Source organism: Lissotriton vulgaris, unplaced genomic scaffold (genome assembly GCF_964263255.1).
Source record: "Lissotriton vulgaris unplaced genomic scaffold, aLisVul1.2 SCAFFOLD_970, whole genome shotgun sequence".
In the NCBI taxonomy this organism is placed as follows: domain Eukaryota; kingdom Metazoa; phylum Chordata; class Amphibia; order Caudata; family Salamandridae; genus Lissotriton; species Lissotriton vulgaris.
The window spans coordinates 79,595-223,773 of NW_028245804.1; the positions used below are offsets into that span (position 1 = coordinate 79,595).

General features: G+C 47.0%; 1 protein-coding gene across 1 annotated transcript; it reads right to left on the bottom strand.

The window, feature by feature from the left end:
- Nucleotides 1–51,787: 51,787 nt before the first annotated feature.
- LOC147666289 (inhibin alpha chain-like) lies at nt 51,788–106,354 on the bottom strand. Its single transcript, XM_086949156.1, has 4 exons — nt 106,200–106,354; nt 90,846–90,920; nt 68,329–68,483; nt 51,788–53,401 (listed from the first exon to the last, which is right to left on the bottom strand). The coding sequence occupies exons 1-4, from the start codon at nt 106,321–106,323 to the stop codon at nt 53,288–53,290; spliced, it is 468 nt and encodes a 155-aa protein (XP_086805282.1). The 5' UTR covers nt 106,324–106,354; the 3' UTR covers nt 51,788–53,287.
- Nucleotides 106,355–144,179: the final 37,825 nt, after the last annotated feature.

A 144,179-nucleotide genomic window follows, 5' to 3' on the forward strand; every position in this document is an offset into this window, starting at 1 on the left:
TCCCTGGACACCGTGCACATTTGCTAGTGCATGAACTTCCCCAGCTTTCCTGAAGTTGTGCATTGGGCTACTTGTAGTCCAAGCCCCCAGCACCATTTACACTGAAGATTGTGGGCCTATAATCCACAAGTGTTCCATGGGCTCACTTCTAGCATTCCCACTCGAGGCTCCTTCGCGATCCCGGGTCCGTCAACTGGTAGGTCCCCATGAAGGTAACTCTTTGGTTTCTTGGGCTTTCCTGGTTGTTCCAGATGTGCCCTGTCTCCCCTCCAAAGGGTGAGTCCCTTAGACCTTGCTGGTCTGCACCAAAGCCAATCTTTGCTTTCTGCGTGGGTTGCTGTAGCCAAGGCTTGTTGGGTCCAATCTATATACCGACACCGCAGCACTCAACATCCTTTGTGGGACAGCTTGAATCCAGCACCTGGTCATCGACGACGCCTCCTGGTCTTCGTGGCTGAAGAGTCAAGCTTCACCTTCTTCACCTGAAAGCACCCGACATTGGTTGGCATCTTCTCCTCGCCTTCCTGGTCACTGGCTAGTGACCCAGACTCTCTCACCTCTGCTTTCAGGTCCTTCAGATCTACGATCCACCCTTCGATCTACCCGGACACTTTTTACCTGGACACCAGCAGCACTTTGCAGCAGCTCTCCATTGAAATTGACGACGAAACCCGACACGAAAAGACACCTATGCACCTGGCTTCCCTGGGTGAGGTAACTTGAGTACTCTGGTACTCTCCTGGGTGTTGACTCTAGAACCTCCTAGTTCTAAAGGGGTTTGTTCTTAGTCCTCTTCTAAGTGTCCTGAATCTGTAATTTTCCAACCGCGACTTTCCCCATAGAAGTTAATGGTGATTCACGGCTGTGTTTAGACACTGCACGCGTCCCCCGTGGGTCCCCTGTGTCACATCCTTAGGTGGTTCCTGGTGGCCCCAGCGGTTCTGAAGGCTCTAGGCCTTGTATCTATGTCAGTTGTGGTTCTTATACCACTGTCTTAGTATATGGTGTGTGACGCCCCTAGGGCTAATCATATATTGTGCTAATTTACCGTGTACTGAATGTACTTTTGCCTCTAGCCTCATAAAGAGACTAGAGGGATATGTTTAGAATAAATACATATATTTTATATATATACCTGGTGTGGTTCTCCTATCATTTGATCATTATATGAGATTATAGACAGGTAAAACAAGCTGCTTTACATTCTTTCAAGACTTAGCCTGAAGGCTGCTCTCCACAGCTACCACTAGGAAAGCTTTCTATAAGGTTGTCTTTAACCTACCATCAATAAGGGGTCGTTTGGACTGGTGCAAGGTGCCCACTAGAATAGTGGACAGCATATGCCAGGCCAACTTCTCACACTGCGGATAGCCTAGGCGTAATTGGTGGCCTAGAAAATGGCAAAGCGACTACGCAGGCTCACCTGGACTATTTCAACCGCTTCACACCCAAGGGAGTGGATAAACTTATCTCGTCTACCTAGTCAAGATCCCCATTGGACCCCTGCCCGGCTATGGTTCTCCATAGCCGGGTACCCAGTACCATAGCTGGCCACTTAGTACATCTTCTAAATATTATTTTAAATGCCTGATCTTTCCCAAGCATCGAGAAAAAATCACTAGTACGGCCACCTTGAAAAAATCTTTAACCTTCTAAGTCAAAAAATGATCAGCCAATTTCCTGTTTGCTGTTTCCTTTTAAAATTCTGGAAAAAGGACTCAACGAAGATTTACTTGACTGACTGGAGTCAAATGATAAAATGGACCCGGAACAATATGGATTTCGGCCTCTACACAGCCTGGAGTCAGCCCACATTGTAGCCACCAAGGAGATCTGCATTCAGTTGGATGGAGGAGGGAAGGCAATACTTATCTTGTTAGACCTCTCAGCCGTATTCGACACGGTAAACCATCAAGTGCTCATTCAAGGCCGATCCAAAATGGGAATCACAGGTGCAGCCTCCAAAATATTAAGATCATTTTTAGCAAACAGAGAACAAACTGTTATGATGGGGGAACACAAATCACATCCTTATGTCCGCTGTGCGAACTGCCCCAGGGATCTTCATTTTCCCCCTGTTCAATGGTTATGTTGCCCCTCTCGCTAAACTCATATGCTCCCACGGTTTCACAGCTGTCTGTTATGCAAATGACACACAAATAGGGGTGTCTATATCATCAAATCCTGGTGACATGGCAAAATAATTTAACAATTGTATGGTCCACATATTCAGTTGTGTTGGAGGTGCGAAGGTCGCAAGGGGGACAGAGGTAGAAACTTCTGGCCACCCCGAGACCCAACCCCTCCAAGAGCGGTGCCGAGCACTCGAGTCAGACCCTCCCAGGGGAGGGTTAAGCCTTTATGGTCGTGTATAATGAGACTCTTCCCCACTACAAATTGACACCACACTAGTTTATCCGTTGCAGAACACTTCTTTATAAATCACTTCTTATCAGGTCCATATCACATTACACAATCAGGCTAGGGACCAGGGATAGACTGAGATCGGGGGTAAAGATAAACAGGTGGGCTGATCTGGGGACTTTGAGGAAATGTCTAGGTACTCACAGTCTCCCAGGAGGGGATACTCTCTACTCCGTGCGGCTCTGGGGAGCCGTGGAGGTTAGTTCTCTGGGGTCAGTGGGGGCTGCAGGGCATCCGGCGCACGGCTCTCAATCCTTGAGCTGCGGGATGCTGCGGGGCTGCAAAGTGGGTGTATCAGGCGTACGACTCTCAATCCTCGAGTCGCGTGATACACAGGGGATCTGGTGCAGGAGGGTCCGCCTACAGCTCGTACCTTCATGCGCCGTGGTCTGCTCTAGCTCCGACTATCAACGAGTTCCGAGCCCAGCTCGCACTTTCGAGTACTGTTTGTTCAGGCCGCACCACAGGTAGGCTGGGCGGCGGGTCCTGCTGCGTCCCACAAGTATGGTACGTGCTGCTCCAGGTGCGATGCAAGGCTTTGCGGGTGGCTGGTCCTCAAGCGCCCCCAAGTCCGGGAAGTACTCTTTTCAGTGAGAGGCGCACACTTGGGCACAGTTGATCTTCGTGCGCTCCCCAGTATGGCGCGTACCTTCCAGGAGCAAGGCGTACACTTGGGCACAGTGGATCTTCTGGCGCTCACCGGTACGGCGCGTACTCTTCCAGGAGCGAGGCGTACGCTTGGGCACAGTGGATCTTCAGGTGCTCCCCAGTACGGCGCGTACCTTCCAGGAGCGAGGCGTAAGCTTGGGCACAGTGGATCTTCAGGCGCTCCTCAGTACGGCGCGTACCTTCCAGGAGCGAGGCGTACGCCTGGGCACAGTGGATCTTCAGGTGCTCCCCAGTACGGCGCATACCTTACAGGAGCGAGGCGAACGCTTGGGCACAGTGAATCTTCAGGCTCTCTCCAGTATGGCGCGTTCTCTTCCAGGTGCGACGCAGGGCTCGAGCCGCAACTAAGTTCACAGGGCTCGAGTCGGTGGGAACAAGGCGTCCTCACGGGATACTAGAGTCGCGACCACGTCAGCAGGACTCAGGCCGGGTGAACGGAGCATCCGCACCGGTTACGGGATCCGCGACCAGGTCAGCAAGGCTCAGCGAGATTCTTGGCCAGCTGGCGACGTTCTTCTTCCAGCAGGATGGGCCGCGACCACGTCAGCAGGGCCCTCTTCTTCCAGGATTCAACTAACTAATCTCCTGAGGTGGCCCTTGTTATATCTCTCCTCTCGCCTTTCAAGTTCCAGCACTCCCAGATGGCTCCTCGGGTCTGGAGCTGATTGTCGGTGCCCCTGGCCATCTGGCACTCCTCTCCTTTGAAGTCCGGAGGTGGTCTTCCCCGCCGCCCGGCAGGGAGTGGAGCCGTTTCGGGCAGGAGGTGCGAACGAAACTCCTCCGCCCACTTTCACTGGGAAGAGGATTGCGAACCAAAGCTGGGCAGGGAGGCGATGGGGGGTTCAGGTTTCTCTGGAGTTGGGAGCCTGTGGGGGGAGGTGCTTGCGGACCCTGGTTTCTATCGTTGGGCCTGGGCACCAGGCTTCCTGCTACTGGGGGGGAATTGGGGGTGCCCTGCTGATGTGGCCAATATTCTTCAGGGATAGGAGGACAGAGGACGGGGTTACACGGGTGGTGGCCTCGCACAGGTGACGGTTTGGGGTTCTGGAAGTAAGAAGGCCCACGCCAAGGAGGACGGGTCTAACACACATCCCCCAGCTGAAAGGCAGGGAGAACTACTCATCCCCTTGAGAGTTCTCCTCACTGAGGCGGAAAAACCTTTATAGACCATCTGCATTGGCGTGGTCAGTACCCGGGCGGTGCTCGACGGTGAAGTCCATCCCCTGGAGGGAAATGGACCACCGCAACAGCTTGGGATTCTCTCCCCTCACCTGCATGAGCCACCCGAGGGGCCGGTGGTCGGTTTAGACCCGGAAGTGAGTTCCGAACAGGTAGGGCCTCAGTTTCTTCAGGGCCCAAACCACCGCAAAGGCCTCCCGCTCGATGGTGCTCCATCTTTGCTCCCTGGGTAGTATTCTCCTACTGAGGAAGGTGACTGGTTGGTCTTGGCCCTCCCTATTTAGCTGGGATAGAACTGCCCCTATGCCATGTTCGGAGGCGTCGGTCTGGGCAACAAACTCCCGAGAGTTGTCAGGGGCCTGGAGTACTGAGGCGGTGCACATGGCTGTCTTCAAAGTGTCAAACGCTTTCTGACAGGCGGGGGTCCAGTGCACCTTCTTAGGCTGTTTTCTAGAGGTCAATTCTGTCAGAGGCCCCACTATGCTGCCATACCCCTTGATGAGTCTTCGGTAGTAGCCGGCGAGGCCGAGGAAGGCCCTCACTCCGGTCTGGGTTGTAGGGGGTTCCCAAACCAGTATGGTGTCGATTTTGGGTTGGAGGGGAGCCACCTGGCCACTCCCTACCTGGTGCCCAAGGTAGACCACTGACCCTTGCCCAATCTGGCCCTTACTGGCCTTGATGGTGAGTCCGGCCGGCGTAGGGCCAGTAACACCTCCCAGAGGTGTTACAAGTGTTCTCCCCAGTCAGTGCTGAACACTGCAATATCATCCAGGTATGCTGCACTAAATTCTTCCAGCCCTGCCAGTACCCGGTTGACCAGTCTCTGGAAAGTGGCTGGGGCGTTCTTCATCCCGAAGGGCATCACCCGGAATTGGTAGTGCTCATCGGGGGTGGAGAAGGCGGATCTCTCCTTCGCCCCTTCTGTGAGGGCAATTTGCCAGTATCCAGAGGTCAGGTCGAAAGTACTGAGGTAATGGCCCGCCCCTAGACGGTCAATGAGTTTGTCTGCCCGGGGAATGGGGTGGGCATCCGTTCGCGTGACGGCATTGAGTCCACGGTAATCCACGCAGAACCTTAGTTCGGGCGTGGTCCCTGGGGCGGCCGCTTTCGGGACTAGGACCACTGGGCTGGCCCACGAACTGTCAGAGGTCTCCACGACCCCCAGGGCCAGCATTTTGGAGACCTCCTCCTTAATGCAGGATCAGACTCGGTCTGGGACCCGGTAGGCTTAGTGCCGCACAGGGGTGCTGTCCCCAGTGTCCACATCGTGGACACACCAATCGGTGACACAGGGGACCAGGGAAAATAGATCCTAGAACTGTCCCAATAGCTGGCTACAGTCTTCGTGCTGTTCAGGGGTCAGGGAGGGGGAGAGAATCACTCCCTCCACGGAGCCATCCTTTTCCTTAGCACACAGGAGATCGGGTAGGGGCTCGGTCTCCGCCTCCCCCCGTCATCGGTGGCTAGGAGCATGCTCACCTCAGACCGCTAAAAGTGGGGTTTGTGGCGGTTCACGTGGAGGACCCTCAAAGGGTTCCTTGGGGACTGTACATTTACCAGGTAGGTGACCTGGCTCTTGCGCTCCACTACTTTGAAGGGATCGGTCCATTTGTCCTGGAGGGCGCAAGGTTCCACCGGGGCCATCACCCATACCTGCTGACCAGGCTGAAACTCTACCAGAGTGGCATTCTGGTCATACCAGCGTTTCATTTTTTCCTGGCTAGCCTCGAGGTTGGCCTCCGCGAGTTCCCTGAATTTCCGAGTCTGATTCCTTAGGGCCAGGATGTAGCGGAATATGTCCTGGGGAGGGTTTTGGGGGGCCGTCTCCAGTCCTCTTTGACTAGGCTTAGCGGTCCTCGGCTGAACCCCAGGGACTTCTGGGGGACTTCCTGGTACGCGAACAAGAGGCAGGGTAGGAGGATGTCCCACTTGCGCCTCAGGGGCTCCTCCAGGCCCATGATCATTCCCTTGAGGGTCCGGTTGAATCTCTCAACCAGACATTTGCCTTGGGGGTGGCACGGGGTGGTGAATTTGTACGTCACCCCACACTCCTGTCACAGGGACTTCATGTATTTTGAAATGAAGTTGGTCCCCCTGTTGCTCACCACCTCCCGGGGGAATCCCACCCGGGAGAATATTCCCATCAGGGCCCGCCCCACCACGGGGGCAATCACTGTTCGGAGGGGGATGGCCTCAGGATACCTGGTGGCATGGTCCACCAGGACGAGGATGAATCTATGGCTCATGGCGGTCCAGGGTCCAGAAGTCCCACAATATCGATTCCCACCCGCTCAAAGGGGGTACGGACCACCGGAAAGGGCTGAAGAGGGGCTTTGCGTCTTCCCCCACTCTTCCCACTGGCCTGGCAGGTTTGGCAGGACTGGCAGTGGGTTGCTAGGTTGTGGCGTATCCTGGGCCAATACAAATGGGTGACCAGCCGGTGGTAGGTTTCATCTTGCCCCAAGTGTCCGGCTAGGGCACATCGTGAGCCAGGCCCAGTAGGAAGTCTCTGAAACTTAGGGGTACCACCAGCACCCGGGCTGACCCTAGCTCAGCAGACTTAGGCTCGCTGTAGAGGAGACCATTCTCCCAGTAGATCCAGTGGGACCGGACTGGTCACCGGCCACCTGGGCGGTGGCCTGTTGGCGTACGCCCAGGAGAGTGGGGCAGGTGGTCTGTTCCTGGCAGAACTCTTCCCGGGAAGGTCCACCCTCTTGTCACCACTGGACCAACCCAGGGAGGTCCCCCAGCTCTGCGATCTGCTTGCCGATAGGGCCCCGGGCATCTCCTTCAGGGTTGGTTTCCCCTAGGGGGTCGGGACTGGAGGGGTCAGGTTGTTCGCACTCCCTTTCTCCTCCCTCCAAGGCGGGGCCCTGGACCCCCCTTTCTGGTCCCACTTCCTCTGGAGCACTTATTCGGGGGGCCATGGCCCGAGTGGTGGCGCACACCCACTCGGGTAAGCCCATCATCCTTAGATGAGTCTTGTGTTCCACCTGGGTCCAGGGGAAAGTCTCCAGGTCGTTGCCTTGTAAACAATCGACCGGCATGGAGGGTCGGACCGCTCCCGGTAGGGTGCCGGATACTCCCCCCATTCAAAGGGGATTCGGGCCATTTTGCAGAGGCTCTCAGAATTGTCGGCTGAAATGACGGGACAGAGGACGTGAGGGACAATCTGGTCCTTGGATGCTAAGTGACAGTAGACAGCCGTGACACTTGCACCGGTGTCGCGGAGGGCCTCTACCCGGTGTCCATTGACGGTCACCCAATGCGCGTACTTCGTAGTGTTGGGTGGTAGTGGGGTTCCGAGGACCATTTCTCCCTCCCCTAGGGAAACTAGGGACATCGCTACGGGTTCCCACTCCTCGGGAGCTTCGAACTCCTCCTCGAGGGCAACTGCGGTCAGGTGATGGGGAGGACTGCCAGAGATGGTGGGCTTTTTGAAGAGGGGACACTGGGGGTCACTGGCATAGTGGCCTGGTTGTTGGCATTTGTAACAAGCTGTGGCGTTCCTTAGCCCCGGTCTCCCTGGGGGGGCCCCAGGGCTTGGTATGGGGGAGGGTACTGAAGTGGACCCTGATGTGGAAGAGAATTGTGTTAAGAATTTACAAGAGAATTTTGCTTTGAATGTTAAGGATGATTCATTGAAAGGCAAACCTATATGTGAGTTATCCTTAGGTGGTGCTGCTGTAAATGTCGATGCCGACTCAGGATCACCATATACTATTGTAAACGAAGACGTTTGCAAAAGAAAGTTTGTGGGAAAAATTGGGCATCATTTGAATATTTCAGACGTGAACCCGGTAAGCTTTACTGGGGATAAGATAAACTTGCTGGGGTTCAGATGGCTCACTTTCCTTTTTAAAGGGAGGTCATCCAGAGGAAAGCACTATGTTGCTAAGGTTGGACCTTCTGTACTTGGCTGGTTAGATCAGAAAAATGTGCACATCATACTAGATCCTAATAGTGATGAGAAAGTACTTACAATGGACGAGACCAGTAAATTAGGCAACATTTTAAATAACAAATTTCCAAGTATCTTTAGAAAGGAATTAGGGGCAGTTAAGGGGTTCGAACACAGGATTGTACTAAAAAAAAAGTGCAGAACCGAAAGTGCATAAGGTAAGACCCATTCCCATGTTAATAAGAGATGAAGTCAACCGATAATTACAGGGTTCATTATCCAAGGAGTTCATTGAGGAGATAGACACTTCGGAATGGATTTCTCCGGTCGTGGTTACACGAAAAGCCAATGGAAAAAACTGTTATGTATTGATTTGCGGCATCTCAATAATAATATTGTTATTGAAAGATTTCCAAATCCAAAAATTCTTTATTTCGGTTGTCAAAACCATAAAAGATACGTTAAACTCATTACTAAAATAGGAATATTAATGTCATTCATAAAACACATTAGAATACATTCTGTACATATAGGCCATGACACATTACAAGGAAACTAGAAAGTTTAAAAAGTTTTAAGACTTAGAGTTCAACGTCAATTAGTTGGGAACGTTTAACCCACATAGCTTGCAAATACTTGGAAAGTGCATACACAGTGGGACTAGCTCTGTCCATCTTAAGAATTCTAAAAGCATAAGAGCATTTTCTGAAACCCAGATTTCTGCAAAGTGGTATCAGCCAGTACTTTCTGGATTTGGTGTAGGCTGGGCAGAAGAAGAGAACATGAAGTTCATCTTCTCTGTCACAGCTACACCCAGGACAGGACTTGTTAGTAGAGGTCGACCACTTGCTAGTAAACTCCCTAAGTGGTAGGGTCCCATATCTCCATTGTATAAAAAGTTTCCTCGCTAAAATTGGGAACCCAACATCCATAAAACCTTCGAAGAGGTAAGAATTTTTGAAAGTTAAAAACAAATTGGTCAGGCTGCCGTGATTGGTGGCGCAAATTGCAGAGTTCAATTTGTTTTCCCTGAAGATCCTGTTAAGATCCTTGCGTGACACATCCGAGCAACCCCTTTCCGGGTTGTGCCACATGTCAGACAAGCCTAGACACATTAGTTCACGCTTAACAAACCTCAGCCTAGGGATTTTACAAGCCTTATTGTAGCTTAGTATCTGCTCCAGCTCTTGTCTATAGTTGAGCAGATCTGTTGTGACCCATACTCGGCGCCAGAACCTAAGTGGCTTCAGTGCTTTCTCTTCTTGGATGGGGGGGCAGGCCCAGGTCTAACCTTAACGGTAACAACAGGGTGCTTTGTGGAAGTGACAGCAGCCCTCTTATAAATTTTGCTTCTATTTTAGTAGTGTCAGAGCCTGGGGAGTGACCCCATAGCTCACTACCATAAAGAGCTGCTGCCCTTGCTTGGCTCTTGTAAATCTCAAGAGCTGGACTCACCGGCTTTAATGTCGATGTATTAGAGACTTTTGAGATTCCGCCCACTAGCTGTGCTAATTTTAGTTCTGCGTTGACTTGCTGGGGTCGCCAGGATACATTTTCATGTAGAGTAACCCCCAAGTACTGGAATGTTGTGACCCTTTCGAGCCTCACACTACCCAAGATCGGATTAGGTCTAGTGGATGGAGGAGGATTGAATATCATGAATTTAGTTTTGTCAATGTTTATCTCGAGGCCACGACACCGGCAGAAGTCCCCAAAACCATCCAAGATTAGTTGAATCCCCATCGGGGACTTGGAAAGCAAGAGGGTGTCATCGGCGAACATAATCGCTGGCATCCTCCTGCTGGCCAGCCTGGGCGCATCATTATCAGGAATACCATCCAGATGAGAAATTACAGCATTAACATATAGGCAAAACAGGGTCGGTGCCAGGACACAGCCCTGTCTCACCCCTCTGGCGACCAGAAATATTAGTGACAGAGCCCCGTTTCTACTGCATCTGACTTGGTTAAAGTTTCCCATATGTAGCCTTATCAGGATATTCAGTATTTGTAGCGGGACGCCCAGATCTTGAAGAACCCCCCACAGTTTCACCCTCGGCACCAGGTCAAAGGCGGACCGGAGATCCACGAAGACCATGTAGAGGCTACCGCCCTCAATTGTAACAGTTTTCCAGCACAAAAGGATCAGATGGAAAATCTGGTCCACAGTGGACGTGTTCGTCCGGAAGCCTGCCTCTAAGGGGCTTAACACATCATGGTCTTCCATCCAAGCTAGCAGATGATCAAGGATGAGCCGCGCAAAAAAAAATTGCGGGACATCTATCAAACTAATAGGCCTATAGTTGGCTGGGAGCAGAGGAGAACCCTTCTTAAAAATTGGGACTATCTCTGCTCCCAGCCATGGACAGGGCACCTCCATCCCCCTCAGGACTGCATTAAAGAGAATGAGTAAATATGGTCCCCAGATTTCCCCTGCCAAGAATTAATGAGATGGTGTCTTCTCTAAGGGGCGCAACCTGGTTCTCCACCATAGACCTTTCTACAGCCTATCATCAGGTCATGCTTGAACCTGAATCAAGAAGGCTTATGTCTTTCATTACGCCTTTCAGGTGCTACCAGTTTAGGCGTTTGCCTTTTGCCCTTGCATCGGCCGCTGCTGTATTTTAGCGATTTATGCACAGACTTTTTGGAAAAATGAAGGGAATATGTTTTTTCAAGATGATATCTTGATTGCTGCTTGTGGAAAAAAGGAACATGAATCTATTTTGAAAGAAGTACTAGGACCACTATAGGGTGCTGGTTTAACAGTTGAACTCTCAAAATGTAAGTTTGCACAGAGAAGTGTTTCATACTTAGGGCACATCATAAGTGAGGAGGGTGTGAAGCCAAAGTCTTCACTTGTAAACACTATTATTGGATCACCCGCTCCCACCTCTAAGAAAGAAATTAGATCCTTTTTGGGAATGGCAGAATATTGTGCTAAGTTTATACAGAATGTTGCATGCAAAGTTTATAATACACGTTCTCTCCTTAAAAAGAATGTGAAATTTGAATGGTCCGAGAGAGAATTGATCAAAGGTGATTTAGAACGTGTGAATTTTCTGAGTAGCTTTGACCCAAACTTAGAATGCCTGTAACCTACGGATGCAAGTGACAAAGGCTTGGGCGCAGTCCTTTTGTAAAAAGGGAGAGATGGTAAGGAGAAAATAATGTTGTTTGCCTCCAGAGCTGTATCCCCTGTAGAGAGCAAGTACCCTATCATTAAAAGAGAAGCTTTGGCTTGCACCTGGGCTTTAGAAAATTTTCGTGCCTTTGTATGGGGGAAGCCTGTGGTCATCCGCACAGACCATCGACCGTTGGTACGCATTCTGACCACTGAAGGTAGTGTGGGGGCTTATGCCAGGTTAGCCAGGATATCTATGAGGATGAAAGAGTATATTTACAAGATCATTTACGTACCTGGTAAAGACAATGTGGTTGCCGATTGTTTGTCTAGGTTACCTATTCCTTTGGAAGAATGTGTGGATGATCCCTGGGGAAATTTCAGTATAGCTTTCGTTCATGATTCTGGTCCACCGGCCATCACTAAAACAGAATGGGTGGAGGAACAACATAAGGACAAGGATTTAGAAATGGTTTCAGTTTTCATTTGTAAAAGATGGCCTATGAAACACAACATTAGTGATGATTTGAAACCCTTCTGGGATGTACGTATGGAGACAGAGACTTGTTAATGAGGAGACCGGATTATTCCTGTTAAGATCTTACGAAATAAGGTGTTACAATTATGCCACGAAGGCCACTCTGGCATCATCAGAACTAAGTTGATTGTTAAAGGCATCTTTTGGTGGCCTGGGGTCGATAAAGATGTAGAAAGGTTTGTGAAAGGGTGTTCTATTTGCTGCTCTGCCGATAAGTCCTTAAAAACAATGAGATCGCCCGATGAGTGAGGGGTTCATTCTCAGTCTTCCTTGGGAGACTATTGCAGATGACATTTTTGGACCTGTGAGGGATTTGAAAGAGTATGGCTTAGTTGCAATTGACATTTTCACTAAGTGTCCTGTAATTGTGGTTGTGGAAAGAGTAGACACACAGGTTTCCCAGAATTTTTGGATAGAATTTTTGTGTTGGAAGCGTTGCCTGCTTGCGTGTTAACTGACAATGGCGTACAGTTTATGTCAAAGATACTCAAACCGCAACGGGGTTATCCCCTTTCATCATTATGAGGGGGGGGACACCTAGATGTAAGTTTAACCCAGCTTGGCTTTTGGATGGCAGAGTACAACAATAGTCCCCTACCAAGGTTAAAGGAAGCCTGGAACCTCTACATATGAAGAGTAAAGAATATTATGATAAATATCATGGACCAAAAGATGTCCCAGTTATGGTGGGTGACTGGGTTCGTATAAAAAAAACAGTTAAAGTCCCCAAAGGTGAAAGCAAATTTGAAACGCTGCAACAGGTGGTGGAGGTTCTATGCAGTTCCTTTAGACTTAAGAGATGGTAGGGTTTGGAATCTCAAGAATGTTGCTCTTTATTTTAATCAACAATGTGTGGAGGGCACTCAAGGGCCTAAATATTCATCCAATTTTGAGTGGGTGGAAGATTATTTTGATAATAGTACTCTCCAATCTCATTTCGGTTCTGATGGTTACCAAGCTTCGGCAGTCACTCAAGGTGGTCACACAATGGATTCTAGTCCTTCCACCACGAGTACCACCCCTAGTGTTTCTGCATCTTCTTTAACGGGGGAAGGGTCTTCAGGAGCTGGCAATTCTAATATTGTTGAACCAATTCATCAGTGTACAAACTCTGCAGCTGCTATGACTACCTACAGCAAGAGGAGGAGAGTCCTTCTAGGATGGCTGAAAAGAATATGTTATGTAACTTTATATAGTTTTGCAATGTTTCCTATTTCATGCCTTCCCTTCCCTTTCACCTTTGTTCTTTATCCGCATTCCCTTGTGAAACCTCATCCATTCCTCTTTTGATTTTGCCCCAACCTTTTTACTCGTTCCTAAAGAGGGGTATGTGTTGTGTAGCACCTCTTATTGTTATTCATGCACAGTGTTGTATTGTGTTTCTTTGAATGGCTCATGGGCAGTGCAAGGCATAGAACATACTGTTGGTGTTATTAGTATTCCATTCCAGGCCATTCAGTTGAAGTTGGTGCCTTGGACTGGAAGTCGTGCTGCCTGGCTCTTGCCTGTTTTTTCTACATTCTTGTTTTAATTGGAATAAAGCCTTTGAACCATTCCTGCCTCCTTCTATCACAACAGAGTGCTTGCTCTGTACTGTGTACTGTATAAGCACGTGCCCCTTCTGTGACACCATATCTGCTGCTCCCTGATGTCAATGTCATCAGCTGAGCATTCTGGAATGTTGACAGACGCGCAGCTGGTGACTGACTGGAGAAGAAGGCGGAAAGCTGTTGTTCCACTCAGATCCTTTCCCATGTGTTGGTAGCTTATAAAGACTTTCTTCAATGCTTGCAGACTCGTCTTTACATTCTGTATGTGGTGTTGAAATAGGAAAAGCTTAGCCAACTGTATGCCTTGGAAATGTTTTGTGTGCATGACGATGGCAGGAGTTGTCTTACGTGTACTGATGCTGTAGGGTCAGTGCTTAATATGAGCTGGTGGTTTCAGTTGCTCAGCACCAGCTCTCAAATGTCAGCACCGGGCCTTGGGACAGCCTGCCACAAGGTGGCACTGTCTAGGTAATTTAGAGATGACCACAACAATAGTTAATTATTAATGCTATAGTCAATAAAATGACTATTACCTCCCACCCAAACCATTCTTATAGCTTTTGGGGACTGAAATAGTCCAAACTGTCACACTTGTAAGAATGTGATGGTTAGTAGGTGTGTTGTTACTCTCACTGGCAGCGCTGGCAGGGGCAATGTGTGGTGGAAGCTGCAGTGGCCTCCTAACGGGAGCCCTGGCACTTATTTTTTCACAAATTAAGCACAATAGTAGGGTCATATGGTTTGATCTGAATTTGCTACTGAGATAGCAAACACTGAGGCATTTGGCTGATTTTTGTGCACAATGGTCTCAGAAATTGCTTCTCCACAGCTGCTGGCAAGTGAGCATGAAACAGGACACCACAATGCACTCTTTATTGGAGCACGACTTGAAGGGATATAATGATAGGAAGGACAGATAAGGTGGAAAGAAGATTGGTGACACTGGGTACAAGACAAAGCACCACTACTGCCTTCACAACAGATGAAAAGGGCCTCTTGGCTAGAGGCAAAAGGAAGAGTGCAAGTGAGAAAAAGTTCAGAACTCCACACAAGTGCTCCAATCTTATCTACGGATGTCAGAAATGAATCAGACCCATACCCGACCCTTCGCAGACCTGCCCTCAGTGCCACAGCAATGTGATTAGATTGTCCCTTCTTCACCCCACCCACAACCGAAGGGCCTGACCAGAGGGAACCACAGAAATGGTGCAGGTAAGCCAGGCAAGGAACCTGGCCAGGTGCACTGGAGAAACATGTATGTGTGTATTTGCACTAATACTAACCATTTATATCATATTGTACAAACTGATTTTTTTCACCGCTTGATGGTGTTTATAAATACTCAACTAAACCAATATTGTATGCCTTAAAAGAATGAAAGATTGAGGAAAACCCTACAGGATTTAGTTAATGCCTTGATTGTTACATGCGACTGGGTGGGTGCATAAATTGTCTACTTATTTTACTATCATTGTAACTTGTGACCCACATGATATGCAAGGATCTCTGTAACAAAAGCAATAACCAACTGAGCTATCTCACTTACAATACAAATCTGATATCCAATATTACATGTTCTCTGAGGCAGGCACATTCACCCTTCAAGCTATTTTATGAGGTCTGAAACTGTTCTCACAGATTGACCTGGCCAGTGTTTTCCTGCTAAATCATGAATAAACTTGATTCAAATATAAGTTTAAAGCAGAAACTACAATATGAAAACATGTCAAAAGTATTTTAGAGCTGATGTTTTGAAAATATTTTTGTGTCAATAAAGGCATACTGATATGTTAAAAAACTAATACTAAGAGTTATAACTACACTGATATTTAAGTACCATCACATGGCCCTTCCAGAACCCCAAAACATGCACAAATGTCCAGTATTTTTCTCTGAGAAATGTGGCATGAGTCCAGTGCTGCAGATCTTCCAAGAAGATGTGGACACACACTCCATGCTCACAGTCAAGTTCACCTGCTTAGAACCCATACCCAGGACACCAACAGGCAGGTAAAGCATAGCATGTGTGCCTAAAGCTTCTGAGACAGTGGAAGGGCAATTTCAATTTTACCCACGTCACATAATAGGTACAGCACACCATCACCGGTGTAAGTGTCCTTATATAACAGGTCCAGCCGAGCAGAAACAGTGCAATTTTCTCTCCTTTACAGAACAAGTACAACACAGCATCTTGTGTGCAAGCTTCGTTCTTTCATAAAAAAGGTATAGCCCACTCGCCGAAGTTTTAGCATCCTGTCCTCACAAAATAGGTACAGCACAGCAGCAGAAGTGCAAACCTCACCGACCCAGAACGGGCAGAGTACACCATCAACAGTGCAAGTAGCCCTCACAAAACAGGGCATCAGCTGTGCAGTGCAAGCTTCACTTACTCACCAGTGGCGTAACGAAACTTGAGTGGGCCCCCCTGCAAGGTACGTGGAGGGGCCCCCTACGGACAGAATCAGGAGCTCTCCTGCCAGGGTACTGTGCTGAGGGGGGGCCCTGAAGATTGCCCCCCACACCGCGGGGGGCTGCGGGGGCCTGTGTTCCTGCCACTGGGCTAGCCCAGTAGCGACCCAACATTTTTATTCGGAGCCTGCTACCGGAGCAGATAAATGCCAGAGGCGCCTAAAGTCCAGTGCTTTAAATGGAAAAAACTAAATGCAGGTTCTCACCAAATTGAGATGTGGACTAGGTGGTGGGGTCTGGGGACAGGGCTAAGGGCAGTGCTAAGGGAACCTCCCAGGAGCACACATTTAATTTGATTGAGATTTAATTGGTGTGCAGATGTGCATAACAGTACTAATGCATTTCTGGTATATTTTGCGTTTTCCTTTTACGTACAAAAGGGTACATTTAATATTAAAGTGGGCTTCTCATTGTACAAACCCTAAATCACATATGACTTGCACTAGCTATTTTCCTTAACATTTTTGGGAAATGTTATCAATGGTTAACCCTCTTGTCTCATTGCCACGTAGCAGACATCACCCAGCCTCTCTTTGATGGCACAGCTTTGCCTCAAAGCTCCTTACCTGCTGTAAAGTTTGATTCCCTCTTTCTGGAGGTGGGCAAGCTGCTGAAATGTCGAGCCAGGATGCCTGACTCTAACTCAGTCCAGGTCCCCTTGCACCCTCTAACCCAAAATGAACTGAACTTTGGTGGTGCGTCTGACTGCCAAACAAACTCTAATCTCATGTGCAAAGAATAAAGACAAAATAGAGACCTTTGTTGTAATACAGGAGAGAAAGAAAACTTTAGCCATGTAGAGGCTGAATTGCACAATGTGAAAGCAGAAATTCTGGGCTCAATCTCGGCTTCCCCACTTGACTAAATTGTGTGATCCTAGACTAATATTTTACCTCACCAAGCCTCCCCTTTCTTCATTAGCCCATATGATAGTTTTTTCAAGTGCACAATTTCAGGATGCGTGCTGTACATTCACATTCTGTGTTAGATTTACTACACTATAATGTTGCTTCATCATGAAACAATAGGCCATATATAATGTACACATGAAGAGTGACTTGTTTCCTAGTTCACTAATGGCATTGTCGTAACGGTGGGAGCACAAACTCTTCTCAATGCTGTGATATAAGCTAATGCACAAAGGTGAAATACTTCTACATGTTAGAGAATACACTTTTATTTCACTGGTAATGTTTTCAATGGTCGACTTATGCACTGGCTTTTAAGGCCAAGCCAGGCTTTCTGGTTCGGCTCTGACTGGGCTCTCCTTGTTAAATTGTTGGTTCACCCACCTCTACCCCTCCAAGAGCCCCTCCATTAATCCAAGAGAAAAAGGCCTCCAAAACTTAAAACACAATCGTGTTGAAACACTAGAGTTGTCAAGCATCTGTTAAAAGCAAACTTTTTCATGTGCACTTCATTGGCAGAGCAGCGGCGGCTCCTCCGCAGTGGCGGAGGGGTTCACCTCACTGCCTGGCTCAGAGCCAGCAAATGAAAAATAAAACAATATTATTTTTCATTTGCCGGCTCTGAGCCAGCTTGCATAGGGAGGAGTGCTATGTGCACTCCCTAAGTGCGCATATGTATTTGGTCAGCCGCCTAAGGTTGACCAAAACACATGTGTGAACTTTGGTTTCTCCAGCCTGACTGCATTGAACAGCCGCTCAGACCAATCCCTGTGCTGCTCTCACATGAGAGCAATGTGGGGATTGCACGGAGCCAGTGACCCTGCTCCAGTGCTTGCTGGGACCTGGAAGGATGAGGCCGAGCGCAACGCGGGACGCGGGACGCGGGCGGCAGCTCCAGGTGAGTGTCTTGTTTTTCATTTTTTATTAACCGCCGCCCATGCGTGCTCCTCCTCCCATGCTCCCCCGCACCCACTCCACCCACCCCACCAACTCTTTATTGTGGCCGCCGCCACTGGGACAGAGTGTGGTAATGCAGGGATTGACAGGTTTCCACGTATATATCTGCTGTGCTGGACACTGCTGACAACCCTCAATCACGCAAGAAGACCCACTTGGACATAGAAGAATTGATGCACGCAGAAAGGGCACTCAGTCTAGTCTAACCTACAACGCTCTGAAAGATAGAGGTCCTCTCTACTTACAAAAAAAACTTGTAAAATACTCTCCCTGCAGGAAACTCAGATCCAGCACACTAGGCCTCCTCCAGGTTCCCCGAATTCGCCTGACTCGCACGAGGGGTAGAGCCTTTTCGTATCTTGCGCCAAGATATTGGAATGAACCCCCCTTGCCCTGTGAAAAATCTCCAGTTACTGTATTTTTAGGAAACAGTTGAAAGCCTTTTTTTCTAACTGCTTCCTATGATTTGCTCAGGTCCTTTCAATTCCTCAGGTTACTACTTCTAGGCAGCGCCTTGATGCCCCAGGATGAGTTGAGCGCTTTAGAAAATAAATTAACATAACATAACATAAAAAAGAAACTAGCTTTACCAAACTGATTATACTTGATCGTTTAAAATTGGATTATGCCTTTCGCATCCCATGGCTGGCTTATATGGTTTCCACGTTCAAGTGTGTGTTTCATTTGACAGTGGGTGAATCAGAGAAAACGATGGTTGCTATGTGTATGTCCTTGGAGGAAAGGGAGAGATGTCAGGAGTATCTGATGTGTGTTAAAATCAGCCAACACCGGTATGGCCTAACTAGATTTAGCAGTGGTATGGTGCACCAAATTGGTTGCATTCCGAAGATGAATGCCTAAAACAATGACAATGGCCTAGATGTATCAAGCATTTTGCGATTCGTTAAGGCCGAATTTCGGCCTTAACAAATCGCAAACTGACATTTTGCATCTTTTGGGATGTATGTGAAATTAGCAAAATAAGGAATCGCAAAAAATTGCGATTCCTTATTTTGCTTAAGCATTTAAGGAATCGCAATTTTGCGATTCCTTAAATGCCATGTATGAAGTGTTTTTAATTTGCGAATTCAGGTTAAGGAATCGCAAATTAACACCAACTTGAGGTTCGTGTTAATTTGCGAAATCCTTTCAAAAACCAAAATTTGGCAATTTTGAGGGTGGCATGTGACACACATACATACCCATAGGGCATGTATGTGCGCCATATGCACACACATGTAAGTTTCAGGGGTGCAGCAGGGTGTCCATGAGACACCCCTTCACCCTTGCAATAATTCTCAAATTGCGATTAGCAAATTGCGAATTCGCAATTTGAGAATTATTTCGCAATCATTCCTATGGGCCTCCTGGCCCATAGGAATGAATGGGAAATTATTCCTTATTTGCGAATTCGCAACTTGCGAATTCGCAAACTAGGAATAATAAGGAATCGCAAAAAAATAGCGATTTTAAACATACATCCCATTTTGCGAGTTCTTAATAGCGATTCGGTAAAAATCGCTATTAAGAAATCGCAAATAGGAACGATGATACATCTAGGCCAATACTCCTTGTCCCTGTGTTGGAATGAGTAAGCAAAGCACACAGCACTTTATTTTATTTTATTTTGTAAGTTTTATAAGGAGCTGCAATGTCAATATTTGAAACCATTTTTTATAATGCAGAATACAAGAAACTATAATGATGCACTGACATTTCTGCTTGCACTAAACGATCAATGTGTGTGTTTTAGTGTTAAATCTATTCACCTAAGGAAATGTTTTGTGTTAGATTCTGTTGAGAGTCTATGATTGTCATGTGATGACATCTTAAAGGATTTTATCGTTCTATGTATCATGTTGCATAAATTGCTTTTTAATCATATGTACTTTTACGGCAGTTTTTACTCGCCAAATAAAGCTCTTGAAATTAAATTGGGCAAGGTAATAGCGCATTGTGCACTAACAGCCAACACACATTGATAACCACACTCTCGATGGTGTCTTCAAAAACCATGCATTGATCTCCTTCCGTAAAGCCCTGCCTATGGCCTGAACAGACCACAGTGCTGTATCTTTTGAGCTAAGTATCCCAGGAGAGTTTTCTAAAATAGACAATAACAACAACTCAACTTCAAATCGCTCTTGGCATAAGATAAACACTGGAATTGGACCAGGCCCTATGTTTAAACACACTCTCTCCAAGAACTGACCCTAATTCTGCAGCTCGCAACTTTGATAGCTGGAACTAGTCAGGGGTTACCAAGCTTGTGCCCGAAGAAACAGAAACGTAACCATAGGAAGCAACAGTCAGCTATCATCACGGCAAAATCATGCTTTTTCACTGAGAAAATCAATTTGGCAAAAAATTAAGCCAGAGAGGTCTTCAAAACAGTCACAGCCCTATCCAAATTAGACGAGTGCAAACAGCACACTCCCAACGCTGATTTTTGCAATAAATTTGCTGACTTCCTTTTCAGCAAAGTAAAAAGTGTCTTCGACAAATGTTCTAATCATCAAACTGTGTGTAGGAGAGTAGGATCTACCTACTATGGTTACCCCCACTTTTTGCTGGTGTTTCACTGTTCGATTTTAGTCTGTCTGGGGCCCTGCTAACCAGGACCCCAGCCTAGCTGCTTCCTATGTAAACTGATTGCATGTACTTAGGTACACTCCAGATTGGTTACTGGGTTACCCTTGTGAGTCCCTAGTATATGGTACCTTAGGTACTAGAGGTGTGGCTCACTGGTTAGAGGCGGCAGACCCGGAGGCTGAGAACGGCCCGGGACCAGGGTTCGATTCCAGACGCGGCAGGGTCGAGGACCAGGGTCAGCGGACTGATAATTCTCGCCTCGGTGCCCACTTTGGGCAGTGATCACACTCGGTAACTCTGGGCATTAAGCTTGCCTCATCTCTACAACGGCCCCCCACAGACGCTGGGGATGCCTGGCTTCACCTTGGAGATACCCAGCATGGGACCATCTCACAGGGAAAGCCAGGACGGGTTCCCCAGCGGTCATTCGCGCCAGGATACTCCGGTAGTAATTGAGCGCGCTACAAAACACCTTACATTTACATTTACATTTACATTTATAGGTACCCCAGAGGCCTACCAGGAGTTGAAACATGTATTATGCCACCTCTGGGAAGCCTTCCAAAATAGCATCACAGGTCTGGGTAAGGTGGTGCATACACCCCTTACTAAGATATATACTTTATATCACTGACACATATAAACCTATAAGTCAGTCCTGATCAATCCTGAAGGCAGAGTGCTTGGTTTAGTGTGAGACGGTGCCCAAGCATGAGCTGAGCCCCTCTGCAGCTTTCAGAATCTATTTTCTGAGGCTGTTCTGTGATGCACCCAGACCATATACTCTTAAGCGCATTATTACCTCGTGGTAAATGCTATCTTTGGAATGGCTGCATGGAAACATGTCATGTTTGGTGTCAAACACTTTGGAATCCTACCCCCCCTGCCAGTCCTGGTGGCGGGGGTAGAATTCCACCCTTCTAGAGGGAGAAGACATGAGCACACTTACTTAAACGGTAGTAGTTTAAAAGAGCCCTAGCATCACAAAATGGATGCCACAGCCACAGACACGGGTCTGACCTCCTGCTGCTGGACGAAACTCCGGCAGGGGAGGCCTGGACAATAGGTTGCCTGTCACAGGGAGGTGTAACCACCTCCCAGACAGGCTTTAGTGTATTGGGGCTGGGCGGGTGCATTCATAGACCCCTTAAAACCTGAGAATTTTAGACCAATTTCCCTCCTCCCTTGGGTGGCAAAGATAGCCGAAGCCCATGTTAATAACATCCTATCTCAATTCCTGAACTCTCACAACATTTTGGACCCATCCCAGAATGGTTTTCGACCAGGCCATAGTACGGAAACCGCCCTGCTTGCCACCACTGAACATCTGCGGGCGGCTTTGGATGCCGGTCAAAGTGCAGCGCTGATCTTGTTGGACCTCAGCGCTGCCTTTGATACGGTATCACACGCCATCCTTCTCTATCGTCTGTAGGCAGCAGGAGTGACTGGGAGAGCGCTGAAGTGGTTTAGGTCTTTCTTAACTGATAGATCTTTTCGGGTGTCGGCCCCTCCGTTTCTGTCACAATCCCATTCCATCGGAAAGGGTCCCACAGGGCTCAGCATTAAGCCCCTCTCTGTTTAATCTGTATGTACAGCCTTTGGCTGCTGTTGCTAAAAGATGGGATCTAACGATGGTGTCCTATGCGGACGATACCCAGCTGGTTATCACCTTAGCTGAGGGATCATCGGGTGCAGCCACCAGATTCAGAGAGGGGATGACAGCTGTAGCTCAATGGATGACAGAGAATCGTCTACAGCTCAACGCGAGTAGGACCGAAGTTTTGGTGGTCGGAAAGAATGCCACTCATTGGAACGAGGACTGGTGGCCAGCATCCCTTGGCCCTATGCCATCGCCTAAATCGGCGGTAAAAAATCTTGGGGTCTGGATGGATTCCACTCTTAGCTTCCAGACCCATACTAAGAGAGTTGCGGCCACCTGTGTTGGCCTACTAAGGGGCCTTAAACTGCTTCTGAAATTCTTTGATCCGGCTGTGCGGCAACTTATTGTGCAGTCCACAATTCTATCTCGCCTGGACTACGCTAGCTCCTTGCTTCTAGGAGCAAACAAAGCAGAGATTCGGTGCCTGCAACGAGTTCAGAACTCTGCTGCCAGAGCGCTAGTGGGTCTCCCTCGCCACTGCTCAGTTGCGGCTACGATTCAAGGACTTCACTGGCTTCGGGTCGACAGGCGAATTCAGTTTAAAACCCTTTGCCTGTCGTTCAAAATCCTGAAGTCCAATAGCCCTAAGCTACTCTGTGGTCTGCTGAGTCCATATGTGCCACATCGAACACTGTGCTCCTGCGGACAGCACTTGTGCCACGCTTTACTCGTGTTAGGGCTGGCGGATCCTCGTTTAGGTACTTAGCTGCTAAATTGTGGAATTCCTTGCCATTACACCTGCGGGTCATGGATGACCTGCTGGCCTTTCGGAAGGCTATTAAAACTTTTCTGTTCTCATCTGTATAGGACTTGACAGTCACACCCGTGCAGCTCTCTCTGGAAAATGTTTAGGATTCAGGTCTGACAGGGCCGGGACGCCCCTTTGCTGGGGCAGCTGTGCACTCTAGATATCATTTAACATAACATAGAATGGTTTTCAGACAGTTCAGGGGGCACACTTGGTGTCCCTGTGCATACCCCAGTTCAAACCGGTTGCAGGGGCACTCAGCCCCTGCTCTGGTGTGAAACTGGACAAAGGGAAAGGGGTGTAACCACCCCCAACATGGGTCCTCCCATAGGTGGGACCCTAGAGTAAGTCCAACCCCTAAACTTAGTATAAGTATAGGAACCCAGTCCTTAGGACTTTAGATTATACCTGAACGAAACTCTTGAACATATATCCTGCAACTTCGACATTCTATTTCGACTAGAAGATGGAATAATCTCCCTTGGGGTCAAGGAGTGACTCCCCTGTTTAAACAGGCACCAAAGAACCATCTTGCCAGTCTGCATTTCCAAGGCTTCCACCGGATCCTGATGGATTTGCGACACAGGACCCAGACTTCCAGACTTCTTTGAGGCTGACACAAGATTCCAGCAAAGCTGAGACCCGCAGCCCTCATGAGTGATGTGGAACCGGAATCCCTGGACACCGTGCACATTTGCTAGTGCATGAACTTCCCCAGCTTTCCTGAAGTTGTGCATTGGGCTACTTGTAGTCCAAGCCCCCAGCACCATTTACACTGAAGATTGTGGGCCTATAATCCACAAGTGTTCCATGGGCTCACTTCTAGCATTCCCACTCGAGGCTCCTTCGCGATCCCGGGTCCGTCAACTGGTAGGTCCCCATGAAGGTAACTCTTTGGTTTCTTGGGCTTTCCTGGTTGTTCCAGATGTGCCCTGTCTCCCCTCCAAAGGGTGAGTCCCTTAGACCTTGCTGGTCTGCACCAAAGCCAATCTTTGCTTTCTGCGTGGGTTGCTGTAGCCAAGGCTTGTTGGGTCCAATCTATATACCGACACCGCAGCACTCAACATCCTTTGTGGGACAGCTTGAATCCAGCACCTGGTCATCGACGACGCCTCCTGGTCTTCGTGGCTGAAGAGTCAAGCTTCACCTTCTTCACCTGAAAGCACCCGACATTGGTTGGCATCTTCTCCTCGCCTTCCTGGTCACTGGCTAGTGACCCAGACTCTCTCACCTCTGCTTTCAGGTCCTTCAGATCTACGATCCACCCTTCGATCTACCCGGACACTTTTTACCTGGACACCAGCAGCACTTTGCAGCAGCTCTCCATTGAAATTGACGACGAAACCCGACACGAAAAGACACCTATGCACCTGGCTTCCCTGGGTGAGGTAACTTGAGTACTCTGGTACTCTCCTGGGTGTTGACTCTAGAACCTCCTAGTTCTAAAGGGGTTTGTTCTTAGTCCTCTTCTAAGTGTCATGAATCTGTAATTTTCCAACCGCGACTTTCCCCATAGAAGTTAATGGTGATTCACGGCTGTGTTTAGACACTGCACGCGTCCCCCGTGGGTCCCCTGTGTCACATCCTTAGGTGGTTCCTGGTGGCCCCAGCGGTTCTGAAGGCTCTAGGCCTTGTATCTATGTCAGTTGTGGTTCTTATACCACTGTCTTAGTATATGGTGTGTGACGCCCCTAGGGCTAATCATATATTGTGCTAATTTACCGTGTACTGAATGTACTTTTGCCTCTAGCCTCATAAAGAGACTAGAGGGATATGTTTAGAATAAATACATATATTTTATATATATACCTGGTGTGGTTCTCCTATCATTTGATCATTATATGAGATTATAGACAGGTAAAACAAGCTGCTTTACATTCTTTCAAGACTTAGCCTGAAGGCTGCTCTCCACAGCTACCACTAGGAAAGCTTTCTATAAGGTTGTCTTTAACCTACCATCAATAAGGGGTCGTTTGGACTGGTGCAAGGTGCCCACTAGAATAGTGGACAGCATATGCCAGGCCAACTTCTCACACTGCGGATAGCCTAGGCGTAATTGGTGGCCTAGAAAATGGCAAAGCGACTACGCAGGCTCACCTGGACTATTTCAACCGCTTCACACCCAAGGGAGTGGATAAACTTATCTCGTCTACCTAGTCAAGATCCCCATTGGACCCCTGCCCGGCTATGGTTCTCCATAGCCGGGTACCCAGTACCATAGCTGGCCACTTAGTACATCTTCTAAATATTATTTTAAATGCCTGATCTTTCCCAAGCATCGAGAAAAAATCACTAGTACGGCCACCTTGAAAAAATCTTTAACCTTCTAAGTCAAAAAATGATCAGCCAATTTCCTGTTTGCTGTTTCCTTTTAAAATTCTGGAAAAAGGACTCAACGAAGATTTACTTGACTGACTGGAGTCAAATGATAAAATGGACCCGGAACAATATGGATTTCGGCCTCTACACAGCCTGGAGTCAGCCCACATTGTAGCCACCAAGGAGATCTGCATTCAGTTGGATGGAGGAGGGAAGGCAATACTTATCTTGTTAGACCTCTCAGCCGTATTCGACACGGTAAACCATCAAGTGCTCATTCAAGGCCGATCCAAAATGGGAATCACAGGTGCAGCCTCCAAAATATTAAGATCATTTTTAGCAAACAGAGAACAAACTGTTATGATGGGGGAACACAAATCACATCCTTATGTCCGCTGTGCGAACTGCCCCAGGGATCTTCATTTTCCCCCTGTTCAATGGTTATGTTGCCCCTCTCGCTAAACTCATATGCTCCCACGGTTTCACAGCTGTCTGTTATGCAAATGACACACAAATAGGGGTGTCTATATCATCAAATCCTGGTGACATGGCAAAATAATTTAACAATTGTATGGTCCACATATTCAGTTGTGTTGGAGGTGCGAAGGTCGCAAGGGGGACAGAGGTAGAAACTTCTGGCCACCCCGAGACCCAACCCCTCCAAGAGCGGTGCCGAGCACTCGAGTCAGACCCTCCCAGGGGAGGGTTAAGCCTTTATGGTCGTGTATAATGAGACTCTTCCCCACTACAAATTGACACCACACTAGTTTATCCGTTGCAGAACACTTCTTTATAAATCACTTCTTATCAGGTCCATATCACATTACACAATCAGGCTAGGGACCAGGGATAGACTGAGATCGGGGGTAAAGATAAACAGGTGGGCTGATCTGGGGACTTTGAGGAAATGTCTAGGTACTCACAGTCTCCCAGGAGGGGATACTCTCTACTCCGTGCGGCTCTGGGGAGCCGTGGAGGTTAGTTCTCTGGGGTCAGTGGGGGCTGCAGGGCATCCGGCGCACGGCTCTCAATCCTTGAGCTGCGGGATGCTGCGGGGCTGCAAAGTGGGTGTATCAGGCGTACGACTCTCAATCCTCGAGTCGCGTGATACACAGGGGATCTGGTGCAGGAGGGTCCGCCTACAGCTCGTACCTTCATGCGCCGTGGTCTGCTCTAGCTCCGACTATCAACGAGTTCCGAGCCCAGCTCGCACTTTCGAGTACTGTTTGTTCAGGCCGCACCACAGGTAGGCTGGGCGGCGGGTCCTGCTGCGTCCCACAAGTATGGTACGTGCTGCTCCAGGTGCGATGCAAGGCTTTGCGGGTGGCTGGTCCTCAAGCGCCCCCAAGTCCGGGAAGTACTCTTTTCAGTGAGAGGCGCACACTTGGGCACAGTTGATCTTCGTGCGCTCCCCAGTATGGCGCGTACCTTCCAGGAGCAAGGCGTACACTTGGGCACAGTGGATCTTCTGGCGCTCACCGGTACGGCGCGTACTCTTCCAGGAGCGAGGCGTACGCTTGGGCACAGTGGATCTTCAGGTGCTCCCCAGTACGGCGCGTACCTTCCAGGAGCGAGGCGTAAGCTTGGGCACAGTGGATCTTCAGGCGCTCCTCAGTACGGCGCGTACCTTCCAGGAGCGAGGCGTACGCCTGGGCACAGTGGATCTTCAGGTGCTCCCCAGTACGGCGCATACCTTACAGGAGCGAGGCGAACGCTTGGGCACAGTGAATCTTCAGGCTCTCTCCAGTATGGCGCGTTCTCTTCCAGGTGCGACGCAGGGCTCGAGCCGCAACTAAGTTCACAGGGCTCGAGTCGGTGGGAACAAGGCGTCCTCACGGGATACTAGAGTCGCGACCACGTCAGCAGGACTCAGGCCGGGTGAACGGAGCATCCGCACCGGTTACGGGATCCGCGACCAGGTCAGCAAGGCTCAGCGAGATTCTTGGCCAGCTGGCGACGTTCTTCTTCCAGCAGGATGGGCCGCGACCACGTCAGCAGGGCCCTCTTCTTCCAGGATTCAACTAACTAATCTCCTGAGGTGGCCCTTGTTATATCTCTCCTCTCGCCTTTCAAGTTCCAGCACTCCCAGATGGCTCCTCGGGTCTGGAGCTGATTGTCGGTGCCCCTGGCCATCTGGCACTCCTCTCCTTTGAAGTCCGGAGGTGGTCTTCCCCGCCGCCCGGCAGGGAGTGGAGCCGTTTCGGGCAGGAGGTGCGAACGAAACTCCTCCGCCCACTTTCACTGGGAAGAGGATTGCGAACCAAAGCTGGGCAGGGAGGCGATGGGGGGTTCAGGTTTCTCTGGAGTTGGGAGCCTGTGGGGGGAGGTGCTTGCGGACCCTGGTTTCTATCGTTGGGCCTGGGCACCAGGCTTCCTGCTACTGGGGGGGAATTGGGGGTGCCCTGCTGATGTGGCCAATATTCTTCAGGGATAGGAGGACAGAGGACGGGGTTACACGGGTGGTGGCCTCGCACAGGTGACGGTTTGGGGTTCTGGAAGTAAGAAGGCCCACGCCAAGGAGGACGGGTCTAACACACATCCCCCAGCTGAAAGGCAGGGAGAACTACTCATCCCCTTGAGAGTTCTCCTCACTGAGGCGGAAAAACCTTTATAGACCATCTGCATTGGCGTGGTCAGTACCCGGGCGGTGCTCGACGGTGAAGTCCATCCCCTGGAGGGAAATGGACCACCGCAACAGCTTGGGATTCTCTCCCCTCACCTGCATGAGCCACCCGAGGGGCCGGTGGTCGGTTTAGACCCGGAAGTGAGTTCCGAACAGGTAGGGCCTCAGTTTCTTCAGGGCCCAAACCACCGCAAAGGCCTCCCGCTCGATGGTGCTCCATCTTTGCTCCCTGGGTAGTATTCTCCTACTGAGGAAGGTGACTGGTTGGTCTTGGCCCTCCCTATTTAGCTGGGATAGAACTGCCCCTATGCCATGTTCGGAGGCGTCGGTCTGGGCAACAAACTCCCGAGAGTTGTCAGGGGCCTGGAGTACTGAGGCGGTGCACATGGCTGTCTTCAAAGTGTCAAACGCTTTCTGACAGGCGGGGGTCCAGTGCACCTTCTTAGGCTGTTTTCTAGAGGTCAATTCTGTCAGAGGCCCCACTATGCTGCCATACCCCTTGATGAGTCTTCGGTAGTAGCCGGCGAGGCCGAGGAAGGCCCTCACTCCGGTCTGGGTTGTAGGGGGTTCCCAAACCAGTATGGTGTCGATTTTGGGTTGGAGGGGAGCCACCTGGCCACTCCCTACCTGGTGCCCAAGGTAGACCACTGACCCTTGCCCAATCTGGCCCTTACTGGCCTTGATGGTGAGTCCGGCCGGCGTAGGGCCAGTAACACCTCCCAGAGGTGTTACAAGTGTTCTCCCCAGTCAGTGCTGAACACTGCAATATCATCCAGGTATGCTGCACTAAATTCTTCCAGCCCTGCCAGTACCCGGTTGACCAGTCTCTGGAAAGTGGCTGGGGCGTTCTTCATCCCGAAGGGCATCACCCGGAATTGGTAGTGCTCATCGGGGGTGGAGAAGGCGGATCTCTCCTTCGCCCCTTCTGTGAGGGCAATTTGCCAGTATCCAGAGGTCAGGTCGAAAGTACTGAGGTAATGGCCCGCCCCTAGACGGTCAATGAGTTTGTCTGCCCGGGGAATGGGGTGGGCATCCGTTCGCGTGACGGCATTGAGTCCACGGTAATCCACGCAGAACCTTAGTTCGGGCGTGGTCCCTGGGGCGGCCGCTTTCGGGACTAGGACCACTGGGCTGGCCCACGAACTGTCAGAGGTCTCCACGACCCCCAGGGCCAGCATTTTGGAGACCTCCTCCTTAATGCAGGATCAGACTCGGTCTGGGACCCGGTAGGCTTAGTGCCGCACAGGGGTGCTGTCCCCAGTGTCCACATCGTGGACACACCAATCGGTGACACAGGGGACCAGGGAAAATAGATCCTAGAACTGTCCCAATAGCTGGCTACAGTCTTCGTGCTGTTCAGGGGTCAGGGAGGGGGAGAGAATCACTCCCTCCACGGAGCCATCCTTTTCCTTAGCACACAGGAGATCGGGTAGGGGCTCGGTCTCCGCCTCCCCCCGTCATCGGTGGCTAGGAGCATGCTCACCTCAGACCGCTAAAAGTGGGGTTTGTGGCGGTTCACGTGGAGGACCCTCAAAGGGTTCCTTGGGGACTGTACATTTACCAGGTAGGTGACCTGGCTCTTGCGCTCCACTACTTTGAAGGGATCGGTCCATTTGTCCTGGAGGGCGCAAGGTTCCACCGGGGCCATCACCCATACCTGCTGACCAGGCTGAAACTCTACCAGAGTGGCATTCTGGTCATACCAGCGTTTCATTTTTTCCTGGCTAGCCTCGAGGTTGGCCTCCGCGAGTTCCCTGAATTTCCGAGTCTGATTCCTTAGGGCCAGGATGTAGCGGAATATGTCCTGGGGAGGGTTTTGGGGGGCCGTCTCCAGTCCTCTTTGACTAGGCTTAGCGGTCCTCGGCTGAACCCCAGGGACTTCTGGGGGACTTCCTGGTACGCGAACAAGAGGCAGGGTAGGAGGATGTCCCACTTGCGCCTCAGGGGCTCCTCCAGGCCCATGATCATTCCCTTGAGGGTCCGGTTGAATCTCTCAACCAGACATTTGCCTTGGGGGTGGCACGGGGTGGTGAATTTGTACGTCACCCCACACTCCTGTCACAGGGACTTCATGTATTTTGAAATGAAGTTGGTCCCCCTGTTGCTCACCACCTCCCGGGGGAATCCCACCCGGGAGAATATTCCCATCAGGGCCCGCCCCACCACGGGGGCAATCACTGTTCGGAGGGGGATGGCCTCAGGATACCTGGTGGCATGGTCCACCAGGACGAGGATGAATCTGTGGCTCATGGCGGTCCAGGGTCCAGAAGTCCCACAATATCGATTCCCACCCGCTCAAAGGGGGTACGGACCACCGGAAAGGGCTGAAGAGGGGCTTTGCGTCTTCCCCCACTCTTCCCACTGGCCTGGCAGGTTTGGCAGGACTGGCAGTGGGTTGCTAGGTTGTGGCGTATCCTGGGCCAATACAAATGGGTGACCAGCCGGTGGTAGGTTTCATCTTGCCCCAAGTGTCCGGCTAGGGCACATCGTGAGCCAGGCCCAGTAGGAAGTCTCTGAAACTTAGGGGTACCACCAGCACCCGGGCTGACCCTAGCTCAGCAGACTTAGGCTCGCTGTAGAGGAGACCATTCTCCCAGTAGATCCAGTGGGACCGGACTGGTCACCGGCCACCTGGGCGGTGGCCTGTTGGCGTACGCCCAGGAGAGTGGGGCAGGTGGTCTGTTCCTGGCAGAACTCTTCCCGGGAAGGTCCACCCTCTTGTCACCACTGGACCAACCCAGGGAGGTCCCCCAGCTCTGCGATCTGCTTGCCGATAGGGCCCCGGGCATCTCCTTCAGGGTTGGTTTCCCCTAGGGGGTCGGGACTGGAGGGGTCAGGTTGTTCGCACTCCCTTTCTCCTCCCTCCAAGGCGGGGCCCTGGACCCCCCTTTCTGGTCCCACTTCCTCTGGAGCACTTATTCGGGGGGCCATGGCCCGAGTGGTGGCGCACACCCACTCGGGTAAGCCCATCATCCTTAGATGAGTCTTGTGTTCCACCTGGGTCCAGGGGAAAGTCTCCAGGTCGTTGCCTTGTAAACAATCGACCGGCATGGAGGGTCGGACCGCTCCCGGTAGGGTGCCGGATACTCCCCCCATTCAAAGGGGATTCGGGCCATTTTGCAGAGGCTCTCAGAATTGTCGGCTGAAATGACGGGACAGAGGACGTGAGGGACAATCTGGTCCTTGGATGCTAAGTGACAGTAGACAGCCGTGACACTTGCACCGGTGTCGCGGAGGGCCTCTACCCGGTGTCCATTGACGGTCACCCAATGCGCGTACTTCGTAGTGTTGGGTGGTAGTGGGGTTCCGAGGACCATTTCTCCCTCCCCTAGGGAAACTAGGGACATCGCTACGGGTTCCCACTCCTCGGGAGCTTCGAACTCCTCCTCGAGGGCAACTGCGGTCAGGTGATGGGGAGGACTGCCAGAGATGGTGGGCTTTTTGAAGAGGGGACACTGGGGGTCACTGGCATAGTGGCCTGGTTGTTGGCATTTGTAACAAGCTGTGGCGTTCCTTAGCCCCGGTCTCCCTGGGGGGGCCCCAGGGCTTGGTATGGGGGAGGGTACTGAAGTGGACCCTGATGTGGAAGAGAATTGTGTTAAGAATTTACAAGAGAATTTTGCTTTGAATGTTAAGGATGATTCATTGAAAGGCAAACCTATATGTGAGTTATCCTTAGGTGGTGCTGCTGTAAATGTCGATGCCGACTCAGGATCACCATATACTATTGTAAACGAAGACGTTTGCAAAAGAAAGTTTGTGGGAAAAATTGGGCATCATTTGAATATTTCAGACGTGAACCCGGTAAGCTTTACTGGGGATAAGATAAACTTGCTGGGGTTCAGATGGCTCACTTTCCTTTTTAAAGGGAGGTCATCCAGAGGAAAGCACTATGTTGCTAAGGTTGGACCTTCTGTACTTGGCTGGTTAGATCAGAAAAATGTGCACATCATACTAGATCCTAATAGTGATGAGAAAGTACTTACAATGGACGAGACCAGTAAATTAGGCAACATTTTAAATAACAAATTTCCAAGTATCTTTAGAAAGGAATTAGGGGCAGTTAAGGGGTTCGAACACAGGATTGTACTAAAAAAAAAGTGCAGAACCGAAAGTGCATAAGGTAAGACCCATTCCCATGTTAATAAGAGATGAAGTCAACCGATAATTACAGGGTTCATTATCCAAGGAGTTCATTGAGGAGATAGACACTTCGGAATGGATTTCTCCGGTCGTGGTTACACGAAAAGCCAATGGAAAAAACTGTTATGTATTGATTTGCGGCATCTCAATAATAATATTGTTATTGAAAGATTTCCAAATCCAAAAATTCTTTATTTCGGTTGTCAAAACCATAAAAGATACGTTAAACTCATTACTAAAATAGGAATATTAATGTCATTCATAAAACACATTAGAATACATTCTGTACATATAGGCCATGACACATTACAAGGAATCTAGAAAGTTTAAAAAGTTTTAAGACTTAGAGTTCAACGTCAATTAGTTGGGAACGTTTAACCCACATAGCTTGCAAATACTTGGAAAGTGCATACACAGTGGGACTAGCTCTGTCCATCTTAAGAATTCTAAAAGCATAAGAGCATTTTCTGAAACCCAGATTTCTGCAAAGTGGTATCAGCCAGTACTTTCTGGATTTGGTGTAGGCTGGGCAGAAGAAGAGAACATGAAGTTCATCTTCTCTGTCACAGCTACACCCAGGACAGGACTTGTTAGTAGAGGTCGACCACTTGCTAGTAAACTCCCTAAGTGGTAGGGTCCCATATCTCCATTGTATAAAAAGTTTCCTCGCTAAAATTGGGAACCCAACATCCATAAAACCTTCGAAGAGGTAAGAATTTTTGAAAGTTAAAAACAAATTGGTCAGGCTGCCGTGATTGGTGGCGCAAATTGCAGAGTTCAATTTGTTTTCCCTGAAGATCCTGTTAAGATCCTTGCGTGACACATCCGAGCAACCCCTTTCCGGGTTGTGCCACATGTCAGACAAGCCTAGACACATTAGTTCACGCTTAACAAACCTCAGCCTAGGGATTTTACAAGCCTTATTGTAGCTTAGTATCTGCTCCAGCTCTTGTCTATAGTTGAGCAGATCTGTTGTGACCCATACTCGGCGCCAGAACCTAAGTGGCTTCAGTGCTTTCTCTTCTTGGATGGGGGGGCAGGCCCAGGTCTAACCTTAACGGTAACAACAGGGTGCTTTGTGGAAGTGACAGCAGCCCTCTTATAAATTTTGCTTCTATTTTAGTAGTGTCAGAGCCTGGGGAGTGACCCCATAGCTCACTACCATAAAGAGCTGCTGCCCTTGCTTGGCTCTTGTAAATCTCAAGAGCTGGACTCACCGGCTTTAATGTCGATGTATTAGAGACTTTTGAGATTCCGCCCACTAGCTGTGCTAATTTTAGTTCTGCGTTGACTTGCTGGGGTCGCCAGGATACATTTTCATGTAGAGTAACCCCCAAGTACTGGAATGTTGTGACCCTTTCGAGCCTCACACTACCCAAGATCGGATTAGGTCTAGTGGATGGAGGAGGATTGAATATCATGAATTTAGTTTTGTCAATGTTTATCTCGAGGCCACGACACCGGCAGAAGTCCCCAAAACCATCCAAGATTAGTTGAATCCCCATCGGGGACTTGGAAAGCAAGAGGGTGTCATCGGCGAACATAATCGCTGGCATCCTCCTGCTGGCCAGCCTGGGCGCATCATTATCAGGAATACCATCCAGATGAGAAATTACAGCATTAACATATAGGCAAAACAGGGTCGGTGCCAGGACACAGCCCTGTCTCACCCCTCTGGCGACCAGAAATATTAGTGACAGAGCCCCGTTTCTACTGCATCTGACTTGGTTAAAGTTTCCCATATGTAGCCTTATCAGGATATTCAGTATTTGTAGCGGGACGCCCAGATCTTGAAGAACCCCCCACAGTTTCACCCTCGGCACCAGGTCAAAGGCGGACCGGAGATCCACGAAGACCATGTAGAGGCTACCGCCCTCAATTGTAACAGTTTTCCAGCACAAAAGGATCAGATGGAAAATCTGGTCCACAGTGGACGTGTTCGTCCGGAAGCCTGCCTCTAAGGGGCTTAACACATCATGGTCTTCCATCCAAGCTAGCAGATGATCAAGGATGAGCCGCGCAAAAAAAAATTGCGGGACATCTATCAAACTAATAGGCCTATAGTTGGCTGGGAGCAGAGGAGAACCCTTCTTAAAAATTGGGACTATCTCTGCTCCCAGCCATGGACAGGGCACCTCCATCCCCCTCAGGACTGCATTAAAGAGAATGAGTAAATATGGTCCCCAGATTTCCCCTGCCAAGAATTAATGAGATGGTGTCTTCTCTAAGGGGCGCAACCTGGTTCTCCACCATAGACCTTTCTACAGCCTATCATCAGGTCATGCTTGAACCTGAATCAAGAAGGCTTATGTCTTTCATTACGCCTTTCAGGTGCTACCAGTTTAGGCGTTTGCCTTTTGCCCTTGCATCGGCCGCTGCTGTATTTTAGCGATTTATGCACAGACTTTTTGGAAAAATGAAGGGAATATGTTTTTTCAAGATGATATCTTGATTGCTGCTTGTGGAAAAAAGGAACATGAATCTATTTTGAAAGAAGTACTAGGACCACTATAGGGTGCTGGTTTAACAGTTGAACTCTCAAAATGTAAGTTTGCACAGAGAAGTGTTTCATACTTAGGGCACATCATAAGTGAGGAGGGTGTGAAGCCAAAGTCTTCACTTGTAAACACTATTATTGGATCACCCGCTCCCACCTCTAAGAAAGAAATTAGATCCTTTTTGGGAATGGCAGAATATTGTGCTAAGTTTATACAGAATGTTGCATGCAAAGTTTATAATACACGTTCTCTCCTTAAAAAGAATGTGAAATTTGAATGGTCCGAGAGAGAATTGATCAAAGGTGATTTAGAACGTGTGAATTTTCTGAGTAGCTTTGACCCAAACTTAGAATGCCTGTAACCTACGGATGCAAGTGACAAAGGCTTGGGCGCAGTCCTTTTGTAAAAAGGGAGAGATGGTAAGGAGAAAATAATGTTGTTTGCCTCCAGAGCTGTATCCCCTGTAGAGAGCAAGTACCCTATCATTAAAAGAGAAGCTTTGGCTTGCACCTGGGCTTTAGAAAATTTTCGTGCCTTTGTATGGGGGAAGCCTGTGGTCATCCGCACAGACCATCGACCGTTGGTACGCATTCTGACCACTGAAGGTAGTGTGGGGGCTTATGCCAGGTTAGCCAGGATATCTATGAGGATGAAAGAGTATATTTACAAGATCATTTACGTACCTGGTAAAGACAATGTGGTTGCCGATTGTTTGTCTAGGTTACCTATTCCTTTGGAAGAATGTGTGGATGATCCCTGGGGAAATTTCAGTATAGCTTTCGTTCATGATTCTGGTCCACCGGCCATCACTAAAACAGAATGGGTGGAGGAACAACATAAGGACAAGGATTTAGAAATGGTTTCAGTTTTCATTTGTAAAAGATGGCCTATGAAACACAACATTAGTGATGATTTGAAACCCTTCTGGGATGTACGTATGGAGACAGAGACTTGTTAATGAGGAGACCGGATTATTCCTGTTAAGATCTTACGAAATAAGGTGTTACAATTATGCCACGAAGGCCACTCTGGCATCATCAGAACTAAGTTGATTGTTAAAGGCATCTTTTGGTGGCCTGGGGTCGATAAAGATGTAGAAAGGTTTGTGAAAGGGTGTTCTATTTGCTGCTCTGCCGATAAGTCCTTAAAAACAATGAGATCGCCCGATGAGTGAGGGGTTCATTCTCAGTCTTCCTTGGGAGACTATTGCAGATGACATTTTTGGACCTGTGAGGGATTTGAAAGAGTATGGCTTAGTTGCAATTGACATTTTCACTAAGTGTCCTGTAATTGTGGTTGTGGAAAGAGTAGACACACAGGTTTCCCAGAATTTTTGGATAGAATTTTTGTGTTGGAAGCGTTGCCTGCTTGCGTGTTAACTGACAATGGCGTACAGTTTATGTCAAAGATACTCAAACCGCAACGGGGTTATCCCCTTTCATCATTATGAGGGGGGGGACACCTAGATGTAAGTTTAACCCAGCTTGGCTTTTGGATGGCAGAGTACAACAATAGTCCCCTACCAAGGTTAAAGGAAGCCTGGAACCTCTACATATGAAGAGTAAAGAATATTATGATAAATATCATGGACCAAAAGATGTCCCAGTTATGGTGGGTGACTGGGTTCGTATAAAAAAAACAGTTAAAGTCCCCAAAGGTGAAAGCAAATTTGAAACGCTGCAACAGGTGGTGGAGGTTCTATGCAGTTCCTTTAGACTTAAGAGATGGTAGGGTTTGGAATCTCAAGAATGTTGCTCTTTATTTTAATCAACAATGTGTGGAGGGCACTCAAGGGCCTAAATATTCATCCAATTTTGAGTGGGTGGAAGATTATTTTGATAATAGTACTCTCCAATCTCATTTCGGTTCTGATGGTTACCAAGCTTCGGCAGTCACTCAAGGTGGTCACACAATGGATTCTAGTCCTTCCACCACGAGTACCACCCCTAGTGTTTCTGCATCTTCTTTAACGGGGGAAGGGTCTTCAGGAGCTGGCAATTCTAATATTGTTGAACCAATTCATCAGTGTACAAACTCTGCAGCTGCTATGACTACCTACAGCAAGAGGAGGAGAGTCCTTCTAGGATGGCTGAAAAGAATATGTTATGTAACTTTATATAGTTTTGCAATGTTTCCTATTTCATGCCTTCCCTTCCCTTTCACCTTTGTTCTTTATCCGCATTCCCTTGTGAAACCTCATCCATTCCTCTTTTGATTTTGCCCCAACCTTTTTACTCGTTCCTAAAGAGGGGTATGTGTTGTGTAGCACCTCTTATTGTTATTCATGCACAGTGTTGTATTGTGTTTCTTTGAATGGCTCATGGGCAGTGCAAGGCATAGAACATACTGTTGGTGTTATTAGTATTCCATTCCAGGCCATTCAGTTGAAGTTGGTGCCTTGGACTGGAAGTCGTGCTGCCTGGCTCTTGCCTGTTTTTTCTACATTCTTGTTTTAATTGGAATAAAGCCTTTGAACCATTCCTGCCTCCTTCTATCACAACAGAGTGCTTGCTCTGTACTGTGTACTGTATAAGCACGTGCCCCTTCTGTGACACCATATCTGCTGCTCCCTGATGTCAATGTCATCAGCTGAGCATTCTGGAATGTTGACAGACGCGCAGCTGGTGACTGACTGGAGAAGAAGGCGGAAAGCTGTTGTTCCACTCAGATCCTTTCCCATGTGTTGGTAGCTTATAAAGACTTTCTTCAATGCTTGCAGACTCGTCTTTACATTCTGTATGTGGTGTTGAAATAGGAAAAGCTTAGCCAACTGTATGCCTTGGAAATGTTTTGTGTGCATGACGATGGCAGGAGTTGTCTTACGTGTACTGATGCTGTAGGGTCAGTGCTTAATATGAGCTGGTGGTTTCAGTTGCTCAGCACCAGCTCTCAAATGTCAGCACCGGGCCTTGGGACAGCCTGCCACAAGGTGGCACTGTCTAGGTAATTTAGAGATGACCACAACAATAGTTAATTATTAATGCTATAGTCAATAAAATGACTATTACCTCCCACCCAAACCATTCTTATAGCTTTTGGGGACTGAAATAGTCCAAACTGTCACACTTGTAAGAATGTGATGGTTAGTAGGTGTGTTGTTACTCTCACTGGCAGCGCTGGCAGGGGCAATGTGTGGTGGAAGCTGCAGTGGCCTCCTAACGGGAGCCCTGGCACTTATTTTTTCACAAATTAAGCACAATAGTAGGGTCATATGGTTTGATCTGAATTTGCTACTGAGATAGCAAACACTGAGGCATTTGGCTGATTTTTGTGCACAATGGTCTCAGAAATTGCTTCTCCACAGCTGCTGGCAAGTGAGCATGAAACAGGACACCACAATGCACTCTTTATTGGAGCACGACTTGAAGGGATATAATGATAGGAAGGACAGATAAGGTGGAAAGAAGATTGGTGACACTGGGTACAAGACAAAGCACCACTACTGCCTTCACAACAGATGAAAAGGGCCTCTTGGCTAGAGGCAAAAGGAAGAGTGCAAGTGAGAAAAAGTTCAGAACTCCACACAAGTGCTCCAATCTTATCTACGGATGTCAGAAATGAATCAGACCCATACCCGACCCTTCGCAGACCTGCCCTCAGTGCCACAGCAATGTGATTAGATTGTCCCTTCTTCACCCCACCCACAACCGAAGGGCCTGACCAGAGGGAACCACAGAAATGGTGCAGGTAAGCCAGGCAAGGAACCTGGCCAGGTGCACTGGAGAAACATGTATGTGTGTATTTGCACTAATACTAACCATTTATATCATATTGTACAAACTGATTTTTTTCACCGCTTGATGGTGTTTATAAATACTCAACTAAACCAATATTGTATGCCTTAAAAGAATGAAAGATTGAGGAAAACCCTACAGGATTTAGTTAATGCCTTGATTGTTACATGCGACTGGGTGGGTGCATAAATTGTCTACTTATTTTACTATCATTGTAACTTGTGACCCACATGATATGCAAGGATCTCTGTAACAAAAGCAATAACCAACTGAGCTATCTCACTTACAATACAAATCTGATATCCAATATTACATGTTCTCTGAGGCAGGCACATTCACCCTTCAAGCTATTTTATGAGGTCTGAAACTGTTCTCACAGATTGACCTGGCCAGTGTTTTCCTGCTAAATCATGAATAAACTTGATTCAAATATAAGTTTAAAGCAGAAACTACAATATGAAAACATGTCAAAAGTATTTTAGAGCTGATGTTTTGAAAATATTTTTGTGTCAATAAAGGCATACTGATATGTTAAAAAACTAATACTAAGAGTTATAACTACACTGATATTTAAGTACCATCACATGGCCCTTCCAGAACCCCAAAACATGCACAAATGTCCAGTATTTTTCTCTGAGAAATGTGGCATGAGTCCAGTGCTGCAGATCTTCCAAGAAGATGTGGACACACACTCCATGCTCACAGTCAAGTTCACCTGCTTAGAACCCATACCCAGGACACCAACAGGCAGGTAAAGCATAGCATGTGTGCCTAAAGCTTCTGAGACAGTGGAAGGGCAATTTCAATTTTACCCACGTCACATAATAGGTACAGCACACCATCACCGGTGTAAGTGTCCTTATATAACAGGTCCAGCCGAGCAGAAACAGTGCAATTTTCTCTCCTTTACAGAACAAGTACAACGCAGCATCTTGTGTGCAAGCTTCGTTCTTTCATAAAAAAGGTATAGCCCACTCGCCGAAGTTTTAGCATCCTGTCCTCACAAAATAGGTACAGCACAGCAGCAGAAGTGCAAACCTCACCGACCCAGAACGGGCAGAGTACACCATCAACAGTGCAAGTAGCCCTCACAAAACAGGGCATCAGCTGTGCAGTGCAAGCTTCACTTACTCACCAGTGGCGTAACGAAACTTGAGTGGGCCCCCCTGCAAGGTACGTGGAGGGGCCCCCTACGGACAGAATCAGGAGCTCTCCTGCCAGGGTACTGTGCTGAGGGGGGGCCCTGAAGATTGCCCCCCACACCGCGGGGGGCTGCGGGGGCCTGTGTTCCTGCCACTGGGCTAGCCCAGTAGCGACCCAACATTTTTATTCGGAGCCTGCTACCGGAGCAGATAAATGCCAGAGGCGCCTAAAGTCCAGTGCTTTAAATGGAAAAAACTAAATGCAGGTTCTCACCAAATTGAGATGTGGACTAGGTGGTGGGGTCTGGGGACAGGGCTAAGGGCAGTGCTAAGGGAACCTCCCAGGAGCACACATTTAATTTGATTGAGATTTAATTGGTGTGCAGATGTGCATAACAGTACTAATGCATTTCTGGTATATTTTGCGTTTTCCTTTTACGTACAAAAGGGTACATTTAATATTAAAGTGGGCTTCTCATTGTACAAACCCTAAATCACATATGACTTGCACTAGCTATTTTCCTTAACATTTTTGGGAAATGTTATCAATGGTTAACCCTCTTGTCTCATTGCCACGTAGCAGACATCACCCAGCCTCTCTTTGATGGCACAGCTTTGCCTCAAAGCTCCTTACCTGCTGTAAAGTTTGATTCCCTCTTTCTGGAGGTGGGCAAGCTGCTGAAATGTCGAGCCAGGATGCCTGACTCTAACTCAGTCCAGGTCCCCTTGCACCCTCTAACCCAAAATGAACTGAACTTTGGTGGTGCGTCTGACTGCCAAACAAACTCTAATCTCATGTGCAAAGAATAAAGACAAAATAGAGACCTTTGTTGTAATACAGGAGAGAAAGAAAACTTTAGCCATGTAGAGGCTGAATTGCACAATGTGAAAGCAGAAATTCTGGGCTCAATCTCGGCTTCCCCACTTGACTAAATTGTGTGATCCTAGACTAATATTTTACCTCACCAAGCCTCCCCTTTCTTCATTAGCCCATATGATAGTTTTTTCAAGTGCACAATTTCAGGATGCGTGCTGTACATTCGCATTTTGTGTTAGATTTACTACACTATAATGTTGCTTCATCATGAAACAATAGGCCATATATAATGTACACATGAAGAGTGACTTGTTTCCTAGTTCACTAATGGCATTGTCGTAACGGTGGGAGCACAAACTCTTCTCAATGCTGTGATATAAGCTAATGCACAAAGGTGAAATACTTCTACATGTTAGAGAATACACTTTTATTTCACTGGTAATGTTTTCAATGGTCGACTTATGCACTGGCTTTTAAGGCCAAGCCAGGCTTTCTGGTTCGGCTCTGACTGGGCTCTCCTTGTTAAATTGTTGGTTCACCCACCTCTACCCCTCCAAGAGCCCCTCCATTAATCCAAGAGAAAAAGGCCTCCAAAACTTAAAACACAATCGTGTTGAAACACTAGAGTTGCCAAGCATCTGTTAAAAGCAAACTTTTTCATGTGCACTTCATTGGCAGAGCAGCGGCGGCTCCTCCGCAGTGGCGGAGGGGTTCACCTCACTGCCTGGCTCAGAGCCAGCAAATGAAAAATAAAACAATATTATTTTTCATTTGCCGGCTCTGAGCCAGCTTGCATAGGGAGGAGTGCTATGTGCACTCCCTAAGTGCGCATATGTATTTGGTCAGCCGCCTCAGGTTGACCAAAACACACGTGTGCACCTTGGTTTCTCCAGCCTGACTGCATTGAACAGCCGCTCAGACCAATCCCTGTGCTGCTCTCACATGAGAGCAATGTGGGGATTGCACGGAGCCAGTGACCCTGCTCCAGTGCTTGCTGGGACCTGGAAGGATGAGGCCGAGCGCAACGCGGGACGCGGGACGCGGGCGGCAGCTCCAGGTGAGTGTCTTGTTTTTCATTTTTTATTAACCGCCGCCCATGCGTGCTCCCCCTCCCGTGCCCCCCGCACCCACTGTACCCACCTCACCACCTCTTTATTGTGTCAGCCGCCACTGGGGCAGAGTGTGGTAATGCAGGGATTGACAGGTTTCCACGTATATATCTGCTGTGCTGGACACTGCTGACAACCCTCAATCACGCAAGAAGACCCACTTGGACATAGAAGAATTGGTGCACTCAGACAGGGCACTCAGTCTAGTCTAACCTACGCCTTGCACCAAAATATTGGAATGAACTCCCCCTTGCCCTGTGAAAAATCTCCAGTTACTGTATTTTTAGGAAACAGTTGAAAGCCTTTTTATTCTAACTGCTCCCTTTGATTTGCTCTGGTCCTTTCAATTCCTCAGGTTACTACTTCTAGGCAGCGCCTTGATGCCCCAGGATGAGTTGAGCGCTTTAGAAAATAAATTAACATAACATAACATAAAAAAGAAACTAGCTCTACCAAACTGATTATACTTGATTGTTTAAAATTGGATTATGCCTTTCGCATCCCATGGCTGGCTTATATGGTTTCCACGTTCAAGTGTGTGTTTCATTTGACAGTGGGTGAATCAGAGAAAACGATGGTTGCTATGTGTATGTCCTTGGAGGAAAGGGAGAGATGTCAGGAGTATCTGATGTGTGTTAAAATCAGCCAACACCGGTATGGCCTAACTAGATTTAGCAGTGGTATGGTGCACCAAATTGGTTGCATTCCGAAGATGAATGCCTAAAACACTGACAATACTCCTTGTCCCTGTGTTGGAATGAGTAAGCAAAGCACACAGCACTTTATTTTATTTTATTTTGTAAGTTTTATAAGGAGCTGCAATGTCAATATTTGAAACCATTTTTTATAATGCAGAATACAAGAAACTATAATGATGCACTGACATTTCTGCTTGCACTAAACGATCAATGTGTGTGTTTTAGTGTTAAAAGCTATTCACCCGAGGAAATGGTTTGCGTTAGATTCTGTTGAGAGTCTATGATTGTCATGTGATGACATCTTAAAGGATTTTATCGTTCTATGTATCATGTTGCATAAATTGCTTTTTAATCATATGTACTTTTACGGCAGTTTTACTCGCCAAATAAAGCTCTTGAAATTAAATTGGGCAAGGTAATAGCGCATTGTGCACTAACAGCCAACACACATTGATAACCACACTCTCGATGGTGTCTTCAAAAACCATGCATTGATCTCCTTCCGTAAAGCCCTGCCTATGGCCTGAACAGACCACAGTGCTGTATCTTTTGAGCTAAGTATCCCAGGAGAGTTTTCTAAAATAGACAATAACAACAACTCAACTTCAAATCACTCTTGGCATAAGATAAACACTGGAATTGGACCAGGCCCTATGTTTAAACACACCCTCTCCAAGAACTGACCCTAATTCTGCAGCTCGCAACTTTGATAGCTGGAACTAGTCAGGGGTTACCAAGCTTGTGCCCGAAGAAACAGAAACGTAACCATAGGAACAACCGTCAGCTATCATCCCGGCAAAATCATGCTTTTTCACTGAGAAAATCAATTTGGCAAAAAATTAAGCCAGAGAGGTCTTCAAAACAGTCACAACCCTACCCAAATTAGACGAGAGCAAACAGCACACTCCCAACGCTGATTTTTGCAATAAATTTGCTGACTTCCTTTTCAGCAAAGTAAAAAGTGTCTTCGACAAATGTTCTAATCATCAAACTGTGTGTAGGAGAGTAGGATCTACCTACTATGGTTACCCCCACTTTTTGCTGGTGTTTCACTGTTCGACTTTAGTCTGTCTTCGGCCCTGCTAACCAGGACCCCAGCCTAGCTGCTTCCTATGTAAATTGATTGCATGTACTTAGGTACACTCCAGATTGGTTACTGGGTTACCCTTGTGAGTCCCTAGTATATGGTACCTTAGGTACTAAGGGCATAGGTACCCCAGAGGCCTACCAGGGGCTGAAGCATGTATTATGCCACCCCTGGGAAGCCTTCCAAAATAGCATCACAGGTCTGGGTAAGGTGGTGCATACACCCCTTACTAAGATATCTACTTTATATCACTGACACATATAAACCTATAAGTCAGTCCTGATCAATCCTGAAGGCAGAGTGCTTGGTTTTGTGTGAGACGGTGCCCAAGCATGAGCTGAGCCCCTCTGCAGCTTTCAGAATCTATTCTCTGAGGCTGTTCTGTGATGCACCCAGACCATATACTCTTAAGTGCATTATTACCTCGTGGTAAATGCTATCTTTGGAATGGCTGCATGGAAACATGTTGTGTTTGGTGTCAAACACTTTGGAATCCTACCCCCCCTGCCAGTCCTGGCGGCGGGGGTAGAATTCCACCCTTCTAGAGGGAGAAGACATGTGCACACTTACTTAAACTGTAGTAGTTTAAAAGAGCCCTGGCATCACAAAATGGATTTCACAGCCACAGCCACGGGTCTGACATCCTGCTGCTGGACGAAACTCCGGCAGGGGAAGCCTGGACAATAGGTTGCCTGTCACAGGGAGGTGTAACCACCTCCCAGACAGGCTTTAGTGTATTCGGGCTGGGTGGGTGCATTCATAGAATGCTTTTCAGACAGTTCTGGGGGCACACTTGGTGTCCCTGTGCATACCCCAGTTCAAACCGGTTGCAGGGGAACTCAGCCCCAGCTCTGACGTGAAACTGGACAAAGGGAAAGGGGTGTAACCACCCCCAACTTGGGTCCTCCCATAGGTGGGACCCTAAAGTAAGTCCAACCCCTAAACTTAGTATGAGTATAGGAACCCAGTCCTTAGGCTTTAGATTATACCTGAACAAAACTCTTCAACATATATCCTGGAACTTCGACATTCTATTTCGACTAGAAGATGGAATAATCTCCCTTGGGGTCAAGGAGTGAGTCCCCTGTTTAAACAGGCACCAAAGAAGCATCTTGCCAATCTGCATTTCCAAAGCTCCCACCAGATCCTGATGGATTTGCGACACAGGACCCTGACTTCCAGACTTCTCTGAGGCTGACACAAGATCCCAGCAAAGCTGAGACCCGCAGCCCTCACGAGTGATGTGGAACCGGAACCACTGGGGACCGTGCACATTTGCTAGTGCATTAACTTCCCCAGCTTTCCTGAAGTTGTGCATTGGGCTACTTGTAGTCCAAGCCCCCAGCACCATTTACACTGAAGACTGTGGGCCTATACTCCACAAGTGTTCCATGGGCTCACTTCTAGTAATCCCACTCGAGGCTCCTTTGCGATCCCTGGTCTGTCAACTGGTGGGTCCCCATGAAGGTAACTCTTCAGTTTCTTGGGCTTTCCTGGTTGTTCCAGGTGTGCCCTGTCTCCCCTCCAAAGGGTGAGTCCCTTAGACCTTGGTGGCATGCACCAAAGCAAATCTTTGCTTTCTGCGTGGGTTGCTGTTGCCAAGGCTTGTTGGGTCCAATCTAGATACCTACACCGCAGCACTCAACATCCTTTGTGGGACAGCTCGAATCCAGCACCTGGTTATCGACGACACCTCCTGGTCCTCGTGGCTGAAGAGTCAAGCTTCACCTTCTTCACCTGAAATCACCCTACATTGGTTGGCATCTTCTCCTTGCCTTCCTGGTCACTGGCTAGTGACCCAGACTCTCTCACCTCTGCTTTCAGGTTCTTCAGATCTACGATCCACCCTTCGATCCACCCGGACACTTTTTACCTGGACACCAGCAGCACTTTGCAGCAGCTCTCCATTGAAATCGATGACAAAACCTGACACGAAAAGACACCTATGCACCCGGCTTCTCTGGGTGAGGTAACTTGAGTACTCTGGTACTCTCCTGGGTGTTGACTCTAGAACCGCCTAGTTCTAAAGGGGTTTGTTCCTAGTCCTCTTCTAAGTGTCCTGAATCTGTAATTTTCCAACCGCGACTTTCCCCATAGAAGTTAATGGTGATTCACAGCTATGTTTAAACACTGCACGCGTCCCCCGTGGGTGCCCAGCATCACTACCTTGGGTGGTTCCTGGTGGCTCCAGTGGTTCTGAAGGCTCTAGGCCTTGTATCTATGTCAGTCGTGGTTCTTATACCACTGTCTTAGTATATGGTTTGTGACGCCCCAAGGGCTAATTATATATTGTGCTAATTTACTGTGTGCTAAATAGGTTTACTGAATGTACTTTTGCCTCTAGCCTCATAAAGAGACTAGAGGGGTGTGTTTAGAATAAATACATATATATCATATATATACCTGGTGTGGTTCTCCTATCATTTGATTATTTCATGAGATTATAGACAGGTAAAACAAGCTGCTTTACATTCTTTCCAGACTTAGCCTGAAGGCTGCTCTCCACAGCTACCACTAGGATAGCATTCTATAAGGTTGTCTTTAACCTACCACCTATAAGGGGGTCGTTCGGACTGGTGCAAGGTGCCCACTAGAATAGTGGACAGCATATGCCAGGCCAACTTCTCACACTGCGGATAGCCTAGACGTAATTGGTGGCCTAGAGAATGGCAAAGCGACTATGCAGGCTCACCTAGACTATTTCAACCGCCTCACGCCCAAGGGAGTGGATAAACTTATCTTGTCTAGCTAGTCAAGATCCCCATGGACCCCTGCCCGGCTACGGTTCTCCATAGCCGGGTACCCAGTACCATAGCTGGCCACTTAGTACCTCTTCTAAATATTATTTTAAATGCCGTATATTTCCCAAGCATCTGGAAAAAATCACTATTACGGCCACCTTGAAAAAATCTTTAACCCTCTAAGGTAAAAAATTATCGGCCAATTTCCTGTTTGCTGTTTCCTTTTAAAATTCTGGAAAAAGGACTCAACGAAGATTTACTTGACTGACTGGAGTCAAATGATAAAATGGACCCGGAACAATATGGATTTCGGCCTCTACACAGCATGGAGTCAGCCCACATTGCAGCCACCAAGGAGATCCGCATTCAGTTGAAAGGAGGAGGGAAGGCAATACTTATCTTGTTAGACCTCTCAGCAGCATTCGATACGGTAAACCATCAAGTGCTCATTCAGTGCCTATCCAAAATGGGAATCACATGTGCAGCCTCCAAGATATTAAGATAATTTTTAGCAAACAGAGAACAAACTGTTATGATGGGGGGACACAAATCACATCCTTATGCCCGCCGTGCGAACTGCCCCAGGGTTCTTCGTTATCCTCAGCCCTGTTCAATGGTTATGTTGCCACTCTCGCTAAACTCATACGCTCCAACGGTTTCACCGCTGTCTGTTATGCAAATGACACACAAATAGTGGTGTCTATATCATCAAATCCTGGTGACATGGCAAAAGAATTTAACAACTGTATGGTCCACATAATCAGTTGTGTTGGAGGTGCGTAGGTCGCGAGGGGGACAGAGGTAGAAACTTCTGGCCACCCCGAGACCCACCCCCCTCCAAGAGCGGTGCCGAGCACTCGAGTCAGACCCTCCCAGGGGAGGGTTAAGCCTTTATGGTTGTGTATAATGAGACTCTGCCACACTACAAATTGACACCACACTAGTTTATCCGTTGCAGAACACTTATTTATAAATCACTTCTTATCAGGTTCATATCATATTACACAATCAGGCTAGGGACGAGTGATAGACTGAGATCGGAGGTAAAGATAAACAGGGGGGCCGATCGGGGACTTCGAGGGAATGTCTAGGTACTCACAGTCTCCCAGGAGGGGATAGTCTCTAGTCCGTGCAGCTCTGGGGAGCCGTGAAGGTTAGTTCTCTGGGGTCAGTGGGGGCTGCAGCGCATCAGGCGCACGGCTCTCAATCCTCGAGCCGCGGGATGCTGCGGGGCTGCAACGTGGGTGTATCAGGCGTACGACTCTCAATCCTCGAGTCGCGTGATACACAGGGGGTCTGGTGCAGGAGGGTCCGCCTACAGCTCGTACCTTCGAGCGCCGTGGTCTGCTCTAGCTCCGACTATCAACGAGTTCCGGGCCCAGCTCGCACTTTCAAGTACTTTTTGTTCTGGCCACACCACAGGTAGGCTGGGCGCCCGGTACGGCTCGTACCTCTCGGGCGGCAGGTCCTGCCGTGTCTCACAAGTATGGTGCGTGCTGCTCCAGGTGCGATGGAAGGCTTTGCGGGTGGCTGGTCCTCGAGCGCCCCCAAGTCCGGGATGTACTCTCTCAGTGCGAGGCACACACCTGGGCACAGTTGATCTTCGTGCGCTCCCCAGTACGGCGCGTACCTTCCAGGAGCGAGGCGTACACTTGGGCACAGTTGATCTTCAGGCGCTCACCGGTACGGCGCGTACTCATCCAGGAGCGAGGCGTACGCTTGGGCACAGTGGATCTTCAGGCGCTCCCCAGTACGGCGCGTACCTTCCAGGAGTGAGGCGTACACTTGGGCACAGTGGATCTTCAGGGGCTCCCCAGTACGGCGCATACCTTCCAGGAGCGAAGCATACGCCTGGGCAGAGTGGATCTTCAGGCGCTCCCCACTACGGCGCGTACCTTCCAAGAGCGAGGCGTACGCTTGGGCACAGTGGATCTTCAGGGGCTCCCCAGTACGGCGCATACCTTCCAGGAGCGGAGCATACGCCTGGGCAGAGTGGATCTTCAGGCGCTCCCCACTACGGCGCGTACCTTCCAAGAGCGAGGCGTACGCTTGGGCACAGTGGATCTTCAGGCGCTCTCAGTATGGCGCATACCTTCCAGAAGCGAGGCATACGCCTGGGCAGAGTGGATCTTCAGGCGCTCCCCAGTACGGCGCGTACCTTCCAAGAGCGAGGCGTACGCTTGGGCACAGTGGATCTTCAGGCGCTCTCCAGTACGGCGCGTACTCTTCCAGGTGCGATGCAGGGCTCGAGCCACGACTAAGTCCGCAGGGCTCGAGTCGGTGGGAACAAGGCGTCCTCACGGGATACTAGAGTCGCGACCACGTCAGCAGGACTCAGGCGGGGTGAACGGAGCATCCGCACCGGTTACGGGAGCCGCGACCAAGTCAGCAGGGCTCAGCGAGATTCTTGGCCAGCTGGCGACGTTCTTCCAGCAAGATGCGCTGCGACCACGTCAGCAGGGCCCTCTTCTTCCAGGATTCAACTAACTAATCTCCTGAGGTGGCCCTTGTTATATCTCTCCTCTCCCCTTTCAAGCTCCAGCCCTCCCAGATGGCTCCTCGGGTCTGGAGCTGATTGTCGGTGCCCCCGGCCATCTGGCACTCCTCTCCTTTGAAGTCCGGAGGTGGGCTTCCCCGCTGCCCGGCAGGAAGCGGAGCCGCTCCGGGCAGCTGGGCAGGGGGCGATGGGGGGTTCAGGTTTCTCTGGAGTTGGGACCCTGTGGGGGGAGGCACTGGCGGACCCCGGTTTCTATCGTTGGGCCTGGGCAATAGGCTTCCTGCTACTGGGGGGAATTGGGGAAGCCCTGCTGATGTGCCACTATTCTTCTAGGATAGGGAGGACAGAGGACGGGGTTACACTGGGTGGTGGCCTCGCACAGGTGATGGTTTGGGGTTCTGGAAGTAAGAAGGCCCACGCCAAGGAGGACGGGTCTAACAAGTTGGATGCGCGACAACTGCTTGAAATTAAACACCGATAAAACAGATGTGCTACTTTTTGGAACAATCCCTGAACTCTGAAATACAGCTTGGTGGCCGGAAGGGACAGGATTCTGCCCATCCCCTGTAAGGAAGGTAAAAAGTCAAGGTGTCCTTCTTGACAATCAATTATCCTTTTCGAACCAGTTTAATTCTATTAGATCTTCCTATTACTACACCCTGAGGACTATAAGAAAAATCCTACAGTTTATCCCGATGGATCTAAGGAAAACAGTAATTGTGACCCTTATGCTATCAAGGATTGACTACTGTAATGCCCTTTATTTAGGTCAAATTAAGAGGCCATACGGAAAATTCAATCACTTCAAAATGCGGCAGCACGACTGTTACTTAAAATACACAAATTGAGGTCAGTGTCCAAAGGGTTCCGAGAGCTGCTCTGGTTGCCGGTCCAGGCAAGGGTACAATTTAAGTCCTTGTGCATTGTCCACAAGACCCTTTATGGGACAGGAATTGCGTACTTCAACAATCGAATCATACGGCACATTCCACAACGCAGTCTCCGATCATCGACTGCCTCTTTGTTGGTCATTCCCAGGGTGAAGACCGTAAAGTGGGGTGAAAGAAGCTTCTTCCATCTGGCCCCTAAACTGTGGAATATTCTGCCACTCAACCTGAGATGCCAAACCAACAGGCAACTGTTCAGGAAGGCGTTGAAAACGTGGTTGTTCAGGCCCAATTCCTAACCTCAGTCTACCCCCTCTGCTCAGGCTATGACAGCTCCAGCGCTAAGACACCTCGGCATAGATGCGCTTTACAAAACCTCCATTTCATTTCATTTTATTTCATAACATGAGAACGTATAACCACTATACCCAAAGAATTCACCTGTTGAACATTATTTTTAGGTTACGGAGCAAACTATGTTTTCATCTAATTTGTTTTAATGCTTTCATTTGATAATGTTTCTTGGAAAACCGGGGTATCAGAAGAACTATTTCATTGCATTATGTTGAAATACATATACCTATATTTTATTCTCACCCCGGGTTTGCGGGTCTCTACGCAGAGCAATGACAGCTTCTGAGTTTGTGTTTTTGCATAAGTGTATTAAAACAGCTAACTGCCTAAACAAAACTTCTGTCATTAGGTGACCCGCAACACAAATAGGTCTAAAGTAACCAAAATATCAGACTGAACAGTACCTTATTAATGCATATGGTAATTCCCCTGCAATTATAGGCATAGAATAGCAATGCAAACATGAACACATGCACAACATATCAGCACTTTTCTGAAAAGAAGATACATTTCATATTTATTGCCACACATGAAACTCTTTTGCAAACGGTATATTTGATCCAAAATATTAGGATTACATATTTGTGTGAAAAATGTGATTTGCACGAAAATATAATTATGTCCAAAGTGGACAGATGTCCTCTTAAATATCAGGAAGAAATATTTTTGCATAAAGAAGAAATTTGTCCCAAAATATTGTGGTGTATATTGGCAGATATGAAAAATATGATAACTTCAAAATAATATCTTTGTACAAATACCATGTAATTCTTCACGAATAACAGCATGTTATTCTAGATAATGGTTCCGTCTTAATGTACGTCCTTTAAAGAGGATCTACTTGTCCCAACACAAACATGTGATACATTTGCCAACTGGATACAGTTTTAACAGATACCAGGCACCAATTACCTGTAAAAAATAGCAGGGATTTTGACAAAATGTCATGTCATCAGGAAATAGTCTCGAATTTGCTCCCAGATATTCTAATAAAATAATTCTGAATGCGGAATGCAGACTTATCGGTGTATTTTTTCCCTTAAAATAGAATAAAGTTAAAATAACCTTTTGGCATAAATAGTTTTTTCACAGTGGCTGCATTTCACAAAATGGTATGAAATGTTTATTGAAATCAAAAAATAATTTGCTAAATTATGGGCATACAATGTTTCTGGATATTGGTAGAATTTTACATAAATAAAACGATGCCTGTTTTACAGAGCTTAAATTACTTTTCCCCGACCTCGAGCATAAACTGTTTAAAGAAATAAACATGTAACAAAATAATTTTATACACAGGGTGGAAGAGTTCTCTCAGTTTCTAAATGTATTTTTGGTAACTGGACATATTAACTAGCCAATTTTAGTTTGAAAGGTTTATCCCAATGCATTGGATTGATCCCAAAATATAAAGTTGTTACCATTCTGAATGTGTACGGAATTTAAGCCAAAATATCAGTCTGACTTATTAACGCAACCAACTTGAATTAGTCTGACTATATTAGACAATATACATATATGAAACGAAGAATATTGTGCCCAACTATTAGTATGAATCACAGCTGTACTAAGGAAAAATGTACCTTATTGTTATCCATACAATATTCACGTTTAACCCATATGCCCACTAAGGAAAGACTGTGCTGAGTGCATTAAGGGTGGCTCTCATTAGAAGATGTAATATAACCAGATCGGAAGACCCCTCACTATTGAACTCAATAGGGGCTGAGGTCATGAGCTGCTCTTTCTTTGCTGATAGTTTGCACGTGTTTTGTGGCTAAGTTTAGTCCAAGAGTCAAACCTGTTGTTTTACCTGCTGCACACTGCCATGCCTCCATGGCAGGCCCAGACAGGGCAAACGTAGGCTGAGAGGGCTGTGTCCTAAGCAGGATGGCCCTACCGATGTATCAAAAGTTGTGACCCTGTGGCATATCATTCGCGGCTTCGACTGTCAGTCGGCAGAGCTAGCAAATCCTTTACTGAGAGCCAACTGCTATTCCTTCACCTTCAAATGAAGTCTGGCAATCCTGAGCTTGATAGGCTGGGAGAAAAGTTGATTGAAGTGGAGTGGTGTGGCTCACTGGTTAGAGGCGGCAGACCCGGAAGCAGAGGACGGCCCGGGACCAGGGTTCAATTCCCGACGCGGCAGGGTCGTGAACCAGGGTCAGCGGACTCGATAATTCTCGCCTCGGTGCCTACTCTAGCCAGGGATCACACTCGGCAACTCTGGGTATTAGCTTGCCTCATCTCCACAACGGCCCCCCACAAACGCCGGGGATGCCTGGTTTCACCTTGGAGATACCCAGGAGGGAACATCTCACAGGGAAAGCCAGGACGGGTTCCCCAGCGGTCTATAGCGCCAGGACGCCTCTGGGTAGCAGTGCGCTTTACAAGACACACACATTTACATTTACATTTATCGAGGTTCGCCTGTCCCAACAAGCTCTACATGACCCTTATTGTTTTATATTTACTACTTCCTGTGAACATTCTTATGGCAGGTCATGAAGTCCGTGGTTGTAGAAGACTGATAGGTATGGATCAGATCCTGTTCGAGAGGGCTGGAGATTTATTTGCAATGAGGGAGTTCCATGGGGATAGTGAGTTGTTCTTCCTCGTTGTGACACTTCTCCTTTTATTGACGAGTGGGTTAGAACAGCAATAATGCTCACTGAACCTGCATCTTTGCAGCTAAGACATGCAAGTCTTGGTTATTCCAGACATTGCTATTTGTTTGGTTAGGAAGTGCAGAAAGAAATCAGTTTCTGCCTCATTCGCCATGGCCCTGAGAGCATTCCATAAGTTAAATGTAAGTGGCATGTCACTGACTGCTGAGAATTCAGAGTAACTATGCTATGTAGTGTCAAGAGTTGAAGTGCTGAGAGATGCAGGGCTCTATAAAATTAAAAACAGATCTGGACTCTTCAGTGTATTCAAACCGGCTCATGGCTTGAAGGATGTTATAATACTGAGTTAAGTGAAGTATATAATCCTCCACTGAAATAATAACAATTTATATGAAAAAGATCCAAAAGGAATCATCTCAAGCCATTTACAACCTGTAAATTGAAGTGTACATCCCACTAAAATCTAAAATGGAGAACAAGTGTCATTTCTCTCTCAGCACCATAATGGAGTGACCTATACATATAAAAATAAAAGATACAAATATGAACAAAACTTAGTTGAGCAGTAGTTTGGTTTTTGTATAAAAAATTACTATGGAGGATGAAATATGCGGCTGAACTAAATCAAAAGGTGTCTTTGCAAGTAGACCATATTGCGTTTGATACTTTGTAGAGATCAGGTAGATGAAAATGCCTATTTACATTAAAGGGCCAAAACTAGATTTTTGTTTTAGCGCTTTTACACTGATATAACCAACAGACAAAACGTCAGCAACAAAGAATATACTTGAATGATAAAGTTGTTGATATAAAACATGGACCTTTATATAAAACAAAAAAGCCAAGTTTGAAACGTGTGTTAATTTGTTGATTGTCCTAAAAAAAATTCCTTGCCTGACAAGTCTTTCTATGTGTAGAAGTTGAAGAAAATAGTCCAACAAGTGGAACAGAGCAACACTCCCTGGTCTACACTTGCTCCCAACTAATGTAGGGCTTCAGACACGATTATGGAAGATCTCTCCGCTGAAGGCCTTCAGTGTAACAGGTCCAAATGAACATAATTCATCCAATTTGCATAGGAAGATCAGGTCAAAAGTCCAGACCCGCTCCAACACTCCATATTTAAAGAGCACATATATTACACAGTCCTTGGAATAAGATCCAGGTAGGAAGTCCAAAATGTGTGATCCTGGGACGCGGAAAGTTAGACGGATGATGATCATCACCCTTTTCTCTCTCCCTTTCTTTCCTTTCCTGGAAGACAGATGTTTTTATGACGGGGTTGGTGGAAATTCATGGTCCGCAGCGACATTCTTGATTCATTTCAACTGAGCGAAGCATCAACCCTCTGCCTGGGTCGAGGTAGGCAAAGGGCGTCAATGAAGTTGTTACCTGACAGCAGTTCACCTGAAAGAAAAAGAAAGTAACAAGGGGAGAAATTAACAGAAGATAACATATCAAAGACAGATGTACTTTCTTATGATTTCACAAAATTGCACAGTCTAAAAAGGTTCATTTTTAACTCGTGGATCAGCATCTTAACCTAACAAATGTATCCTAAAAGAGACATTGTTTTCAAAGTCCTCATCTCAGCCTGAATCGTCTGAAAAACTTGCTTCACTTGTACAGTGCTTTCCCTAACAACGTGTGTCTTTGATATAGATAACATTCTTTTCAAGTTTGTTTTCCTAAAACACTCAGTAAGCTGTGACCTAACCAACACAACCGTTTTCTGAATTGTTTTAACACTGATGACAGCAAGGCCTAATTATTAACACCAAAAGTTATTTAGATGCACACACTGTGAAACGTCATAGCTTTAATCAACATAGGAAAGATATCTTTAAAAGGATACTGCACTTGGCATGTTAGAAATGACACGTCTTTAAGGAAAACATTGATCTGGATTTTCAAGCAATTTAGGCAAGACAAGAAATGGCAGAAGCAAATCTTTGCACATACAGAAATAGGAATTCAAAGATTAGCAAGGGATAGCAAGCATGGTATGCCCAGAAGCTGCTTCTGGATATCCAGTGCTGAGCTCTGGAGTCCCCATTGTGGGTGTTGATATCTTCCCCACTTGATGTTGAACAGGAGTACGCCCGCCACACGAATGATGGCGCATGGAGAGCTGAGAGGTCGCGCCCGGTGATCGTGGCGGCTGGAAAAATGCCCTGTGTCTGTATGTGGTGCACGGCTCAGAATAGCACAAAGGAGAATGAGGGTAGCTAGTGAGGTGGTACGAAGAAGGCTAACCCACAGTGAGCATTCGAAGCAGGGACCCTGACGGCGAAATCGATCAAACCCCAATGGCGTAGGAGATTGTGCGCATAACAGATCGAGGGTGAGCTACGGCCACATACGTGACCTAAGGCTGCAGGCTGAAGCGACCGAACCAAGAGGTGCGAGGAGAAAGCAGACAGCGAGTCTGACCCAAACTAAAGGGCCAATTAGGATTGCAGTGATTCCGCATCCTCCGGGCCGGCGGAAGACACCGCCGGCCCGGGGAATGCGGAATCACCGCTGAGGTGCCTCCAAAGACCCCCCCGCCACATTAGGATGGCTGGGGGTCATCGGCGGATGGAAAGACCCTCCGCGGCTTTTCCGCCGCGGTCGCCTTCTGACCACGGCGGAAAAGCTCTAATATGGTGGCGGTGTCTATCAGACACCGCCAGCCATATTAGGATTTGAATTGGGACATGCGTTTCTGCAGCGGCAATGCCGCCACGAAAAGGCATACGGTCTTCTCTTCCAGGGTGAAGGGGGGGGGTGGGGCGTGCACATGGGGGGTACCTATGGTAACCCCCTGCCTTTGCATGCACAAAGCGGCTGGCACCGCGCGGTACCTGCCGCTTTGTGCATGCAAAGGAAAAACATGCATATTTGACCTCGCGGCGGTTGCTGCTTCAAGCAGCACCCGCCGCAATGTTAAGTATACAGGATGTGACCGCCAGGGTGGCGGTCACATCCTAATTCCGAGGGAGGGGACGCCGCTGCCCCTGCGGACGGTCCCTCCACCTCGGGGGTGGCAGAAGGACGCAGGTCCGTCTGCCATCCTAATGGGCGCCTAACTGCGCATCAAGAATAGTGATCGCTCATTGTCATGAACGGAGTTGGCGCAGGGGGCACAGAGGAAAGGGAAGAGCCTGTGACCAACAGCGCCTGAGAGAGACACCAAAAAGCTATGGGGTTCATGGAGAATACATGCAGGCGGGACACTCAGCGTTGCAACACAGGAGAAGACGCAGTGAGTAGGAGCGATGCAACGCATACAGCAGCAGGCAATAATAAACCGAGTCACAACACAGCTTGAAGCAGATTGAGGTGAGGAGCGCCGCAAGTACTACGGTACTATGGACCAGTGCTTTAAATGGGTAAAAATAAGTGCAGGTACTCATTAAAATAGAGGTGTGGCAAGTGGGCAGGTCTAGGGGCGGGGCTAAGGGCAAAATATGATCATACATAATCACTTCTGTACCAGTTGCAGCACATATTAGAACACACGAGGAGTGTGTTTCTGTAAAAAAAACACAAAAAAACTAGATTAACTCCTTACACAAGATAAAAGTCATGATGGCACTTTCACCCGAATGGTCGCTCGCACCTGATTCACAGTGCAGGGTCTGTCTAGAGACCCTGTCCTGTTAACACAGCGTGACACAAGCCCTCTCAACCCCCTGCAGTTTGGCCCATTCAAATGGGCACTGCTGGAATCTTCTCCAGCAAATCTGCAAAAGGCTGCTTCAGTGGTGTTAAATACCAGCTCCTCGGAAGCAGAGTGGCCTCTGCCCTGGAGGAGAAACCTAACCTGAGCCTGCCGTGCTGTCAATCAGAGTACCGGTACTCTCCCTGGCTCCAGAGAAGTGCCGGTACTGACGGCAAAAAAAATTGGAAGTGTCAGTACTCAGTACTGGCGAGTACTGGCCCATTTAAAGCACTGCTATGGACTGAAGGAGTGAATTGAGAGACTACTGGCCAGACTACCTGTAAGACACCCTTTTGAGACACTACAGCGAGCATCGGCACCTGGGGCATTGGAGACAACAAGACCGGGGCTCCCCAGTGGTACCTGAACGAGTAAGAAAGCCCCCAAGTGGCCTACCTGACTTCAAAATGGCGGATGCTTGCACAAATACAGGCATCAATACCAACTGAGTGCCAGAGACTGCGTACAAGGTAAATAATGTGCAGGAGGGAAGGAGCAACCACAAGACTGGGGCCCAGAAGGGACAATAAGGGCAGATCAATCCTCTCTCAAGGGGTGAACTGACATTAAGCTACATATCAATGAACTGTCCTCCTTTAGACTCTTAGGTTAATTGAAATCAATACTCTCCGTGAGCCTTTTATGTGAAACGCGCCTGACCCAAAAGTTTGCAACAAAATGGCACCCGCAGAAGATCGTCGCCAGGGAACAAAAACAATCACCCTAAGGGAGGCCCCTGACCGTAGAGACCTAGCTTTTTGGCCAATGCACTGTGGAGCTACTAGATAGCTAAAGAGGAGATAGGCTGCGCACTACCCCTTCTGCCTTCAACTACCCAGCCGGACTTTGGGCAGACCTTACTTCGTCTCTCTGTCATATTCTCCCTCCTATCCCTCTACTCCACCCACTTTCTCCTTTACGAGCCATTTATCCCTCCTCTTTGCTCTTTCGTTGTTTTCCCGTTGAGACCTAGCTGTTTGGCTGATGCCCAGTGGAGCTACCTGATAGCTTTAGAGGAGATGGGCTATGGACTTCCCCCTCAGCCGTCACCTACCCAGCCGGATTTTTGGCAGACTCTCCTTCGTCTCTCCATCCTATCTCCCTCCTTCCCCTTTACTCCACCCCCTTACCCTTCTAAGCTCCATTTATTTTGTCTTCTATGCCCTTGAAATATTTTTCTAGTAACTGATGTAACTTGTAACTGTGGAACCTTCTGTAAAGCGCTCTGATACCTCCGGGTCTAGCCAGCGCTATATAAAACTCAAATAAATAAAAATAAATAAATGTCCTCCAGCCTCACACAAGTGTTACATTCTTACATGCACAGAAATGTGTAGTAGATTCTGAACTCATCTCGAATCAGAAGCAGTAATGTGGAACATGTGCAGAGCTACACCGCTTGGCTTTGCTTGATGATATCCTTAGAGGAGCCCGCAGCACTGATGACCTTCATGCTTTATTCCAATGCTCTCTTGTACTCTCACTAACCAGCAGCAGTTCTGCTATAATAAGGAGTAATTGCTGCTGAGAGTTTCCAACCCCCATCTCATGCAGTCACTTCGGAATTAAGATAAGCAACATGATGTTGACTCATGCTCAATTGAGTCTCACTTTAAATATCAGTATTACTAATAGACGAATTAGGATCATCGAATATGTACTCCCCACCCTGATACCGTATGTTCTGCTACAGGAGAGATATTCACCAAAGGAACAATTCTCACCAAGGCTGTGCGCAACTCGTGCTCCTCTACAGAATGACAAGCTCAGTGGTTTGTGAAAATTATGCAAACAGTTAACTGTGTGACTGATATTCTCACTTCCTCTTACTTATCATTGTTGGACTTAGCGAAACAACAAGGGTCTAGCACAATATATTACGGTAGTAGCAATAAGGATCTAATTCTATATAATACACTAATATTAATTAGGAGTATATGCCTCAGTTTACACAATAACTATTACCTCATTGAAACTTTCAAGACACGTAGGTGACCCTATACATCACTCCTTAGCAAAAGAGGCTTTAAGGAGCTACAGTCTGTTCTAGTGCTAAATTGTCAAAGGGTTCTACTCTGGAGACAATTACCAACACCCAGACGTTAAAACAGCTTACTTCCCTACCCGCACAAAAAAATGATTACTCAAAACATAAGTTCCAACTTACTGGACAGCAAGCAATCAATGAAAAAACAGATAAACGCAGTCTCATTCGCCTACTTCCACACCCCACACATGCTCCGCAAGACCTTCATCTGGCTCCCAGTCAACATCAGAAGTACCGTCACACAGGCCTTCGTCACTAGTAGGCTGGACTATGGGAACAAACTTCTACATAGGAATCACCTCACGGCTCCTGAAAAGACTACAGACAATACAAAACGTATCCTCCACCTCTCCAGACGGACCTACATCAAATTACACTTCCAGAAGCTGCACTGGCTCCCGATTCAGGAATGAGGCCAGTTCAAGATGTTCATCCACGCATACAAAGCCAGCATACATCAACAAACGCACTCCCTTCCACCAACCAACCAGACACCTACGATCTGCCTCCCTCTTCCTCGCAGACCGCCACCCGGATCTGCCGAAGTAACAGTGAATGACACTCCTTCTCACACATGGTGACCAAAGCTTGGAACTACCTGCTTCAATGTACTTCGTATGCTCAAAAAAAATCTTCCATTGGATCCCCACCGAGACAAGAAAGACTGTCACCCACGCACTGGTTACAAGTCGACTAGACTACGGAAACACCCTCTACGCCGGAATTACAGCCAAATTACAGAAAAAACTCCAACGCATCCAAAACGCATCGGCGAGACTCATTTTGGACATTCCTCGCCAAGATCACATTACCGGCCACCTGAGAGACCTCCACTGGCTTCCCGTCAACAAGAGAATAACATTCCATCTCCTCACCCACGCACACAAGGCCCTCTACAAACTAGGACCCGAATGCCTCAACACTCGACTATTCTTCTACACACCCACCCGCCAACTAAGATCCTCCAATCAAGGCCTCGCCGCAGTCCCACGTATCCAAAGATCCACCATGGGAGGTAGATCCTTCTCCTACCTGGCGGCCAAGACCTGGAACTCACTCCCCACTCACCTCCGCCTTACACAGAACCACGTCTCCTTCAGAAAAGAACTTAAAACCTGGCTATTCGATTAATAATGAACCCCCTCCCCTAGCGCCTTGAGACCCTCTGGGTGAGTAGTGCGCTATACAAATTCCTGAACTTGAACTTGAACTTGAACCTTCCCCTGCACCTCAGGATCACCCCATCGCTCCGGGAATTCAGGAGAGGACTCAAGACCTGACTGTTTGAATGAACACATAGCCATGAAGCAGTTAGCTACTCCAGCCTCTTTAGGCCCTTACGTGTGATGTGATGCACTTTATAAATCCCTGATTGATTGATTGATTGATTGATTGATTGATTGATTGATAACAATCAAGACCGTTTGACAGTTTTCCCTATCTATTTTTTTTTAATCGCCAAACGAGAGCTCTGTCGCATCCCAGTTCAATAAGTTCAGATCTCCTCTGGAAATACAAATCAGCAGCAGCACTAAACACCAGGTTGCAGGTGATGTCCTCCGCATCCAGGATAAAGAAGAGATTTGCCTTCGAATCTCTATCGAGTCTCTGTGGCATTTGACACAGTGGAGCATCCAGCTCTTCTAAGAATTGTAAAATATTGCTTTCTACAGAATACTTGTTCTCAAATGATTTATTTATTTCCTCCCAACTGTGATAACCTGGTGAAAATATAGAACTATATTGCCACACATTTACAACAGAACATGAATCTTTAAAGGGTTGATATTTATCCACATTACAATTGAGTCCTCAGGGAATGACCTGGAAATAACCATTCACCGCCATGGAGAGAGGTACTCTGCTTTATATAAAGGTCACGGACAAACAATATGTCTTTGACCTCGCTGACTGCCTAGATATTTCAGAGATAAATGTATCAACATTATCTGAAAATCTTCCTGTCAATGACAGAATTCACACTCCTCTCATCCTCGTCTTCTGACACTTCAAAGCAGAAATGAATGTTACGAACCTTTGGCTCTCTCAAACTTGGGTCATGACTTTCAAATCACCAGGCTACATTCTGGGTAGTATGATGCAACTCGATCTACAGGTCAAAAATACAGTTGTGGTTACCCGATTTCAACTTCACCTGAGGAATAATGCAAATTAGGTTTCAAAATCAGACTTCTACTAGAGGGTCATACCCTAGTTACCTTTTGCTTATATAATAGTAGCTCTCTTCTAAAAGGCCTGCGAAAAACAACTGAGTAAGATGCGACTGCACAGCACCAGGACACCATGACTATCACAAGCTTTTGTTAGGCTTGGGACATAAAATTTGATGGTTCAGAAAAGGGGGTGGTGATGAACAGAGTGTCTGAACTAAGCAGACCACTCTTACCCAGTCCAAAGATCAGGGCCTGATCCATCACCGTTATTTATCTCACTGCATCATCCCAGCTCAGAACCTGGCTATATGCAAATCAGTCTGTCCCTGGCCCAGTGCATCATGGGAACAGGGCAGACCAAACTACCAAGCCAATTCTTCACCAGAAAGGAGACAAGCTACCGGGGACCGGTTTCTGGCATTTCAGCCGTCTTCGGCCCGGCTTGCTTGAATCCTGATGATGCAGTGAGAAAGGGACTCATGTCTGAGTATACCCTGCCACACCTATAGTGGCCAAAAACAATTCAGAAAAGGGGGTGGTGATGAACAGAGTGTCTGAACTAAGCAGACCACTCTTACCCAGTCCAAAGATCAGGGCCTGATCCATCACCGTTATTTATCTCACTGCATCATCCCAGCTCAGAACCTGGCTATATGCAAATCAGTCTGTCCCTGGCCCAGTGCATCATGGGAACAGGGCAGACCAAACTACCAAGCCAATTCTTCACCAGAAAGGAGACAAGCTACCGGGGACCGGTTTCTGGCATTTCAGCCGTCTTCGGCCCGGCTTGCTTGAATCCTGATGATGCAGTGAGAAAGGGACTCATGTCTGAGTATACCCTGCCACACCTATAGTGGCCAAAAACAATTCAGAAAAGGGGGTGGTGATGAACAGAGTGTCTGAACTAAGCAGACCACTCTTACCCAGTCCAAAGATCAGGGCCTGATCCATCACCGTTATTTATCTCACTGCATCATCCCAGCTCAGAACCTGGCTATATGCAAATCAGTCTGTCCCTGGCCCAGTGCATCATGGGAACAGGGCAGACCAAACTACCAAGCCAATTCTTCACCAGAAAGGAGACAAGCTACCGGGGACCGGTTTCTGGCATTTCAGCCGTCTTCGGCCCGGCTTGCTTGAATCCTGATGATGCAGTGAGAAAGGGACTCATGTCTGAGTATACCCTGCCACACCTATAGTGGCCAAAAACAATTCAGAAAAGGGGGTGGTGATGAACAGAGTGTCTGAACTAAGCAGACCACTCTTACCCAGTCCAAAGATCAGGGCCTGATCCATCACCGTTATTTATCTCACTGCATCATCCCAGCTCAGAACCTGGCTATATGCAAATCAGTCTGTCCCTGGCCCAGTGCATCATGGGAACAGGGCAGACCAAACTACCAAGCCAATTCTTCACCAGAAAGGAGACAAGGTACCGGGGACCGGTTTCTGGCATTTCAGCCGTCTTCGGCCCGGCTTGCTTGAATCCTGATGATGCAGTGAGAAAGGGACTCATGTCTGAGTATACCCTGCCACACCTATAGTGGCCAAAAACAATTCAGAAAAGGGGGTGGTGATGAACAGAGTGTCTGAACTAAGCAGACCACTCTTACCCAGTCCAAAGATCAGGGCCTGATCCATCACCGTTATTTATCTCACTGCATCATCCCAGCTCAGAACCTGGCTATATGCAAATCAGTCTGTCCCTGGCCCAGTGCATCATGGGAACAGGGCAGACCAAACTACCAAGCCAATTCTTCACCAGAAAGGAGACAAGCTACCGGGGACCGGTTTCTGGCATTTCAGCCGTCTTCGGCCCGGCTTGCTTGAATCCTGATGATGCAGTGAGAAAGGGACTCATGTCTGAGTATACCCTGCCACACCTATAGTGGCCAAAAACAATTCAGAAAAGGGGGTGGTGATGAACAGAGTGTCTGAACTAAGCAGACCACTCTTACCCAGTCCAAAGATCAGGGCCTGATCCATCACCGTTATTTATCTCACTGCATCATCCCAGCTCAGAACCTGGCTATATGCAAATCAGTCTGTCCCTGGCCCAGTGCATCATGGGAACAGGGCAGACCAAACTACCAAGCCAATTCTTCACCAGAAAGGAGACAAGCTACCGGGGACCGGTTTCTGGCATTTCAGCCGTCTTCGGCCCGGCTTGCTTGAATCCTGATGATGCAGTGAGAAAGGGACTCATGTCTGAGTATACCCTGCCACATCTATAGTGGCCAAAAACAATTCAGAAAAGGGGGTGGTGATGAACAGAGTGTCTGAACTAAGCAGACCACTCTTACCCAGTCCAAAGATCAGGGCCTGATCCATCACCGTTATTTATCTCACTGCATCATCCCAGCTCAGAACCTGGCTATATGCAAATCAGTCTGTCCCTGGCCCAGTGCATCATGGGAACAGGGCAGACCAAACTACCAAGCCAATTCTTCACCAGAAAGGAGACAAGCTACCGGGGACCGGTTTCTGGCATTTCAGCCGTCTTCGGCCTGGCTTGCTTGAATCCTGATGATGCAGTGAGAAAGGGACTCATGTCTGAGTATACCCTGCCACACCTATAGTGGCCAAAAACAATTCAGAAAAGGGGGTGGTGATGAACAGAGTGTCTGAACTAAGCAGACCACTCTTACCCAGTCCAAAGATCAGGGCCTGATCCATCACCGTTATTTATCTCACTGCATCATCCCAGCTCAGAACCTGGCTATATGCAAATCAGTCTGTCCCTGGCCCAGTGCATCATGGGAACAGGGCAGACCAAACTACCAAGCCAATTCTTCACCAGAAAGGAGACAAGCTACCGGGGACCGGTTTCTGGCATTTCCGCCGTCTTCGGCCCGGCTTGCTTGAATCCTGATGATGCAGTGAGAAAGGGACTCATGTCTGAGTATACCCTGCCACACCTATAGTGGCCAAAAACAATTCAGAAAAGGGGGTGGTGATGAACAGAGTGTCTGAACTAAGCAGACCACTCTTACCCAGTCCAAAGATCAGGGCCTGATCCATCACCGTTATTTATCTCACTGCATCATCCCAGCTCAGAACCTGGCTATATGCAAATCAGTCTGTCCCTGGCCCAGTGCATCATGGGAACAGGGCAGACCAAACTACAAAGCCAATTCTTCACCAGAAAGGAGACAAGCTACCGGGGACCGGTTTCTGGCATTTCAGCCGTCTTCGGCCCGGCTTGCTTGAATCCTGATGATGCAGTGAGAAAGGGACTCATGTCTGAGTATACCCTGCCACACCTATAGTGGCCAAAAATGGTGCAGTGAGCTAAAAAACGGTGTTGGATCTAGCCCTGATCTCTTGACTGGGTGAGAGCTTTCTGCTTAATTCAGAGACTCTGTCCCTCACCACCCCTTGTTGTAAATATTTTTGTCCACCCTAAGCGTGGAAGGGTATTCTCAGATGTGAGACCCTTGCTCATTGCACCATCAGGATTCAAGCAAACCGGGCCGAAGACGGCTGTAATGCCAGAAAGCGGTCCCCAGGAGCTTGTTTCCTTCCCAGTGTAAGAATTGGCTTTTGTAGTTTGGTTTGCCCTGTTCCCATCATGCACTGGGACAGGAACAGACTAATTTGCATACAGCCAGGTTCTGAAACTGGGATGGTGCAGTGAGCTAAAAAACGGTGTTGGATCTAGCCCTGATCCCTTGACTGGGTGAGAGCTTTCTGCTTAATTCAGAGACTCTGTCCCTCACCACCCCTTGTTGTAAATATTTTTGTCCACCCTAAGCGTGGAAGGGTATTCTCAGATGTGAGACCCTTGCTCATTGCACCATCAGGATTCAAGCAAACCGGGCCGAAGACGGCTGTAATGCCAGAAACCGGTCCCTGGGAGCTTGTTTCCTTCCCAGTGTAAGAATTGGCTTTTGTAGTTTGGTTTGCCCTGTTCCCATCATGCACTGGGACAGGAACAGACTAATTTGCATACAGCCAGGTTCTGAAACTGGGATGGTGCAGTGAGCTAAAAAACGGTGTTGGATCTAGCCCTGATCTCTTGACTGGGTGAGAGCTTTCTGCTTAATTCAGAGACTCTGTCCCTCACCACCCCTTGTTGTAAATAAAATTTGATGGGGCACTCCTAACCATTTGGCACAGCAAACTTGATCAAAACTATTTATTTCCAAAATTATTTTTACCATCATCCTTGACAATTCCTTAACTTTCCCAATCCTATGTCTGCCTTCTCTTTAGATGGAATTTCATATTTCCATTGACCACCTTTCTTTGCCTCTTGTAGTTCCTTGAACTTTTACAACTCAATTTACATCACTCAGCATTACTGTCAAGTGGTTCCTACATTGTCATGTTTGACACCTTCAGCCATTCCGGAGTATTTAGCTAATAACCATTTGTACCTTGAAACTTGCAGTTTTGCTCAGTATATGTATAAGCTTGAGAATCCCACCATGCAATGTGTTGTTGGTGAAACAGCCAAGGAATTTGGTGGGGGTGTTGTGCAAAGAGCGGAGGACACTTGCATCTCCCTCACCTCTTCTGTGCACCACACTTTATTGTGTCTCTCAGCTATCCCAGGCTCTCTCCCATTATACGCATAGCTCTATAAATGAACTGCAATGTAGATCAGCTTTATAATGATGACATATATTGTAATTCATGAATGAAATAAGGTTTACAGTTTTGAATACATAAAACACACCTTACCTTGGATCTACCATCATCATTGTTCATGCACAGATGCCCTACATTCTTGCTGTCCACCTAACCTTGCTTTTTTTACTGGGGGGCGGGCTGGCCATTAATTGAATTGGGCATTTATCCCAGGGGCTAAAGCAGTGCAGTCTTAATGCATGGGCACACTGGTCAGTTGCCTGGAGACCCCACGAGCATAGGGGCCCATGCAGACCAGAATTTAACAAAATGTTCAGTTAAAAAAAAATATTCCTGAGAGTGGTTATGTATGCAGGGCCCAGTGCACTGTTTTGCCCTCGGGCCTATAATGCTGTTAAAACGGCCCTGGTTGAAGGCAGGTTTTTGCAGACCAGTTGCCACTGGTAGTATATAAGCTATTCTCTCTAGCTCATTGTGGTTTGTTCTAGAAGCGGGGGCATAGGGAGGCTAGCAAGGGTGGAAAGAAAGAGAGAGGACGGACAGAGATTAGAAAGAGAGAAGGAAGGAGAGAAGCAGAGGATGGACAGAAAGAGGGGTTGCAGGGAGAGAGAGGAATTGGCACCGTGGAATTTTCTCTCTATGCTCACTTGTTCGGCACTAAGCGGGCTGGTTTGAACAATTTTGTCAGGGCGGCTTTTGGTTCAAAGTCTGGTCCTGTTTGCCTCGAGCTCTGGGGTTACACAGAACAATGACAATGATGTCCTCCCCTGGCTGTTTTATTTGGAAGTAAAGTGATGTATTGAACTGTAACAACTTCAAAAGGTAGTGCCTGCAAAGTCATGTGACAGCCACCGTCTAAGCTCCTTTTTTCCTAGCCACACGGAAATAACGAGGTCATGGGCGGGACTTGTTATTGTCTTTTTAGAAAACTATTCTTCTTCTACCATCCAGCTGTATGAGCTAGAGTGGGAGCCTTGTAAAAGCTTTGGAGCTGGGTAGATTAGTTGCAGCTATCCTACCCTAGTGACTCATGACAGCAGTCCCAACTATGTTACCCTGATTTCGTACAAAAGTATTGTAAATGTAAATTTGTTTTATAAAGTGCACAATTACCTGAAGGTGTCTTAATGCTAGCTGTTAATTGGCAGAAGTCAGTAGAGAAAAATGGAGATCATTGAGCTTACCTAAGTGATTAAGCGAAGGGCCATGTGTTTAGCTGTTTCCTAAACTGCAGCATATTGGACTGGGATTTCAAAGTTAAAGGCAAGGAGTTCCAGTTTACCAGTGCCGACGGCGAAGGTTCTCCCACCCCATCTAGGTTTATTTATTCTGGGAACAGTTGCCAATCTGGCTGAACTGGATCTGAGGATCCAATTGGGAGAGTGCCATGGGAAGATTGTTTGAAAATATTCAGGCCCGGCCTGTGCAGGGCCTTGTGAACCAAACATAGTGCCTTAAACTTGAGCCTATTCCTCGTTGGAAGGCAGTGTAGCCCCTGCAACGCTTGAGCAAAAGGGGCAACTTTGGGGGCTTTCAAAATCAATCTGGCTACTGCATTTTGAAGGGATTGGAGTTTTTTCACAGGTTGCTTTTGAGTGCCAAGGTAAAGGGCATTGCAGTAATCTGTCCTGGAGATGACGAGTGCCAATGTCACAGTTTTTGTAGCTCCAAAGAAATGTACGGTAAGATCTTCTTTAACGTCTTGAGCAGGAAAAAGCATGACAAAGTAGTTTAGTTTATTTGCTCAGACAAACACATTTTGGTATAAAAAAGACGACCAGATTTCTGGCTTTTTGTACAGGAGCAGGAAGGGGGCCAAGATCGGATGGCCACCATGACATGTTCCAAAAGGAGGTGTGATTCCCAAAGAGGAAAACCTCAGTTTAATCTGAGTTCAGCTTCAGGCAGTTTTCCTGCAGCTACTTAGCTGTGTGAGAAATTCAGCAGAAGAAATGTAGTGCTTCCCTTTTAATGTCAGTTGATATAGACACCACAATTTGCGTATCATCAGCAATAGGAAAAACAGCGAAGCCGTAACTGCGAATGAGATTTATCAAAGGAGTGATATTTAAATTGACCATCCCTGACCTACAAATCCCTTTGAGGAAAGGCTCTGCAATATCTGGCTCGCTCTCAGTCTCTGGACAGTGCAAGTCTCCCAGCACAAAATAATCTACTCTTCAAATTTCTCAAGTTCAAGAAGTAGCAAAGTCTTAAACAATTCTTCTCTGGTGTTACCAAATTAACTCGAACTTTCTCCCCAGAACTGTGCCATGCCCCATAACTCTTGTATGGAAAAGTACTCCAGACTTTCTGTTCACACACACAAATATGAGACTTCAACTATCCGTGAATTTGAAGACCTTAGGATGGCTTAATTAGCTGCTAACTGGAGATAAGCAACTTTCTTCTGAGTGTACTTGGGCCACAGCCAGCTGAATGTCCAATCTTCCAGTGTCATTCCCATCCGCCTATATTTCCCAACACTACCATTGGATCCTCACTCTCAATGAGCAATTTCCATCCAACCTACAAATGCTGATGCCTTAGTTGCATGCATTGTTCCCATCAGTGTGTTCTGAATGAGTAATATATTTTTCATTGCCTCCATCTTACAGATACTCCAGTCCACCTGTGCAGCGGCCATTGCATGGTTGTAAGGTGGTTTGCACTTTTGCACACAATCGGAAGACATGCCAACCCAATCCCTTTTATATATGATGGGATTATACCCCAAAAGGGGTCAGGTAGGGGAAGACATGCTCTAGGCCCATCTGCAAGCACTACATTTGCCCTCTCTCCTCCACAGTACTGCACCTCAGCCCCATATTACCCGAGACAGGTGTTGAGGTCCTACTCAAAGTTAGTTCTATCCACTATCATATGTACAATAGTTAGTTATAGATGCATGTGCAGACACTTTCTCACTTGCATGGGCAGGGATCTCACTGTGCCTCGCACCGCATGCTTTGCAGAGGATGATTATATTCCGATCCAGCTCTGGAGTACTCAAGATCCACAGATGTCTTGTTATTTTACGTACCATATTTAACACTTAAGGTTCATGTACCATGCTCATACACACTGCAGCTTGTACTGATCTTCTTAAAATGTGTGAATAAAGTAAATAAAATAGCTTATGTACTCTCCAAGTCAGTGGTTGAAATTGATACATAGATGTGCAGGCACCCACTATCCCAGCACCTGTTTGCTACTGAGAAGTAGTTTAAGAAAACAAGAGCAAGGTATGTCCATGTGAACATGGGTATAAAGACTAAACGTGGAACAAGTGTTCACATGGAAGACATTTAAAGAACAGTATGATATAATAGGGTAATCCTGTATTGAATCAATCAAGCTGGATAGTGTTCAGTAAGACAGAAGTATTTTGTTGTGAATTATTCTGAGCAAAAAATCATTTAAAATTCAACCAGTGTTTCTCATATTCAATTGGTCCAAATTGAATTTTATTTCTAACAATCATATAGAAATGCATAACACAGTCAGGTGAGTGGTGAGAGAGTTACTCAACAGTATCCCAAGTGAGAAAAACCATTACCGAACAAAGTAAGAGAAGTGATAAAGTGTGTGACTATAAACGGCATATTGCTATACAGCAAAAGATAGCCAATGATGTTATATATAGTTAGCCACACCATGGGTAGAACCTGCTGTATGGTTAGATCTAAGGTCTGTCTTTAGATGGTGTTGATGGCGTTTTGACCCGGTATGGGTTATGAGCGTCTCATCAGGGCTGAGAATAACCTGGGGAGAGATGTTGTCACTTCTCTTCGTTTGTTAGCTTGCATGTTACCTGCTGTTCCTGATGCTGAAAGGTCGATAGGTCAACCCTGCAAATCTCTGGCTCAGTGGTGGAGGTGACGTTGATGCCTTCGCCACATGGGCAGCCCATGCAGTCTGTGAAGAAGAAGAGCTTGGGATGGATGACCCAGCTGTCCCAACCAAGATCTGCAAAACACATGACACAACATGGATTCAGTGAGGGAGATGATCACTCACATATTCACTGTAGAAGGCTGGCTTACTATATGGTGTTCACTTATTTAAGTGTAGCACCCTGTACTAATCCAGACACCCCTTATGGTGATTTCAGTGGTTTTAGACAACCTTAGAAAGTTCTCTAAGTGGTAGCTGTTGAGAGCACCCTATAGGCTTAGTCCAGAAGGAGTGTAAAGCATCTTGTTTTACCAGCACTTAATCTTATGGTATAGGTTAAGTGAAAAAGAACCACACAGTGTAGTTATAAAAATACGTATTAATTATTAACACTCACTAACACATTGCAATACCTCCTGCAAGGAGATATAATCACAATACAACCAATACTCTGTCAATAGAATACGTAAACAGCCCAAATAACAGTGGTCTCCAGGGGGTGACCAAACCACATACTAAAATAGTGGAATGCAAAACACGTCTTAAGTTGAGACTGGACCCAGAAGACATAAAAGAGTCGAGGACCCAAGGAACAATCCAAGCTGAGTCTCTAGGAACCCCAGGGAAGTTGTGTGCAGAGTGGTCAATGCAATTTTAAAGATGAAGGACCCTTCCCAGCGGACCCTGAAGAAACCCATGGAAGATGGAAGGCTGGAGAGTCACCCCACCCATGGATACCCCAGAAACCAGGATACCAACACCAGAGAAGCTGTGTGCATAGGTGCAAAATGACGTCGGAAACTGCTGTAGACCACAATGGAGGACTTCCAAAAAAGATGCCCCTGGTGAAGAAGGTGGAAGTGTCCAGTGCAACCCAAAGGTAGATTTAAGTTGAGAGGTACCTTCAAGCAGAGGGGACAGAGTCTATGCCACTCAGGTGTGACCAAGAGGCACGGAAGACAAATGCCCACAAATGTCGGGGATGCAGGAGAGGAAATGCGTTACTTACCTGTAACATGCCTGAATCATTCCCCGTCGTCGAGACGGGAGTCCCCGGTATATAGAAAAGTAATGTCCTATAGACATACATAGAGAAAAGTAGGCCTAAGGGCCTTGCCTTAGTAGCCTATCCATGTCCTTTTGTAAAAAGGACCAAATTCCAGAAGGTAGCCAATCAGCTACCACCTCCCTCTAGAACCTTCCTGTCAGGAGCCTCAGTCTCTCAGATTTTCGTACGCACCAAGCTAGGTAGGCATAATACATGTTAGAGAGAGAGAGGTGAGACCTTCCAGGGGAGGCAGGAGGGTTGCATGTGAATTTATGATAGACACCAATACTGGATAACTGCAGTTACAGGTAAGTAACGCATTTCTTATCCAGTATTATGGGTGTCTTTCATAGATTCACATGCCTGAATCAGAGTAGTAAGCAATACATTATGCACATTTCTGATGGAACAGTATAAGCAGTCTGAGATAATACATATCATGCGACTAAGAACCATTAACAAGTAACAAGTAGTAAGTAAATAAATGTGCATACCAGTGAAGGATGGTGGGAAGGAGGAAGGCTCACCTCACTGGAATAGGTAGCGAAGCACAGCCTGGCCCACAGCTGCATCTTGCATCAGTTCCGTATCCAGGCAGTAGTGCCTGGTAAAGGTGTGTGGCGACTTCCAGGTCGCTGCCCTGCAAATGACCAGTATTGGCACGCCGGCAAATAGCGCAGCTGATGTGGACACAGCTTTTGTAGAATGAGCTCGGACTTTGGATTGTAATGGCCTTCCTGCTTTGTCGTGGCAAAAGGCAATTGCAGAGGATATCCATCGTGAGATGCTTTGTTTGGAAATTGGCATTCCCTTTCGTGGTCTGCTAAAAGCGATGAAAAGCTGGTTCGTTTTTCTGAAATGTTTTGTTTTGTCAAGGTAAAACTTAAGACAAGGAATGCAGGGATCTTTCAGCCGCGGTACTGAGATTTGGGAAGAAAGATCGGAGGACTAATGGTTCATTTAAATGGAAGTCCGACGGGACTTTAGGAATGAATTGAGGATTTATTCTTAAAATCACTCTATCTTCCTTGAACTGCATGAAGGGATCTTGTATTGAAAGAGCTTGCAGTTCGCTGACCCTTCTGGCTGAGGTAAGAGCCAATAGAAGAGCTGTCTTCCAGGATATATGTTTGAGATCCTCTCTATGGATTGGTTCGAAAGGGTGTTTCATCAATTGGTTGAGATGCCATGTTGGCGGCACTCTTCTTGGTCTAGGGAAGGATCTGTAGAGCCCTTTAAGGAATTGCTTTATTAACCGGTGAGACTAGAGAGAAGGTCCTTTTGATGTTCTGTAAACCGGGAAATTGCTGCCAGATGAACTCTGATAGAGGCATGCGCAAGTCCCGATTGTGCCAGTTGTAACAGATATGGTAATAGCTGCTCTGGGGCAATCCGGAAAGGATGGAGACCATTGTCTTTACACCACATGCAAAATCGTTTCCATTTCAAGGAATAGGTTTTCTTTGTGCTGTCCGCTCTTGCTTTCGCGAGTACCTCCTTGCACTCCTGCGGAATGACTAGTTGATGGAATTCTCGGTACTCAGGAGCCATGCCGATAAACTGAGAGACTTCAGATTCGGATGCAGTACCTGGCCTTTGGTCATTGTGAGTATTGTTGGATGCTGACCCAACCGGATTGGCAGTTGGACTGAGAGGTGATGGAGGTCCGTGAACCAGTGTTGCCACGGCCAGAACGGGGCGATCAGAATCAGTGTACAGCGTTCCACTTTCATTTTCCGAAAGACTCTTGGAATGAGGGTAAATGGCGGAAATGCGTACGCAAACATGTTGCTCCATGTGATGGAAAATGCATTTCCGAGTGACCGCGACTGGGGATGCCAACTTGCGAAGTTGCGGCGTTTGGAGTTCTCCCTGGTTGCAAAGAGGTCGATCTGTGGGCTCCTCCATTTCAAGAAAATGCGATTCAGCACTGTCTGTTCGAGTTCCCATTCGTGGGATAGGGATCTCTGTCTGCTTAGAGCGTCTGCTATCAGGTTGTCTTTGCCTGGGACGTACTCTGCTGTCAGTGTGATATTGTGGAGCACTAACCAGTTCCAAATCTTCTGCGATTCGCGAGATAGAGTAAGCAAACGCGTCCCTCCCTACTTGTTCAAGTAGTGCATTGTCGTGGTGTTGTCTGTTCTGACAAGCACTGGAGAGTTTGAGATGCGTGGGAGGAAGGCTTGCAGAGATAGGGAAACTGCCCTCAGTTCTAAGAGGTTGATATGGAGCTTGCTTTCCTGTTGCGTCCACTTGCCACTGATTTGTAATTCTTGAGGACCGCTCCCCATCCTTCTAGAGAGGCATCTGTAGTTATTACGTGTGGAGTTGCAGGTAGCAGGAATGGTAGTCCTTGCGAAAGGTTCTTGGGCATCATCCACCAGAGCAAGGCCTTGGAAATTTGTTGAGTAATCACAATAAGAACCCCGAAAGAGCCTGTGCTCTGAGTCCATTGTCTGGTCAAGGCCTCTTGCAGTGGGCGCATTCTGAGCCGGCAATGTGGAATGAGCAGGATACACGAGGACATCATCCCTAGGAGGGACTTGAATGTACGGACCCGTATGGTTTTCTTTGAAGCTACTGCGGTGGCTAGGGTAATAACCTTGTGCTTTCTCTCTTGGGATGGAAATGCTTTTGAACATTCCGTATTCAGAGTAGCCCCAAGAAATGTTAGAATTTTGGAGGGCTGTAAGGAAGACTTCTTGTGGTTGAGCGTCAAGCCCAGTTGCTGAAAAAGTTCTAGACAGGTGTTGGAAGACTCTATTGCACCTGTTGTAGATGGTGATTTCACCAGCCAGTCGTCCAGGTATGGGAAGACTTGGTGACCATGTTGTCTTAGGAATGCTGCCACAGGAGAAAGACATTTGGTGAAGATTCGAGGGGCTGATTTTAGGCCAAATGGGAGGACACAAAATTGGTAGTGTTGACCCGCTACTGCGAATCTGAGGAATTTTCTGTGGCGTTTGTGTATTGGGATGTGATAATATGCGTCTTGTAGGTCTAAAGACGTCATAAAGTCTCCTTCCTCCAGCGAACCCAAGATCTCTTGGATAGTCACCATCCGAAACGATTGACTCTTCAAGAATGTATTGAGTGCCCTGAGATCTAGGATGGGCCTCCATTTTTTCCTTTTCTGTTGTATTAGAAAGAAGCGGGAATAAAATCCCTTCCCTTTGAGAGCTGATGGTACTCTCTCTATTGCTCCTTTCTTCAACATTGAGGAGATCTCTTGAAGGAGTAGTCGTAGGTGCCTGTGTTGGAGCTTGCGAGGAGGAGTTGTCGGGGGAATTGAATTGAATTCCAATGAATGTCCGTATTGGGGTCAATTGGAGTACCCACCGATCTGTGGTTATTGATCTCCAATTGTGGAGGAAGTGTGTCAGTTTTCCTCCAATTTTGAAAGAACGAAATGGTGGCTGGACTGGCTGTTGGGAACGGTCATTGGCGTCCGCCAGATGGTTTGCTTTGGTTTCTTCCTCTGAAGTTGGCCTTTCCGTATGAGGTCTGACATCCTTGTTGTTGTTGCCGCTGTTAGTATTGCGTTCGGCTTTGATTATATGAGTAAGAGGATCTGTTCTGGTAAGATCCTCTGTAAGAGGGCTGACCTCTACCCCTGCTCCCTTGAAAGGGCTGGTTTTTAAACTGTAACGTGCCCAGGGCCCGTGTACTGTCCGTATCTTTTTTGATTGCCTGTAAGGCCTCGTCTATTTTCTCCCCAAAGAGATGTTGGCCGTCGTAGGGCATGTCAAGTACTTTTGTTTGGACTTCTTGACGAAAGGATGTTGCCTTGAGCCACCCTTGTCTTCGCAAGACCGCAGCACCCGCTGGCTGTCTGAAGCCGGTCATTGCGACATCTACGGCACAGTCAATAAGCTCTGATGCCGACGTTTGTCCTTCTTTAAGGAGTGATTGAACTTCCTCGTGTAAGTTATCAGGCAGTTCTGTTAGATATGGGGCAATGTCTTCCCACAATTGCCTATTGTAGCGTCCTAGTAGCGCAATGACGTTAGCTACTTTGACGGTCATGGCTGAAGTGGTTGAAAAGCGTTTACCAATACCGTCTAGTTTTCTGCCTTCCTTGTCTGGTGGTGCTGACAATGGAGAGGACGGATTTCTAGAGTTCTTTTGTGCTGCTTGGGTAACCACGGAATCTGGTTTTGGATGTCCAGTAAGGCATTTTGGTGCAGTTGCTGGTGCCTTAAATTTCTTATCCAGTCTGGGTACCACTGCGGAGACCGAGGCTGGTGTTTGCATTAATTGTTGTCCTTGTTTCCATATGTGATCAATGATTGGAATTGATCTAGTTGTTTTTCTGACTGGGTCTTTAAAATCATATAAGAAACAGTCCGTTTCAGTGGAATCCATAGTCATATGGAATCTCGTGGCAGCCCTTTCCACTAAATTATGGAATCCGCCAATGTCTGCTGGCGGCGAGTCCGATGTAGTGGGCTCAGGTGTGGCTGGAGATGGAGCGATGTAGTCTGCATCGTCTCTGGGTTCGGAAAGGTCATCCAGAACCTCCCCTTCTTCTGGTTCCTCACCCTCGTCGTCAGTAGATGAGATATGTTGTACTGCCTCTCTCTCTCTCTCTCTCTCTCTCTCTCTCTCTCTCTCTCTATCTCTCTCGAGGTATCACCAAAGGTGATGGTCTTAGTCTTGGAGACGAGGTCGGCCCAGATGAGACCAGAGTTTTTTCCGTTGATGGGGCCGTTGGCGGGTCCGGAAATCGTTTCTTGTAGACTTGTATCAAGAACTGTAGATCTGAGACTATGGATACTGGAAGGCATACCATAGGTGTGACCTGCGTCTGTACCTGTGAATGTACAGTTTCTTCAGTTATCTCCATTTCATCGCCATCCTCATCTGTGCTTTGGCATTTTATGATAAGATCTGAAGGACTGGTGGCCTGATCGTACTGGTCATCGTCCGATTCGTCGCCTTGCAGTAATTTAGATGGGAGCAATGTTTGAACCCTGCTTGGAGACGTTAAACCCGGTGTAATTGGATCGTTTGTACTCTTTTTGGGTGGAATCAAGTTGGATTGCTTCCATAGCGTCAACGGAATCGTCGTGGATGGCGTCGTCGACTGAATTTCGATTGAAGAGTTCGTCGACGGTATCTTCGTCGACGGGTTCGTCGTTGACGGTGTGCTCGTCGACGAGGTTTTCGTCGTCGATGGTGTGTTCGTCGACGGGGTCTTTGCCGTCGACGGTGTGCTCGTCGACGATGTTTTCGTCGTCGATGCGCTTGACGACTGTGTCTTCGTCGACGACTGTGATTTTACCGTCGTCGATGTCTTCGACGACGACACGACCGTCGTCGAGGGGGTCTTCGTCGGCAGAATCGCTGTCGAAGGTTTTGGTTTTGTCGTCCACGCTGTCGTCGTCGTTGACGTCGTCGACGGAATCTTAGGCAACGACGAGTGCTTTTTTATTCATTCAATTCAACGGACACTCAATGGATTCCGCGTGCAGAAAGCCGGAACTACGGCAGAATCCATTGAGTGTCCGTTGAATTGAATAGGCGCCCACAGGCGATGAATTGGTGAAAATTTCACACAACCAGTCGGGCCATTAAGTGGCCAGCTGAATGGTTTGATGATTTCCACTTTTGAGTGACTACACTCTACTTTGAATTTACCCGCTTTTTTTGCGATCTCTTGCTCAAGAACAATTTTGAGTCCTGAAGATGACCGCTAAATAATATATCGGTCGAAACGCCGTTGACGCTTCTCTGTGGCTTAAAAATTTTGTACAAGGACACAGTATTCATGTTTATGGTGTTCCTCCTTTTTTGTGATTTATATTGTTGTTGCCACCTGTCTGGTTTATATGTATTGTTTTTTTGTACACCAGCGTTTTTCTTGCTTGAGATTATTAATATGTTCAAAACAAACTCTCTGAAATGTTGAAATAAATGAATAATTTTGATACTATTAGGCTGTTGTGAAGGGCTTCTTTAACTCACACATTGGATATCTTTCCAATTTTTAATATTTCTTTCCCCCTGAGCCGGGTTCGGGGTTTGTGGACAGCCCCTGTGGTTGTTAATTAGGGGTACTGCTCCAGCAAATCCAACGAGGAATACTGGCTTCAAACTTGCTGTGAAGACAGGGCAGGCCTCGAGGTAGCTGCAGAACCACAGTACCTTGTTGAAGCTCAGCTACTCATTGCTCCTCTTCAAACTGTTGTTTCCCTATTTTATTTTAGTAAGCCATAGCCATTCAATAAACATTTACAGACGCTTTGTTTACACACAAGGAGCAAATCAGGAGGTATCATGATATATATATATATATATATATATATATATATATATATATATATATATCTTCAGCGAAGAACGGACCCAACCATCTCCAATTCGCAACCAGAGGGTCAGAAGCACCACAGCACAAACAGGGTCCAACACTCGTTTTCAGGTAAGCTTTTTTTTATTGTTCTTTCACCACCATCGTGCAGACAAGGAGGACGGTCAACGCGTTTCGGTGATTGCCTTCGACTGGATCATCATATATATATATCTCATTACAGTACATAACACAATACAGAAAAAAAGAAAGAAAATAAAAAAAACAAGAAGATCATTGTATAATCATTCTGCCTCAGAGAAATTCTAGTTCATTCAGAAGAAAAGCCATTATAATATACATTTCTAGTCGCCAAACCTTAGAGCCAGCCAAATCTGGAATCCAATACATAGAAAGCGCAACAATTATGCTATATCATGATTATTTAAAATATTCTGTGAGCGTCCCCCATATTTTTATGCCTAGCCTACGCTTATGGAGCCCTTTTAAGGCATACAAACTAAATTCTAAATAATATATTGCATAAAGTCTGCCCCTCCACATTCAAAGGATGGTGGCTCTTTCTTCCTCCGTAATGATGCAATACATAATCTAGCTACTGCTACAGAGATAAAAATAAGATATCTATATTGATATACCCCCTGTTCCATCAATGAATCAACCAGTAGCCCCAACATCAACACCTTCAGGGTAATCACAATCTGTTCCCCTGTCACCTCTGCCAAGAAGGCTTTCATTTTATGATTCAATTGCTTCAACTCTGGACAATCATAAAACATATGGATACTATCAGCTTATTCGATTCCCCATCGCGTGCATCTACCCACATTTAGCCCCAGACTGTGCTATTTTGGCGGGCATATAATACAGATTAAATAGGGTTTTAAAATATTTTGATTTAAGGCTGGAGGATATCAGAAGTTTATCATCCACCGCAATTGATTCCTGCAGGATATCCCCTTCCTGCTTCAATTTATTATTCCATTTAAAATTCTGTATTTCGAGGTCATCCCTTTGTAGTTCAATAAGGCTTTGATATAGGTTGCCAGTCGTACCGTGCTTTCTCAATATCTACAGTAAATTACTTTTCCTAGCTAAATTCATTACATCTACTCTTCTTGTTAGGTAGTCCCGTATTGTAAAGTATTTAAAAAAATCAGCTTGATGGAGATTATATTCAGACACCAACGAGGAGTAGGCCTTGATAGCACCATTATTTCTTAAATCCCCCAAGGTCAAATGACCCTTTCTCTGCCATCTAACCATCTAACCATGATAGACTAAGGGAGGTAAAGCTAGAGAGGATGTAGGTGTAGGAAAATTAGGTTTACCAATCTTCAACACATTACGAATCTGTTACCATGCTTTATAAGCAGCTTCGAGCACTTTACATTGAGTTTTCTTTTAGTAACTGGGCTCTAAATTCTGTAGAAAGTTCCTCTCTGTGTTTGTGTCCAACAAAGTCTTATAAATATTTGGGGACTATTCTACCTTTTCCTCCTCGTCTCCGATCAACAATATGTCCATTTGTTGTAATAAACACACCCAATAGTAAAACAAGAAATTTGGAACCGCTCAAGCTGTAATTTCCAGCATTTTACTCAAGTAACCTCCATTGCTCCTCAATTCGGATTTGAATACATACTCTTCACTGATAAACCCCTCCCCTATCCTCTGAATGTGTATCTGCCTACTCTAAATCCCATACAAAACAAAGAGCTTGTTGTCCCTCAGGCTCTACACCCTCTGTTCCCATAAACAATAGAAAGTCCTTTTAATGTAGAATCTCTGTATTTGGATCATAATGTAACCCCTGAAGTTATTTAGCTGTGTTAGCAGCTGCTGTATTGTGGAATTATTCAGACCTATGTCCATCTTATTCCGATCCATACACCAGATTCAACTGTGAAGGCTGCTCTGAGACCATCTACCCATAAGGCAGCTGATGCACATATACAGGGACTTTAACGGATGTAGGAATGTATATGCCTCAATTATGTGTTTCAGGCTCTGCGTATGCTTCCACCAGACTGAAATTCCACACATAGCTGGCAAGTGGCACCATAACTTTGATGACACTTTCAATGTATCCTGTAATTTTAAGAAGTAGTGCTTTGCCTGCTGGGATATATCTGCCCATGCTTATTTTTGTGTTAAACTTAAAACCTAAAACTAGTAATTGTTTTAAGATTATTGTTATAAAAACTCAATAAACAAAGTTATAAAAAAAACTACATGTCCCACAATGCATTGTACTGTAGGGTAAACGACCAGGTCTGCGTAAAGACTCAGCCTCATAGCTAATAATAATGCAGCATAAGTAAAGTGAACGATTCCTCCTATGCATGGGGGTGTGGGACGGCGATGCATTATGGACGCAGAGGCAACAAGCATTTACAATGCAACGGTCTCGCCTTCGCAAAAGTTAGAGCTATTGACATTGTAAATGTCCTACTTTTTATTTATGTGTGGGTTTTGGAAACAGATAAATACATGGCATTGTCATTTACAATGCTAATAGCTTAATCTCTCGCAAATGCGAGACCTATTGCATTTGCACACACATACTGAGCCACACACACACAGAGCCACACACACACACAGAGCCACACACACAGAGCCACACACACACACAGAGAGAGCCACACACACACACGCACACAGAGCCACACACAGACAGAGCCACACACACAGAGCCACACACACACACAGACACACACACACACAGAGCCACACACACAGAGCCACACACACACACACACAGAGCCACACACACACAGACAGCTACACACACACACACACACACACACAAAGAACCACACACACAGAGCCACACACACAGAGAGCCACAGAGCCACACACAGCCACGCACACACACAGAGAGAGCCACACACACCCACACACACATAGTCACACACAGAGCCACACACACACACAGCCACACACACACACACAGCCACACACACACACAGAGCCACTCACACACAGACACACACACACACAGACACACACACACAGACACACACACACACACGCACAGACACACACACACACACACACACACACACAGACACACACACAAAGACACACACATCCAGGGGTCCCGCTAAGGAGACGGAAGCATTTATAAAGTCAATATTCTTTCCGGGGTGCTCTCATTTCAGCAGGAGTGATACACACACAGAAATGTGCATCCGGCCCGGGAGGGCCCCTCTAAATGGCCTCCGTTCACAGTCTCACTATAAGAAATGCCTATATCCCTAGGCGGTCGGCTGTGGTAGTTTGTGTTAGTGGAAAGGCATGCGGGCTGTCATGGTTCTCGAGGGACTGCCGTGCCAGGAGTGCCCACTCCGGCCCGGCCTCCGGGCTCAGCTCCTACTGCAGCCCACGGCTGGCCAGGGTGGCAGTGTCACAGGTCACACCGGGCCCGGATGCTGTGCCTCGCTCCAGCCTCTTTGTTTGCTGGGAAGGCCTGCTTCTGGAGGCAGCTGAACGGGTCAAAACTCAGCTGCAGTGACTAGTGCCTGCTGGTACAGCCGCCTTAAATGTGGACAGTTCCGATGGCTGCAGAACCGTTGATTGTGTCATAGTAGGCCTAAAGGATTATCTATCGGGGCTCGGTCACTGCCATCATTGCACGCAGTATGTCGTCAGTGTCTTACATGCAAAGTAGACTTCCATGATGTGTCCGCCTCTAACATACTATATATTTCAGTCTCTGACATACAGTGACCTACCATGATATACCAGTCTCTGACATACATGATGACTTCGCATGGTGTGGCATACTCTCACATACACACAGCCCTCCCACCGAGCATCATCCTCAAACATTCACACTGGCCTTTCACGATGCGTCATTCTCTAACATAAACACAAGACTTCGACGTGACTCTGACTTATGCACCCGTCAGACTCCATAATATGTCCTGGCCTTCATGACTTGTTAGTCACCACTGCTGTCTGTTTCTTGCGTTTTTGACTTGACTTTTTAAACTGGCTTCGTGGACTTAACAAATGAAGTGGCCAGTGAGCGAGAGCCATGCGTTAAAGGTTGCACACTGGTGAGAAATGAGCAGTGTGAGCAGCGCACATCCGGGAAAAAACACAGACCACCAGTGCAAAGGCACAAACCAGAGACCATTTTGAGCCCCCTTTAAAAAACTGCCGGTGCTCAGCACCGGTGAGACCCAGCCCACTTAAAGCCCTACCCCTGGGGTCCGGCGCTACCCCTCTTCATTTCCGGCATGCCAATGGACCACACCACCTTACGGACCTCAAACTTAGGTAATGCAGCAATACTTTCTCCAACAACTACTGTGTCTTGTGTGTTCTTTATTATGGTACTAGCAGCCCGTCCCGACCTTGTCAGGGAGCATTCAGGCTTCCCCTACACCCGCCTGCCCCGACATTGCCCAGCAGCCCGTGCCCCCGCCCGCCCTGTCCCCCGCCTGCCACGACCCCCGGCTGCCCCAGTGTAAGGTGCGTTCACCTGTCTTCGTGGTGGGGTCTACTACCAAGTAGATTCTGACAGTTAATGGGAAGACAGATGAGGTGGTGATTGTTATGCCCCCGAGACTCTGACTTTCGCCTCTGTGCTCCATAAAGACACACATGCATCTATTCATTATTAAAGCGTGTTGCAGTAACCCCAAATAGTAGCAGGAGTATCTGTGCATCCCAACATCTCGTCCCCCGCCTGGCCCGACATACTACAGCGTGTTGCAGTAACCCCAAATGGTAGCAGGAGTATCTGTGCATCTTGTGAACTTTCCTCAGCCGATCCCCGTCCCCCGCCTGGCCCAACACCCGCCTGCCCCGACATTGTCCCCGGAGGCTGACCTGATCTGCCGCTCCTCAGTTTACCGCTCCTCGCCTCTCTGCTCCTCTCCGCGGCCCGACATCCGCCTGCCCGACATTGTCCCCGGAGGCTTACCTGATCCGCCGCTCCTCAGTTTACCGCTCCTCGCCTCTCTGCTCCTCACCGCCTGTCCGCCACCGCCCCTCCCCCGCGCCATGTTCGCCTCTCCGCTGCTCGCACCGCCGCTGGCCTGTCCGATGCTACTCAGGTCACCGCTCCTCCCCCGCGCCATGTCCGCCGCTCATCGGATGCCGCTTCTCCCAGTGCTCCTGATGTGAGCACGCACGTTGCGGCCGGCGCTACTTTGGAGGGACTACTTTTTTTTTATATAAATTTTCTAAATAATGTTTATTTTTAAAAATTTTATAGCCTATGTCCTTCTGCTTGGTCTGACGTTTTCAAACATGTATTGGGTGTTTGGATTGGTGGTGTACTTTTCGAGTTTACCTGGCTCAAAGAACACAGTTCTCTCTATAATAGTATAGATTGCAGTGTTTGCGGGTGGGGTGAGTTGCCAATATTCGCACTATGTTTCTGCCTGTGATGCCATCCTCGCTTCTTGGTGCCCCTCATTCCTGTCTACTGGGTATGCATATTCCCTCTGCCTGGATGGAATATGTGTGGGAACGTCTAAAAAGTTTTAAATCTGCGGTGAAATAAAGGAAACTGGATTTTCTGCAGGAAAATCCGCGCACCAGCAATAGACGGTGGACATTAGTCTGGGCTACACTGGAGCTCAGACCTCCATGATGTCCAGCTGCAGCCCAGCCTTTTCGCCCCCTCCCCCTTTTAGTTTTTTTTTTTACAGTTTGGGGACTTTTTGACCCCCCTTATAGATCTGTCTCCCCCTTCCCAGCTCCTACGATTTAATCGAAGCAGCTGCGAATTTGCACAAGAAAATTTGTGGCGTTCCCCAAATGATGATGTCCTTAAATGTGAGGAATGTGGAGGGAAGTAAATCAGGAGAGGTCTGGGAGACGAAAGGAACACAGCAGCTGCTCTTGGGGCTGCAGGAATGTCTCCACTGGAGGCCACAGCACCTCTGCTGCCCCATGATCATGCTAGGGGACACCCTAGTCCGCGTGCGCCAACTTCAGCCCACCCCCTCTAGGCAGCCACCCACCTGTTTTTATGGGAGCTTGCTTTTATATAGCGCCTTCAACTGCAAAAACAAAAATGCCTGTTCGGGGCACTGCAATTAGCAGGGATTACTATTACCACCTGTAATGTGATGCATTTTATAGATCTAGGAATGATGAGAGAAGAGTTAGTACACACCGAAGTCAGCAGGGAGTGCTTAACTCGTGCAGCTCTTTAGATACGCACATGTACTTATATCTTTCTATATATCGTCTTTCCTTTCTTCGTCCATCTAACAATCAGCCTAGACCTTTGAATTAATCCATCCACCCACCCCATTCGCAAATTCATTCATGCAACTATGCGCCCAAACAAAATGCATTCATACATCCATATATCCATTTGAAACTCATAGAACTAGCCACCAATCCATTCTCTTTATCAACCCGCCCAAACCCACCCATCAATCCATCCACCCATACCCACTCATCAATCCATCCACCTACCCATACCCACTCTGATCCATCCATCCATACCCTCTCATCCACCCACTCCTCCATCCCCCATACCCACTCATCCAATCATCCATCCATCAATGTTCATACCAGTGCACTCATCCACCCATCCATCAGCCCATCCACGCGCTTTCTCAATATCCATACATCTGCAATTTAACCTCTCTCTCTCTCGTCTCTAATCAAACCTGGTCTGTCTCGAGTTACTCCCTCTTGTTGGTTGTCTGTTTTCCCCTTGTATCTGTCATCCTTATGACTGTTTGTTGTACACAGGTAGGACTCATTTCTCAGCCCTCCTGCTATCATGGTTACTCGTGACTTGTAAAACCAAGGCTGCTCTTAGTACAATGTCTGAAAGGTCATTTTCTGTGACTCTCCGTGCATGGCTGTGGGTGCCAGTGTTTGTACGTTTACCTTCTGTGTATTCAGTCGGTAGCTTTCTGAGTTTGCATTCTTTGCGTTTCTTTCTGTATGTGTCTGTATTTTTTTCAAGTGTGTACGCGTGGCGTCAGTGTGTGTCTTTGTGTGTGTGTGCTCTCCAGTTTGTGCGTGTGGCGTCTCTGTGTGCTCCCTGTGTTTGCGTGTGTGCCTACGTTTCTACGTACATACAGTTGTCTACGGTTTATTGGTCAAAATAAATGTAATTATGTTCCATCAGAGAGACAGCCAATTTGAGGTTATACGTGTAGTTTTACTGACCATAAATAACATAAGTGCGCAGTATGTATGTGCGGCCTTCGCGGCCCATCCGCCTCCCCCGGAAGGAGAACGCAAAGGGCCCCTAACTTCTGACATGGAGTGCAGCTCGATCACAGAGTGGATGCAAGGCCTCCTGCAGCCTGAATGTGAGCGGACTCGCACACACCCGTTTGGATCCGCCGGGCCCCGACTCACCTTTGCTCAGGCCTCCAGAGCAAGCCCCGTCCTTTTCAGACTGGGGGGCGTGTTTTTGACTGTTGTTTACAGCCTAAAAAGAAAGTAAAAAAAAACGCCCCCCCAATCCGAAAAGGACGGGGCTTAGATTGAAAGAAGAATGTCACTAGGAACTCTTCTCCAATGGCTGGCCACGTTTAGGAGGCCAGCCAATGGAGAAGAGGGGCGGGGCTAAACCTCGCTAGTGATGTTCACTCTAAACTATTAAGTCTCGCGAGCGAGACTGCGCATGTGCGCAGTCTTTCGCAGGCCGAGGCCTAAAAAGAACATTAGCAGGTACACTGGCTGTGCGCCACAAACAGGGTGCCCTCTGAAAGCAGGAAAAAGGGACTGCATGGACCCCAAGACATCCCCCTGAAGACTGATGCATTCACTCAGCACTCAGATATTTGCCCTCTTTGTAAAGCAAGATGGTTTCTGCCTGCACTGTGAAAGAGCGGACCAGCTTCAAACAGCCTCTTCGACTTTCACTGTTGCGCTGCCACAAGTTAGCAGCTGATCTCAGGACAGAGCATTACCCGAAAGTACGCACTGTTCCTGTAAGGGCTAGGTCCACCTAGCTAAGGTGCATCGTCGCTCAAGCAGAGTCAGTACACCCTTTACATAATGTGACCCCAAGTGTCTAACTTGAGAATAGTAGTGTTAACGAGAATGGGCAGGGACTCGGAGGCTTCCACACCAGAGAGACTCCAACACGTAGAGCATCCCCAGGGACCAGATTAAGGTGGGATACCCCAGTAGAGAAGCGAGAATGGGAGCGATTCATAGCATTGACACACACGGGTGCAGAAGAGGGTCACATCGGAAGGCTCCGGCGCAGCATCACTATACATGCCTGGAGTACAAGGGAGCTTACTAATCGAACCGAACAATACTCAAGGGGAGTCAGCAGTGCGGGGAGGGGGGGGGGGGTAGTTGTGGTTGATGCCTTATTGTTAGAAGCAAGGGAGGGGGGTATATCCAATGTACTTAGTACATAGCTAAGGGGAATACTATGATCATCCGAATGGACATTTACAGATGGGGCACAGCGAGGGTACTAACAGAACCAGCATGTCAAATGTGTTTTATTGCCTACTCCCGTCCAATGTAAACTGCTACTTTAAAGGAGTTTGATGTAAGCTGCATAAAAGGCAATAAAGATTGTTTAAAAAAAAAACTTGAGAATAGTGAATGCAGGCACTTAAAAATGGCTAAAAGTTCACTACTTCAAGCAACAACCGTTATTGAAGATACCCAAAGACTGTGGTAAGCAAAAACAAAAACAAATGTCTGATCTCTCGCTAGTCTGGGCTGCTACTGCCTGTCAGAGATACTGTGCTTAGCTTCTAATCTCTGTGCTCGCTTCTTGGCCAACGGCTGGGCGAACCCCAAAGGCCAGCAGCCCAGATGGTAAACCCTCCAAGACAGCAAGTTCACCCCCTTCCTTGTCAGCCTTGTCCTACAGCATCCCTTTCCCCCATAAGTCATTCCAGGGACAACTGATTATGGTGCATAGAGAAGGCAGCAGTATTATTTTAGAACATAGTTTAAACAGCTCGCAGCTTACTGGTTGGTCATTTGCAACCATGCTCATTTTTACATTACATTTATGCAGGTGTCTCAGTGTTCTGCAGGGTCTAGGCATCCTTTGCTACCGACTTTGTGGGCAGCCGTTAGATCTGTCCCGCACTGTAAGTGCCCTTCCGCTTGCCCTGGACCCTTGCTGGCCGCTCCCCCGCTCCCCAGTGCCCCTGCCATGTGGCAATCCAAGGACACTGTGTGAGCAGCTCTTCTACTCTGTGGTTGTGTGCTGTCACTTGCTCATCCTGTGTCCCTGCCGTGAGGCATCCCAAGGACACAGTGTGAGTAGCTCTTGTTCTGTCAATGGTTACCTCTGGTCCTTGCTGACCACACTACCCTGCTTGAAGGCCCCTTTTTGCAGGTGTCTCAGTGTTCTCCGGGGTCTAGGCTTCCTTGCTACCGACTCTGTGGCCGGCCGTTAGGTCTGGCCCGGGCTGCAAGTACCGCTCCACTTGCCCTGGGCCCTCCAAGGACACTGTGTAAGCAGGTTTTCTACTCTTTCTGTGGTTGTGTGCTGTCACTTACTCACCCTGTGTCCCTGCCATGAGGCATCCCCTGTGTGACCAGGTTTTCTACTCTTTCTGTGGTTGTGTGCTGTCACTTTCTCACCCTGTGTCCCTGCTGTGAGGCATCCCCTGTCCGAGCAGCTCTGCTACCTATGTTGCTCTCCCCTTCGGGTATCTCTCTGGGCAGCCTCTACCATGCTGCTGACAGTTTACTTATTGGAGGCAGTTCCCCCCTTTTCATGTCGCTCGTGAGTTACCCATCTGCTCCAGAACCCCAACAATGTTGAGTAGGAACATATCCATGGTGCTGTCACTATGTTGAAAGATTGTGATCCAATCTCCCTAGGTGGGAACCCCGCTCTCTCTAGGGCCCTCCACATTATTTCAATGAACTGAAAACTGCTGAGGCAGGACTTGTCCTTGTGCGGAAATAGCGGTACCTGTGTTGGCCCGCCTTGCTCCATGTATTCCCGCATGAGGCAAACCGGGCAGCATGCTGTGTCCTAAATGCAGTCGATCCTTGTGTGTTTCCTTCTGCCTGCTTGGTTTGTTTTTGCCCTGAATAACGCCAACTCGTGTTGCACTGTATATATGCCTTCTAATGCCCCCAGTGACTTTTTAGGACCTGGAAATCGATGAGCCTCCTCCTGACCCGAGCTGTGAGCTGTAGCCTTTCATTGCCATCCTACAGAGGAAAGTTCCTATAGGATCCCCCGATTGCTACATTGGTTTAATAGGCAACCGTGCTCAGGTGTTTCTTTGCCCTTGACCTGCTTCTTCGGCTCCGGAATGCCCAGTCAATGAATGCCGTCACCTCAACCGGACTGATACCCCTCACCCCTTTCAAGCCTGTTATGTTACTGAAGACTTCCCTGCACTTGATTTCTCTTCTCTGTCTCGGGGGCCAGGGCGCTGTCCACCAGCCTCATTGTGCTGTTTCCACCAGTTCCCACAGTTCTCCTGGCACTGGCGTCATGCACTGGTCTGCGTGAGGTGCCAGCTCTCTGAATTTTCCCCACTGAAAATGAGAATTTGTGTCAGCTATTGAGTTATCCAGACCTGCAATGTTTCTTGCCCCAATGGCTATGTTCACCCCCAGTTGGCAACCGACTAGGTGCCACAAGAGCCTCACCACCGCTGGGGACTTCGCTGTTCCCAGGTTGATTGCCTGGACAACTGCGTGATTTGCTTATTGGCTAGCTTGTGTGCCCATTTGGTAAAGGCGAATATAATGGGGAAGAGCTCTAGCAGCATAATGTTGCCTGTGATCCAAGTGCTATGCCAGCTGTCTGGCCACTGTGTTGCTGCCCATGCGGTCCCCAGGATAGTCCCAAAGCCATGGGTGCCTGCAGCACATGAGGGGGCCATTGTAGTTGACCAAGAAAGCGTCCCACTGCCCTAAGTTCTCTTTTACCCCTTGCGTAAGGCACACCCTGTGGTGTCTTTTTGACATCCCCTTGGTCAACCAGTCCAGTCACCTGGTGAAAGGTCGCACTTCAGGGATCACTCTGTTAGCAAAATGTAGTTTCCCCAGCAGCTGCTGCATTTCCCCGAGTGTTGCCTTCTTTCGCTGTCGTAACTATGATTTGGTGCAGCTCGGTGACCTTTCCCGATGATAGCTTGCATGTCCCCTCCACCGAATCCCGCACAATCCCCAGGAAAAATAGCTTGGTGACTGGGTCCTGTTTTGTCTGGCGCTAGCAGGACTCCTAGTTCCTTTGCCAGCCCTTCAAATTGGTGGAGGAGGTTTGTGCATTTCTCCGTTCCTGCCTTACCAGTGGAGAGGAAGTCGTCCAGGTAGTGGACCTGTCCTCCTTCCGGGTGTCGCATGCCCAACACCCATTCCAGGAGGCAGCTAATGACTCAAAATAAGCACAAGATATGGAGCAACCCTTAGTTAGACATTTGTCATAATAGTAGCCCCCATCCAGTTGAAAGCCCAGAAGGTGATAGCTGTCTGGAGTGCACTGGCAGTAAGCGAAAAGCCTTTTTAATCAGCTTCATCGTCTAATGAGGTGTATGCTACTGAGCAGCTGCCCTGCTCCAGCCAATCATTTATGGAATCCCCTTGCTGGTGTGACAGGTGGTGTATGAGTCGGAATTTCCCTGCCTCCTTCTTTGGTACCACTCCTAAGGGAGAGACCATAAGATTCCCCACCTTCTGTCTGGCCGCCTCTAGGTTGTCCTTTATGGATTTCAGATTATGGCTAAGCTGCGGGCCAGCGGGCCCTTGTAAGGAATGGGAAAGCTGTGTGTAAACCCTTCCGATGATTGTTGTCTGTCTGTCTTCTTTGGGTAGTTATTCAGTAGTGCCACTAATCTCCTTGTGTTGATGGGGGTGGGGAGTGATTTGCCCTTCCCCGGCCCCTGTCCCTTCTTGGTCTTGTTCGCATCCTCTGCTGTTTTTTGTTGTTGCCCTTCTCTCTGTTGTGTCCTGACGCTTGTGACTGTTTGCCGTGTGCAGCAGGGTGGGTGCCGCCACAATTCCCACAGCTGTGCTTAAATCTGCAGGCGTAACCCCATTTTCATTCGTCCTTGTCGTATTTCCAGCATGTTGCTGAGCAGCCTTTCCCAACCTTCCCTCCTGGCTGGCCTCGGGCTTTGGGCCCTTGTCCCTGGCCCTCGTACTTCCCTTTGAACCCATATAGATACAAATTGAGCTCCTGCGCACCTAACCCCTCCCTGGCTGGCACCATGTCAGTTGGGAAGCCTTCTATGTCCTGAAGGTCCCACTCTATCTTTGCCCATGTTTGTATCTTCTCCCTGAAACACTTGTCGTACTGTAAACAAGCTTCCCCTGGTACTTCTGGTGTGCTTGTGCACTATTTGTTTGTGCAGGAACAAGGCTACTGCGCTTTATGAAAATATTTTTATGAAGATGCATGCCAGCGTCCTAAAGGCCTGCAGCCAAATTTCTACTGATTTCTCTATTCTGGCTTTGCACCTGTCTCTCCTGTCCTCCTCCTTCTTATCCTCCACTGTCAAGTCTAAACTTGCCTGGCGCACTTTCAGTAAGGAAAATATATTGAAGTATTCCTTCTGCTAAATTCGCTCCTTCACTGCTAGCGGTATGAGGTTAGCTAGCTCCATTAGATGGGTGGTGCTGGGCGGGTCCCCTGGGGATGGGCGTATGTATTGGCTGGCGGGCTTGCCAGCCCACCCTTCCCCTCCCCTACCACAGCCCTTCCAGCTAGACTCCCCCGGTCGTCTCCGCGCCACCTAGGTTGCTTGGGTTGACCGCCCCGCCGGCCTTTCCCAAGCTCCTTGCGCCCTTTGGGTTCTTCTGTGCTTACCCTGTTTGCTCCCTGGGTCCCTCCTTTTGCGGCACAGCTGGCCACGGACCCCACCATCCCAGGTGTATCTAGTCCCCAGGTGTGGACCCCCACCGTATTGCATGCCCGGCCTAGGCCATTGACACCGGGGCATCCATGATGCTGGGTGTGGGTGCATATGCCCCCATGCTTCCCCTTGGAACTCCCTTTCTCTCTGACCTCCCCTCTGGTTTGTTGCCCAGGGTGTCTGGGGCCCCATAGCCCCTGTCCTGCAAAGCTAAATTTACCCCGAGTTGCATGCCATAGTTCGCGATGTGCCCAGGAACCCCTGCAGAACCCAGGGCTTGCCCCTGACCCTCATCACGCCACCCGCCCCTTTTCCTCAGCGATTGTTGCTCACCATGGTGGCCGCTGCGTTGGAGCTCACCTTGATTAATGCCTTCAAGGGGGCTGCCGTCCTGGCTACAGGTCCCTCCTCACCCCTGCTGTAGCATTCTGTGTCAGTGCCATCGACCCCTTTCAGTGGCGTGTGGTGGCGTTTTCCTGCCCCTTCCTTCAGACTTCTTGGTTTGGGGCTTGCAGCCAACCTCCTCCGCCTCATGAGGGGGTACTGCATTGTTATCCATGGCCCGCCTTGCCGGCCTGGTGGCGGCCACTGTTCTGGCTGCATGACCCTTCCCCCGGGCCCTTGGGTGCCTCGTTTGAGACTTTGTGGGTTCCTGCTTTCTCTTAGATGGCAGCTCCTACATGATGCCTAACATGTGCCGATCCATACAGTCTTTCCGTTCCTCGATGTCCTCCAATGTTTTCTTCTGAGGCAATGGTGTTTCATGTGGTCAAAAGGAGGGCCCGTGCCCGATTTTAAACTAATTGACCACTTAGCCCCCTACTCAGTGAATGGGCTGCTTGGTCTGACAGTGGGCACCCAATCCCAGTGCACCCCCCTTTCTCAGGCTTTTCTCTGAGTGCTTCCACCTCCAGGAGGTGTTCCACATGGCCCCCTGCTGGGTCCGGCTTTGTCTTCCCGGCCCATGTCTCGACTTGAACTCCATGCCCACAGAGGATGAGAAAGACGTTCCTCCGTCAGTCAGGGCCCCCAGAAGAAATATAATTCTCTCCTTGTCAGCAGAGCTGTATGCCTGAATGCTGGACAATTCATAGTGTCTGAGGAAGCATCTCTAGTACTACTAGGGCTTTGCCCCACATCAAAACAAAAAAGCGATTCATAAATACATGTTAAAGTTACTTCATGCAACCCGCATACCTACTAATTTCCTTTTAACGGACCACAAAGCTGGGCTTGGTATGCCCCCTCCTTCATTCTTTCTATAACCACCCAATTCCTGCACTCCGTTATAGCGGATTATAGTGCAGCCTTTATCTCCCTCCTGCAGGTGCTGCTTCTTCCTTTTGTGACGGTTCAGCCGTCTTTCTTTTCCTTCGACTTTCCGATCTATGTGTTTTTCCTCTCTTGTGCTTGGCAAATAGCTGATGTGGAAAAATAAGTACAGGTCCCCAGAAATAAGTGCTGATGGCCCGCACTGGCTCAAATAAAGCACTAAATAAAATACATTATTTCTTCAAAGATTTCTTGGGGAGGAGTATCACCACTCAACCTGCCTTGCAGGGCGTACAACATTTGCCAGGGCTGCTTTTGGTTCCCAGTTGAGATGTTTGTGAGTTTGAAGAGTTCAACAAGCACCAAGGCAGAAAAGGAGAAATGTACCTGAGTGCCTACAAGACCACCCATATTTCTATCTTAACTTGTTTTCTAAACATTCAAGAAAAATTAAAAATAAACGTAACAAAATTGATTTGGACCTACAATTGAGGTTGTCATTTCTACAGCTGCTGCAAAAATAAAAATATTTCTGTGAAGTTCACATTTTTTGCAAAGAAGGTGCGCTGTTTCTACATGCCTGCTAGATCCCAGGTACTTAATTTCTTTGGGTATAGAGTAGGCCTGGGCAGTAAATTCTGCTCCGCTTGTGTAATTTGTGTAATATCGCGTTCCGCGTAGAATGCAAAATTGCCCAAAATTCTGCGTTCCGCGGGTTCCGCGAGTTCGCGAAATTTTTTGCTTGTTCGCGTTCTCAAATGCGTGTTCGCAATATATTTCCCCTCGAGCATGCAAACAGCGATTGCGAACAGTAAAAAAGCATTGCAAACAAGCAATTTCTCGTGTTCGCGGAATTTCTGCGCGTTCGCAGAGATTATTTACCATTTCGCGGGGATTTGCGTAACGCGATTACGCAAATTCCACCCACCCCTAATAAAGAGTATATTAAGAAGTTATTTCTAAAGAGAAATACAATCATCTCCTTCAGGAATTTTTTAACATTTTACCATTTATCGTGACTCTGTAGGATACCTCCGTGCAGTTCAGTTTTCTAGTCAGTAATGCCTCATCTGAAGAAATATCTGCAAAAAAAACAAATCATTGCTCAATGTTACATATATAGTGTATACATTCTGTCAGACCTTATATTATTTATGTATGACAAAATTCATGCAGCTCAACATTTCTGGACCAACTGTCCCTCAAAAACAGCATCCCGGTCCCATACAGCCCATCAGTTTGTCTACTTATTTGATTATTATTTGTCAGGCCTGGGGTAGTTAAAGACAATTAGAACATTGGAATGCTGAACGCTCAACTGAAGACAATAGAGTGCTCTTGGCTTCTAATGACTGGTAGAAGCCCGGGGAGCAACATTCCAATGTTTGTTCACAGCTGTTGCTGTGAAGAAAGGCCTCAAGCAGCCCGTGGGGACTTCAACACCCTTGGGCTCCATGAGGCCTTTGTTTAACAAATTAGAACATTATGCCCTCTAGGTGTGGAATGTTGTAATAGCCTTAGAGCCATCCATATTGGGCTCTAACGGCCATTGAAGATCCGCTCCCTTGTTAAAGGCCCGATCCGAGGACCTTTAATGCTGGAGCAGGCCCTTATACGCCGGTAGAGCCTACTACGTCTGGCTTTAAGACTAAATTAGGCAATCTTTGTGACAAATATTGGCATTGGAACCAGAGATGCTAGTTACAATTGCACGCTCACTAAACTGTCAAGTACAGCACACATACAAAGTTATGACAGTATTAAACGATGTCAAGCATAGCATTTTGGTTAGGAAGAGTACAAAACCTATACTGGACATAAGGAACACACCCTTACCCTATGGTGCAAGGGTTCATGGGGCACATGGCAGCCAAACGTGTAACAGTAATCGGAATTGAGAAATTACCCCATATGCTAGTAATATGGACCTTTCTGCTCTCTCCCTTTGTACCACTTTTTCAAATTCCCCCTGTTTTATTGTGGCCTTGACTTTTCAGGGGATGGTGAAGCTGAACATTCAAGTCTCGTTGTCTGCAGGCTGTATGACGCAAAACATTTAGTTCAACTAGCAAAAGTATCACTTAGTAACTATATTGTCCAAGCACCCTTTATTCTTTTAGGTAAATGATATAACTCATTTACATTAGGAAAATGCACTTAGTAACTTCAGGACGTCTTGTGTCATTAATCTTAACTCTGGTGTAAGTATTGAGATTTTAGAAGTCTGGTTTTTGGGACTTGTACACTACCCAAACAGGGTACCGTTGAAAAACTACAGCTAAATATCCGCGTCAGATTCTTCCACACGGTTTGCTTAGTTCAGGGATGAAGAGAATGCACATCACTTCTCAAGGATGAGTCTTGGACTGTTATGCTCTGACAGTCTGAGTTGGGTACTGGTAGCTCATGGCCTCTTCTGCAGGCTCGGGAGGGCAGATTTAGCTCTATTGGGTCAAGAAAGAGCAACAACAGGAAAGAGCCACACAGCCCCCCTTGTGGTAGTCACAGCTAGGGGTGGGGGACCTGACACAACAATGTGGGACACTGGAAAAGATGCCTCCCACCAGTATTCAGTGTTGATGCCAATACAGTCTCATGTGAAGCAGCCATCACAAAGACACTTAGGCCTTCAAGCTTCTTTTCTTCACCTCCGAGAGAAAAGGATTCAGCCTCAATGGCAGAGCCACAGGGTCAATCATGCTACTTGTAAGTGAAGATGACAGGTCAAGGTTGCAGCTGTATTCAAGGGTCAGCGCAGGCCTTCACTGTTGTTGTCAGGGCTGGCAGGCACCACAACCTATGGTAGCTTCTCATGATCTCACAAATGCTAGACTTAGGGGGTCATTACGATGGAGGATTTTCCGCATCCTCCGGGCCGGCGGAAGCCACCGCCGGCCCGGAGGATGCGGAAAATCCTCTGCGGACCCACCGCCACATTAGGATGGCTGGTGGGTCATGGTTTAGGTCCGCAGCTTTTCCGCCGCGGCTGGCTTACAACCGCGGCGGAAAAGCACTAAAATGGTGACGGTGTCTCTCAGACACCGTCAGCCAGATTAGGATGTGCTTGGGAACATGCTTTTCCGCGGCGGCTTTTCCGCCGTGGAAAAGCATGTGTAACTGCACTGTGGGGCCCGTTGCGGGCCCCCTAGGTGTAGTGGGGGGTGCACATGGGGGGTACCATAGGTACCCCCTGCATTTGCGTGCACAATGCAGCAGGCACCGCGCGGTGCCTGCCGCTTTGTGCACGCAAATGCTGTGCATGCATTTTTAACATTGCTGCGGGTGCAGCTTGAAGCTCCACCCGCCGCAATGTTAAAATAGAGGATGTGACTGCCACCCAGGCGGTCACATCCTAATATGCACAGAGGGAACGCCGCAGCCCATGCGGACGTTCCCTCATGCTCTGGGGTCGCGGACGGACTCAAGTCCGTCTGCGATCGTAATGACCCCCTAAGTCTCTGAATTTGAATCATGCAGATTCTCCGCAGAGCAGACAATCTCCCCAATTGGCTTCCTTCTAGATGCAGAAGCAGCTAATCTTGTCTTCAATACTGGGGTCTAGTTGTTACCGATCTAGGAAATGCAGACATATCCTAACTCTGGTTTCAGCCTTCCAATAAGCAGGCGTAGAACTCTTCAAAGTAAAAGGGTAGACTAGATGTGCCAAATGGGTTGGCTTATTTCTAGTACAGACAGTTGGACCCAAACCAAGAGGCCAATAAGATTTAAAATTGCCCCTAACATTCTAGGGAGGAGGCAATCAAAATAAAAAACATTTCCCACAAAAAGCTTTATTTTGAGACATTCCCTTTAAAGAGGCTTGTTGCGAAGCTTACCTGCCAAGGGTTCAATAAAAAAGTAAACAAAAGTGGAGACATTGGACAGCCCAGGCGAACAAAACCCTAGCCTTTGTGGACAACATCATCTTTATATATCTCAAAGCCGATAAAAACAAAATTCAAGGTGCGCTCTATATAATCCAGGAATTCACAACAGTAGGTGGTTGTAAAATCAACCATTCAAAATCGGATGTTTTGTTGTTTAAAGCTGGGTCCTAATCGCCAAGTACGTTATTTGGGATTTTTTTATAGCAGATTTGTTCCAACTCAATTATTGGACTGCTTTGGGGAAAGTTAAGGATTTATTAAGTAGGTGCGCTCTTATTCCATTATCCTTAGTTGGACGTGTGTCACTGTTAAAAATGTTGACTTTACCATTATTCCTATATTGTTTTGCTAATGTTGCAATTTAAGTTAATAACTCATAGTGCCATGAAGTCGACTCTCTCCTCAGAAAGTGTATATGGAGTACCATCTCAAATGCAAAATTTGAATGGGAAACAGCCAAGTGGCAAGAAATCAATAGGGCCCTTGATCACAAGGACAGTAAAAAAATTTGGAATCTTGTCCACCACGGGAAAGTAGAAGGTAGTACTACACTTGACCCTAACATTGATGAGGGCACCTGGTTCTCGTATTTTAAGGAACTGTACTCTCCTTCCCCCTTAGAATCAAATTTAAATAACACTCCAGTTTGTAATTTTAACCCCTGAAGTCTACTTGATGCACCCCCATTTGTATTAGGAGAAGTGGAATCCGCCCTGGCTAAATTGCAACCCAATAAAGCCCCAGGATTGGATAAAATCCCGGGTGACTTATTTAAAAGTGATCAGCTAATCTGGGCCCCCTACCTTGTGGCATTTTTTAATGCAATTCAGTACGGTCTCCCTGCCCCGCCGACGTGGGCTGGCGCTGAGATCGTCCCAATCTACAAAAAGGGATCCCCATTGGAACCTTCGAATTACAGACCTATTAGCCTTATCGACGTTCCGCAAAAACTGTATGGGAAGTTATTGCTGGGAAGATTGCAGGAATGGATCGAAGAACAGGCTATACTGACCCCTCTTCAAGCAGGCTTCAGGGCCAAGATGTCTACAGTGGATCAACTATTTAGGTTACAGCTGATTCACTGGAAGCATGTAATACTCGAGCAGGGGAGTTTATACCTCACGTTTGTTGACTTAAAGTCAGCTTTAAACATGGTTGACCAAGATCAACTATGGAAGATCCTGGATATCATGGGGGTCCCACCTTATCTCTGTTTACAACTGCAACCCCTTCATGAGGGCACTTATGCCAGAGTGAGGTATGGAAAAGATGCACAACTCACGGCCCCATTTCCGGTTGATAAGGGGGTCCGTCAGGGCTGTGTACTGGCGCCAACCCTCTTTTCACTCTTCCTTAATGGTTTAGTGGAAGATTTATACCACGCAAAGGATCTTGATTCCCCAAAAATAGGCTCCCGCAAATTTCGCGCACTGATGTTTGCGGATGATACCCTCCTCCTATTAAAGTCACCCATGGGGATGCACAGAGTATTAAGGGAATTTACAGATTTTTTGTAAGAAGAGGAAACTCCAAGTTAATATCAACAAAACAAAATATATGGTGTTTAGCGCCAAATCTTCTTCCTACCCCCGCCCAGTTATGAATGATACTCCATTGGAGCGTGTCAGTGTTTTTGAATATCTAGGACTGAAACTGAATGATAAAATGACATGGACCCCCCAAATTGAAAAGGCAAATCTGAGGCTTACTCAGACAATAGGTGGGATAAGGAAAGTTAACAATGGCTGTTCACTGAAGGCAATTAGTCCCCTACTGGAGATCTATAAAGTGCAAGCTCGTTCGTCGGCTTTGTATGGGGCGGAACATTGGGGGCACAGTAAAACCAAAACATTAACGATAACTGAAAATAAATTCCTCCGAGGTACCATAGCGTTGCCAACTAACAACCCACTGGTCCCACTTAGGATGGACCTCGGTGTCCTCCCTGTGGCGGATCTTATCTCAAGCCGACCATTGCTATACTGGCCTCGGCTTTGGAGTACTGCTGAATTTGGCCACTACAGGGAGGCGCTCACAATGATTTTACAGCTACCAGGAGCAGTGGGAAGAATACCTTGGCTGTCCTTTGTAAGGGACTCCTTTAAGGCAATTGGGAGGGAGGATCTTTGGGCAACCCCGGAGGAAGCATGTGCAATTACCTCGAAAAAAACCTTATCCAAACTCCTGAAAGATTATAATTTGTTTTCTCTAAATCAAGTGTATTCCACCGCAAGCTTGACTTGGGTGTTTCTGAACTACAAATCTAGTTATTCTTTCGAACAGGCTTTGGACATAATACATCCATCGTCGACAAGGAGGATTTTCCTCCAATTCAGATATGACACCCTTCCGTTATTTTCAACAACAAACAAGTGGACAGATGATTCTTGCTATCTCTGCCCTGGTTGCCATGTGAAAGAAGAAACGGAAGCTCATGGGGTCTTTTTTTGCCCGGCCTATAAGCAGTGTAGGAAAAAATGGACCATACAAATATGCAGGAACCTGGGCATAAGGAATTATTCGGTTACACTCAGAATTTTAAAATCTGGGATGGAACCATTGTTTGTTTTAGCAATGTCTAAATTTCTTCAGGAAATGTGGATAAAGCGAGGGTGATCCTTAGAAATCGATGTCTAGACAACATGATTTTCTAGTTTCAGTAGTTTCACTCTGTAGTGTGTGTAAATGTAAATGTATTGGCATTTATATAGCGCACTACTTACCCGTAGGGTCCCAAGGCGCTTCGACCGCTGCGAAACCCTTCCTGGCTTCCCTGAGAGATGGTCCCTTAATGGGTATCTCCAGGGTGAGACCAGGCATCCCCGGCGGTCTGGTGGGGCCGTTAGTGAAGATGAGGCAAGCTAATGCCCAGAGTTGCCGAGTGTGATCGCTGATCAGAGTGGGCACCGAGGCGAGAGAATTATCGAGTCCGCTGACCCTGGTCCAGAAACCTGCCGCGCCGGGAATCGAACCCTGGTCCCGGGCCGTCCTCTGCTCTCGGGTCTGCCGCCTCTAACCAGTGAGCCACACTACTTCACTATGTTTGTTTTTAATCGGCCCCAATATAATGTTTAATAGATTTTTAACGTCTTTTATATTAACTTATTTTTTTTAGACAATTGGGCCCCAAATGCTAAAACTGTATGAATTTTGTGAATGGTATGACCTCTGCTGCTCTTTACTGTTTTTTTATAATGCCACAATCGCAATTGAAGATATGGATGTTATAATTTATATTGTTGTATTTTAATCTCTGTACTTTTATGACCTAATAAGTCGAAATAAAGTTATTATGAGATGCAGAAGCAGCTAATCTTGTCTTCAGTACTGGGGTCTAGTTGTTACCGACCTAGGAAATGCAGACATATCCTACATCTGGTTTCAGCCTTCCAATAAGCAGGCGTAGAACTCTTCAAAGTAAAAGGGTAGACTAGATGTGCCAAATGGGTTGGTTTATTTCTAGTACAGACAGTTGGACCCAAACCAAGAGGCCAATAAGATTTAAAATGGCCCCTAACATTCTAGGGAGGAGGCAATCAAAATAAAAAACATTTCCCACAAAAAGCTTTATTTTGTGACATTCCCTCTAAAGAGGCTCATTGCGAAGCTTACCTGCCAAGGGTTCACTAAAAAAGTAAACTAAAGTGGAGACATTGGACAGCCCTGGCGAACAAAACCCTAGCCTTTGTGGACAACATCATCATTATGTATCTCAAAGTCGATAAAAACAACATTGAAGGTGCGCTCTATATAATCCAGGAATTCACAACAGTAGGTGGTTGTAAAATCAACCATTCAAAATTGGATGTTTTGTTGTTTAAAGCTGGGTCCTAATCGCCAAGTACGTTATTTGGGATTTTTTTTTAGCAGATTTGTTCCAACTCAATTATTGGACTGCTTTGGGGAAAGTTAAGGATTTATTAAATAGGTGCGCTCCTATTCCATTATCCTTAGTTGGACGTGTCTCACTGTTAAAAATGTTGACTTTACCATTATTCCTATATTGTTTTGCTAATGTTGCAATTTAAGTTAATAACTCATATTGCCATGAAGTCCTGTTCTGTTTTCTGCCCCCTCCACCCTTCCTTCTTCTTCACCTATCTCTCCATTCTTTCTACTTTGCGTCTTGTTTTTCTTCTTTGTGGTCATTTGAAATTGTTACCACTATCTGCTGTGTCCTCTGCCTCTCAACGCATGGCCTCAGCTGAGGTACTGTCAAAACTACTTGCCCTCAGCTGCTTCATATGCCGACTCCCTGTAGTTATTCTCTGTGGCAAACCATGGCATCTCCATAGTCTACCAACGTTGATTATTGTTGAACCACATATTTCACCACGGTCTCTTTGCACCTTTCCTTTAATTGATTTAGAATTGTCCTTTTTTGGTTAAAACAGTTTTAGCTTTCTACATAACAAGTGTATCTTTCTTTTTTAAGTTTATTTTGGTTTTAATAAACTTGGGTGTTTTATCTGATGCTTAGTATGAAGGTTCGGCTTGTTACTAGTGTACATTTAACTCCAGTGATTATACTAGAGTTTTATATAGTATGCTGGCACATCATAGTACATGTGCTTAGGGACAATAGGTTCGAGATAATTCAGGACATGTTTCAGGAGCTGGTAGTGCACAGTGTTTCCTATGTGTTTTTAAGTGAAAAAGTTGGGCAAAAGAATGAGAGAGAAAAAGAGGGAGGGAGAAACTGAAAAGTCAGGGACCTAGCTGCGCCAAAAAAAAACATTTGCAAACACAAAGAGATGATGGACGGAGCGCTGAAACTTTCCAGACACTCACCCACCAGAAGCTTTTGGATCAGGGTTTAATCCATCATCATTCTTTAACTCACTTCGCCACCCCAAGTCAGGCCCAGCCATATACCTATCAGTCTTGAACTGGGGTGGCAAAGTGAGCTAAAGAACGATGATGGATTAAACCTAGATCTGTGACTGGGGGTGAGTGTCTCAAAAATGTCAGTGCTCCGTCCATCATCTCCTTGTGTTTGATTTGCTCACCCTAAATTGGGAGGTTATGCCCAGATGTGGGTCCCTTGCTCAATTTGCCACTGGATTCAAGCTAGCCTGGCTGATGAGGGGTGAAATCCCAAAACCGGTCCCAGGATGCTTGTTTCCAGTCCAGGGAAGACCTGGCTTGGCGCCGTTCAGGCTCGACTGCTCCCATGAGGAACAGGGTCAAGACTGATTGGCATATGGCTGGGTCTGAACTTTGCCGCAAAGTGAGCTAAAGAACAATGATGGATTAAACCCAGATCTGTGTCTGGGAGTGAGTGTCTGAAAAGTTTCAGTGCTCTACCCATCATCTCCTTGTGTTTGCTTTGTTCGCCCACATTTGGCAGGGTGTGCCCAGATGTGGGTCCCTTGTTCACTTTGCCACTGGATTGAAGCTAGCCTAGCTGATGAGGGGTGAAACCACAAAACCTGTCCCAGGATGCTTGATTCCCGTCCAGGAAAGCCCTGGCTTGACAGTTCGGGCTGGACTGTTCCGATGAGGCACAGGGTCAAGACTGATTTGCATATAGCTGGGTCTGAACTGAGGTGGCGAAGTGAGCTAAAGAACAATGATGGATTTAAACCAGATCTGTGACTGGCAGTGAATGTCCGAAAAGTTTCAGTGCTCCGTCCATCTTCTCCTTGTGTTTGCTCAAAACAAAAGTTTGAGCACTGCACAGATGTCTTCGTTTTTTTGGGAACCAATGCTTGACTACAAGTCAGGACCAGTAGAATTTTGTTATTTGGCTTCTGATCCTTTTTGGGGATCTACTTATTAGCATTTTAGCATTCACTGTAGCTGCATTGGAAGGAAAACAGGGGCATCTTTGGGGCTGAACGCTGCATGGTCCCGGTGGGCAGAAGATAGAGGCGCCTGCAGCAGTGGCAGCTCCTCCGTTAAGGCGAAGGAGCATCATCCCACTGCTCTGTGAGCAGTAGTTAAAGAAAACTAAATAGATAACTAGTGTTATTATCATTTTAGTTTTCCTTTCCTGATGCTGGGTGGGGTGGCGCTGGGCTGCCAGAGCAGGGCAGGGGAGGAGTGGTTTGTCCACTCCAAGGTGCACAATAACGCTTTGACCGGCCCTCCCGACCCGGGCCAAACTGGCATGCACACTTTGCATGTTCTGCACCCAGGCTGCATTACAGCCTGGGTGCCGAACATGCCCCAAGCTCTCATTCCCTACCTGAGTGCCGATCCAAGGGGCTCAGACCAATCACAGCTCTGCATTGCAGCATTGTAATTGGCTAGGGGAGTCAGGAGCCTGTTCCTGCTTCCAGGAGCGAGAGGTGGGGTCGAGCAGACAGAGAGGTGGCTGCCGGCCAGGTGGCCGGCCTTAAGGTAAGTGGGGGTTTTTGTGTGTTTGTTTTCATTTACAACCCTCCTTATCCCCGTGCCCTGTCCCGTCAACCCTGGTAAATAGAGGCCGCCATTGGGCTGCAGTCCTGCTTCAACCATTCCTGTTCTTTAGCCAGATCCCATCAAAACACTTCAGTGGGTTAGACAGCAGTCCCCAGTATTGCAGCCCTTGGAGAAATGTCCGATTGTCTGCCTGGCCAGTACGGCTATGGACTCATTGAAATGGTAAGTGTCTCTTCATTGGTCTGGTAAGGTAGGTTTAAGATCATGAGATATATGAGTTGAGGAGTGTTCAGGAAGGCTGAGTTATTTGAACAGAGATGAGTCTCCTTCGGCAGTAACATCTCCTGTGCTCTCGAAACCTGGAAAAAGGTAGTGGTCAAGGAGCTAAGAGAGGACTCCCTTAGCAGAGGGGCTAGATACCATGAAACAGTGTTTAGCACCTATGACCTAAATCATGGAGAACTAGGAATCTTCCCAATTCACGCACGATCATCAGAACACAAACATTGTGACTTTTATCTGAATGTAGACTGTAGGGGGTTGTATCAGACTATCATTGTCAGAATATTGTCTGACACCAATATTTTGTCCCACATGGCATCTACAAAAATATCACCCTATTGGAGTTAATAGAAAATCTACCCGAATGAGATAATAATTTTTAGGACGTGATATTTATGTCAGATGATATTTCTGTAGTTGATGATCTCACAAACAACCAACTGTAGGGAACACTAAAACCAGTGAAACCCACAGCAGTTAATGTCAATGATTCAATTATTTTCTCTCGTCATATTCCTCCAAAGTCCTGTTTCCAACTAAGGCTCCCTTGGAGCATGAGAAACCTCATCCCTGCACACAACCTTAAACCTGTTGTCCAGGCACTTGTTATCTCCAGACTAGAATATGGATTTTCGCTCCTTTCTGGCATTCCCAAAGTTCATCTAAGTCCTCTCAGAGCAGTCCTACATAGGGCGGCCTGCTTCGTGACAGGACACAAGAAATTCATCCACATCTCCCCCATTCTACCCTCCCTTCAGTGACTCTCCATAGAAGTGAGCGCTCCTTTAAAAACTGCCTCGATCACTTCTAAGGCTATTCACTCCTCGTTACCCTCGTACCTCACTGAGAAACTGAAAATCTCAGGAGCCGACCATGACCCAAGAAACGCTAAACTGCTCATCCTCGAATTTGCCGCCCTCTAACACGAGTGCCACATGAAACAATTGTTCTTGGGAAACACCACAAGATTAAGGCATTGTTATGTTATGTTATGGTAATATGTATTTATTCAGCGCACGTACGCCCGCGGGCTTCATGGCGCTATCGGAATTTAGGGAACACAACATAGCACTTTAGAGGGCACACTCCACACTATTCTAAGGGTAGGCCTGTCCAAAAAGCCACGTCTTAAGGGCGTGTCTAAAAGTAAGAAGATCATCACACTGTCTTAGAGGCAGTGGTAGAGAATTCCATAGGGAGGCAGCAAGAAAATGAAAGCAACTGCCTCCCTGACGTTTCTTCTTAAACAAAGGGACAACTAACAAGTCTTTGTGAGCAGAGCGAAGGTTACGTGAGGGGGCATACTTAAGTACCAAATTCCTTATGAATTTGGGACCCTTACTCTGCAGGGCTTTAAAAATGATGCAGCCAGCCTTAAATGCAACCCTTTGAGCCACTGGTAACCAGTGTAGTTTTTCTAGACTGGGTCTGATGGACTGCCTTTTAGGTTGCTTACAAATGAGTCTGGCTGCCTGATTCTGAACAAATTGCAGTCTCTTTAGCTGACCTGCTGGGAGTCCTAAGTACAGACTATTCGAGAAGTCAAGTCGAGACAGTACTAGGGCAATAGTTACCTGGATCAGGGCAGAGTGAGTTAAAAATGGGCTATTTTCTTTATCTTTCTAAGCTGAAAGAAGCTAGATGATACTACCGCCCCTATCTGACCTTTGAGTGACAGATCTTCACTAAGAGTCACCCATAAACTCTTAACCATGGGCGATTTAGTGGGTGGAACCCCCATGTTAGGTGGCCAAAAATAAGTGCCCCAACTGATTTCACTCTTCCCGGGCAAGATAAGTTCGGTCTTGCCCGGGTTTAGTTTGAGGTGGTTCAGATTCATCCACCTTTGGATGTGGGTCATAGTGTTCTGAAATTCAATCACAGCACCTGCAGAGTTTAAAGAAAAAACAAGTTGCAAATCATCTGCGTAATTAAAAATCGTAGCTTTGTGATTTTTTAGGAATATAATAATGGGCGAAGGTACAAATTAAACAATAATGGGGATAGAGAAGATCCATGAGGGACCCCACAAGTAGATGAGGTTCTTGGGGCCGTAAAAGTCCCTAATCTAACTGATTTCCTGCGTTCAGAGATAAAGGAAGTTAGCCAGCTCAGAGCAGGTCCCCTGAGGCCGGCCTGCTTGACACGGCTGACAAGGATGGAGTAGTCAACCGTGTCGAACGCGGCCGACAAGTCAAGGAGCACAAGAGCCTGATGGATGTCTTTATCCGCATTGGATCTAAGAGTATTCTGAACAGCAAATATCACGGTAGAGTGGCATGGACGGAAGCCTGCCTGATTCAACTCCAAATATTCAGACATTTCAAAAAAACTAGAGAGGCAGTTAGAGACATGGGCTTTCAAAATTTTTGACAAGTGGGGTAAAAGGGAGATCGGCCTGTAATTGGTTAGGTCTTGTGGGTCAATACCAGGTTTCTTTGTTAAAGGGATTAACAATGCGTTATTAAAGCTACTAAGTACCTTGCCCTGTGCAAGTGACTCATTTAAAAAAGAGAGAATGCTTTGTGGGATAGCCATACCTATCTCTCTGAAAATGTGAGGTGGACAAATATCATCAGGTGATCCAGACTTAACACGCGAGAGAAGTTCAGAGAAGGTTTTAAGATCGATAAAAGGAAGGGTATCTAATGTAATGGGATTATAAAATATATCATCCAACAGGATCGGGGCAGGGGAACTAATTATGCTCTGTTTTTTAGTGATCATTTTCTCTCTAAAAAACTCATTTAGAGAGTCGCATAATTTTTGTGTGGGGATTACGACAGGAGCTGTTCTGTCACTGTTACAGAGGTCGTTCACTATATTGAACACCTCCTTTATTTAGAGTTTAAAATTTTGGCCGAAAATTAATCAGTTTTATGTTTGAGAATGGTCTTTTTTGTCTTATCTCAAGCTTTTGTTTGTTCAGTTCCGGGGTAACCATTTATGAGCATCATTCGTGCGTGATCTGGAAAAACTCACAGGGGGAGCGTGGATATCCGCAGCCTCTTGAAGCCATTGTGAAAGCGACTCCTCCCTGAAATCTATATCCTTGCATTCTGAGGGCAGGGTAGTGGCCAGGGTATCTAAAAATGCTGGTAGGTTAATGGACTTCCATTTCCTATTTTCCCCGCCCGCCCGCAGCACCGACTTAATAGTCATATTAACAATAAGTCAAAAGTGTATAAAAAATTATCTGACCAAATACAAGGTCGGATGGAGGGGGGAGACAGAGAGAGATTATGGGACCAGAGTTGGTCCAAACTGTGACCTTTCTGATGGGTGGGAGAGTGTATATGCTGAGTTAAGTTCATGTCCAGTAATAGGTCCTTAAATTCTGCTGCCTGGGAATCAACGGCCACATTATCGAACCAGTAGTTAAGGTCCCCAATTAAATTTTTTTTAGAATAGTTAGTCACATGAGAAGCCAGTTGTTCTGCTAATAATGAAGGAAAGGTATGCATGGATTGAGGGGGACGATACAGTAAGACTAATAACAGAGCCCCGCTATCGGTGTCGATCTTAATGACAATATTCTCTGTATCGGTAAGAGACAACGATGGAAGTTCTCGAAATTTAGGAGTTTTAAGAATGATAGCGGCTACTCCCCCACCCATTTTCCCGAGTGGACGGTTGGCCATAATAATGTAGTAGTCAGAGGGGAGTGATGCAAGAATATCTGGCAATGAATCTTGAGTAAGCCAGGTTTCTGTTAAACAGAGAATGTCTGGTTTTTCAGAGGTCAACAAAAGAAAAATATCCAACTGATGTTTAGTCATTGAGTGTGTATTAAGATAAATACACCGAAGCTCCAGCGTAGAGTTAGTAGACAAAGGGGAGCTAGTACGCGAAAATTTCCTGAGCTTAAAGTCAGCTGCTGAGGTCTTGACTTTTGAAATACCATACTGGGAGGTGCGTTTTAATAAATGCAAGGGTAAAGGAGGGCACAGGTTTTCAGGGGGTCTAAGTGTAAGTAGGTCAGAGGCAGTGTAAATATAATTTTGGCCAGAATCTGAGGCCCCTGGCCCGAACGTTCGCAGACGGGCGTACCTTAAGCGCATCTTCGGCGCGCCATCGTCGCGCCCGCTGTGCTCACGTAGACACATTGCGTTATATGGGAGGCTGACTCGGGTCTAAGTGTCCTTCAGGCTCCTCCCAATATGGCGTCCGCTCTCCACCGACCGGCACGAAGAGCCGCGGTGAGAGAGCCGCCCTCCACACGAACGGCAGAAGGAGCCGCGATGGACCGGGGCGGATGGGAGCACACAACAGGTGATGACACAGTACCCAAATTAAAATAAGCAATTAATTTTAAAAAAAGCTAAGCGCCTGCCTCTAAACATGCAGAGCGCCGCCATAAGGCAGATACAAGAGATACAAATATATTCGTGTGCCACAGTGTTTCCCCTTGAGCGTGCTGGCTCCCAGTGGAAACCAGGAACTGCCACTAACCTGGAAAGCCACAGGAGACCAGCAATCCTCAGCTGCTTTATGCGAAGGAGCGTCGGGCAGCTGGACTGCTGACTCGGGTCTAAGTGCCCTTCAGGCTCCTCCCAATATGGCGCCCGCTCTCCAACGACCGGCACGAAGAGCCGCGCCCTCCACACGAACGGCAGAAGGAGCCGCGATGGACCAGGGCGGATGGGAGCACACAACAAGTGATGACACAGTACCCAAATTAAAATAAACAATTAATTTTAAAAAAAAGCTAAGCGCCTGCCTCTAAACATGCAGAGCGCCGCGATAAGGCAGATACAAGAAATAAAAATATATTCGTTTGCTACAGTGTTGCCCCTTGAGCGAGCTGGCTCTCAGTGGAAACCAGAAACTGCCACTAACCTGGAAAGCCACCAGATTGTCTCTCGCTGAGGCTCCATCAGACCACATGTCATGTCCCCTTCAAAAAGACCTAAAGGCCTTCTCTTGGAACAACACCTGGCCTGACTCCTTTCCACCTTCTTCATGCTCCTGCCAAGTGTGGACCAATCTCAACCAGCACGAACAATAGTTGTCCAGCTAACGGTACTATACCACCTGCTTGTCACTGCTATGCCTTACAATGAATATTTGCGAAACGATCTACTTCATATGGAGACCAACTTAGTGCTCTTTCAACCTTTAATGTGGCATGTATATATCTTCTATGTGGTATTGATACGTGCTGTGTAGAATGTACCACCTGCTTGTCACTGCTATGCTTCACATTGAAAACGTATAAAGCGCTATACCTCACGGGGAGGATAACCAAGGTTTACTCTCCACATATAATGTAACATGTCTATCTTCTATTTATTATTGGTACATTCTGCTTTATTGAAAAGGGCTCTGAAGCCTATGGGCCATGTCTGTGCTATATTAAATCACAAAAATTAATATAAATAAACTAAAATTCCACTGCAGCATTCAGTGGGACTTCTTTATGACGATTTCTCTGAGAAGGGATAGAAATAAGAACTGCAGGTGTCTTAAAAAAAGATTGGCTTCAAAACGTATGATATATACATTGAATTATGACGTACTATTTAAAGGTCAAATTTGTTTATGTTTCACCATTAAAAGTGATAAAATGGGGCATACATCCAAACATTTATATATAAAATAAGTAACTTCTTTCTGCATAGAAATTCCAGTCATTTTCTATTTCAACAGTACAGGTCGGAGATGAAGTGGTAATGTCCATTCTAAGATTGCAGTTCTGCTAGAAGCTCAGGGACTGATAGCCATAAAAAGAAGTGCTGCTACAATCCTACTAAAGTATACAGCCCTGCTCAGAACCTATACATTCACAGAGAGACCACCTCCTGCAGCAGAAAGTTTAACACTTACTTGGATTCTGGGAGCTTTGTTTTCCCGACAAAAGCATGAGGTGATGGCTCCAGAGCTGTCTTACTGCTGCCGCCCGCCCAGCAGGAATGTGTGGTTCCACCTCCAGCCCCATTGCCTGCAACATTTTCCTGCGTATGTCCAACAGCAACCGCGCCCTGCAGCTTCAAACGAGACAAAAGGGAAGTGACTGAGCAGTATGTTAGTTATTCTGCTATATTTACTCCTTTTAGAAATGCATACAGTGCACAAGCCCCACTTAAACTATCCATATGTAGCCAAAATTACAAAAAAATAAATTTTAAGGAAAACTTCAATATTACAATAGTGGTAAAATAAAATCTTCTGCTCAACAAGCAAGCTATAATTGCTTCCAGGGATACAAAAGCTAAAGAAACCTCAAGTGGCTTCATGGCAGTGTGATACCTTAGTTTTTTTAATTCAATACCACATCCTGTTGTTGGACTTGCTGTTTTAATGTAAGCATTTTAAGTATAGACTCAAAAATCTCAGTGTGCAAAGTGGTAAGGTGTCACTTCACATGAGGACAGCTGGAAGCTAAAGAAACAAGCACTGGCATAAGCAATAGGTCTCGCCTCTGGGACCTACTAAGTGTTTAGCCAGAGTTATTGATTTTGCCAATGTCTTTAAGCTATGTTGTAAGGCAGTGAGGTTGCTGTACAGCATGTTGAAAAGTTATAGTGAAAAAGTGTTAAGCATTTTTGTTATCTTATTATAACCAAGAAGACATTATGTACAACTGTGAATGACCCTATTAAACAAGCATTGGAATGCAATAGGTTTCCCATTTGCTTGAGTTGCAGGTGTTGGCATTATAAATGACATTGTTTTTTACCTGTGTGTTATGGCGTGAATGTATGGGGTGTGTTGTGTTATTATGTGGGTTGTGCTAGTTAGTTGTAACGTTAAATGGTGTGGAGTGGATTTGTGTAGTGGAATTATGTGGCATGGTTTGCAGTGAAAATATGTGGATAATAATTATGTGGTATTGAGTGTACTGGAATTAAGTGGAGTGGGATTGTGTGTTATGTAGTGTAATTATATGTAATTACATTTTGTCTTTTGGAGTGGTATGTAGTGGAGTTTAATTAAATGTATTAGTTGATGTAGCATTTTTTGTATGTTTCCAATGTTTATCTGATAGTAAACATTCAGGACATTTGTTTACAAATTGATCCACATAAAATCCATGCTTGGCCACCAGTAACATTTTCTTATTAACTTGTTAGTTTCTGACATACCAGGATGACCTATATGTGCTTTTTTTAATCAAACCATCAATAAGATTCTTTGGCGGCACAAAAAGTCCACTTCTTGTCACAATATCATTTTCTATACTTAACTCTGAAGACACTTGGAACGGAACCAAATTTTTATCTAAACTTCTTAATGGTGGCCACCCAGCCACCCATTTGTAATATATTTTTGAACTTTGATAAGTACATCATCATTCTTGTAACCATCTGTCCAATCATTTTCAGAAAACACACCGATTGAATTCTCCGAAGCATCTATGGCTGATACAACAACACATTCCTCATCATTAAATTCAGACTTTTCCATTGTCTTGTCAACTGGCAATCTAGATAAGCAATCTGCTCTAAAGATCGCTCCACCAGATATGTGCTTAACTTCAAAGTTATATTCCTGCAACCTAGAAATGATTCTTACTAATCTTGAAAATGCTAAACCAGTTCCATTTCCATTCATTAAAAATATTAAAGGTTTATGATCTGTTAAAAGATCAAAATGACTGCCCCATAAATAACCTTTGAACTTCTCTACAGCCATGAGCATGCTAATGTCTCTCTCTCTATGGCATTATAGTTTGATTCTGCCTTGCTTAAGGTTCTTGAAATAAATGCAATAGTGTTTTCTTTCCCTTTTACATTTTGAGTCAGAACACCTCCAAGTCCTACTGAACTTGCATCCACAGTAACTGCATTTTACCCCGCATGTATAATATTGTAAAGCTGGAGCATTTTTGATCATCTCTTTTATATTTTTAAAAGCTTCATCGTGTTCAATTCTCCAATCAAATTTCTCATTCTTTCGAGTCAAACATCTAAGTGCCTCAACAGCAAAAGCATAACCATGCACAAAACGTGCATAGTACTCACTGAGTCCTAAAAAGGACCTAAGTGAGCCTTTATCAACTGGCGCAGGTGCATTTATTATCAAATCAATTAGATTTTGTTTTGGTTTTATACCTTCTTTTGTAATAGAATGTCCTAAATACTCCAATTTGTTCACTAAAAAATTACACTTATCTTTTGACACTGTCATACCTCTTTTATGCAAAATACTAAGAACTTTAGCAAGAATTTTATTATGCTCTTCAATGCCTTTTCCAAAGATGAGAATGTCAGCTTGGAATGCTTGTACCCCTTTGATGTCTCCAAATAATGAGTCCATTAGCTTCTGAAAAACACTAGTTGCAGAACTAATCCAAATGGGAGTCTCATGTATTTGAAGGCACCAAAGAGTGTTACAAAGGTAGTGAGCTCTTGAGATTTTTCTGAAAGAACAACCTGATGGTAGGCTGATTTTAAGTCTATAAGCGAAAAATGTGTAGATTCCCCAATGGCAATTAACATTTCTTGGATAAGAGGTAACGGATGGCAATCCACCAAAATGTTCTTATTTAATGAGCGTAAATCAGCACACATGCGCAATTTTCCATTTATTTATTTTAGCCAAAACCACAGCCGAAACCCACTCAGAAGAATCAGTGGGTTTGATGAGCCCATCTTTACATACATTTTCTAAGTGTACTTTCAATTCCTGCCTAATACTAAGTGGAACATTTCAAACCTTGTGCTTCACAGGTGATGCACCATCTTTTATCTTGATCTTATGCACAACTCCTTTCACATATCCTATCTTGTCCTCAAAAACTTCTTTATACTTATCTAAAATCACATCTTAATCACATGAAATATTCTTGTCAATGCACAAATCGACTGATGAAATAGGAATATCCCCAAGAATTATTGGAGTATCACTCCCTGGTTTTAGCATTATTCCCATTTTTCCTAAATCACGCCAACCAATTATATCTCTTCCCCTTTTTTCTACATAAACTTTAGTTGTTATTGATCTACCCAAAAGTTCTACCTTTCCATTAACACATCCTACCATATCAATTTCTTGTCCTCCAAACACTTTAGGATTAACATCTGTAATGAAAAGTTCATTAGAGAAACAATTTTTATAATATGTATTGTCATCCAAAATAGTTATTGGCGATCCCAAATCAGCCATTACCTCTAATTTGACATTTTCTATTGTAGCTTCACCTAGAGGTGCCTTGAATGAAACATCAGAATCAATTATATTCACATTAACTACAAGATTATTGATATCACCTTGCAACTCTTCTATTACACTTGTGTGAGATAAATTTCTGTTTTTAAAATTGGTTTTGCATGAACTTTCAAAATGTCCAACTTTTTTACATTTTGCACATCTTTTCCCATGTGCTGGACAAATAGAATTATTTCCAATATGACTTTTTGATCCACATCGATAACATATCAAATTTTTCTTAATATTGATATTTCTTCTGCCTTTGCTATTTTCCTGTGCTTTAGATCTGCTTGTGACAGCACAAATTGAATCAGAATTATTCTCAGATCCAGATATAACTTTCGTTGAGACTGATGATCTCTCTAATCCAATAGCAATGTCAATTACTTCATTCAATGTGGGGTTTCTACATGACAAAAGACGTTCCTGAACTTTTTTTGAGAAACAGTAAAAAACAAGCCGATCTCGTAGATATATATCAAGCATTTCTTAATATTGATATTTCTTCTGCCTTTGCTATTTTCCTGTGCTTTAGATTTGCTTGTGACAGCACAAATTGAATCAGAATTATTCTCAGATCCAGATATAACTTTCGTTGAGACTGATGATCTCTCTAATCCAATAGCAATGTCAATTACTTCATTCAATGTGGGGTTTCTACATGACAAAAGACGTTCCTGAACTTTTTTTGAGAAACAGCAAAAAACAAGCCGATCTTGTAGATATATATCAAGCATTTCTCCAAATTCACATTTAGATGCTAAAATGCGTAAGTTTGAAACATAATCTTCAATACTTTCATCAGCTAACTGCATCCTTTTGTTAAACTGTGTCTTTCTACCATTATATTTGGCTGTTCATAGAACCTATTTTCTAATCTTTTTACTGCTTCTGCGAAAACAACCCAGGGTATAAATTGTCCAGGAGGCGGTTCACTTTCAGGTATATTATCAACAATGTCTCTACCTGCATCTCCTAACAAACCATAAAGTACAGCTGTTTTCTGTCATTTGAATATTCTTTTCCATCTATAGCAATAATATAACTTTTAAAAGATTTCAACCATTGTTGCCATCTAACAGGTGGTTTTCCTGCATTCTGCAAAAATGGATTAATTTGATAAGGCTGAATCTGGTATGCCATAGTTATTTTAAAATATAGTTCTTTAAATATTCACAAAACAAGTTGTTAAACAAATTTCTCTCACCTTTAAAATATGGAGTTTAACTTATCCTTCCTTTCAATTTTGAAATTTCACATAAATCTCTTTTCTTATATAAATATTCGTCTTTAATAATCCAAGGCTTTTTAAAATGTGACCTTTTTGAGTTAAACGCGTCTTTTTTAACTGATCTTCTGTGTATCGGTGGGGTTGCTAAGCTGTTGCTATGATAAACAAAATCTAAGATGGCTGCCGCGTCGAGTCACGTTGCATGACCTAGCGTAATGACGAATTGAATCTTCTCGCGCACTAATTGCTTCCAGTTGGTCTTAGTGTGAATACGATTTGTCACGCATACTCGTTCTCTCAGCACTGCATTCCTCTCGTGCTGCGCATACAGAATCCTCTTGTGCATTCAAAACGCAACACGCGGCAACTGTCAAACCTGCGGTCTTCAAATACAAACATAAGGTAAATAAATCTTACCCTATGTTTCTTGTCCGCTGCGTTTTTCTTTAGTTGCCTCGTTATTTTCAGTTCTTCATTATTTTTTTAAAATTACTGATCTTAATCCTCAGTGGGTTTCGTAAATATAAACTCCTTAAAAATCCCAATCCATCGTCGCCATATTTATGTTGTAAAGAATACAACATAAGTCTTATGAGTTGAATCGAAAAGGAGTTTATTTATAAAATAAGTTCAAAAAGTATTAACCCACAAGAAAGGAAAGATCCAGATGCGATGCTGTCGAGTCCGGTGTTCAAATCATAATGACACGACAGCAAGGCATCTGGAATAGAACATAGAGTATAGAATACAGACTACCGAATATACACGAGCAATTAAGGATATACAGATACAACACACGCCTTCTGCGCCCACTCACCGCAGCTCCTGTCAAGCGTCCCAGCGACAGCGCACATGCACGTTACCTAGACTCCCATGTCTCACTGCACGCTCTCCTGTGCCGAATATCCCTGGAAACGATTCAAACGTGAAGCTGTGACGTCACTGGAACTGTTTACAATACAAGTCAATGCAGGAATTTGGGCAAGTAGCTTTCACAGTCGCAAACATAAATTATGGCGGTGTTCTCAGGCCACAAGTCCTAAAACGAGGCTTCAGCTGGAGATGACTTCCACGACAAGGCTGCGAAGCCCAGAGTGGGAGGAGGGACCAGCGCGCTGTGCTTTACAAGAAGAAAAACAAGCAAAAGCGAAAGCATGGCACGTTGCGTGTAACCTGAGCCACCAGGAATGCAGCAGCCACCTGTAAGCCGCTGATCGCTCCCAAGAGCCAAATGACATGGGAGTGAACGTTTAGAGAAAAGGCGGGACTTGCAACCGTCTTTGGCCATTTGCGTGCTATCATTACTGAAAGCCGCATGCAAAGGCCAATGAAAGTATGGGAGTTTGCAGACCCACATGGAGAAGTCTCTGGGAAGTTTGGAGTGCTCACAAGAAGCCTCTCATAGAGCAGCGCATGCGCGCTGAGCTAGACTCGACCTAACGAGTGTTAAGAGGGATAACATTATGCACTTTGTCTTGGTGCTAATTTTCATTGTGATGCTATATGCATCATTACATAACACAAGTTTTCTATTTTGCTTTATTTCTTTTGGATAAAAATAACCACATCACAATGGTACTTATAAGGGCTCCAACAAATTAGCAACACTTGTGCTCCAGTTGACTGAAGAGTTGCATGGACCCTACTGTGATGCAAATCAGAACAAATAACAGATTTGCTCAACTTTCCTCTGTGTCAAAATCGGTTTTCACCGCAACCAAAACCTCCCAAAAGTTTTTAATTTTTGCAAAGGGAGGCATATCTGGGGCAGACCAGTGCAAATCTCTCAGGGTTTTCAGCAAAGCCAAATCAACTAAAATAACCTGATATGGGTTTCCATTAAATACTTACGCCAAGTGAAACCATGTACACACAATGGGACAAGCAGTATATCATGGTATCTTCTTATATGTAGAACGTGATTTAGATGAAATCGCACATCTTACATAGCTCAGCTGCGTCCGGATGTCAGAATTAATACCGGAGGGAGTGCACTGCATACAAATCACAAGCTAGACTGCACTGGCTTCCCTTTGTGCTATAGTGCAAAAGTGTGATACAAAACATGCTTTATGTTCATTTGACCAAGACCATTTCTATTTCTGGTGCTGTGCACTTTTTTACCATTTACACAAGGCAGCTTAGCAATTTCAAACTCAGTGCTGCTCTATTACGTAAAGGATAGAAAATATAGGTATAGGTATGTTTATGTGATTCTGCGTACTTTTTTTGACTGGCCTGGATGTGCTTTTATATATGATGTCCACGCTATACAGGCAAATCACATGCTTTTTTATACTGCAAACATACTTACCATAGAATAAAAGTCATAACTTAGGCACCGGAAACATATGCAAGACTCATGTTCACTTAGGTGCTGAATGTGTCTAATGTCCAAAAAGAGCACATATATTATGTACACATAAAATCTAAATGGTTGGGAAATATCAACAGACCCTGCAGACTGTTAAAGGTTAGATCATGAGCTGGATAGTCACTATAAAAAAAAAACAGCAAAAAAAGGAAAACAGGTTTAACCGCTTTACACTTTATGAAAAAAATCAGACTTGACTATTCACCAAACAAACACTAGGGGGCATATTACCAAGGGGGGCGATAGGCAATTATCGCCGGTTGCCGCTAAGCGGCGATAATTCAATTGCTATATTAGCAAGCTGTCGCTAACTGATGTTAGCAACAGCTTTTAGGCGATAGCGAGCGGTTTGGGTCCCGCTTTGCATGTCAGCGATATTTATCGCTAATGACATGCAAAGTGGGCGTACCCAACCTGTTAGCGACTGAAAGCAGTCGCTAACGTCGCTATCGCCTATTAGCCAGGCGGACGTTGTGATGGAAATATTCCCGCTATCGCCAAAAAACGAACGCTTGCTCAGACCAGTTCTTAGCCATGTTATCCAATGGGAGGTGGATAACATGGCTAAGAGCATTTCGTTGCTAATGCGTGAATATCGCTGTATTCTCAGTGATATTCACTCTATCGTCGGAACAATTATCGCTTTGGAGATAAAAGTTGCTAATAGCACGTTATCTCAGCGATAATTTCCAGCGATGCTTAGCGATAAAAAAATCGTTGCTAAGCCTAGTTAGCCTCGTTGGTAATATGCCCCTCGATTTGTTCATGGATTCCATAATTTCAAAATCATTCTGGTTGAACTTGGTGCAAATCACGAATTTTACATGGGCAAATATGATTAAAATAATGTGAATCCTTTTAGTATTATCTCTCAGAAAGGAACTACTCCCTATTTGGGAGGCGCACAAAACAAATGTTAAGAGAAATATATAATTTTTTTTTAGTTTTCCAGATGGCAGTCCTGAAAAGAGCGTAAGGCAGTAGTCTTCAACATTTATCTGTATTTTCCCCTATTACATTTTCCTGTACCTCTCTAATTTTCATTCATACTGTTTCCTGATTTTCACCATCAGGGTTCAAACTAATATCCTTAGTTTCTGTAATAAACCACCCCCATCTTCTTATTTTTTTAACTGTTCGTCCCTTCCTGATGCTCACATTTAAAAGGTAGCTGTGTGGTATCCTCAGCATTCACCAGGTTCCATGTACTAGATTCTGGATTGCTAAGGCGAAGACTTGGTGGGAAGTTGGAGAAGAAATTACGAAGCTGGCTATGGTCCTCATGATTAGAACTTAATAAAGCCGGTTAATATCTACCTTCTTCCACCTTCCTTACTATATTTTGGCGACGATTGGAAAAGCCCTTTCAGGACCTCAACGGATAGTTTCCATCTTTTTCCCCTTATTTTTCCCTATGTTAACTTGACATCAAGAAGAGGGAATGCGCCATTTGCATCATGTTACACATCTGATCCAATGTGCTTGGATGCTGGCGATATTGGAACAATTTCACTGACGACAATCGGATACTATTTTTTGGGTGGTTTTGTGCCACTTAATTTACCGGCGGCTGTGCAAGCTTAATTTCCCTTGCTCTGTCTAGCCTCGTGAGTGTAACTGGGCACCTCTCTAGTGTGTGAATCCCCCACACCTTCTCACACGTGAGGAGCAGAGCAAAGTGTATGCACAATTATCTCGAGGAACTATGTCTTCATTCAATGTCTTTGACAGTCATCTTACTTTGGGCTGCAGTCCATTCCACCATGAGTGTGAGGAGTGACATGTACATGTGACTTTTTTTTGGGAGCCATCTTGCTCCGGGCAAAGTCCCCTAAGTTTTATCTTCCATCAAAGGCTGACATTTTGCTTTAGGCAAGATTATGTGATCTCATTTTTTTGTGGAAAAGAACTTCTCTTGTCTGTTTTGGCAACTTTCACTAACAGTGGTCAAGTTGCATTGGCACATTTTGCACTTGTACTCATTTTTCATCCATATGGATTTTTGCTTACTGACAAAACGGGGGCTCTTTAATTGATTTTCAGGGACTTGTGTGCTTTCTCAGGTATTAATACCCGAGACCACCCTCCAACACCAGTATTCAATTTATATCAAATACGGTGTTAACTTCTTAATTATTTATTTATTCTGGGTTTAAAACTGTTATGTGTAGACAATTACTATGTAGAATGCCAATGCTTCTTTTTTTTTGTTTTATGTTCCACTGGGGAACTGGTTCTTCATTGGTATAAGGAGAATTTTTTTTCCAACCATTATGCTACGGTCTGCTATACATCTTTGAGTGCAGAAAGAAAACCTTATTTATTGATGCACTGTTTGTGACCAGAGGGGCAAGAGGTTTTTGAACATTTACCAGATTTGTCAGATGATGATGCAACAGGTTTAAATGAGGGATTTTATTTGAGATGTGTTGTGTGAAGATGGGTATGTGTGCTTGAAATCTTACTTGAAAAAAGCTACATGTTCGAGTAGTTTTGAGCCTGGGAAAAAATAAATGTTAAAGACAGATGCTAGCTCTACGGGTTAAGGACCTGTCCTCTTGCAGATAGTTGGTGGTCAAGAAAGGTGCATATTGTTCGTTTCAAGAGCTTTGAGGGGTGCAGAGTTAAATTGCTCCATGATTGAGGAGGAGGCTTTAGCTGTTTATTGGGCTGTGAGAAAGATAAGGAAATTGTTGTGGGAGAGGGTTAGGCAACCAGGAACGGACACAGGAGATTGAACCTTAGACACAGAGGCTTTTCTCCTGACGGACGACCCGCTGGGCACTGTTGACACATATAATTCCTGACCATTGGGCAAGAAACAGTGTCAAACAGGTATCTCTTTCCAAGTAAACTGGGTAATGTCAAACTGATACTTATTTAGATCATGTTTTGGCAGACAGTAGTTTAACTCTACTTAGGTCCTGAAGAATCGCATGTCGTACTACCAGCGAGAAACATGTCGACCACACCCTGCACATCCTAGTCCTGTGATCAGCAAAACAGAAAGGTCCATAGATTCCCAAGTTTGAACAACGCTTAGATAAGCTCCTTTTATAGATGGTTGGAGACACACTCGAAGCTCTGGACCTCTTGAGCTTCTTAAAGGGAGAAGGTTTGAGAAAAGGAGAGTGTGTACTCCAAAAGAAATCAACAAGTACTTGTTTGGATTAATATCCGTTCTTTGAAGTCGTCATACAAGACCAGAACTACTTTAGATTGCAGTGAGACATCTTTATTGTTTGATAATAAAACATGGACAGCCGACACGTGTTTCGCCCCCTATTGGCGAGTTGCGCCGGGGCTTTCTCAAGGCTGTGAAAGAAAGATGAATGAGTTATATTAGAATGTACCGAGATAGCAACTGACCCCAAGCAAAAGAGAAGAAGTAGACACCTAGAGTGAGAAGTGGTTTAAATATTTTGTGATGTCTCAGCATCAAAGCTCTCTTGTGTATTATGCTCTACAAAGATCATGAGACAGAAAAGTATCATGCCTCAAAAAGCTTGGTCACAGGTTCACATGTGCTCATAGACAGTACAGGTGAGGAGGGCAAGGGTGAATACAAGGGATTTAAAAATTGGATCTAAAGACAGGTGATATTAAAACCAGATAAAAAAGTGCGCTTTCCCAATGTCTGAAGTCGACCGAGCATTAGGTGTACTCTAGTGATACAGAGAGAAAACAGTAGTCCCCAAACAAGCTAATAGGGTGAAAACGGGGCAAAGATTGAGTGTAAGAAAAGTAAAGACAAGATCTAACTGTCATACCCATTTCCACATATACAGCGTATATTATTTCATTTCTGGTTCCAATTTGACAAATTCCAAAAACCAGAGTTTAAATACTCAGGGAGCAGAGTTCTTCTGTACGTTAAAAAAGGGGGATATGTATATATGTACACAAATTGTTTGTAGTCTGATATTAAACCCAAAACAATTTCAAGCAATACATACTGTTCATCACATTAAACATTTTTAAGGACCATACATTTGATTTAAGGGATATGTATAATACAAATTGAACAGGTATTCATGTGTAGAGACTTTGCATTAGTCCTAATCTAGCACATCAGAAAAAACAGGTTGGTATAAACATGTTAAAGCGAAAAAGACATTCAATGGTTCTGAAACTGGAAGAATGACCTTTAAATTTCATGTAACTAGAGTAAGACCCAAGTACAGGGTGGCCCGTTTTATAAGGTTTGCAATCTCTACAGCGCTGTTTACATGAAGTAAAAATGTTTTCAATTTGCACTGAGCGTTTGAGACCATGTCAGACAGAAAGCCAAAGGTTATAGATGGCTTTATTATTTATAACTGTCTGTGTAAAATATAACGAGGACCAGATAGTGATACGTGTCTAGTATCATGTGCATTCCTGTCCCGTTATGACCACATTTTAGGGCTCAAGGGATATCCATGTAGATACTGGCAAAGGTATGCCAAGGCTAAATTTCGGCTGATTAAAGAGAAAGCAAGATGCCTTTCAAGGTCGCATAGGATAAACAGCATTAATGTCGGGTCGCGTGTCTTTACACAACCGCGCCCGTCTTGTAATAAAAATAGTAGATACAGAGAATAATTAAAAAAGAGTCACAAGGTGCCCGCATCATTGTAGGCAATATTATGTCAACATGTTTAACTCGAAGAAAGGCAGAGTCCCGTGGGCATATGAAGTATTACCATCAAGACGCGGATATTAATAGATACGCCAAGTGTGATGCTGTCGCAGTGATTAAATTACTTACTTTTGAGCTGACAGGTGTAGAATAATCCCTGCTCGTAGCTCTAGGGCTGGGGATTGATATATGGGTTAAATCCCGGAATACCCGTCGTACGAAAACCACCCGGAGGTTGTAGTCGAATGACCGGAAATGACCCCGGAGGTCATGATTACATTAAACAGTCTCCTTCGTTTGTAAGCAAACAACAGTGCCCGGCTAAAAGTTAATGCGCTAGTATTTTTTAATGTCTTATTTACAAGGGACTTTTTATCATTAAAGTTCAATGTTGTATTTGAACATATTCAAACCCGATCGCGAAGATGCAATATAGCCGCCATTTATAAGTGGTGTTACAATCTTGACTTAAATAGACTCAAGCTCCGTAGGGGGAACTGTCACTGGAATGCACAGGGTCTAATAATCATTTTATTAGTTGGCAGCAGAACGGTTTTATGTAATTCATTTTACATATTGGTATTTTATATTTACCCTGTCCCATGGTTCATAGGTTTCATCTGTGTTTATGTAAAATAGAGTTTCTAGTTTTTAGGGTTCGTTAACGTGAGGGGATGAAGCCTGAGTTTTTTGGACAAATTGCATGTAGCAGCCAGATTGTTAATTAAGGCGTCCTAGTATGGGTTCTAGTTGGACTAATTTGTTACTAAGCATTTTTTGAGCATTTTTTAAAAGGGTTTTTAAGCAATGTTCCCAGTGAAATAATTAGGTAGATATTCACTCATGCATGGTTTTGTTCTACAGGAAGCATGAGAGAGCCTAAGCATTTACCACAGCAATGTGGTAGATGTGACCATCTACCACATCGCTGCACTCGCGCTGATACTAGCGCAGAGTATTTTAATGCTGCCTGGTTTTTGTATTTAGGTTCGTTTTTCTGTTCGATTTTTCCCTGCTTTTAGCCTGCTTGCCTGTAGCCTGCGCCCCTCTCTCCCCTTACCTGCATTTAAAAAACGTCATTTTCTGCCTGCCAAGCACCACCATTTCGGTGGGTCCGGGTCCTGGGGGTCATTTTGGGCGCCATCTTTGTTTGGGACACCTCAGCCAGCGGCGGCCGCCATCTTGAAGCGGACTCGCACGCTCAGGGCTGATTGGAGAGCCTATTTAAGGCGGGCTTTAGCGCGGTGCTGGTCAGACCATCTACCACATCGCTGCACTCGCGCTGATACTAGCGCAGAGTATTTTAATGCTGCCTGGTTTTTGTATTTAGGTTCGTTTTTCTGTTCGATTTTTCCCTGCTTTTAGCCTGCTTGCCTGTAGCCTGCGCCCCTCTCTCCCCTTACCTGCATTTAAAAAACGGCATTTTCTGCCTGCCAAGCACCACCATTTCGGTGGGTCCGGGTCCTGGGGGTCATTTTGGGCGCCATCTTTGTTTGGGACACCTCAGCCAGCGGCGGCCGCCATCTTGGAGCGGACTCGCACGCTCAGGGCTGATTGGAGAGCCTATTTAAGGCGGGCTTTAGCGCGGTGCTGGTCAGACCATCTACCACATCGCTGCACTCGCGCTGATACTAGCGCAGAGTATTTTAATGCTGCCTGGTTTTTGTATTTAGGTTCGTTTTTCTGTTTGATTTTTCCCTGCTTTTAGCCTGCTTGCCTGTAGCCTGCGCCCCTCTCTCCCCTTACCTGCATTTAAAAAACGGCATTTTCTGCCTGCCAAGCACCACCATTTCGGTGGGTCCGGGTCCTGGGGGTCATTTTGGGCGCCATCTTTGTTTGGGACACCTCAGCCAGCGGCGGCCGCCATCTTGGAGCGGACTCGCACGCTCAGGGCTGATTGGAGAGCCTATTTAAGGCGGGCTTTAGCGCGGTGCTGGTCAGACCATCTACCACATCGCTGCACTCGCGCTGATACTAGCGCAGAGTATTTTAATGCTGCCTGGTTTTTGTATTTAGGTTCGTTTTTCTGTTCGATTTTTCCCTGCTTTTAGCCTGCTTGCCTGTAGCCTGCGCCCCTCTCTCCCCTTACCTGCATTTAAAAAACTGCATTTTCTGCCTGCCAAGCACCACCATTTCGGTGGGTCCGGGTCCTGGGGGTCATTTTGGGCGCCATCTTTGTTTGGGACACCTCAGCCAGCGGCGGCCGCCATCTTGGAGCGGACTCGCACGCTCAGGGCTGATTGGAGAGCCTATTTAAGGCGGGCTTTAGCGCGGTGCTGGTCAGACCATCTACCACATCGCTGCACTCGCGCTGATACTAGCGCAGAGTATTTTAATGCTGCCTGGTTTTTGTATTTAGGTTCGTTTTTCTGTTCGATTTTTCCCTGCTTTTAGCCTGCTTGCCTGTAGCCTGCGCCCCTCTCTCCCCTTACCTGCATTTAAAAAACGGCATTTTCTGCCTGCCAAGCACCACCATTTCGGTGGGTCCGGGTCCTGGGGGTCATTTTGGGCGCCATCTTTGTTTGGGACACCTCAGCCAGCGGCGGCCGCCATCTTGGAGCGGACTCGCACGCTCAGGGCTGATTGGAGAGCCTATTTAAAGTCGCTCCCTCACGCGCAGCGTGACGCGCAGGTGGACGCCTTAGCTTAGCCTGAGTCGTGCCGGAGTCCTGCCCGTCTGCGCCCGTCAGCGTCCCGGAGGCGACGGGGCGGCGGGGGACGCTGGTCCGGTGACACACTGGCTGAGATGATCTGTTATACCTCTGCGATGTTGCGGGATTTGCGGGGCCTCTCTAGCTCCTGCCGTTCCGTTTTCCCGGGGCGATTTAAGGGTAAACGCCATTGTCCGTGTTGTGGCTGGACGCCTTTCTGGAGCCATGTTAATGTTCCTCGCCCTGCTACGGCTGGCGCACAGCATCTTTGTTTGCTGCTGAATACAAGGTCGGTAGGCTGCCATGCCCTGCATATTTACGATCTCCTTGTTAGGGAAAATCCCCTTTGCCTGCTACTTACCGAAACCTGGTTGGGAGAGGCTTCCAATCCGGATGTCTTCTCAGCCATTCCTCCGGCGTACAATATCTTCCGGCAGGATAGAGTGAAGGGTAGAGGCGGGGGAGTGGCGGTAGTGGTGAAAAAGAGCGTTTCCTGCTCAGTTCTTCCTCTTAATTCCATCGGGAGCGCTGAGTCGCTCGCCTTCACGCTCAGACTGTCCCCGGGCCAGGCCCTGAAGGGGTTGCTGGTCTACAGGCCACCAGGCCCTTTGGGTTCCTTCCTGGAAGATCTGCAGACAGCTGTCTCTGAGTTGGTGCTGACCTCACAGCACTGCGTCATGGCTGGTGATTTCAACTTCCACCTTGACGTAGCGGATGACTCGGATGCGGTCAAACTGTTGGATATTACATCTCCACTGGGATTGTTACCGTTCGTGTCGGGGCCAACCCATGAGAAGGGGCATACCCTGGATCAGGTGTTTTCGTCTGTCCCTCTTACGGAGGTTGACACCCTGCCGGTGCTCTGGTCCGATCACAGGCTGATCAGATTTTCGGTGCTGGAGAGTGCGCGGCCGGATAACAGCGCCTCGGTCTTGTCTAGACCGGCCTCGAGAGCGCTGCACAGAGTGACACCTGACATGCTGGAACAGGCGCTTCTGGATCACCCATGCCATCTTTCAGGTGATCTGGATAGCGACACTGAGGCTCTGCAGCGGTGGCTCATTGATAGGCTGGACGATCTGGCCCCCAAGGTAGCCCTCCGATCCACGGTGGCACGGCAATCTGCACCGTGGTTTACGGAGGCTCTTCGTGTGGCTCGCAGCCAATGTAAGGTGACCGAGAGGGCCTGGCGACGTTTGTATGATGGGGAGGCTAAACTCGCCTACAAGGCGGTGGTGAAGGCCTACCATCGGGACATTCTGGGAGCTAAGAGGGACTATTTGGCTAGGAGGATCGAGGCATCCGCGAACTCCTGTAAGGAGATCTTCACCATTGTGAAGGAGTTCACGACCCCTAGTTCCCAATCGCCCCCTCTAGTTTCTTCAGATACATGGGCAGGTGATCTGGCCGGCTTCTTCACTAATAAGATCAAGGCGATTCAGGCCTCCTTTGTGGAAGGACCGGAGGATGGAAGCGGCGTCACCGGGGCTGGGTGCGGATTTCCGCTCACACCGACGGCGGTGCTGTCTGATTTTCCTGCTGTTTCCAGCGATGTGTCCAGGCAGCTGTTGGCCAATTTGAAATCGGGCTCGCCACTTGACCCCTGCCCCGCCAAATTTTTGGCTGGGATGGCGGAGGTGGTGAATCCGCTGGTTAATCCCATCCTCAACGCCTCGCTGAGGGAGGGGAGGGTCCCCAGCTCTTGGAAGAGAGCGATGGTGATCCCCCTCCTAAAGAAATCGGGTCTCGACGTCGAGGTTCTGGCCAATTATAGGCCAATTTCACTTCTTCCGGCCCTCACGAAGATCACGGAAAAACACGTCCACGGTGTCCTGTCGCGCTTTCTGGAAGCTAACAATCTGCTCCATCCATCTCAATCCGGTTTCCGTCCTAATTTTAGTACGGAAACGGCATTGCTAGAGGTCACTGAGATCATCAGGGAGACTCTTGATGTCGGCGGGAGGGTGATGCTGGTCATGTTAGATCTATCGGCGGCCTTCGACACCGTCCCCCACAGGGCGCTCTTAGCGAGGCTTTATGACATCGGCCTTAGGGGGACGGCGCTCAGGTGGTTTACATCCTTCCTTGAAGGCCAACGCCAGACGGTCTGGGTTTCCCAGAGCTCTGCCGAGATGCCGCCATTGGGAGTTGGGGTTCCACAGGGATCTGTGTTGAGCCCCACGTTGTTTAACATCTTTATGTCCCCTTTGGCGGCCTTGGTGGAAGCATATGGGGCCCAGATCATCTCTTACGCCGACGACACGCAACTCCTCTTCACATGCGGGAAAGACCAGGAGTTTGATGGAGGGAGAATTCGGGACTGTCTTACATTGGTCTTTGACTGGTTCCAACGGAACAGTCTAAGGGCCAACTCGAGCAAGTCCGAGGTTCTGTTTTTTGGTTGCGGTGTCGATCCGGAGTGGCAGCATTGGTGGCCGTCCGACATGAGCCCTCCTGCACAGTCTTCCTTGGTGGCTAAAAACCTGGGTGTCAAGCTGGACAACCAGCTATCGCTGCGAACACACATTCTGGGTCTGGCTGGCACCTGTTATGGAATTTTTAAAATGCTCCGTAAATTCCTGCCCCTGCTGTCTGAGGAGCACAGACGTATTACTGTGCAGGCTCTCGTCGGTTCGAGGCTTGATTATGCTAATGCCCTCTTTCTTGGCCTCCCTGATTACCTAGTTCAGCGCCTACAGGTGGTACAGAACTCTGCCGCCCGGGCTATCTTTGGCCTGCGTAGACGAGCCCGAGCTTCCGGGCTGCTTCAGGCGCTACATTGGCTGCCTGTCCGGAAGCGGATCCAGTTTAAATCCCTGACTCTGATGCACAAAGCCCTGTTTGGATCAGGGGCTGGATACCTGCGGCGGAGACTAGCCTTCTATCGACCAGTCCGCTCCTTGCGCTCGGAATCCCTTTACAAAGCGGTGGTCCCTCGGGTGAGGAAGGCCCGCACGGGAGGGCGCTCTTTCAGCTGCAAAGCCCCACAGCTGTGGAACTCGCTTCCTCTTTCGCTGCGCAGCACTGTCAATTTGTTCCAGTTCAGGAAGAGCCTGAAGACCTGGCTTTTTAATCTTTAGGCTGTTCTTATTGCTTCAGTTTCAGTTCTTTTTCTCATTCTTTTGCTGTGTTGTGTTATTTTTATTCTGAGATGCAGGTGGAAAGCGCCGGGACACTCTTTTCGAGTAGCCGTGCGCTATAAAAGAACGCTGTAACATAACATAACATAACATAACATATACTTAAGATGTCTGGAGGATATATTTACAAAGCTTAAACTATTCCTATTCTAGTCACATGCTTGTAGGTGTTGTATAATTATATCCATAGGGAACATGCATCCACAATTTAAGAGTTTATTTATAGCCAGTGATGCCATTCATATTCCTGATTCAGTCCCTTTGTTACTGTCTCCATTCCTATGATTAAAGAGCTCTCTTCTCTACGTAATAGTAAGTCCAGATCTCCCCCCCGTTTTGGTATTTTTAGTTTTTTGATACCCACAAACGTGAAGGTCAAACGGTTGCAATGATATTGTCGAAAGTGTTCAACTAGAGATTGTCTAGTGTCTGTTCCATGGATGTTCCGGTAATGTTCTTGTATCCGTACTTTTAATGGTCTCTTTGAACTTCCGATGTAATGTTGTCCACATGGACATGTTATCAAGTAGATCACATAGGTGCTTTCGCAATTGATTAGGTCTTTGATCTTGTAGGTATGGCCATTGATTATGACCTCCTTTGTTCTTGATTTACCAAGTTTACAAATTGAACAGTTGGTGCAAGTGTAGAAACGAGATGTTTGCGATGGAACAGATCTAGATTTTGGTTTACTATCCAAAAAAGAAGGACAGAGAATATCTCTTAGGTTTTTGCTGCGCGAGAATCCCAGTTGGGGTTTATCTTGTAATGCATTAGTCAAAGTGGGATTGTCCTTCAGAAGGTGCCAATGTTTTTGCAAAGTTTTGCGAATATATTGTTGTCCACTGTTGTATTCAGTGTTGAAACAAATTGTTTGTTTGCTTTCTCTCATTTGGTTATTGTGTAGTAAGCTTTGTCTGTCTGATGTTTTGTATTTGGTTGAGGCTTTGGTCAATGGTTGTTCCTTGTAGCCCCTCTGTTTTAATCGTTGGGTTATGTTAACTGAGTGTGTTACATACTCTTCCATCGAGCTGCAATTCATGCGTACTCGTCTGTACTCTCCTCCTGGAATGTTTGTAATGGTATGTAATGGTTGCAGGATGACTGCTAGTGGCATGAAGGATAGAATTTGCAGAGCTGGGTTTCCTATGGATTTTGGTGTGTAACTGATTGTCTGCAATATAAATTGATAGGTCCAAGAATTCTATTTCAGTTTTCGAGATGTTGTAGGTAATTTCAATTCCCCACTGGTTTGGTGACATAGACTTGATAAATGATCTGAGTTTGTTCTCTGTTCCTTGCCAGATCATTAAAATATCGTCTATGTAACGACCCCACATTATTATGTTGTCTGTGACGTCTTCCGATCTTTCTTGCCAGAGCCAGTGTTGTTCCACTGCTCCCATCAGGAGGCAGGGGTATGGGGGTGCAAATTTTGCCCCCATAGCAGTCCCACTGAGTTGTAAATAGTATTTGCCATTGAAAAGAAAGTAATTGTTAAATAGACAAAATTCCAAGAAATCAAGAAACATTTTGTTGCGTGCCGTTAGGTGGACTGAACGAGTTTGCAAATATTTTCTAGTAGCAGCTATACCATCTGTGTGTTTTATTGAGGTGTATAAGCTGGTGATATCAATTGCAATTAAGAAAAAGTCTTCCTGCCATGTTATATTCTCAGGTTTTTGTAGTACGTCCTTTGTGTCCCTAATGTAGGATGGAAGGGATCTCATTAAGGGTTGCAATTCTGCATCAATGAATGCTCCCAAGTTTGAGCACACTGAATCAATACCGGCAATGATGGGTCCGCCCTTAGGTATTCTGCCCGGCTTGTGCACCTTGGGTAATAGGTACATTGTAGGTACAATTGGATTTTTTGTGTACAGAAGGTTTTTTTCTTCAATACTTAATAGGCCCTTCTCTTGCCATAGGTCAAGTAACACGGATAGTTTTTCTTGGATCTGTTGGGTGGGATTGCTGTCTAGAATTTGATAGCATGTGCTGTCTTCCAATTGTCGTTGTGCTTCCAAGAGGTAGTCCGAGGTGTTTAGGATGACAACGTTGCCCCTCTTGTCAGCTTCCTTAATTATCAAGTCCTCATTTTGTCGAAGTTCAGTCAATGCTGATCTCTCTTTGGCAGTGGTGTTTTTTGGAATGTATTTTTGTTTAGTTTTATATTTGTCAAATTCTTTGTTTAAATCTTCAGTCACTTTGGTGAAAAACATGTCCATCGAATTGCAAGATGGTAATGACGGTGTAAATCTTGATTTTTTCTTCAATGGGTTGGGTTTAGAATGGAAGATGTCGATGCCTAGTTCTTCTGCAGTTGTTGTTACTGATTCCAAGTCATCCGGTACCTCATCCGAGGACAAATGCAGTAGGAGATTACTATTTTCCAGATCTTGTGCGGACAGGTCACTGGTTTGGTTGTTGCAGTTTGTAGTGGTATGCCTTCTGGGGTTCTCAGAAAAGAAAGAATGTAATTTAAGTTTCCTTGTAAATTTGAAAAGGTCAATTTTAGTTTTGACCAGATCCCATTGAGCAGTTGGACAGAAGGAAAGTCCTTTGTTTAGAATTTGGTTGAGCGTTTCCGTCAACGTGGTTGTGGATAAATTGAGTACCAGATTGTTGATTATGTTTTCATCAGATGTAGTTCCCTTTTCCTTGCTCTGGTTTGAACACCTGGCGTACTTGGTTTTGGCGTTCCCAGGTTTGGAGGTCGTGGTCGATTGTCTTGTATATTTCCTAGACGGTGTCGCTGAACTTCCTCCCGAAAATTTACCTGTGGTCGCATGCTGGTGGATACAGTTAGGTTCTCTACTGAACCAGCCTCTGATGATGAGGGAGTTTGGTTGAGATCACTAGCACTATTGCTCGGTGTTGAAGTGTTGATGCTATCATATTTTTGTGCAAACGTGTACACTCTTCCTTGTTGATAGTCATGGAGGTCACGTCTGAATTTGCGATTCTTTCTTTGAATTATGTCCTCCTCAAATTCGTCCAGAAACTTATTTAAGATCTCATAGTTTTTAGTTGTGATCTCACCCCAGTTGTGTTCCTCAATTCTTTTTGATAAAGTGTCAACTTCTTTTTTGTTGCTTTCATATTCTTCCTGGGCTATGTCTATTAATTGTAGAAGCATGTTGTTAGATGCTGTGCGAAGATTTTCTTCCCATAGTTGTAGTTTTTCGGGAGCTGTGGTTTCTATAGGGGAAAAGATCAAGATGTGTAATCCACGAGGAATTAGATTATGTTCCAGATATTTTTGGAGGGATGCTACTTCCCACCATTTGGAGGTCTCATTTTTCGCAACTTTTTCCAAGGCTTGAAAAGTACTTTTTGCCGACATTAGATTGGTGGTGCTTGGTGTTCGACTTATTGTTGCACCTGTGGGGTCAAATGCTTCTTCCAATCTATTATTGCGTCTATCCCGTCTCGTGTTGTATGATGACATTGTGTATTTAGTTTCCTCGTACACTAATGGTACACTTCTTTGGTCCTGATTTTATGACTGACGAAGAATTTGTTGTTTTAGGCCTTGGGAATGCATGTGTTTAAGTGATCAGCAAAACAGAAAGGTCCATAGATTCCCAAGTTTGAACAACGCTTAGATAAGCTCCTTTTATAGATGGTTGGAGACACACTCGAAGCTCTGGACCTCTTGAGCTTCATAAAGGGAGAAGGTTTGAGAAAAGGAGAGTGTGTACTCCAAAAGAAATCAACAAGTACTTGTTTGGATTAATATCAGTTCTTTGAAGTCGTCATACAAGACCAGAACTACTTTAGATTGCAGTGAGACATCTTTATTGTTTGATAATAAAATATGGACAGCCGACACGTGTTTCGCCCCCTATTGGCGAGTTGCGCCGGGGCTTTCTCAAGGCTGTGAAAGAAAGATGAATGAGTTATATTAGAATGTACCGAGATAGCAACTGACCCCAAGCAACAGAGAAGAAGTAGACACCTAGAGTGAGAAGTGGTTGAAATATTTTGTGATGTCTCAGCATCAAAGCTCTCTTGTGTATTATGCTCTACAAAGATCGTGAGACAGAAAAGTATCATGCCTCAAAAGGCTTGGTCACAGGTTCACATGTGCTCATAGACAGTACAGGTGAGGAGGGCAAGGGTGAATGCAAGGGATTTAAAAATAGGATCTAAAGACAGGTGATATTAAAACCAGATAAAAAAGTGCGCTTTCCCAATGTCTCAAGTCGACCGAGCATTAGGTGTACTCTAGTGATACAGAGAGAAAACAGTAGTCCCCAAACAAGCTGATAGGGTGAAAACGGGGCAAAGATTGTGTGTAAGAAAAGTAAAGACAAGATCTAACTGTCATACCTATTTCCACATATACAGTGTATATTATTTCATTTCTGGTTCCAATTTGACAAATTCCCAAAACCAGAGTTTAAATACTCAGGGAGCAGAGTTCTTCTGTAAGTTAAAAAAGGGGGAAATGTATATATGTACACAAATTGTTTGTAGTCTGATATTAAACCCAAAACAATTTCAAGCAATACATACTGTTCATCACATTAAACATTTTTAAGGACCATACATTTGATTTAAGGGATATGTATAATACAAATTGAACAGGTATTCATGTGTAGAGACTTTGCATTAGTCCTAATCTAGCACATCAGAAAAAACAGGTTGGTATAAACATGTTAAAGCGAAAATGACATTCAATGGTTCTGAAACTGGAAGAATGACCTTTAAATTTCATGTTACTAGAGTAAGACCCAAGTACAGGATGGCCCGTTTTATAAGGTTTGCAATCTCTACAGCGCTGCTTACATGAAGTAAAAATGTTTTCAATTTTCACTGAGCGTTTGAGACCATGTCAGACAGAAAGCCAAAGGTTATAGATGGCTTTATTATTTATAACTGTCTGTGTAAAATATAACGAGGACCAGATAGTGATACGTATCTAGTATCATGTGCATTCCTGTCCCGTTATGACCACATTTTAGGGCTCAAGGGATATCCATGTAGTTACTGGCAAAGGTATGCCAAGGCTAAATTTCGGCTGATTAAAGAGAAAGCAAGATGCCTTTCAAGGTCGCATAGGATAAACAGCATTAATGTCGGGTCGCGTGTCTTTACACAACCGCGCCCGTCTTGTAATAAAAATAGTAGATACAGAGAATAATTAAAAAAGAGTCACAAGGTGCCCGCATCATTGTAGGCGATATTATGTCAACATGTTTAACTCGAAGAAAGACAGAGTCCCTTGGGCATATGAAGTATTACCATCAAGACGCGGATATTAATAGATACGCCAAGTGTGATGCTGTCGCAGTGATTAAATTACTTACTTTTGAGCTGACAGGTGTAGAATAATCCCTGCTCGTAGCTCTAGGGCTGGGGGTTGATATATGGGTTAAATCCCGGAATTCCCGTCGTACGAAAACCACTCGGAGGCTTTTCTTACACACAATCTTTGCCCCGTTTTCACCCTATCAGCTTGTTTGGGGACTACTGTTTTCTCTCTGTATAACTAGAGTACACCTAATGCTCGTCCGACTTGAGACATTGGGAAAGCACACTTTTTTATCTGGTTTTAATATCACCTGTCTTTAGATCCTATTTTTAAATCCCTTGTATTCACCCTTGCCCTCCTCACCTGTACTGTCTATGAGCACATGTGAACATGTGACCAAGCCTTTTGAGGCATGATACTTTTCTGTCTCACGATCTTTGTAGAGCATAATACACAAGAGAGCTTTGATGCTGAGACATCACAAAATATTTAAACCCCTTCTCACTCTAGGTGTCTACTTCTTCTCTTTTGCTTGGGGTCAGTTGCTATCTCGGTACATTCTAATATAACTCATTCATCTTTCTTTCACAGCCTTGAGAAAGCCCCGGCGCAACTCGCCAATAGGGGGCGAAACACGTGTCGGCTGTCCATGTTTTATTATCAAACAATAAAGATGTCTCACTGCAATCTAAAGTAGTTCTGGTCTTGTATGACGACTTCAAAGAACGGATATTAATCCAAACAAGTACTTGTTGATTTCTTTTGGAGTACACACTCTCCTTTTCTCAAACATCCTAGTCCTGTCTTACGTGTGGACACCTTTTGTCCCAGCAAGTAGAGACTAGTGTGTTGGACCCGGCCTCGTGGCGTGGTCCTCGCTGATCTCCGCAGCTCCAGATCTACGGGTGGAGCGACTCCCGTCCACCCAGAACTGTATATGACACTCCTACACTGGAACTGAGACGATCCCCAGACCGCGTGCCTGCACCCGTGCACGCGACCATCAGACTCCATGTTTGGCCACCCCGGCCGGCCGGCCGCCTTCTTTCCTTTCGGCAGCCCCTGGCCTCTCCTGGCTGCAGCTGGGCTGGCGCGCCCAGATCTACCCGGGGGGTGAACGACTCCTCAAGTACCCGAAACCAAGACTTCCATCACACCTCCGGCCCCCCTTCCGAGGAACTGGTTTCCCTCACACCTCTGAACTATCCATGGGGGCTGGTTTCGATTGCACCTTGGGCCTCCTAGTGAGCTGGCTCCAGGCCCTGATGGGCGTCTGGGATTCCCTGGGCGCATGGTCCAAAGCATCAAAGAACCAACCGCCCAGACGATCAGGCGCCTGGCCCTCGGACCTCCGGCCCCCTGCCTCTGAGGGTCCGGACATCAAAGAGCTCCAGTACTATAAGACAGCCTGCCTCCCATCTAGTCGGCAGTTGTATCTTGGACAAGAAAGCCCTGCTGATCTGATCGCGGCTGACCTTGAGGAGAACAGACTCTGACCCACTGAGCCCTGCTGACGTCGTCGCGGCTCACCCTCGAATCTACGGAACTGAACCATCGGTGCCCTGCTGACGCTGTCGCGGCCCACTCTCGAGAACAAGACCTGAACCATCGGAGCCCTGCTGACGCTGTCGCGGCTCCATCTGCCTACGAGTACGACGGAGTACTCCTGCCCAAAGCCCTGCTGACCTCGTCGCGGCTTGACGAACTCTCTGGTCCGGCTGGACCATCGACGCTACCCTCACGATCATCTTGAACCAGAAGTGAGTAGGACAGCAAGTCCCGTCGCCAGCCCTCGTACCCCTCAGTTCGAGGATTGAGAACTGTGCGCAGGGTACGTGGCGTGCCAGCTGGCATCCTAAGACTGTCCCGCTTCCCCGATCCCTCGCTACGAGACTTTCGCGATCCCTCGATCGCTGTGTATTGCTCCCTACTTTCAATCTTGATAAAGTCTTTCTTGATAAAGAATCACGGTGTGGTGTCCGTTCATAAGTGTGGTGTGTCGACAGTGTGTACGATCAGTCCTCCCCGGCGGGGACTCCCCCTCGATAAGACTCGGCAGTAATTGTAGAGAGGAGGTTCCAGGCGGTTAGGAGAGTCCTCTTGACCCCTGGGGCCACCGCCTTCCAACATAGTGTTTGGTTTTATTTGAAGCAAAGGACCACCAGAATAAAAAAAAAATCCGGTACCTATTGCTTCATTTTAACTCACAACACCGTCTACACTTTCCTGGCCCCTCACCCGCACTTCACCCATAGGCAGTTGGGTAAAACATCTCCGCTAAAGAGCCCCTCTTTGAGGTGTTGCCCATTGCTGATTGCACCGCCTACCCAACGAGGAGGATTGCCTATGATGAAGCATGACACCTGCAAAGGTGTGTGAGGCCATTATATCCAACATATTGGATACCCATTGGTAGGTCTCTTACGAGCCCTCCACTACAGACCCCAGTGACCGCTCACACTCAGGTTCCCCAAGTCTTTCTTGATAAAGAATCACGGTGTGGTGTCCGTTCATAAGTGTGGTGTGTCGACAGTGTGTACGATCAGTCCTCCCCGGCGGGGACTCCCCCTCGATAAGACTCGGCAGTAATTGTGGGAGAGGAGGTTCCAGGCGGTTAGGAGAGTCCTCTTGACCCCTGGGGCCACCGCCTTCCAACATTGGTGGCAGCGACGCGATACGAACCTACGTCTGAAGATCGTACCACTGACACACTACCTGAACACACACGCAGCAAACGCACAAGAAAAGAGCGACCACGACGACTACAGAATCTGGTGTAGAAACAACCTTCGACAAAGACCTCCTGGAAGATTACACGCACAGAGAGCTGAAGCAGTTCTGCAAAGAACTGAATATCCCGAGTACCGGACTAAGCACCAAGGATGATTTCCAGAAAGCGCTAACTGCGTGGGTAGAGTCCGGAGCACCCCTCCCCCGACCGAAGACGACGAGGGAGGGAGGCCACGGACCGAACCCGGTACACCGGCCGGTGAGAGAATCCAGCAACCGACCCGGAGCCCAGCAACCGGGAGAGAGCGGTCATCGGAGGAGATGGCCGATCGAGAACGTGACCGAAGCCATGAGCTCGAACTAGCGCGCCTCAAATTGGAGGGCAAACTCAAACTCGCAGAAAAAAAGCTGGCGGTGGAGCAGTTGCGGCTCCAAGGAGAACTAGAGGAGAAGAAGCTCCAGAGGGAGCATGAAGGACGGAAACTTCAGCTCGAGCACGAGCGCAGCCTCAAGGAAATTGAATTAAAAGCCAGAAAAGAAGCAGCCGGATCACCGGGCCTTGGGGAACAGGTGGTCCCCAAAGACACGAAGGTACATATCCCCAAGGATGTTGTAAAGGAGTTCTACAAAGGAGACGACATCCAGCAATGGTTCAAAGCATACGAGGTGGCCATGTCCGCTCACCGGGTCCCGGAGAAGGACTGGGGGGCCGGCTTATGGAGCCACTTCCTCAGCGAGGGGAGAGACACCCTGCTGGACCTACCGACGGCACACATGAACGCCTACCCACACATGAAAGACGCTCTCTTATTCCGCTACGGCCTAACGCCAGAAATGTATCGCCAGCGGTTTAGGGAGTGCAAGAAGATTCCTGGCACCACATGGGTGGACTATGTGAACTACTACATCCGGGCCCTAGATGGGTGGATCAAGGGCAGCAATGTGACCACCTTCGAGGGCCTAGTCGACCTAGTAGCTTACGAGCACCTGTCCGCCAATTGCTTTGTGGAACTCAGACAGCATCTCCTGGACAGCAAGCTCGCCAACCCACGGAAACTGGCTGTGGAAGCCGATCGATGGGTGGCCACCCGAGTCCAGAAGGCGCCCGGGGGAGACCCCCCATGGAACGAACAAGGATCTTCCCGCCAGCGGGGTGGGGGAGGTCGGGGCAAGCAGTAGAATTCCCAGTCAGGGCCTCAGCGTAGTCCCCCCAGGAACCAGACCCCGCGCTCTCCTCCCGTGACGAGAGCCGCCCCGAGTGCAGGACCCCCGGGGCTACGCCCCAGCTCCACGTGCTACAAGTGTCAGCAACCCGGGCACTATGCCGGTGACCCCCGATGTCCCCTGACCCCGAAATCCACCCCCACTGGGTCCTCCACTATACAGATATCCTCAGTAGCCTTAGAAGAGGAGAAGATAGAAGAACAGGGAGAGTGGGAACCCGCAGCCATGGTCCTAGCTTCCCTGGGGAATAGTGAGATGATCCCCGGAGATTATCTGCCCGACAACACCGAAAAGTATCGCCAAACAGTGAAGGTTAACGGGCGCAGCATAGGAGCCCTTCGGGATACAGGAGCCAGCATCACATCTGTTAGGTACACGCTGGTACCTGAGTCCATGATCATCCCCCACACCTCCTGTCGGGTGATAGCAGCCGATAATTCTGTCCGCACCTGCAGGATAGCCCAGGTCCCGTTTGAGTGGGAGGGGGTCTCGGGCGATCTGCGGGTCGCAGTCCGCACGGACATGCCCGTAGACTGCCTCCTGGGGAATGACCTAGAGAGTTCCCAGTGGAAAGAGGTAGAGAGAAGGACCCATTTAGCCATGTTAGGCCTGCCCCAATGGGCCTGTGTGAGCACCCGAGCCATGACCGCCAGGATGCCCAACCCCGAGAACGAAGAGCCTGAGTTCCCCAGTTCGGCCCCTGATGTCCCCGAGGGCGGCGAGCACCTTACGTTCCTTGACCAGCCCTCCCTCAAAGAAAACACATCGGACGAAGGTCCCCTCGGACCCGCTGTCGAACCAGTCCCGACCCTAGCAGATCTCCCCGAGTTGGCCCAGTGGCGCCAAGAGGGAGGACCGTCCCGAGGGGAGTTCTGCCAGGAGCAGACCTCCTGCCCTGCCCTAGAGGGGCTCCGGCGACAGGCCGCAGCCCAGGCCGCTGGAGACCAGTCCAGCTCCCACTACCTTTACTGGGAAAACGGCCTACTGTACAGTGAACAGAAGACCGCCGAACTAGGGTCAGCCCGTGTGCTGGTGGTACCCCTACGTTTCCGCTGACTCCTCCTCAACCTGGCCCACGATGTGCCCCTGGCGGGACATCTGGGCCAATATAAGACCTTCCAACGCCTAGTGACCCATTTCTACTGGCCCCACATGCGGGCTGATGTGGAACACCACTGCAAGTCCTGCCCCACGTGTCAGGCTAGCGGCAAAAGCGGAGGCAAGCGCAAAGCTCCCCTCCAGCCCTTTCCAGTTGTCAGTACCCCCTTTGAGAGGGTGGGGATCGACATCGTCGGACCTCTGGACCCCAGGACCTCCTTAGGCCACCGGTTCATTCTGGTTCTGGTCGATCACGCCACCCGATACCCCGAAGCCATCCCCCTCCGGACCGTGACGGCCCCAGTCGTGGGCCGGGCCCTCATGGGGATCTTTTCCCGGGTGGGATTCCCCCGAGAAGTGGTAAGCGATCGAGGCACAAACTTCATATCTCTGTACATGAAGTCCCTCTGGCAACAGTGTGGGGTGTCATACCGGTTCACCACCCCCTACCATCCCCAGGGCAACGGCCTGGTTGAGCGGTTCAACCGCACCCTGAAAGGGATGATCATGGGTCTGGAGGAGCCCTTGCGACGCAAGTGGGACGTCCTCCTACCCTGCCTCCTGTTCGCCTACCGAGGGGTACCCCAGAAATCCTTGGGGTTTAGCCCTTTCGAGCTGCTCTATGGGCACCCCGTCCGGGGTCCCCTCAGCCTGGTCAAGGAGGGCTGGGAGGCCGCCCCTCCGAGCACACCCCCGACGTATTCTCCTACGTCCTGGCCCTCCGGAACCAGACGCGGAAGTTTCGCGAACTGGCCGAGGCCAACCTGGAAGCCAGCCAAGAGGAGATGAAACGCTGGTACGACCAGAATGCCACTCTGGTCGAGTTTCAACCTGGTCAACAGGTTTGGGTCATGTCCCCAGTGGAACCTTGTGCCTTGCAGGACAAGTGGACTGGACCCTTTAAGGTGATAGAGCGCAAGAGCCAGGTCACCTACCTCGTTGATACGAAATCAGCCAGGAACGCCCTGAAAGTGTTACACGTAAACCGGCTCAAACCCCATGTTGTGCGGTCTGAGTTGGGGTTACTCCTTGCCACCGACGACGGAGAGGAAGAGGAAACGGACCCTCTACCCGACCTCCTGTGTGCCAAGGATCAAGATGGCTCCGTAGAGGGAGTGAGTCTCTCCTCCTCCCTCACCACCGTACAGCGTGAGGAATGTCGCCACTTGCTGGGACAATTCTCAGACCTCTTCTCCCTCACTCCCGGAGTCACCAGTTGGTGCGTCCACCACGTGGACACCGGCGACAGTCCTCCGGTACGGCACAGAGCCTACCGAATCCCAGACCGAGACGGAGCCTGCATCAAGGCTGAGGTCGACAAATTGTTAGACCTAGGAGTGGTGGAAGCCTCTGACAGCCCATGGGCTAGCCCCGTGGTCCTGGTTCCGAAGGCGGCCACCCCCGGCACCGTTCCTGAGCTGAGGTTCTGCGTAGACTACCGCGGACTCAACGCAGTCACCCGAACCGACGCACACCCCATCCCCCGAGCCGACGAACTGATTGACCGCCTAGGGTCGGCTCAGTACCTTAGTACCTTCGATCTCACCAGTGGCTACTGGCAGATCGGCCTCACGGATAGGGCCCAAGAAAGGTCTGCTTTCTCCACTCCGGATGGCCATTTCCACTTCCGAGTCATGCCCTTCGGCATGAAAAACGCCCCCGCCACCTTCCAGCGACTGGTCAATCAGGTCCTGGCTGGGTTGGAAGGTTTCAGTGCAGCCTACCTAGACAACATTGCGGTGTTCAGTGCTCACTGGCCCCAGCACCTACACCACCTCTGGGAGGTGTTGGACGCCCTGCGTCGAGCCGAGCTCACCATTAAAGCTAGTAAATGCCAAATAGGACAAAGCTCAGTGGTATACCTAGGGCACCAGGTCGGCAGCGGCCTCGTGGCCCCCCTCCAACCCAAGATAGACGCCATCAATGCCTGGGAGACACCCACGACCCAGACCGAGGTGCGGGCTTTCCTAGGGCTCACAGGGTACTACCGCAGATTCATCAAGGGGTATGGGAGTATTGTAGGCCCCCTCACCGAGTTGACAGCCAAGGCCAACCCCAAGAAGGTCAACTGGACCCCCGCCTGTCAGAAGGCCTTCGAAGCATTGAAAGAGGCCATGTGCACCGCTCCAGTACTACAGGCCCCTGACTACTCCCGAGAGTTCGTGGTTCAGACCGACGCCTCCGAACATGGCATCGGGGCCGTGCTCTCCCAAGTGGACGACAAGGGGATTGATCATCCGGTGGCCTTCATCAGCCGGAGACTACTACCCCGGGAGCAGAGATGGAGCACCATCGAACGAGAGGCCTTCGCAGTGGTCTGGGCCTTGAAGAAACTGAGGCCCTACCTGTTCGGGACCCACTTCCGGGTCCAGACCAACCACCGTCCTCTCCGGTGGCTCATGCAGATGAGAGGAGAGAACCCTAAACTGCTACGCTGGTCCATCTCCCTCCAAGGGATGGATTTTACTGTGGAACACAGGCCTGGTGCCGACCACGCCAACGCCGACGGCCTGTCCCGCTTCTTCCGCCTCAGCGAAGAGAACCCCCAAGAGGATGGGTAGTTCTCCTCGTCTTTCAGCTGGAGGGGACGCATGTTGGACCCGGCCTCGTGGCGTGGTCCTCGCTGATCTCCGAAGCTCCAGATCTACGGGTGGAGCGACTCCCGTCCACCCAGAACTGTATATGACACTCCTACACTGGACCTGAGACGATCCCCAGACCGCGTGCCTGCACCCGTGCACGCGACCATCAGACTCCAAGTTTGGCCACCCCGGCCGGCCGGCCGCCTTCTTTCCTTTCGGCAGCCCCTGGCCTCTCCTGGCTGCAGCTGGGCTGGCGCGCCCAGATCTACCCGGGGGGTGAACGACTCCTCAAGTACCGGAAACCAAGACTTCCATCACACCTCCGGCCCCCCTTCCGAGGAACTGGTTTCCCTCACACCTCTGAACTATCTATGGGGGCTGGTTTCGATTGCACCTTGGGCCTCCTAGTGAGCTGGCTCCAGGCCCTGATGGGCGTCTGGGATTCCCTGGGCGCATGGTCCAAAGCATCAAAGAACCAACCGCCCAGACGATCAGGCGCCTGGCCCTCGGACCTCCGGCCCCCTGCCTCTGAGGGTCCGGACATCAAAGAGCTCCAGTACTATAAGACAGCCTGCCTCCCATCTAGTCGGCAGTTGTATCTTGGACAAGAAAGCCATGCTGATCTGATCACGGCTGACCTTGAGGAGAACAGACTCTGACCCACTGAGCCCTGCTGACGTCGTCGCGGCTCACCCTCGAATCTACGGAACTGAACCATCGGAGCCCTGCTGACGCTGTCGCGGCCCACTCTCGAGAACAAGACCTGAACCATCGGAGCCCTGCTGACGCTGTCCCGGCCCACTCTCGAGAAACAAGATCTGAACCATCGGAGCCCTGCTGACGCTGTCGCGGCTCCATCTGCCTACGAGTACGACGGAGTACTCCTGCCCAAAGCCCTGCTGACCTCATCGCGGCTTGACGAACTCTCTGGTCCGGCTGGACCATCTACGCTACCCTCACGATCATCTTGAACCAGAAGTGAGTAGGACAGCAAGTCCCGTCGCCAGCCCTCGTACCCCCCAGTTCGAGGATTGAGAACTGTGCGCAGGGTACGTGGCGTGCCAGCTGGCATCCTAAGACTGTCCCGCTTCCCCGATCCCTCGCTACGAGACTTTCGCGATCCCTCGATCGCTGTGTATTGCTCCCTACTTTCAATCTTGATAAAGTCTTTCTTGATAAAGAATCACGGTGTAGTGTCCGTTCATAAGTGTGGTGTGTCGACAGTGTGTACGATCAGTCCTCCCCGGCGGGGACTCCCCCTCGATAAGACTCGGCAGTAATTGTGGGAGAGGAGGTTCCAGGCGGTTAGGAGAGTCCTCTTGACCCCTGGGGCCACCGCCTTCCAACATAGTGTTTGGTTTTATTTGAAGCAAAGGACCACCAGAATTAAAAAAAAATCCGGTACCTATTGCTTCATTTTAACTCACAACACCGTCTACACTTTCCTGGCCCCTCACCCGCACTTCACCCATAGGCAGTTGGGTAAAACATCTCCGCTAAAGAGCCCCTCTTTGAGGTGTTGCCCATTGCTGATTGCACCGCCTACCCAACGAGGAGGATTGCCTATGATGAAGCATGACACCTGCAAAGGTGTGTGAGGCCATTATATCCAACATATTGGATACCCATTGGTAGGTCTCTTACGAGCCCTCCACTACAGACCCCAGTGACCGCTCACACTCAGGTTCCCCGGGAACAGCCCAGCTTCCTTTTTGATAAACCTTACCGCTAGGGGCACATGCTGCGGCTGGACCTTCCACTCATCCTTGAGTGGTAATTTTCGCACTGCCGATCTTACTGATCTTTGCTCTCCCCCTTTTTGTAGGCAAAAAACAGAGGGTTTTTAAAGTCAAAACTAATCACAAGCTCTTGAAGGAGATTTTTTATGAGAAAAGGCATTGACTCTGTTTCTATTAGGAAACATAAATGAGTGGTAGCAAGGATGCGTTGTTGTGAAGAGGTGATAAGTTGGTGCCTCCTACATGTTTGAAACACCGAATAATTTTTGACGCCAATTAAAGTCACTTTGGCATTTCCAAAACAAAAACCAAAGAGAGAATGTTTAGTAATTATTAGTGGCTAGGTATGGATTTAATGATTGAAAGAAGGGTCAGGAGTTGTGGTAAGTATATGACTAGTGATAGAATTTTGAAGTGTAGGACTCAACCGATGGGTTTTCGCAAGTACCCTTCTGGTTCATTGGCGGAAATAGCGATGGATATTGTGGGGCCCATATGGTAATCTAGCGTAGATCGATATATCTTGTGTTGCCCTGACATGTACTCTCGGTGGCCAGAGGTGAAAATTGTGAATTCCATTGCAACCTGTGATGTCATTTGTTTCTGAGTGAGCTGTTAGACAGAGAAGGTTTTCCTTTCATTTTGTTGATGGATAACAGAGTGCAACTCACTTCGAAAGGGATAGAAGAATTTTTGTCTAACAAAGGAATTGTACATAGAAGAACTTCTCTTTATCATCCCTATTTAAAGCACGGTACCTTGTAGTAAGAGTTGGATGCAGGATTTGAAGGACAAAGTGAGGGTGTATAGGTTGAACCCTTATTTCACAACTAGTGTTACTTCTTTTGAACTATTTAAAGGGATGATACCAAACTGTGTAGTGTGTCCAAGTTGTGTTAATGAAAGGAGAGGTTGTGTTGGAAAACAAATGGCGAATAAGGCTGTGGTGCTAGATAGAGAGGAGTGTAAGATGCTTAAGAGGAAGTGTGAGTTCAATGATTGGAAAAGAGTTAAAAAGACGGACAGTAGTACTGGTTGATGATTGGGTCAAGATTCAGCAAAACTATGTAAGTGATTAAGGTTTTTAAGAATGCTGTTAAAACACAAGATAATAGAATTTGGAATTTAAGTGGAATTGTTACGTGTCCTTTACTTGTGATTCTTGTAAAACTGGTGGGAAGAATTTTCTTGAAGGTTCCCTGGATTCTCAGACATTGGTGAGGAAAAGACACCAGGAAGGAAGAAGGCCTTTGTATTTGAAAGACTACTGTGGGCAATTTCATTCATTTTTTGGGTATCTCTGTGTTTTATCTTGTATTACTTGTGTGCTTGTATCATAGTTTATATGTAGGGTTTTATTTTTTGTTGATGTGTTTTTTTCTGAATAATTGTGTGTGGTGTTTGTGAGGTGAAGGTGTGTGGTATTATCAGCATTCACCAGGTTCCATGTTCTAGTTTCAGGAATGCTGTGGCGAAGTCTTCGTGGGCGGTTGGAGAAGATAAGACAAAGCTGGCTTAGCTCCTGATGATTTGAACTTACTAAAGCCCATTAATAGCTACCTTTGTCCACCTCCATTAAAGAATGTGGCCCGATGGCCAGAGCTGACGACTTCGAAGCTGGAAACACAGGTGCGGGTCTTGGCATCAGCTCAACATCTTGCGATTCTGGGCAAATCACTTAATCTCCCTGTGCCTATACACAGCGCCTGGATACCCTCACGGGTGATAAGCTGCGCTATACAAATCCGTGTTTCATTTCATTATTACTGTTGCCTACTCCCATTTTCTTCCAATGTTCTCGGATTGTTTTATTATTGAATCTATGTTCTTCATTTAATGTACATATTTGGCTTCTTTTTTTAAACTTATTCGAACGTAATTAAAATAATGCTGTCGTTCTGTGAACTACATAAATTTAGGTCTGCACATTTTGGCTTTCCTAATCTACAACATCAATCAAATTTAAAGTGAATTAATAAAAATGCTTTTGTTACCATCAGGTGTAATTTAAGGTATAGATTAACATTTTCACATTTCCCTGAACATGTGTGCATCTTCTTGCTTGCGAATTGTTTTTCTGCTTGTATTATGTTTTGCCTGTTATCGTATGACTTCATGGACTTGCACTGTTCATACAGAACTATTATGGTCTAGTACTCACTGAGTCCCCTATTTGCCTTTTGTAACCAAAGCCCTTGTACGGATGGGGTCACCCTCCCTCCTTCAAGGCAATCAATCGGACCACACCAATTCTTTACTTTTTTGGAATAGGGGGTGTTACCCCCCGGCCGTATTTTATTACAAAATTAAAAAACATTGTTTATTCAAATTCAATTACGCAGAAAGTGCGGATACATTGTTAGACAGATGATGTAACGTGGCTAACCTTAAACTCTAATACACATGACAGTCCTACCGTAAACCTAACAATGCATATATTCACTTTCTGTGTGTCCCCTCTAGAGCCTACGGCAAGGTCAATGACTGGCAGCCTCTAGATCCCAGCAAACTACAAATGACTCCGCCCTGTGCCTTACACTCCATAAACGGGGGCTACCAAATTCGGCATACTTGCGCCTTGATGCACATGCGCGTACGGGGGTGGCCACAGGCCCACTGGGAAGAGTGTCTCTCCCCCAGCCCCCGCACCCCGACAGCCTACCTACCGGATGTCACTGTCCTTGGAGTTACATGGTTCTGACCGCTAAGGACCGAGACTATGCTTACCAATCATGACCTTACCGCCTGACCGGATACACACAACTAAATACGACATTACTGCCTGAAACCAAAAAAAGTTCTGTGCCTGCGGGGAGCAGATGAACAAGAGACTCTTCTGCTCCCCGCACCCTCTTTTAAGTGCAGACGCGGGCAAGGTCGGTCTAAACCAGTCCTGCACCCAACATTGGGCGCCCTCGGGAGGTGGGAGTGCTCCCACCCCCCCCACCTTGTCCCCGGGGATCGGTGCGACCGCCATAATGGCGGCGGGCGCTATTCTAGCGCTCGGCCTTGCCCATTTTCATGTGAATGAACTTTATTAATTTTCAAATAACATTTTGGAAGCAGATTCTATTTATATTGAATAGTGTGAAAACCGTATTTTAATATTTAAACTATGGAGGAAACATTTGGAAATAGCACACTAGTAATAGATTCCAGATACACTATGTTATCTCCAATGTAGTTTTTACTTCGAAAACTCTGTTTGAGGTGCAACACAGGGATACCTAATACAAGTATTGTCCCACAAAGGGACTGATCTATTTGAGTCCACCAGCTGATGCTCGGCAGGCAGACAGCAGGATGCCATTGTGGCTGCACATTTCCCAATTTTTTTTTTTTCGCCCAGAGAGAAACGCTCAGGATAGCCACAACGGTTAGGAAAATAACCTTGAAATGAGTTTATACTGAGCCACACATCATTATTTTTGCTCTCTAAAACACCGATCTTTTTCTCCATACTGTGATGATCCTCTTAAAGTACATTAATCGCAGCGGTCCAGTCCCTGTTTAGGGTTGAGTTTGTTTGCATCCTCTAACAATGCTTGCTTTTCCTGGATGTGTGTGTTTATAGTTTCTTTATGGCTCTTGTATAGCGCATACGCTGAATCGAGTCACTCATACATGTAAACACTTAAAATCAGGAAAGTGGGCAGTGCTTGAAATGGAAAAATAGAAGTGCAGGTACTCTGTGCCAGAGTCCCTGCTTGTTTCTGAGAAGTGCTGCTGGTACTCTCCAAGTAAATGTATTACGTTTTCCTTGACGTTCAAGTTCTCTGTGCCAGATTCCCTGCTTATTTCTGAGAAGTGAAGGTACTCTCCAAGTAAATGTATTACGTTTTTCTTGAGAAGTGCAGGTATTCTACCTCTAAAAATAAAAGAATGCCGGTACTCAGTACCAGACAGGACCGGCCCATTTAAAGCACTGCTAGTGGGAAATTTTGAGAAAAAAAATTGGGGGAATGTACACTTCCTCCCAACTCCGCAGTCTTCATGGCCCGTGGCCTTTGCCCGCCTCCACTTGCTCTCGCATATCTTCACTTGATCTGTCCCCCGCTTCTTTATCTTCCCGCCCTCTCGCTCCCCCCATTCCCTTTCATTTTCCCAGAGAGGATGCCAGCCTAGTATCACTTAGGACTCTCTCGGCCTATTATCTTAACACCCGGTCAGCAGTGGCCCACTCACATGAACTGTCGGTGCTGCTGGACCTTTACGCACCTGATCTCCTCTTCCTAACAGAGACTTGGTTTAGTGAGGATTCTCTCCCTGCCTTATTGGCCACTCTCCCTGCTCCATACTATGCTCTACGAGCAGACCGTTCTGCTGGTAGGACCGGGGGTGGCGTAGCGGTCATTACCCGGGCTGACCTCCCCTTCCAACGTCTATCTTTGCCAGATATCGCCACAACAGAGTACCTTGCCATCCGTACTACATCTACCACTCCCCCTCTTACTTGTGTTCTCACTTACCGTCCCCCACAGTCACCCTTACTCTTTCTCTCTGATTTTCAGGAGGTATTGGCCACTCCCACGGTCAATAACTCTTCCATCTTATTATTGGGAGACTTTAACTTTTGGCCTTCAGATCCAGCGGAATGTCCGTCCTCAAGAGAGTTCTCAGATACACTTCAATCCCTCAATTTTGTGTCACATGTTCATTCTCCCACTCATGTCAAAGGACATATCTTAGATCAGATTTGGTCCCTGAACTGTCCGGTAGACTCCCTGTCCATCTTACCTTGCACCTGGTCTGACCATCACTTGATTTCGTTTACCCTTCCTATTAACCCTACTGTTAGGCCCCCGCTCCCAAAGAATGTTTTGGTACGCTCATGGATCCGAGTGGATCCGGAGAATCCATCTGCATTATTAACCTCTTCCTACCCTACCCTACAAGGCCTATCCACTCTTTCTCAGGCCGTTGCCATTGAACATTGGCTCTTCTCAGGCTGTGATTCCATTGCCCCGCTGAAGCGGGTGACTTCAAAGCGGGAGAAGGATGCCAACTTGTGGTTTAACGAGGATCTTAAGACCATCAAACTAGCGGTACGCCGAGCCGAGCGTGCCTGGAGGAGGAATTATTGTCCCTTACCTAGATCTGAGTTCACCACTCTCCTGGCTCAATATAAGAAGGCCATCTTGGCTGCAAAAACGGCCTACTTCTCCTCAAAGATTCTTGCAGCTGAGAATCAACCGAGGGAAATTTTCTCGATTGTCCACAATTTGGCATTCTCCGATAGGACATCTCTTAAGCCCTCCCCTTCCCAGGACCTTTGTCACTCCTTAAATAATTTCTTTATCGAGAAGATTGCTATTATCAAAGCCAACATTCCCTCACCTGCCCCCGACTTTTGTTGACCCTCAGTGTCCTCCACCTAAGGGACAACTCGATGCCCTTCCCCCCCTGACTAAGGAATCCTTGACCTCGATAATTCCCCTTGTTAAATCCGGCTCCCCATTGGACACTTGCCCCGCGCACATCCTTCGCCACATTTATACAACTTGTCCAGATCCCCCTCTTCACTTTCTCAACAGTTCTCTTTCCCAGGGGGTTGTAGCCAATCCACTGAAAACAGCTGTTATTGTTCCCATCTTAAAGAAGCCTGGCGCAGACCCTTCGGTCCCCGCCAATTATCGCCCCATCTCCCTCCTACCATTTTTGGCTAAGGTGCTCGAACGCCATGTTACCAGGTCTTTGAGCACTTTTGTGGAGGAGTACGGTGTTTTGGCTCCCCGCCAGGCCGGCTACCGCCCCCCACACTCTACGGAGTCCGTAGTACTCTCGGTCCTTGACAACCTCAGGGAGGGAATGGATACCAACCAGGCCCAGGCTTTGGTCCTCCTCGACCTCTCAGCCGCCTTTGACACGGTTGAGCATACCATCTTACTTTCCCGTGTCGGGGCGGCGGGGATAGGGGGTACCGCCCTGGTATGGTTATCCTCCTCTCCCCTATCATATGCAGATCAGATGGAGCATGTGCCGACTGCACGACTGAGAACTCTG

Coding starts and splice junctions, on each gene's coding strand:
- LOC147666289 (XM_086949156.1), bottom strand. CDS start 106,323: ATGTTGCAGGCAATGGGGCTGGAGGTGGAACCACACATTCCTGCTGGG. Junction 90,921..106,199: donor ACAAAGCTCCCAGAATCCAA/GTAAGTGTTAAA, acceptor TTTTTTTTGCAG/ATATTTCTTCAGATGAGGCA. Junction 53,402..68,328: donor TTCAGCATCAGGAACAGCAG/GTAACATGCAAG, acceptor TTTTTCTTTCAG/GTGAACTGCTGTCAGGTAAC.